The 144,179-nt window shown below is 39.8% G+C and overlaps 2 protein-coding genes and 1 long non-coding RNA gene across 8 annotated transcripts; 2 read left to right on the top strand and 1 right to left on the bottom strand.

Moving 5' to 3' along the window:
- Positions 1-3,470: 3,470 nt before the first annotated feature.
- LOC134531077 (uncharacterized) lies at positions 3,471-10,107 on the top strand. 2 transcript variants are annotated; one of them, XM_063366612.1, is made up of 5 exons: positions 3,471-4,323; positions 4,447-4,572; positions 5,992-6,433; positions 6,810-6,983; positions 8,293-10,107. In XM_063366612.1, exons 1-5 carry the CDS (start codon positions 4,205-4,207, stop codon positions 10,105-10,107), a joined length of 2,676 nt encoding a protein of 891 aa, XP_063222682.1. In that variant the 5' UTR covers positions 3,471-4,204. The 2 variants fall into 2 exon arrangements, with proteins under 2 accessions (XP_063222682.1, XP_063222684.1); XM_063366614.1 differs by lacking the exon at positions 3,471-4,323 and having other exon boundaries at positions 4,485-4,572; positions 5,992-6,983.
- Positions 10,108-39,488: 29,381 nt separating this feature from the next.
- On the top strand, positions 39,489-115,697 carry LOC134531074 (TAR DNA-binding protein 43-like). 5 transcript variants are annotated; one of them, XM_063366605.1, is made up of 6 exons: positions 39,489-39,698; positions 51,902-52,057; positions 63,218-63,437; positions 64,012-64,181; positions 96,974-97,114; positions 113,926-115,697. In XM_063366605.1, the coding sequence occupies exons 2-6, from the start codon at positions 51,953-51,955 to the stop codon at positions 114,616-114,618; spliced, it is 1,329 nt and encodes a 442-aa protein (XP_063222675.1). In that variant the 5' UTR covers positions 39,489-39,698; positions 51,902-51,952; the 3' UTR covers positions 114,619-115,697. The 5 variants fall into 5 exon arrangements, with proteins under 5 accessions (XP_063222675.1, XP_063222676.1, XP_063222677.1 ...); XM_063366606.1 differs by having other exon boundaries at positions 39,490-39,600; XM_063366607.1 differs by having other exon boundaries at positions 39,512-39,600; positions 51,897-52,057.
- On the bottom strand, positions 75,752-127,360 carry LOC134531075 (uncharacterized). The gene is made up of 3 exons (XR_010074925.1): positions 127,112-127,360; positions 78,333-78,414; positions 75,752-76,610 (listed from the first exon to the last, which is right to left on the bottom strand). It is a non-coding gene; the product is annotated as an uncharacterized LOC134531075 (long non-coding RNA).
- Between the last annotated feature and the right edge of the window lie 16,819 nt (positions 127,361-144,179).

Here is a 144,179-nt window from a genome sequence, read left to right as displayed (position 1 = left end):
GTAGCGGGTTGAAACCATGTTTACTGTAGGATCCCAATAACATACAATAATGTCCATCTGACCTTTCTGGGCAATGCGGTTAAGGCTCTCATCTAATGAAACAGCAAAAAATGGACACTTCTTCAAATTCTCTGACAGTTTCTCTTGAAAAAATGGTCCCAGGCCAAATGTATCCAAGTACCCCAGTTTGTCCTTTTGCATTTTAAATTTTTTAACATCTACACTGTCTGGAAACATTGCTGGAAAAAGATCACTGGCAACACAAGCACCTCTATCTGATCCATGAGTCATCACCTTATTTAACGCCCATAATATTTCATCTTTCCAAACATTACCATCAAAAAATTTATTCAAGTTGCCTGATGTTTGTGGTATCTCACTTTCACTAGAAGAAGAGAAAGTAAGAGGAGGCTTATCTTCAGAAGTAGTTGAAGTTGATGGCAGAGAAACACTGTCCACCCTCAATGTTGAGCACTGTGCTGCTTCATTGGAACACTTCATAAAATTGAATGTACATTGCTTTCCATGTAGAATGGCACTAGAAAGTTCAACATGCTTTTTACCACTCTCATGAACCCATACAGACCCTAATCCACTGTGTCCTACATCAAATTTTGACTTGCAGAAAGTACAATACCTATGCTTTATATTTATCACCTTCAACTTGACGCAGCCACTTGGAAATCTGTTTCCATCATCCGTAATCCAGAACTCTTTAAAAGTAAATTTTCCAGCCATCTTTCCTTTTAACCACAGAAAGCTACAAAACAAACATCTAAAGTGAATTGAGTGTTGACGCCTTCTGCCGAGGTGATATTAAGGGCGTGGTATTGCTTTTGGGCACCAACTAGCAATATTAACTACGTGCTAGTGCGTAGCCGAGACTCTTGGCTCAGGGCGTGACATCGCCACGTGTCCGGCAGGCAGTAGGGGTCGTTCCGTCAGAGTTACCCCCGGCTGTTTTAGCCACCAGGGACACTATACTACGGGCGTTGTAACAGATACGCGGAGGCTCAATTTAGAGTGTTTTATTACAAGGCATGCTATACATGCGCTGCGTCGTGCATGGCCCGCTTATTGGGAGCGGGGCTCTACAGGCCACGTTTCTGATGGACTTGTGCCGCGCTACCCTAATGTTCCGTGCACACTTCACACTACACTAATCTTAAACAGCTCCGGAATTTAAGTAACACTACATTGAAGTTATAAACAGTTCAAGGATTCACGTAACACTGGGAGTTCCGGTGATGAGCACAAATTAAGTACGGCTATCGTTGAACTCAGGTCGACTAGCCAGGCTGTCTGTGAGGCTCGGAGCTGACGGGTTTAAAAACTTACGCAATTCCGGTAGGGACGGCAAAGGCGGAGGTCGAGAGGCTCCGCAGGCGACCCGCGACTAGTCTCCTTGGAGGGCGGTGATCAACTGGCGATGGCTGTGGCGTCCCCACGACTCCCCAGCCTCACTCCCGCGAAAACGTGTCGTGTGCGAAAGTAATCCCGGACCATGCATGCCACCTGATCGCGCTAAAGTCCAGAATTACATTTAATCATAGGCGTTACTCAATTAAGATCGTTTTCAAGAGCACTGAAAGTTAATTACACTGTCCAGACAATGAGGTCACCTCACGGTACCCCCGTGGTCGACTATATCGCGGGCGACAGTCGATTAGGCGGGGCAGCTTATGTTCGAGGCGTTGCACCACCCTGCACCAAGGTGCGTTCACGTCGCACACGCTCGGGGCGAGGCGGCGATGTGCCATAGCGGTCTGTGCGGATTCGAGGAGCACTAATGGTTGGCGTCAAATGCTCCCTTTTTCCTGAGGCTGCTATGGTCATCGACGTTGGGAAATTATATAAAAATCACTGGTTAGTGGCATCTAATAATTAGGTGTGGGGGTTAAGCGGTATGGTGGTTAAGTGCCGTGGCAACAGTTTTACCTTAGAGTTGGAAGGCTTGCCTGACTCGGGTTGGTTTGGCTAGGGGTGCGTTTCGTCAGCGGGGTCAGATGCTGGCAGTTACAGATCGGGCTTAAGCCGGCCTTCGGCCGGACGACGTCAACGTTTATACACTGACATCGTACGGCCGAAGGCCACCCCAAAGCCCGAACTGCACCCGCCAGTACTCGGCTCCGCTAATGGAAAGCACCCCTAGCCATGGCCCACCTGAGTCAAGTGAGAGGACCGCATCCCTAGGTTGAGAATAGCGAACCATTTTAATTACGCATGCAACGCACTCCCCGTGCCTACAAAATTCCCCACACAATTATAAAGTAATCAAAAACAAACAAAAGCCCCTAATTAATAGAGTGCGACGTAGGAGTGCCCGGGTCACTCACGTGTAGCTTTCTACTAAAACAGCTGTGAGTGCAACCCTTGCGGCCTTCAGCCTAAATTCAGTAGTGAAACGTGTGACGTAACGCAAACTGCCCCAAATTAGCATTATCATTCACCACTGGAGTAGTTACTAAGAAACAGACAGTCTCCAGCTTGACTCTAATATTCAAACTTATTTTAGACAAACTTATTAAATGTCAATTCTAAAACATATATAGATATTAAGTTAATCATTAAGTTTTATTGTATGAATTTAGAGCCACTTGCTTTTTATTATTAACGTAATTTTTTACGAATAACAAAACTTTACAAACTCTGGCGCGACAGGAAGCTCACCCCTCCCCTCGTGCCAGGGCCAAACGCCAGTACAGCGTGACTCGCGGACCGGGACGGACGCACATCCCACGGGGAGCCAGCATCTCTTTGTTTCACCGAACGTCCATCTGGTAATCATAGTCACAACCAAAACCTTTTTTTAAATACTCCCCGTGTGCGCCCGGTACTTTTCTGGTGTAGGGCCTAACCCAGCCGTGTCAATTTAACACGCCCCACACAAAGCATTACGTGGGGCCGTGCAGTATACGGTACGGGCCGTCTCCCGCCACCCCAGAACTTTAGTTAATCGCCCAGTGCACAGGCACAGGCGACATCTAAGCTTAAGGCGATTGGTGCATGGAAAATATTACGACAAAACATACTGAACAGTACATATTTACTTTTTAGTCTTCTTTTTAAGTTAAAATGAAAATTACCTATTTTTTTAATAATTTTTTTTACTAAGTTATGTTCTTGTAAACATATTTTTTTTTCTTGCCGAACCACCAAAAAAAAGAGAAAACTTAAAGAATGATTATCTTAAGTATAGTTTAAGTAATGATTGTACAAATAATTTGTCGGACCAAGAAATACAGAATATTCTTTTTTTAATAGTTAAATTTGCATTTGAGTTTTGAAAATTTCCATGGCTCTTTGCCGGTCTATTTTAAAATATATTTTACGAAAGAATTGCAATGAAGTTTAAAATATACTATCTGACACACCATTGAGTCACGCATGTATTCTCGTATCATTTTGGTTTTGAGATGACCTGACTCAAAACACATACGCTGGAGTGATATTCCTAGCACTGCGCGTGAAAACTTCATTTGCCGGGAAGAATGTCCCTGCGGCGTGGCGCAAACTGGTGGCGCTCCTTGGAACCACGTAGGCGGAGATCCGGCCGGCAGCCGCTGTAATGAGGGAGGGGGGAGGGAGAAGAATGGAGTGTAAAAGGGACAGAATAACGGGGGTAGAGGGAGGCAGGCTGAGGCGGGCGATGACACCGCGTCTCACCTTTGAATATATATACTGTATAGAAGTCGCCAGCCCAGGTTAAAATTTCTAATACGGTTTTGAGGTAGTTGGTTAATTCACCGCCGCAATCGCCACCATCTCTAGGGCATCGACTTGTGGTGGTCCCTAGCGGACAAGTCTCGAACTCTTCAAACACCCCTTCCCCCTCCTGTTGAACGACGTTGAGCTGCAGTGAATGATGGATGAGGGGAGCGGGGAATGACAGCGGGCGACAGCACTGCGCTCTAACGTGTAAATAACAACTAAGACGATACAGGGCGTTACGGCAGCGCACTGCAGCGGTGAAGTTCCCAAGCTGCTCATCATAAGCTTCTGAAAAACGTAGAGTAAATCCTATCCACTCGCGACTTCTATACAGTATATATATTCAAAGGTCTCACTGTCAGACAAGGCTACGCTCTGTAGTGGATGGAGGCTATCGTCGCTCAAGCAAGGAATAGGTTTTCGTGGAGAAAAATTCGTGTAGCGAAATTATTTTTAATTGTTACATTTTTGATAGAAGTTAAATACCAACACGATGCCGAAAAATACACCATTCAGCAAGATCCGTAAAAGAACTAAACGGTCGAAGTGCATAAGAAGACTGAAGGAAAAATACAAAGAATTTGTTAATGCTGGTTTCAACTCTGTGGAAAGGTAAGATTGCAAACTTTTGAGTGTGTTCATCTTCACTAAAATTCTGCCAGCACAACATGTATGTATTATAAAATCACATTTTTAGCTGTGCAAAAGTGCTAATATTATTAATTAATTCCACAGGACATCTTCCAGTTTAACAGATTATGCTCCTGCTGCTGCTACACAGATGGAAACGTCTGCCTACGTACCACCTGTATGCCAGGGCGATCACGACACCACCAGCGGTAACGTCCAAAATATAACCGAGTAAGTAATTTAATTACATAATTTCGTATAGTGCTTGTTACCTAAGCATGATGCGAGGATCGTGCTGTTAGTGTTATGTAAGGCACAGATGATGGGTTCGAGTACCACTCTGACTGAGGATTTTGAGGCTCCCTCAGATAAAGTCAGTGTGTAGTGTGTAAGTCATCTTACAATTAGTTTATCAGCATTATAAATTAGAAGTTAACAAGCAAAAAAAATATTTGAAGCGGATGCAAAAAAAAATGCTGCAGGTTGTGTAATTTTACTCAAAAATTCCTTGTGTATCAAGAAAATCTAAATGTCTTTCGTTCAAACTTGTTCATGCATAGACTTATTTATAAAGAAAAAAGTGTTTTGTTGTACATGTTTTAATTCCCTATTTTGCAATTCAATTTATATGTAAATAGATTGGTCGATTTGTCAGAATGCTTCTTAGGTAACTTATTGAGTGGTTGTGGGTTCCAAACCTCCTATCGCGTTATATAACTATGAAATAATCCGGTGACAAAATGTTAGAGAACCTCATAATCATGGTTGACTGTCATACATTGACAGTGATTTATTCTCGGTTTAAAAAAATAGCATACACTGTCTGTATAAATGCACTTCATGTAAGTTAACTACTAGCCGAAAATGAAATTCACCCCTGCATTAAATATGTATCAACATATACTCGTTAATATAAAAATAGTCTGGTAAAATTACCCATTCATAGAAATTTAACACCTTTGATGGAACTTTTACTTCTGCGTAGAGTGAAAGAATTCACGAACTTTGTAGGTGCAAAAGGACACTAACATCGGTGGAATCTCTGCTGCCGCAGACTATTGTGTAAATTTACACAACTTTTTCACAGTTTATCGTGTTCCTAGTGATCACATACAGTAGCATTATAAAATTCATTATCAGTATTCTAAAGCACCAACTCTCTAAATCACCTGGTATTCCACTACACTTAAAATATTCAAAGTAACCATCTGAAATCATGCAAAGCTTTGGTGGGAAGCTGGGTAAGAATGTAATAACAACAGCCGTTCACTCATTGATGACACCAAGCTAGCACAGTCGTCCGCCACCCTCGCCAACACAATAAAACCAATTTTTAGACAGCAATGAATTGCGAGTCGGTTACGCATAAGAAGAGTTGTTTTTTGGTTATTAGCATTTTTTTTTCAACGAATAAATAAGTAATTAAGCTGCAGCAAAAAAGTTCACTGTACTTAGAGAAGCAGGCACATGGAAATCGGATGTTGTGACAACTGTATCTCGCAAGGCGTATTAAAATAAACATAGTGTTAAAATGTGGAGTGACACAGACTAAGTAAAATTCGTTTTAAATTGTATGTTGTCATAACAGTTCACTGTGATAAATAAAAGTTTCAAATGACAGACGTGTGATTAAACTGATTTTTTTTTCAGCGAGGATATTTCTGGATTGGATTGCTCATTCTTGCCAAGTGAAGAAGTATCGAATGTTGAAATTCTTCCAAATGAAACTGCTGAAACTGTGACAATGAAAGAAAAAATCGTTCAAGGACGTCGTTTTGTAAATATGAGTCACATGTTAAACCAACTCACATCTTTAGCTACTCATGTGCTACAGTGCACAACAGGTCGCTTTGAACTTCAGTCCGAAAAAAGAATTGGCATTGTCAGCTACTTCACTTATAAATGCATGATGTGTGAAAAAACAAGGATAATTTCAACGGAAAAAGAAGAAGAGGAATTAAATGATTTATTTGTGTGGGGATCATTATCAGTTGGGATTGGACACCAACAAGTAGAAGAAATGATGGCAGTAATGGAAGTCCCTGTAATGAGTAAACGGAAATGGACGAGACATGAACAGCGAGTTGAAAAGGTAGGAAAAAGCACTATGGTTTGTTTTTTATTTTGCATAATACAAATATTGGTACCTGGGCGACCGAGCATCGTTCGCGTCTTATATTTTTTGCTTTAAAATCGCTTTTATTCAGGGAAGATACCTATTAAGATAAACTTTAAAGGCAACACGTTTACTAAATATAAATTTTCATCAAATAGTTAGAGCCGATTCGGAGTTGCCCATATGTGTGTCTATATATAGGGCCTACATATACACATACACACACAATAATTGCTCATTTAATAGTACATATTAGATGATTTTTCTGCAGAAATAAATATTTTTTGTCATTGGCTGTAATGAATCAAAATAAAGGTAACAGCAACAACTAACCTGTTGTTTATATTTTTAGGCATGGGAAGACAAACTGGAAAAATACATGCTTGCTAATGGAGTCCAAGAACGTGAAATCGCTCTAAAGAAGGGCAACATAGATGAAGATGGAATCCCTTACATTACAGTCTATCAAGATGGCGGTTGGTGTACAAGATCATACGGCCATGGTTTTACTGCAAAATCAGGAGTTGTAAGTATTTGTTAGAATTTTTATATATATTGTTAGTGTTTATTTGTAATGGCTTATAATGTTTCTGCCAAAATTATGCAAGTAAAGTTTCGTAGGAAATAAATCTAACTAATTTCAATGTGTTTACTACCCAGAACTCGAATCCACATACTTTAAAACAATAAAACAATTTCAAATACCCATTTATACGCCTGTTTTGTACAGATTTTTTTGTAATGTAATAAATACATTTTTTTTTTTGCAAATGCAATAAGCTAAAAAAAATTCTGTACACAATTAAAATTTGTTGCTATCCTGTGAATTTTCCTGCTGTTACTGTCAAGAATCAGGTCAGCTCAAAATAATACTAGCATTATTATTTCTGGTTTTAATCGTATATGTTATTTTAAAACAAGGTAAACTATATTTTTTACATACGGAGTAAGGAAGGGTCACTGAGTGTTAAATGTAGGCGTGTCTGATAGCTAAACATATGCGGCGTGAAGACCAATGGTGGTAGTAGCCGTGTTTAAACTCGTGAAAACTCTTTCCCTCCATCTCAAACTCCACACTAGAAGACACTTTACAGTACACTCATTGCACGACTATAGCCTATTATGTGATAAAGGTTTCCTATTAATTTTTTTTCAAACCAAATATTTAATTTAATAAATACGTTTAATGTTAAGGGAAATTCGTGTCATATGAAAGCTCTATGCTAGACATTCCGTAGATTTATAACTTTTACATCGTTATAATTTATCATTATATCACTTCTTAATAATTAAATCAAATTGCGACTTGGATATATATATAACTATATTCCTGCATTCTAACAATAAAATTACGCACATAAGGTACACAAAAACTGTTTTCAACCTTTTTTTTCCATTTTCCCAAAATAATGCGTTTCCATTGAGTGTGTCACAGGTAGAGAGCTGTCGGCGGGCGTCGCAAATCATTCGCAAGTGGGCCAGAGCGACGGCTCCAGAGCTTCACACAAATATGAATAGAGTCACGGCCTCAATGTTAGAGCCATGACTCAAAAAGTTACTGAGGACGGAGTCGGTAACCACTTAATCTTACATTAATTGTATAACACCAATAAATACACTTAATCTTAAGAACTGCATTGTTATTTAATTGAACTATGCAATTGAAACTTTATCACATGTACATACAGAAACATCTGTTTTTCTTAGTACCACAAGCCGCAATAATGAATTTTTTTACGCAACTTTCGCCTCTGTTTGTTTATTCCAAACAAAGAGCTTAATGACAATGTTTGTATTTTTTATATATTTCCTATTTATATTTAATTTTTTTGCAGGCTTGCATAATTGGAGCCGAAACTAATGGTTTGCTGTACGTTGGAATACGCAACAAGTATTGTTATATATGTAACAACCAAGAAAAACCAGGCAGCAAATCCAGGCCACATAAATGCTACAAAAATTATAAAGGAACTTCAACAGGAATGGAACAAGAAATTATTGTACAAGGTTTTAAAGAAAGAGAATCGATGCATGGGGTACGTTATTTGTACATTATCAGTGACGGTGATTCAAGTTCGTATCTGAAGATTCAGCGAGGTGTTTCATATGGTAGACATGTAGTGAAATTGGAATGTGCCAACCATATGATAAGAAACTACACTAGCAAACTACATGCCATTACCAAGGATACCACTCACGTCATCACTGCAAGGCGTCAATTGTCCCAGTTAATTCCTCGATTGACGAGAGGGGCACGAGCAGCTATTGCTTCTGCAAATAAAGAGTGCAATAGTACTATGCTGCAAAAAGATTTGAAGAATGGTACTTACCACGTATTTGGCGATCACGAGAATTGTCGAGACACATTTTGTGTCAGGAAAGGTACGGGCGAGCTAAACAATGTTCCAATTATGTCTGCAACAACTATATGGCCAGCTATAATGAAAGCACTAGACCCACTCATTACCAAGGCTGACAAGTTGTTAGGTAATAAAACAACTAACCAAGCAGAACGCTTCATGAGTTTGATTTCAAAATTTTCCGGTGGCAAACGGACAGATGTCTCAAAAAGTGGTCGGTACAAAAGGTGCTGCTTGGGTGCTAGTCTGTCACACATCAAAGGTCCGAACTGGCACCTTTCACCAGTAAAAACTCTATTAGGTCGTAGCCCAGGTTCAGTGACAAAGCGAGTTTTAAATGCACGCGCGACAGCTGTTGAAAGGAATCGCAAAAGAAGGTTATCTGACAGTCGTAGATCTGCCAAAAGAAAATGTGTATTTTCTCAGCCAGATTGTGACTATGGACCCGAAGCTGCCCAACCCGATATTTCTACAGAGGAAATGGAGAGAAAGAAAACGAAGGTCTTGAAGCGGCTCGAAAGTTCAGTTTCTTCCGAACATCTGTGTCATGAACTGGAGAGAAATACGGTCGGCCAACATTGTAATGTTGTTTGGAGGGAAGCAAGACTAAACAGACTGACTGCATCGTCATTCTCTAAAGTTTGCAAAATGAGATGTGACACATCTTGCCACAATATGGTGGTTTCAATAGTGAACCCCAAGGATATCAACACAGGCGCAATACGGCACGGACGTATGCATGAAAGTACCGCAATTAAAGCTTACGAAAATAAGTTCCAAAAAAAAGTGTCCCCTTGTGGACTTTTTGTTCACCCATCGTACCCTTATCTTGGAGCAAGTCCGGATGGAACAGTTGAGAACGACACTATCATTGAAGTTAAATGTTTCCCTTCCATCAACAACCTTAAAGTTAACAATTCTCCTGTAAAATCTATACGAGAGGCTTCCAAAGTAAAAAACATAGGTGTTCACACTAACAGTGAAGACATGTTGGAACTGAAAAGAACACATCCTTTTTTATACCAAATTCAAGGACAATTGAATATTTCGAAAAGGAAGCAGTGTGTGCTGATTTTATTTTGTGACTTTGATACCGAATTCGTCCACGTTCAGTGCGACGAGACCTTTTGGAAAAAAGACATGCTTCCGAAGTTAGAACGGTTTTACTTTAACTGTGTTCTTCCTGAGATTGTTGACCCGAGGAATGTTCGTGGACTGAAATGCAGAGATCCTGAATACATAGAAGAAGCAAAGTCAAAGAAACTTAACAAAGAAGTGAAGACATTTTAAAATTTATTAGTTATGTGACACTTTTTGTTCTTGAATCTAATTAGTTTTATTATTGTTAGTATATAATTTGTTGTATTTGAAAATTTAATCAGTAATTTAGAGAAAGCAATCCAGACTAATAATACATATTTCTCTTTTAAATACGTTATGTTTTCCATGGACTTGTGGTGTAATCTCCAGACTACAGTTAAAAATAACAGTCTGAAAGTAAGTTCATTCTATGTAAAATTTCTAGAAGGTGGAGAAACAGAAACAAACATTTGGAAGTGGTGTGTTATCAATCTTGGGATGTACATGTAGTGCTGCACACTATATTAAAATGCTTTAACAAAATTAGAAATAAAACTGTTCTTAATTTAAGTACACATGAGTCTTTATTTTACTGTTTATTGTAATGTCATTATGTAACCACTGCACTGTATTTTTTGGAAGGCTTGATAAATTAATAGAGGTTCACACTTTTTTCTCTGCGGTATGCTGCGAATGACATTTTCGACTTTTTGTGGTAAGCTAAGATTCCTATACATGTCAAAGTACGTGTGTGCCTTTAAATACAATAATTAATATCTATTTTACTATGCAAATTGTGCATACCTTCAATATTAATTAATAAATCTAACTTTCAACAATGTCAAATAAGTACTTCATAAATTACAAATCGATCATGGAAAATATATTTCTATGGGCTAAAGAAAATGAGTGCTTGCATATATTCAATTTATGTTCATGTTCATATAATGTATGTCCTTTAATTTTTAATTGTTAGTAATGCGTGGCAGTGTATGGCATATATACCTATGTACAAGTTTTGTACCTGTCGTGCAATATTAATTATTTATTGTAACCTGTGAATGCCAATGTTGTTAGCAATAAAAGAAAATAGTAAATTAAAAAGCTTTACGCTAACAACCTTCCAACCCAACATAGTGATTGTGTATCCTCCGCAGTTTGGTAATTTAATGATGGATCAATAACAGAAACAATTTTTTAGGTTAAGAGTGTAGTTATGAATTTTTATTATGAGTAAATCAAATTCTAGTGAAATATGTACTTATTTTACACTTGCCGACGCTCAGCGAGTTAGGTGCAAGTGAATATTCACGCAAAGGATTAACTTTAACCACTATGACTAATCATTTTATGTCTATGCATAAAAAGAGTTAAGTGAATAGAAAAATAGTGAGAAAGAAAAAACATCCTTTATTTTCGATATTTAGTCTTCAAGTGTTATATATTATATAAATATAAAGTCTTTAAAGAGGAATTGGTAACAATATTTGAGCTCATTTACGATATCGAATTTCTTAGCTCTCACCCATATTTCTTGAATTCGATACTAATAGCTTTATAACAATAGTTGCATACAGTTTTTATATTTCTAAATTAATTTCATTTAATTGTAGACTTTTGCAATTGGTGTCAAATATTGTAAACTGGCTATTATTATGAAAAAAATTGGTCTGAAACAATTATTAAACGAACAACAATAACAGCGGGAAGACAAAAAAATATGGACGAAAGGAAAACGATAAAAAATATTATTACCGTAGTAGCCACAGTAACAGTTGCTTTGAAAATTCATGCAGACCTTTTAAATATTATCCACATATGTCTTCCAAAAAATGTTTGTGTACGACTAACTATTACTGTACGGATAGAAAACAGAGAGGGTGGAGGAAAAAACGTAACTCCACTATTAGACACAGTATCAAATCAATTAAAATTTTTAATCATTTAAAATATTAAAACGAAAAATTTTCTAAACCAATTTTCGATACGCGCATTTTAGCTGTACATAATGAAAAAATAAGTTTTGAGGGATTGATAAATTCTAACCCTCTTAGCAGGTATAGTTCAGCAAATCCATCCAAAGTTTTTAAACGTTCTAAATATTATACAAAAATATTGTCTGAAACAATTATTGAACCCTTACTGCTATGGGTGACCATAATACGCACGCGAAACAACACCTTTACGCCCTTAGTACATACAGTTAGAGCCATTTAAATGTTTGTTTTGATATTCTAAATATAATCAAAACATACGAACAACGATGGAAAAAAAAGGTAATATGGACAACATAACGACAACACCGACTAACACGGTAGGATTCCAATGACAAAACTGTTGCGACGTTTCGGGAACTGGCCTATGTTCCAGAGGCGTAGCACAGGTCACTAGCACCCGGCGCGGATCCCAGATTTGCCGTCCTCTTATTTTTCTAATTGATTATAAAAAATTGGGGCATGGTAATTATTGAATAACAGTAACCTTAAATTTGAAAATGACATTTTTTGACATATGAACAACATGTTTGTAAAAAAATTAATTTATAATATTGCATTTTATTCTACAGGTAAACAAACATGACAGAGATGGCAGAATACCTATTAAAAAAATTACAGAGAAAACGTAATGCAATAACGATAGGAGAAAGAGAAATCGCCTACATAAAACGAACAGCTCTGCAAACTAGATACGCAGAAATTCAATATGTACGCTACGTATAGTTTCATATGAAGGCCGCGAAATAGTTTGTGTTCGTTTTTCGCTTTTTTCTCAAAGTCATCAATACCTTGTAAGACGTATCAAATTGAAACACGATTGAATAAAATAAAGAGATACGCTCAGTCATTACGGCGAAGTACAAAGAATTGGCAAGGAGAGATGTTCGTTTAAATTAAAATTGAAACCAAATAAGTTTCCTAAGTATTAGTTATTGAGAAACCTTGCAATATCCATGCATTGAATATTGTACATGGATATATGGGAATAACAATAAAAAATTTACGGGGAAAAACCTTGAAAAACATTAACTTTATGTTACCGCCACCTGTGAAATGCCGCCCCGGCCAAAGTGCCGCCCTCTCCGCCCCCCCTCCCCCCCCCCCCCACACACACACAAATGCTACGCCACTGATCTATTCCCATTATCAGTCTGTTTGTGCCTGATGACTTTACTGCGCGTTTTTGGTGATACGCACAATGTCTATAGCAGTAAACATAGGCATATATTATAATATACTATATATACATTTTATATTAAAAATAGATAGGTATTTATATTATAACACAAGCATAGTCGACTCTAAATAAGTTAAAAATATCATATGTTCAGAATTTTACAATGGTTGTGTTTATGTCTTCGTTTGCCATTGAGGGTCGAACGAAAGTAAGGCTGGCTAAAACCGGTTATCGCATCACGGCTGTGCGCTGCGAGGATTCTGACAGGGGATGGGGGAGAAGGCCCTTCGTGGCTTGTTTCCCTCTGTCCGCTCCGCGGACAAATGTGGGGAGAGAGAGAGACTACGATAGTTTTGCAAGACGTTCCAGCGATGTCCGCTAGATCGCAGGCCGCGGAGCAACTTCGACACCCCTCACCCACGAGAGCTGTCTCGCCACTAAATTGTGATATCTCACCCGCTAGCTTATATACGATCCGGCTGACTATATAGTATTGATAAGCAAGCGTTTATGAAGCAAATAAGCCAATTTTCAGCTTATTCTGACGCATGACTGTTTTTCACCCTGCACCAATCGCCTTAAACGTGTTTTTAATTTAGTAGCGAGCCACGCTCCACACAGGTGGGCCCGCGCGTTGCAAGTTACCGATTACGAGATTAGCCGATGCTAATCGAACGCTCTCCCTTGACTGCGACTGGCGTGAGGACTTAATAAGTAAACACACGTAGAGGCACGCAGGTGTCCCTCTCAGATAACGTGTGCAGTGTAATTGTGTACGTAAAAGCACCACAGAGTGCCGTTTTATCAAGTGTAATTGTAATAATAGTGTAATCAAAACTTCTACGTGTTCCGACGCCTCATTGGCAGTCATGTACCGCCGAGTAAACCTCGCGCCCAATGTAATGAACCAGTGTCAATCGTGAACAATAAAACGTCCACCCCGCACTCCCGTGCGCGACGTGCGACCCGTAGAACAACCAGAACAGTGTATGTAAATTAACCTAAACAACCCAACCTAATCAGGAAACAAATTCCATCACCGCCGACGTTTCTAGCGGACCACGCTGGGGCAACGAACCCACGACCATCACACGGTTAGACACCGAGCTAGCCTGGCACCCTCCCGGAACAGAAATCTCTAAGAAAGCCAGCCACCCCGCTAGGACCTGCGCCCGACCTCGAACACGAGACTGCGGCGGACGGCAACACCTAAAATCCCCCTAGTACATAATAAGTTAGCGACAAGCGAGGGGTGTCGTAGACTCTTATCAGATAGCAAGAGAGAGAATTATAATCTTATCTAATGTTTTAAAGTATTTAAAATGTAGCTAATCTATCGTAATCGACCATTAGTTGTCCATAACAAGCCACACACATACGGCAAAGGAAAAAATTGTGACGGCCGCAGCAATGTACAGGTATTGCACATAATTTATTAACGGTGATTTCTCCTAAACGTTTTGGAATTTAATATATCAGCAAGTTGAGTTAAATAGAGGGAATTTTGTTGCACAAAATAAAAGTAGTGCCGATTTTTTAATATTTTTTTCAAGGAAGAGGGACTAGTCGAGATAATTACTGAACTGAACCTTAAACTTAGCTGAAGTACTTACAGAAACAGTGACAAAATCATTTGCTATGCAAATAAGTTACAGGCTAGCGAGTCAAGAAGACAACTGTTTATTTAATTCTTCTTATTCATTTACAGCAAATTAGCCTTAACATATATCACGTATTTTCTAGTGCAAATTATAAATCTGTTATGAACAGTGAATAAAATATTGATTCTTGTAAAAAAAATAGGCAACTTTACTTATCTTAACCTCTAAATTATTGATTACAAATAAAAATTACTGCAAATATGCTTTAAAAATACTTATGTACATTCTAGTTCTACACAACCATCACACAAGAGTTCAGACACACTTTATTCGATAATACCGGTGCCAAAACACATTTAATTTAAATGTGCTTAATTTTCTCAAGCATAAAATATTTCATTCACAAGCTCATTTACATAGTTAAAACGTAAAGAAACGAATCAACACCAATCTCGTGAAGGAATTTAAATAACAAACGCTTATTGAAATAACAAAGAGCACTTTTAAAAAGCCTAGTTAACATTTCAAACAATATTGAGAAAATGAGAAGTGCCTATTATCAGCATGAAGTGTTTAAATTGCCACTTTGAAGTGGTCTCAGAGCTACGTCACTCTCAACGGACCAATGATCGCACAACGGCGATATGAAATGACCTCCCTCCACAGATCTTGAGTTTGTAGGATAAAAATCTTTACATGCAAACCAATGTTTAAAAAAAATTCCAGTGTTCCCAATAACAAAAAAATTAAATTTACTCCAAACTACTGAATTAGGTACCCTCAAACAGAGTAACAACTATTTTCAAGCCTAAACCTATTATTTATCTTGTATTGTTTGTTTTGTACAAAAAATAATAAGTTATTTTACGTTTTGGACCAAAGTAAACCCCACAAGGACCAAAGTTTGACGTGTGACCGTGTGTGGTCACGAGACGTTTATTTACAATCTACCACAAAACATTTAAGGACATGAAGAAGCTTACCTTTCATGTTGACGTGTAGGAATAAACTGACATCTTGTGACGTCACGACTCATAGATAGGCTACGGCTGTGTGCGCCAAAAGACAGTGCACTTTCAAACAAAATACCATAGACAAAGTGGAGACTTCTTTCCTACACAACATCGAATTCAGTGTAACCAACTCCGGATTTAGCAAGAAGAAGAATAAATCCCGGAAATTGGTTGTTTATCGATTATGTGAACTGGTATGAAGATCCTTCTAGAACATTCTAAAATCATCTCTATTAACCCCGAGATTGGAGTGGTAATAGGTGGGAAGGGGGGTGAGAAATGGGTATATAAGCCCAGGATTTTGATCAGTTAGGCATGGAGCAGCAAGACCATCACCAACATCATCATGAGGCATTAGAGAGAGAGAGAGAGAGAGAGAGAGAGAGAGAGATTGACAGCAGGCAAGGTGTTTTGGAGAGCTAAGTTGAGTGTTGTAATTATTTGTTATGAATTGGCCAGTAGAGTTTAAAGTTTTGATAATGATTAAAATAACTTTGAGTAGTATCTGTTGGACTTGTGTTTTGTGCGAATATGATGCACCTGTTTAAATTTAGTGTTGGTTAGGTGCTTACAATGTTTTTTTGGCACTTGGTCAAATTTGCTGCACCTTCTGTGCATTTTCTTGTTGTGGCGGCCATATTGCTTTCAATAATTTATTTTAGCTCTCAAAATACCTTTTCCTTATGAGTTGTAATTGTTTGTTTATGTTTGGTTTAGACATGAAGCATTTAAATGTACCTTATAATAAATGTTGGCTCTTCTAGCCTAGAATTTGAAAACCAAAGAAAGCATTAAAGTCAGATATATTTTTGTGTGTAACTTATAAAATATTTTGTTATTTATGAGATATATCTAGTCATAACAGATCTAACTATTTTTGTACTATTTATGAGATGTTAAAGATTAACAATAAACTTTGGAAAATAATTTGATGTGTTCGGTCAATGTTCTGCCACCTTACATTTTTCAGCATAGGTTTGATTTCACTTTGATTTTGTTTGATTTTGAATTTAATATGCAGGTTAGGCCCCATCTGGGCAAGTATTTACCTTGTGGGAAGTAACATGAGTTTGTGCTTGCAGTGGGAGTTGAGGCTCTGATGGGGCCCGGCCTCATTTCCTGTGCAACTCTGCTTACCTTTGCTCTTTCTCTTTTGTAAGTGTGGCATAACATTGGGGAAGTGGTGATAATTGTTTACTTGTGTGTGGAAAAGTTGCTGGGTGTTTGCCACAATGTCTACAGGACCTCGTACGGCATGGATCCAGTCCCTTGGCAAGGCTTCCCTGATTGCGTTACTCACAGATGCCGGGATAACCTGCCAAGAGAGCGACTCCGTAGACAGTCTACGAAGCGCGGCCCGCTCGTTAGTCAGAAAGGACGATGAGGCAGTTAGTGAACCGGGTAAGTATATTCTGAAAAAAGTTAAAGTCTCTCCCTAGTAGTGTGGTAGAAAGGGTTCCTCTGCTTAAAAGTCTTGGGTTGTCTTTGGTTCTAACATTTCTGGTAGAGATTCTGAAAGTAAGCAAACTTGGAATATGTAGTGATAAAGTAGTGTTTGCTGCGGCATTGTTAAAAGTTCCCGAGTTACTTCAGCCCATTTTCAGTGAAGCTATTCACAAGAACTGGAATTTTGCAAAATTAAGTCAGGAAGTTTTGAGGAATGTGGGATCTAGTGTGGCGATTCAGAAAATCCGAATGCAGATTCTGGATAGGAGTCAAAGTCCCCATGAATCCATGCGTTCATTTGTTTATGAAACAATGTGTCTGGTGGAAGTGTTAGGTTTTCCCTGTGAAGAAAGTTATTTAGTTGAATTGGTATTTCATAATCTGGCCCCAGCTTACAGTCGTTTCTTCGTTTTCTCTAAGAAACCAGCCACATTGTCTGAGTTGCTTATATTGGTCACCCAAGTAGAATTAACTGTTGCTGACAGTAGTTTAAGTATTGCTCCTAAGGTCTCAACTCTTCAGAAGTGTGAATTTTGCCATAGAACCAATCATACCACAGATAACTGTTTTCGGCTTCAAAATTCTAAGCAGGTTAAAACCGAGAAAGGGAAAGTTTTTAATGTTAAGCAAACTAACATTTCTAAAGAGTCGAGCTCCCAGGCAGAGGTTCACGCAGTGTATAATGTGATACCAGAAAATGGGAATTGTTCGAATAGGATTGAGGAAAAGAAGCTACTAAATGTTTTGTGTGTGGTAAAGAAGGGCACGTTCAGTATTATTGTCCGATTAAGAAAAAGCCGTAAGGTTTGAATTATGTTAACCAATATAATGAATCGATTAAATATGGTTTACTATATGTAACCATTGATATTTTTGGTAATGAGGTTCTTGGATTAATTGATTCAGGGGCATCTAATTCATTGATGAGTGTCTCTTGTTGTAACCATTTGCTACGTAATTCCCCAACTGGGTCAGTTAGGGTATTTAAAAATGAGGTAATGTCGTTCTCCCTTGCCGATGGAGGGCTAGTAAAATCTGGTGCCACAGTTAAAGTTAAAATTAAAATTGCAGGGTTCTCGTGGATCGTTTGTTTTCGACTCTTGGAAGCTTTATCCCAAGATATAATATTAGGAATTGATTTTTTGGCTAAGACTCAAGCGAGGGTTGATGTTCACAACACCAGTCTAGAATTTGGTTTTTGCCCCGGGATGCCGGTATCATTAGTGACAAAATCTTTTCATAATAGAAATGTTCAAATTTCTAGTTTAGATGAGTTTCAGGACCAGGAGATTGAAAATCTCAAAAAAGAATTTTCAGATGTACTTACTTCAAGTTTGGGGTACTGTAAAAAGTATCTGATAGTTTTGAAATTGAAGGATGATAATCCAGTAGCGTCAGTCCCCTACAGGGTAACTCCCCCTAAGGTAAAAATATTTAAGAAAATAATTTCTGATTTCAAAACCGAGGGTGTCATAGAGGATTCAAACAGTGTTTATGCTAGTCCTGCATTCTTAGTACCTAAAAAGTCTCCAGGAAAATACCGTTTAGTTTGCAATTTCCGGAAAATTAACGAGAAGATTGTTTTGGACCCATATCCCATTCCATTGATAGATTCAGTGTTTCAGTATGTTGGTCAGGCTAAGTACTTTACTATATTTGATTTAAATTCTGCTTTTCATCAGTGTGAACTTCATCCAGATTCTCGTGAACCTTTAGCTTTTTGTACTCCATGGGGTCTGTATCAGTGGACTAGGCTGCTTATGGGAGTGAATTGTGGGCCTCAAGCTATGTCTAGAATCTTGTATAAAGTGTTAGGAAAGTATGTGCATGATTTTGTTTTCACTTATATTGATGATGTATGCATCTATAGTTTAACTTTAGAAGATCATATGAATCATATTCGTCTAGTACTAGAACCATTATGGGAAGCAGGACTGACTGTAAATCCCAATAAGGTTGCTTGGGCAGTGAACCATGTGCGCTATTTGGGATTTATTATTTCCAACGGAGAATTGAGGACTGATCCTGACAAGGTGAAGTCAGTTTTAGCTTTCCCTCCTCCTAAAAATTTTAAAGGAGTTAGGCATTTCCTAGGGATGGCTGCTTTTTATGCCAAATTTATTTCTAATTTCGCTCAGCTAGCAGAACCCCTGAAGTATTTGAAGAGGAAAAACATAGATTTCATTTGGGGAGCCCCACAACAACAGGATTTGTTAAATTAAGGGAAACTCTTAGTCAACCTCCTGTATTACAACTTCCTGATTTTGAAAAGAGTTTCGAATTGCATGTAGATGCTAGCTCCATTGCTTTAGGTGCCGTGTTAAGTCAGAGAATAAAAGGTCATCTTGCACCAGTTGCTTTTGCGAGTCGTCTTTTGACTCAGGCTGAAAGGAAGTACACCGCCTATGAGAAGGAGGGTTTGGCTTGCCTGTGCGGATTGGAGAATTTTTCAGACTACCTGGAATTTGGCACCTTTAAATTGTACACCGACAATCAAGCTTTGAGTTGGCTTCTTGCATCAAAGAAACCTGTAGGTAGGCTAGCTCGGTGGTTAGTTAGGTTTTCCGCATTTAGTTACGAAGTTCATCATGTGCGTGGGACTGAGAATGCTGTCGCTGATGCACTTTCAAGGATGTATTGTGAGGACGAATTTATACAGTCCACTGTCCCTGTAAACATTCAACCTGGATCGGCTGTTAATACTGTTGAAGAAAATTCTGTCTCTGTAATACAGCAATTTCCAAGATTGTTTGTCAATATTAAGGACTATCAGGAGAAGGATAACGAATGTCAGGAGATACTGGATAGTATTGCTAAAGGAACATCAGATTATTGTTTAAATAAATGACTAGTAGGTTTAACTACCAAAAAAGGAAAATTTCGCATTTTTGCACCAGAGGAGGTTCGTAGTATGATATACGACTATTATCATAATTCATTTTTTGGTGGCCATTAAGGGCGCGATAAAACAATAGCTTGGATCACTGAGTTGTTTATTTGGCCGGGTTTGCGTAGGGAGATAGAACAGAAAGTTAAGGCTTGTGTAAGCTGCCAAAAGGCAAAATCGCGTAATAAAAAAGGTGAGGGTAAATATGCCGCTTATGTAGCCAGTTATCCTTGGGAGCGTTTGTATCTAGATGTAGTAGGTCCTTTGCCACGAACCACGTCAGGTTATACAGCTATCTTGGTAGGTGTTGATAGTTTTACCAAGTATTGTTTCTTTTTCCCTCTGAGAAATATTAAAGCAAGTGAGATATGTCGACATCTGGAACAATATCTTTTCCCTAATTTTGGATCCCCAGTTTCCATAGTTTGTGATAATGCCACCTATTTCTCATCAGTAGAAATGAAAAATTTGTTGTTCGATTGGGGAACTAAGTTGGTGCACACTTCACCCTATCATCCCCAAGGGAATATTGTATAAAGGTACAACAGGGCCTTAAAAGTAGCTCTTCAAGCTCTTACAGATGATTCACAGCGCAAGTGGGATGCATCCATGTACTACCTGGCCTTGTGCTTCAATAATGTAATTAATGATGCTACTACGCATACCCCCTCATAACTTTTCTTAGGAAGAGCATTGTTTCATCCTCTAATTAATATGTGGTCATTGAATCCCTTTGTTTGGGAATCAGAAAATAAAAAGATGGATGATGTTTGGGCTGATGTGGTTAAAAATTTAACTCACTAACACAAAAGTTGGCAGAGAAATATGATAAGACTAAATCAGATTGTGACGCCTGTGACGGCGTCACGAATTTATTTTTGTTCATGTCCGCTCGTTGTCGGAAGGTGTGGCTTATCGCGCCACCTAGTTGTGGTTGCTCAAGAGTTGTACGCTAGCAGACGGGTGAGCGCTGCGGGCGGTTGACTGTTGGAATTAGCTACCGCGCATGCGCGGTAAGCGACGAGTCAAGCACAGCGCTGGTCAGAGAGAAAAAGGGAGGGACTCGTGAGTTAGCAGTGGAGCCAGACAGTCAGTGTGGGTCTATGATAGGTACCTCCGGTGAATAATGCACATCACGACTTCAAGAAATGATTTCCACTTTACTTGATTTACGTGTAATTCGTGGACGAGAGGAGAAGAGAGAGTTCGGCGCGTTTATGTTGGACAACGCAACGCGAGGCTCGTGCGGGGAAACGTAGCGCAGTTAACCCCCAGTCGAGGCCTCGATCGCTGATGAAAAATATCAGCATAGACCCGGGCTAGTTAGGAGGAGAAGAAAAGAAGCTACGATTGAGCAGTGGCTAAAAAAATTTTTGTGACAAGATAATTGTGATATTTTCTTTTCTAAATACGAGTAAACATCGGCGCGTGTGAGAAAATTATTTTAAGAAGTTATGAAATTTTTTATGTAATTTTTTTTTTTTGGAGTTCGACACGACACGGCGGGTTGTGGAATGAGCGAGAAGGTGAGAGACTAGTCTACCGAGTCAACTTGAGCAGCTGGCACAGGAGGAGGACAACATTTTATAAACTTAAATTTGGTCTACGATTTGATTTTTCCTGTTTATTGCGGAGGAAGGGAAAAGATCGTCTCGACGGATTTTTTTTTTAAATGAAATTTGGGAAGAAATGAAGTTTCGTCAGTAGCTGAGCGACCGAAATTTCCACGAAGTTTAAATGGTTCGTCGTATGGAATGCAGCTGGTTCGTGAGTCGGTGGTTGCAGTCGACGTCCCAGCTGTGCAGATGTCCTTAAATCGTATAATGGTGGTGTAGTAATCTTTTCTTTTTAAATGGCCTTTTTAAATTATTTATATTGTGCGTCGTCCTGTTCCCGATGGCAACTGAAGGGGTGAGTCTTGAAATGAATATTTCCTTGGGTCCCTGTGGATGGTGAAGAGCTAGTAAGAAGTTATGAGATAATGAATATATAATATGCCTAAGGGTTGTGTGAGAGAGGAAACCGCGTGACTTTTTGAATTAAATCGTACGAGATTCCTTTAATAAGTTCTAGAATTTTTTGGGCGATTTAATTTTTGCCGGAAATATTTTAGGCATTTTATTGTTTGCATGCTGCCCGCCACCGTAGGTTGGAGAAAAACCTGCCATGCATGATTAGTGAGATTATTATATATAAATTTTCATAGAACTATATATTTATATTGTTGATACTTTGAGTGGTATGAAGCTTTATGAGCTGTAAGAGATTAAAATTATTGAGAACTGATAAATTATCGTCAGATATAAATTATTACTATAGATGTTTTAGTGAATGTTAAATGTATTATATAAATTTTTTATAATTTTTTTTATATAACTATATATATTTAATGTTAAATGTACGATAGCTAAAATATTTTATTCATACTCATCTGAAGCTGTATTGTGTGATCGACGAAATTATGAAAATTTTGTCACACTAATTGTCTCTTTTATATTAAATTTTATAGAACTATATAGGCATACTGTGGGTACATTACTATATTTAAATTATTTTTTTTTTGAATGTCGGGACTTGCTATAGGAGAGCTCTCGGGGTGGGATAAATGAAATATAATAGTATTTTAAAATAAATTGTTATTGTATATTGCGATTGAAAATGGAGTAAGAGTTCACGCACTTGTGGTGAACTTGTGGTGAAGCCTGTGAACCCACGCAACAAAAAATAAAACTCTACCCACCTCTATTAAAGTTTTTGTCTTGTGCCTGAATTTTGAGTTTTTAAGGTTACTCTGATTGTTGTAGTAAAGCCATTTTTGCTTTTGAGCGCTGTTGAGATGCGCATATGAGTAGTTGTTTGCAAAATAATCAAAATATATTTATACCACTGAGCTCTGCTCTTTGTTTTGTTTAACGTAACCTTTTCTTTCCCTTTGATTTAGTACCCTTGGGCCAATTCTGAGGCCAGGTTCTCCCTGCTGTATGGGTAATAAGTAGAGAAGGGTTACAAGATGTTTCATTTAAAGTGGGAGATTTGGTGTTGTTAGAATCTCATTTTCTTAGTTCTAAGATTGACTATTTTTTCAGCTAAGCTGGCCCCTCTGTGGTTGGGTCCATATAAGATCATTAAATTCGCAACAGATGTGTCAGTTGTATTGGAGGAACTAGATCAGCCAATGATAAGGTTCAAAGCCCATGTGGGGCAATTGAAACACTTTAATTCTTAGAAATGTAATGTGATCTCTCTCTCTCGATTAAATCTTTTTATCTAAGAGTATCATGTTGTTATATGTGAGAATGTAACCCATTTAAGCTAAATAATTTTTGTTGATCTTTGTTGATATTATGATTGTTAAATATGATGTGTTCAAAATCACCATGCTCCTTTTGAGAATTTATACGCTTATTAATGATGTGTTTTTGTATGAAAATATTTAATATATTTAAAATATGTTGTCTAGTCAAGCTTTGATCTGTGATATAGTTTGTAGGTTGTAAGATGAGTTTGTTTTTAACAAGAGAATTAGTGTCTCTGGAGGTTTCTCTCTCTATCTGTTTCTTTTTTTTTTTTTTGGAAGGGGTTGAATTACGTAGGTCTCTCCTTTTACTCCTCTTGCTCCCTCTTTTTCTGGGATTACCACGACACCGAATACATCGACTGCTGCGTGAGAACTTCGAGAACTTCATTCTTCAAGAACATTCTTCAGTTCAGCATCCAACAGCAGAAGCATGCCGGCCCCCCGCTACAACATCACCCACCAGTTCTAGTATCAGTTACAACATCAGCTCTGATGGCAGCTCGCCCACCAGCAGGTACTTCGTCCGCTTCCTTGCTTACTTTCGCTTCTAGACCTGTGGAAACTGACAGGTGAAGATCTAACTTGTGACTGGCAATCCCAAGACTTTTCATCACCTGGAAGAAGATGCCCTCCTGCAGTGAAGTTTCAGGGGAGGAGGATGTGACCGTGTGTGGTCACGAGACGTTAATTTACATCTACCACAAAACATTTAAGGACATGAAGAAGCTTACCTTTCATGTTGACGTGTAGGAATAAACTGACATCTTGTTACGTCACGACTCATAGATAGGCTACGGCCGTGTGCGCCAAAAGACAGTGCACTTTCAAACAAAATACCATAGACAAAGTGGAGACTTCATTCCAACACAATATCGAATTCAATGTTACCAACTCCGGATTTAGCAAGAAGAAGAATAAATCCCGGAAATTGGTTGTTTATTATTTATGTGAACTGGTATGAAGATCCTTCTAGAACATTCGAAAATCATCTCTATTAATCCCGATATTGGTGTGAAAATAGGTGGGAAAGGAGGGGGGGTGAGAAATGGGTATATAAGCCCAGGATTTTGATCAGTTAGGCATGGAGCAGCAAGACCATCACCAACATCATCATGAGGCATTAGAGAGAGAGAGAGAGAGAGAGATAGAGAGAGAGAGATTGACAGCAGGCAAGGTGTTTTGGAGAGCTAAGTATGAGTGTTGTAATTATTTGTTATGAAATGGCCAGTAGAGTTTAAAGTTTTGATAATGATTAAAATAACTTTGAGTAGTATCTGTTGGACTTGTGTTTTGTGCGAATATGATGCACCTGTTTAAATTTAGTGTTGGTTAGGTGCTTACAATGTTTTTTTGGCACTTGGTCAAATTTGCTGCACCTTCTGTGCATTTTCTTGTTGTGGCGGCCATATTGCTTTCAATAATTTATTTTAGCTGTCCAAAGACTTTTTCCTTATGAGTTGTAATAGTTTGTTTATGTTTGGTTTAAAGACATGAAGCATTTAAATGTACCTTATAATAAATGTTGGTTCTTCTAGCCTAGAATTTGAAAACCAAAGAAAGCATTAAAGTCAGATGTATTTTTGTGTGTAACTTATAAAATATTTTGTTATTATCTAGTCATAACAGATCTAACTATTTTTGTACTATTTATGAGATGTTAAAGATTAACAATAAACTTTGGAAAATAATTTGATGTGTTCGGTCAATGTTCTGCCACCTTACATTTTTTTGCATAGGTTTTTATTTCACTTTGATTTTGTTTGATTTTGAATTTAATATGCAGGTTAGGCCCCATCTGGGCAAGTATTTACCTTGTGGGAAGTAACATGAGTTTGTGCTTGCAGTGGGAGTTGGGACTCTAATGGGGCCCGGCCTCAGACGGTACATACCTATCATTTCAATTGTATTGTATCAATTCATTTTGTTTGATGAATAAGTTTTCGAATCATTTAGGTTTATGTGGTTGTATTTTATTTTCATTTGATTCGTTTCAGAATATTTCGTTAGTTTCGCATTGATATGTAGGTGTAACATTTCACTACATTTCAATTCTTCAGAGATTGATCAGCATTCATCATACTGTAGAAACACGATAAATTGTAAGCTTACATATATTCATCAGCACGAAAAATAAAAGAATTTAGTGATTAAATGGTAACTGTTGACTCTTGAATTTTGATTTGAATCAGCTGCCGTCACCCGGCCTCTGTAGAAGGCCCGGGAAGTACCTGACGGGCGCTAGGGTCGTCGCGGTGCTGCAGTTGTCCCGGGCGGGGGAAGGGGAGGCAAGCAAGTGGGACACTAGACCATTGGTGATGGGTCGTGGGTACTCTGCCCCCGCGTGCCTCATCAGGTACGCGGCTGGAAATCTACCCTCAAACTCTCCCTACTTGGCTGTGAGGCCGCTCGGCTGTGTGGAGGACAGAATGGTGCGGAATAATCGTAGACGACACAGTTTATATTAAATTGGTTTTTAATCCACCGACTTCTCCGGTGGTACGCATAGGTATGTTGTACTCCCTACACATACACTACGTGGTGAAAGAACCGCTACAAAAGCTAGGATAATGCACTATGCGGTGTCTGAGTTGATGTACTATTACACTAACACACGCTGATTACAAAACAAAACAAAACACGACATTAACATAACACTGTGAATTTGCTGCGGCAGTCTCGCGGGGATGTGATTACTAGTTCGCTGGAGGCGGCCAACGCCGAAAGTTAATTGTCTTAGGAGGGCTCAATGAGCGTGGTCCTAAATGCGATTCTACACTTAGGTGAGGTTGTAGCCGGCAGGCGTATGCGCGGCGATCTTAACGAAAACGAGTTGGCTGGAGTCGGCCAGTGCCATAAATTGCGTGGTCCGCGACGCAGTGCGGAATCACCAAGGAAACGGTCAAGATAAGCCCGGGTCCACGAAATACACGCCGAGTCTATGTGAGCAGCAATGAATTAAAAAGGTTTGGTAATTAATCAAGTACAGAGTGAACGATCGGTAGAACAAAATTGAAGGCTGCTCACAGACACACATCTTGACCTGGCGCGGAGTGGTTGGAGACTGCTGTACATGGCCGCATCGCAAGGGAGGGAATCTTTCACCTCCTTTGCGAGTCGGCGCCAAAAACTTATATCAACTTAATTTGCTCTATTATAAGTTAAAAACATGTTCCAGGTACTCAATTAAAAGGTAGCACCTGGTAATTGGGTGCTTAAGTCTTAACAACTGTTTTATAGTATTTAATTATTTGAATTGTGGCATTAAGTTGGCGACTGTAAATTTATTAACATATTATCTCACTGTGATCTGTTTTAGTGTGACGTCGTACCGACCATGGCAGTTAAGCCCGTGCTCCACACCCCCAGTACCGTATCCCGTTTTCGGAGCGCGCCCCTTTACCCAGTCGGAATGAGTCAGGCGAGCTCCTCGGGCGTGACCCCAATAGACATAATGAAATTTAAAGGTACGGAACCCCGGAGGCTCGAACCCATAATTCAATTAAGGGAAAAGCCATTAGTACGAAATTACTAATTACCCGACATGTAATAAGTGCGTCGTAGCCACTCCGGGCGAGTACACCACGCACGGAGCAGACAACAAACCTCATTAACAGTCACCGCGGCCACTGGCCTTAATTAAAATGCCCGTGACTATGATCAAGTCAGAATAGGAGTAATTCCCTCTAAAACAATTCACAGTGGGACAATATGTTAGTAAATTTACAGTCGCCAACTTGATGTCACAATTAAAATAATTAAATACATTAAAACCATTGTTAAGCCTTAAGCACCCAATTACCAGGTGCTACATTTTAATTGGGCACCTGGAACATGTTTTAACTGGTAATAGAGTAAATTCAATTAATATAAGTTTTTTGACGCCGACTCACAAAGGAAAAAAATTTTTTCTTCCTTGCGAGGCGGCCATGTTCGGCAGTCTCCAAACACTCCGCGCCGGGAACAGACGTGTGTCCGTGGGCAGCATCCAAGTTTTCTTTCTTTGATTATTTTATTCTGTACCAAATCCATAAATTTAAAGCCTTTTATTAATTCACCGCTGCCCACGTCGACTCGGCGCGTATTTTACGGAACTGGGCCTATCCCGACCGTCTTCATCGTGATACCGCGCTGCGGATCGTATCACTCACGTAAGTGTTTCGCCGAACTTAGGAGCCCGCTCATCGACCCCCCCCCCCCCCCTGCACTCGTTAACTTTCGGCGCTGGCCGTCTCCAGCGAGCATCGACCCACGTCCCGCGAGACTGCCGCGGTAACCATTGTCACACAGTGTTGTGTTTAGTGTTGGTGAGAATTTTTGTAGCGGGACTGAACCGCGGAGCGGACTTGTAGAGTGTACCGTGTACCCACATGGACCCCCGGTGAAACTCCCAAATTAAATGTATTCTCGCCAACTCGTATATCATTTTCTGTAATTCCCCGTCCTCCACACGGCCGAGCGGCCTTTACAGTCAAGGTAGAACCATTCAGGTTACATTCAAGCCGTGTACCTGGTGGGGCACGCGGGGGCAGAGTACCCACGACCCCACACCAACGGCCTAGCAGCCCGCTAGCCTGGCGCCCCTCCGGACAACAAGAGCATCGCGACGCCCGTAGCGCCCGTCAGGTACCCCCCGGACCTTTCACAGAGGTCGGGTGATGGCAAGTGTTATTTCTCCTAATCTGACTCCATCATTGTCACGGGCACTTTATTAAGGCCAGTAGCCGCGGTGACTGGTAATGATGTTCGTTGTCTACACCGTGCGTGCGGTGCTTGCACAGAGTAGCTACGACGCACTTGTTTAATGCCTGTGAATTAATAATTGTGGCCTAATGTCTTGTTCCTTAATTGTTTTATGGGTTCGAGCCCCCAGGGTTTCGTGCCCTGGAGTTTATTTGAGTCTAGTGGGTTCACGCCCAAGGCGCTCACCTGACTCATTCCTGCCGGGCTAAAGGTGCGCTCCGAAAACGGGATCTGGTACTAGTGGTGCGGAGCACGGGCTTAGAGTCCATGGTCGGGACGACGTCACAGCTCACTGAGGTTTGGATTTGTTTGAAGGAAGTATTTACAGACTGATATTTATGTTTTGAGCAAAAACATATATACATTAATGCAGTGTTAAAATGTGTTTTTTAAAAAAATATTTCTGTTCAACATCTAAGGTCCGGTTTTATGACCCCCGGCTTAATCTTCAGGTTAGCTAGCCCTCAGGTTAGGCTAGCCTCAAGTTAACGAACGAGGGGTGTATAATGACCCATACTTAGCCTGCGGTTGGCTAACCGGAACCTGACGAAGCGTGTGGTGTAATAATGGGTGTGTTGGTAATTAAATAAAGCAGAATTTGGTAACTTTTGTTTCGAGACGGTTTTTTGACGTGACGTCTGTAACCAGTCCAACTGTTTACAGTTATATTATTATTTTTATTATTATTTTAACATTAATTGTATATTTCATGAGCCAATATTATGTATTTAATTATTTTATTGTAAAGAGGACAACCAAAGTATAACAGATATTACACATCTGATTGCCAGAGACAACACACTTTTAACTTCAGGATCTTCTAAGCATTATTCTTTGGAAACTTTATTCATTTGGTCATAGTTCAGCACTCTTACACGCTAACATCCAAGTTTTATTTCACTATGCAGTTATTTTGGTTTGCTGATAGCTATAGCTCCTTGGTTGCTAGGGACTGAAAGTAAATAGTTATAAGGAGGAAGGAAAGAGACGCCATCGCCATCTTGCAGCGGGAAGATGTTTCTCAGGCTGGGGCGAACCAAAGCCTTGGTTGCCGCCCGAGGAATTGAAGATTCGCGTCATCCGCGATCGTGTACCATCTAAAATTCTCTATTCTACGAGTTGGGAGAATAGTATCTAGACTGAATAAGTCTTAGATAGGGAGTATCGGCGACATCGAGTGCCAACTTCCGCGTCGGTCCCGTTCGTCCCGTAGTGGTTCCGGACGACTGATGTCAGCGCCAGCTACGATCGGCCACGACGATTGGTGAGACCGATCCAAATTAAATCAGACTTTTTAGGACGAGAGGGAAGTAGATTCTTCAGCCCGACGCCCGGCTACCTCAGATCTTCTGTAGTTCGCCAATTACAGCTTCCAGCGTCCAGTGTTCCAGCGTAGCAGCAGACCACCTGGAGGTCCTGGGAAGAGAGCCTCAAGCCTCCGACAGCGTATAGCTAGACCCGGCATGGTATTCAATGTGTTCCAGTGACATCATTTGCATATAATTACCGACACCTAGGTCTGAACAGAAGTTAACATACAAAATACATTAGTTTGGTTGTCCTCGCTTAATTACATGTTAACAGTAACTTCACGCCCATATTCAAGAACTCATTAAAATCATATGTTTTCCGGCTATTACTATTTCATTTATAACAAACATCAGTTAATTATAAAAATGACCTGGACATAAGTAATGCAAATTTCCACTAGTCACACAACGATACCAAATTTCCTTTTAATAATTACTCTCTGGACAGTAACACAGTGCAGTGACGTGCTAGCTGGATTATCAGTCTGTGTAGTCAATCCCGTAGTAGTGTTCCTGACATCTACTGCGGAGAGAATAGGCGCCAAAACCCCGCAAGAACACACCAAATAAGTTAGAGTGGCTACCACAACTTGGAGCCAACGTATACTACAGAAGCAGCATATTAGTCAGACGTCTAATAAATCGATGAATGCTGGCTGCACGCACGAAAAATTGTCCCACTACGGATGTCCCTCTACGAATATCCCACTATGGATGTGCCCTGTTTATGCATGCGTGGCATCTCTCTGGTATGTTGCGGACAGTACAGAGAACTCAGCCAGCACGTGGCGGCGTACTGCTCAGGTTTCACCCACATAGCGGAATCGATGTTATTGTTGTGCACCGTGCCACGGGAGTATATTCGCAAGGAAATGGCGTTCTTACAAGTACGTATTATTTTAATTACTATTGTAAATCAGTATATTTAAACAGTGTTGTATGAGTATTGTTTTAGCTGTGTAACTGAATATTTATTGCTGGTATGATACTTTTCACGTTTTAGTTTGACATTGGTAATTATTTGTCATGAGTTATTATTTGATCCACTAAATCACACACTGTATTATAGTTATGAGCCCTAGAGCGAGTAAATATTTCGAGTCCAAGAGAGAATATGCTAGTTAAAAGAAATTCAAACAAATATTGTGCTTGGGATACTATAAATTTATAACATCTGAAACAATTGTTTCCAATATGGCCTCGTGCGGTTAGCATCTCTGACTACCAATCGATAGGTTAATAGATCAAATCCTGGCAGCTGAAAATTTTTTTTGTACTTGTAAAAATAAATACGGCGCGCACAACACTTCAAAATTAATAAATATATTTGAATTAAGGAATGCAAATAAAAGTAAATTTATTAATTATATTGCAGATTTCATGTCACTCCTTCTTTGTATCTATACAAAATAGTGATAATTCAATAAAAATGATTCAATTTTATTCATGAAAGTATGCAGAGGTGGATTTTTTATACAAAAGATAGCAAAAATTTAAAAAAAAATTACTTCCTCAAAGAATAGCATGTTTTTAATGCCTACAGCTGGGTTTACGATTGATTTCCTTAAGAATTATAACTTAACATCGAGCACACGATTAAGTCAAAATTACATTTTCCAGTTTAAAATTGACATAGAAGTCGTTAATTCTAACCAATCACAGCACAAAACACATGGTCGGCCATTGTTCGAAACAGAGTAGCAGGTTTTAAATAGGTTATTGACAAATGGGATATCTACTTTTCGAAATGGATGATGATTATAAATGACAAATATACGAATTCTAACCCAAAATACTGCCTCGCTCGGTTCAATAATAAGACATAAACTTCCGGTTGAAAGGTTCCGGTTTGTTGTGATTGGTCGCTTCCCTTAAGTCTTAACGAAAAATATAAAATATAACCATTTCTGTTAAGTCTTAAAGTCATCATATGGTTCGCACACGACCCGTCAAAATTCAGACACGACAATCATAAACCATTCCACTAGTTTGCCGTCGTCCGGGGTCTCGGGCTCGAGTCCCGGTGCGGTTCCTAGCGGGAGTGGCTGTTGCGAATGTAATGAGTCCGGGTGGGCGCCAGACTAGTTCTGGTGCTAGTCGGTAGTTGGGTCGTGGGGTCGATTGCCCTGCGTGGCCCACTAGGACCGTCGGCGGTGTTGCGTGGGTTTGAGAGATTCCCTACTTGGCGGTGGTTGGGAATAGCAGGTTTAAAGAAGCGTACACTGGAGTGAGTTAATAAATGACGTGCATCATTTATTCAGTCGACAGTGGCTCTGGTGTAACGTTGTCGGTTACACGCCACGTCGTACAATAGGTGACGTTACAAGATACCAATTACACAATTACACTCAACTGAGTCTGAGAGTTACTGAATTACCGTAGCACAAGTTTACAAAAGGAATGTTACACGAGGTTGCGCTATATAAGCTCACGAATGTTACGTGGAGAGGTGCGTCGCACAAGTTTACAAAAGAAATGTTACACGAGGTGCGTTGCACAAGTTTACAAAAGAATGTTACACGAGGTTGCGTTGCACGAGTTTACAAAAGAATGTTACACGAGGTTGCGTTGCACAAGTTTACGAAAGAATGTTACAGCGTCAGTAGTTATTCCGTATTATCGTGTCCCTAGGCGTTTCTGAGCCTGGCTGCTCAACGAGGGATGAGGGTGATTGGAGGCGGCCAATCCCTTAAATCTGCGTATTGAGGCGGTGTTCGCGTCCACGGCAGTGGAGCGCGGACCGCAGCTAAATTCGCTCAAGAGTTCCCTTACGGGGAGTGTCAGCGCCGGAGCGACTGAGACTAACAAAAGTTCTGTCCTCTGAAGTCGGCCCGTACCGGATAATGCACCTACCCCGCGGACCAAGTGTGGTGCAGGGGGGGGTGTGATATTTATGCGGCCGGATTAGGTCCTAGACCGAAAAGCTGGACCGGGTACACACGGAGAGATTATTAAAAAGGTTTTGAAGAATGACTATAGTTACCAGAAGTGAACTCGGTGTGGACAAAGGATGATGTCTCTCCGTGGGACGTGCGTCCGCCCCGGTCCACGAGTCGCGCTGTACTGGCGTCATGTCATGGCGTCCGGCCGAGGCTCGGTGGCCCTCGCGCCAGGGTTGACCTCATTACGTTAATTTCTGATCTGATAAGTTAATAAGAGAATTTAATGATGTTAAATTCTTATATAAATTATAAAGGCTGAATTAAGGTCATTTGTCCCTTCTATGAATTGAAAGTTATTATATTTAAGAATTATTGTGTTTGAATTTTTTACGTCACACCAGCGACTGTTCGTTTCTTGTCAGATTGTTCTGGTGTGGTTAATGACGCAACACAAGGTTTGAATAATTATGTCATAAGGTTTGATTGATTGATTCAGGCAGAAGGCCACCAGGGGAACACTCACACACGTATTTATGTAGTTGCACACGTGAGTGCCCGGGCACTCCTACGTCGCACTTCTGTCAATCGACTTTAAATTACTACGTAATATAGTTTAATAATTAGTGTTTGTTTTTATACGTGGTTGATTGAAGTGACGGTCTGTTTATTTGAGGGAGGCCGGGTTCTACCTTAGTTGTTGGTGGCTCGTCTGACTCGGGTGGGCCATGGCTAGGGGCGCGTTCCGTTAGCGGGGTGATTACTGGCGGTTGCAGGTCGGGCTTTAGGGTGGCCTTCGGTCGGACGACGTCAAGTTTACATAGAGTCATATGGTAAGTACACGACTAAGTATTGAGTCTTAATTCTTAATTTTCAATCGTAAACCCACTTTTAATGGTTTGGTTGCAAAAACCTATTACGGCTCAGTCTCAGGCCGAATTGGATATTTCATTTTCTTCTGGATAAATCATTTCATCAATGTTTTGTTATGACACTGTCACGTTAAACTATCGTCCGTAAACCTACTTTACAGACAACCAATTTTTTTTCTGGTAGAATGTTAGTTTGCTGTTTGTTTGTGAATAGTAATGTTTACAGCTGCAGTAAAGAAATATGCCGCGAAGTTTATCTTGCAACAGATATAATTAAATTAACCAAAAACTACTTCGACATCAAACCTGCTTTGTATTAAACCATAAAATTACAATTTAAGATTCAAAACCGTGTGTTTTTAACTTTACTCTTGTATTTAAACTCATAATTTTGTTACTAACGAAGTAATTCTATACAAACAAATAAATAGGGATAAGACATTTTTGCTAGAGAACACTTATTTCTTTCATAAATTTATTTCATTATCAAATAACATAGACCCTGTTTCGGAAAAATACTTGTCGATTTTCATTTCACTGGAGTAGGTTTCATTTTTGTACTAATAGTTTCGTATCACGTATCCAAATTAATCCGATCCTGATGGAATTAGTTTGTAGTATAGGATGCTTACTGTTTTAATTTAGTAGGTCGAGAGATCCTAGACATATTCACTGGTGAAATAATTATGATTGTAAAATGTATACGAAAGAAATACATTTTTACAAGACCTGACATAATTTGTTTGTATCGTGATATGTTAGGTATTTAGTGTTGACGTCGTCTGGCCGACGACCACCCCAGAGCCCGACCTGCACCCGCCAGTATACGCTCCTGCTAACGGAACACACCCCTGGCCATGGCCCACCCGAGTCAGGCGAGCCGAACAGCAATTAAAGGCAAAACCGCGGAAACCTGAGTAGACAAGAGAAGAATTGTACCCATTCCTCCTGAAACATTAAATTAGGATTTTAGCGACAATAAAATCTCTTCCAGACACACCCGTTTGGAGTCTAGCGTAATGAGGTCACGCCTGGCGCGAGAGAGGCCGAGCCTCCCTCGGACGCCATGCCAGTTCGGCAGTTCAGCGCAGCTCACGGACCGGGGCGGACCTACGTCCCACGGAGAGGCAACATCCTTTGTCTACATCGAAAGTAACGTCCGGTAAATATAGTCACTAATTAACAGAACCCCTTTTATTACTTAACCTCTCCGTGAGTACCCGGTCCCTTTTTCGGTCCAGGACCTAATCCGGCCGCATCAACTTAAAGACACTCCGCACCACACTTGGTCAGCGGGGTTGCTCTTCAGTATACGGCACGGGCCGCCTCCCGCAACTTACAGAACTTTATTTAAGGTCACGCGCACGGCGCTGACCACAAACCCGCAAGGGAACTTGGACAAACTTAATTGCGGTGCGTGTTTCACCACAGTGGGCACAACACCCGCGCCGAGACATTTGCATACGGGATTGGCCGTCTCCAATCGTCCGCCCCCTTAATTCAGTGTATTTTTGTGTCCCGTATTTTGTATTGCTAACTTATGTTACCCGAGTAACGAGTGCCACGTAACTTGTGCGCGCCCCCTTAATTCAGTGTATTTTTGTATCCCGTATTTTGTATTGCTAACTTAAGTTACCCGAGTAACGAGTGCCACGTAACTTGTGCGCACCCCCTTAATTCAGTGCATTTTTGTATCCCGTATTTTGTATTGCTAACTTACGTTACCCGAGTAACGAGTGCCACGTAACCTGTGCGCGCCCCCTTAATTCAGTGTATTTTGTGTCCCGCCTTTGTGTTACGAAATTACGTTACCTGCTTACCCAGTGAGACGTCTGAGACGTAACAGCGTCCGAGGCCACGTAACGCGGAACACAAACAATACGGCGCCACGGAATAACGAGTAAACACCCCCCCTCCCCCCGGGGACCTCTGTAGAGTGTTGTATTGTGTACGACTCGTTCCCATGAATAAAAGGTACGACACCACCACCTCAACTCCACGTCTCTTATTTAAAATCATCTCACGCAACACCGCCGCCGGCCCTAGTGGGCCACGCAGGGGCACATACATCCACGACCCCAAACTCACGACTAGAGCCGAGCTAGTCTGGCGCCCACCCGGACAATACGTAGCAAGAACCGCCTTTTCCCACTAGGAGCCACACCGGGACTCGAGCCCGAGACCCCGGACGACGGCAGTGTTATGTAAGGATTTTTCAACATTCTAAATTAAAACAGCAAGTATAATGTAAAACAAGACCAACATATAAAGGGTCATGCCGATGGGATCAAGGGATAAACTTGGATACGGGAAACAGAATAATTCCAGTGCTGTTTTCGTTTTGCACTTGCGTGGCAGGTAGATAATAAGTAGGTAGGTACCTAAAGGTTTGTTAGATAGGGAAGGGATAATTGGGTAACATTTATTTTCACATTCAATTGTATTCATTGAATTATAACCACATCTGAAGTCGTATGAAGTGTATTTCATTCCCGGCATATAACCACTGTATTAGGAATAAAAATTCACAGATACAACTTCCACGAAAACACACATTTTATAGGCAATAATAACCCTCGTTGTGCAATTTTAAAATTCACTAATTTACACATATTCTAAAGCAGGAACATTTAAGTTTATATACTGACTTTGTCCGACCGAAGGCCACCCTAAAGCCCGACCTGCAACCGCCAGTATCGGACCCCGCTAACGGAACGCACCCCTAGCCATGGCCCACCCGAGTCAGGCGAGCACCGCGGAGCAAAGGTAGAATCAAAGCCCATGCCTTAATCGACCAGACAACACGATCCCAGTACATTGTAAATTCAACATACATTAATGATCAATTCACTTTTAATTAACAACCCCGTACAAAGGAAGTGCGACGTAGTAGTGCCTGGGTCACTCACGTGTGGTTTTTTATTAATACATTTGTAAGTGCTCCCCTTGCGGCCTTCAGCCTAATTTAAATAAAGTAGTGTGTGACTTAATTTAAACCGCCCCAAATTTTCATGTATCATTCGCCACTGGAGCAGTCATCAAGCGACGAACAGTCTCCAGTGTGACTCAGATTATTCAAACTGAATTAATGTAAACATGTTAAATCCAATTTCCAAAACATATATATGTATTAGGTTAATTGTTAATTTTTAATGTGTGAATTTAGAGCCACTTACAATCTTTTTTTAATATAATATTTTACTAATAACGGAACTTTAGAAACCTTGGCGCGAGCTGATGCTAACCCATCCCCTCACGCCAGGGCCAGACGCCAGTACAGAGCGACTCCCGGACCGGGACGGACGTGCGTCCTACGGGGAGCCTTCAACCATTGTCTACACTGATTTAATTCTGGTAATTATAGTCACGCTTCGGAACCTTTTTTTAATTAACTCCCCGTGTGCGCCCGGTCCTTTTACGGTGTAGGGCCTATCCCAGCCGCTTAAACGTAAAACTCCCCGCACAACGCATTACACGGGGCAGTGCAGCATACGGCGCGGGCCGACCCCCACCATAAAAGACATTTGGTTAATAGCCGTGGTGCACAGGCACCGGCCACATCTAGTTAAGGACTTTTAACTAATTTTATAGCTAGCTGCAGTCCACACAGGTGGGCCCGAGCATCGCCGTTTGCAATTTACGGGATTGGCCGACTCCAATCGAACTCTCCCCCTCGACCTCGACTGGCGTGAGGGCTTAATCTTAGTGACGACACGTCAGAGTGCCCAGTATAAACATAGTGTAATTTGTGTAGGGAAGATAGTGTAATTGAAACTGCAAGTGTAATTGCCAACGTTAATTAAACATCCACTCCGCATACTCCATGCACGATGTGTATATGACAATGCAAACCAGACTCGTGTATGTTATTTGTGAACCTCCCCAATCCAGTTAGGGATCAGTGTGCTATGCAGGGCTGGCACGTCCATATAGGCGAACTAGGCAACCGCCTAGGGCACCAAGTAGTTGGGGGCGGCGCAGCACGACACACAACAGCTGATATAATATGTTTAACGATTATTGAAACTAGATGAAAATGGATTTTTGTAACAGTTTGGAATGTTTATATTGATATAAGTAATTATTTAAAGTCCACGGTGACCTGTATATGATTTGTAATAAGTAAGAAAGTAAAGTTGAGATTGATTTGGGTGGCTATGAATAGCAATATGCTTGAAAGACGATGAGGGTATTAATTCGAGCAGGAAGCGGTGCCGGAAAGCAAGGACGGGGGAAACTATGAACTCTTGTTGCTTATTTTACTCATTTATCGAGGTAGATATCAACTTACTGGGGCATGGTGTAACTTAGAGGATGGGCGCCAAGGATGGCAATACCTCCAGCCTCCACCCTCTAACCCATCATCGGTTGTGACTTTAAATGTGCTGTCCTTTGTCGCAGCAGCAGGTGTACCGGCGAGGCACCCACTACCTTTCTTTTTCTCGTGTTTCTCGTGATAGAGTATCACACATTTTTTATCAGAATCTTGAATAACACCCTTCAAACAGTAACTGTATACATGTTATCATACCTGCCAGGCTGCCAGCTGTGGCTCCTACACAAGACTCGGTCTGTATTTTGAAATGAATGCGTATCCAGTTTTCTCAGTTGTCGATGACCTTTATTCTTCCTAAAAGGTACATTTAGGTGCCACTGGTTGACCTAAGGCAATTTTGACATCTACAATGTTTTTGTTTAGGCTGTTTTCGTATTTTATTGTGTATTAAGCCAAGATGGAAGTAGTTTTGAAGACGTGACATTTTCGTACAGTGGAACAGGTATGGTTGGTTTAAATTTTACTCATTATGCATGGTTGGTTAAAACATTGTTAATTTATTGTTGCACTTGAATTTATTAAATTATAACATAAATGTGTGCCGTTGGTCGTGCTGGTTTTCTCGGGGATCTCCCCATTTCCCCCAACCCTTTAATTCCAGAGCTGCTTCATACTTAATCTAATGTCACATCACACCAACGCTACAGGCCTAAGGCCTGCCTCCCTCGTGCTGTTTTACACGTTGGAGGCTCAGATGCGAGGCAGCAATAAGAACCACCAGACACGCGCGCCTGCTTTCATTTCGCCCCTATGCGCAAGGTGCTAAACTGGCACACAGTGTTGCCATTGTATCGCTGGAAAAGCAGTCATACTATAATTTTATTGCTGGAAAAAACGTATGTATCATCGATGTACTGCCACTACCTTTACTGTGATTCTCTGGCAGTTAATATGTTATAATTTTTTTTTTAAATTATGAAGTTGTAAAAAAAATTACTATTTTCCATTGAAGTGTGTAAAAAGTATAAAGCTAAATAATAAAAAAACACAAGCATGCTAATTCATGACAAATTCTTAGGCTTCCGTGATGTATTTTGAGGCAAAGAAAATTTTTTTTGTGGTGTTCGTAGGGGTCCTTGAGGGGGGGGGGGGGCATTAAGGTTTTTCGCCTAGGGCGCCAGTTTACCTTGCACCGGCCCTGTTGCTATGCTGTGTAGGGCCAGTAGTGCATCAGTAATCAGGGACCCCTAACTCCACGACCACTGCCACCGTTCCTAGTGGGCCACGCAGGGGCATTCGTAACCAACGACCCACCTCGTGGTTAACCACCGAGTTAGCCTGGTGCCCTCCCGGACACGTTTCACATAAAAAAACCAGCCTTCCTGCTAGGAACTACGCCGGATCTCGAAAACGAGAACTCGGGCGACGGCAATACATTGCATACGTTTATGTACTTCGTGATCAATTAAAGTCAAATAATAATATACGACTTGACGAGAATCGAAAAGCCTGACTACACTTTCATGTAATTTTTAATAAAACTTCGACGAATATGTCGAAGCATTTTATATTTAGTAATAAATTATTCCATCGCATCCTGCAAATATTCAATAGAATTCCTCAAATAGTCATCATCACTATCAACAAATAACCTCGCCTGATACATCGCCATTTTATTTTCTGTCGCTTAGCCTCCGGTTAAGCAGCTAGCTGCCGGTTCATCCACTCGCGTAGTTTAGCCGGGACTTTAACTGGAAGGTAGACATTAACAGGGAGTCATAAAACCAAAATAAGAGCTAGCTTGCTGTTAAATTTTAGCCGTAGGTTTAGCCGGGGGTCATAAAACCGGTCCTAAGTAAAATAATTGAAGTATAATTTTAATGTGTTTAGTTTATTACACATTTACTTTTTTTTAAAATATATGCCTTAGACACCCGATTATCCGGTTACCCAGTATGCTGATTATCCATGCCATATTTTACTTTTATAAACCATAAAAATAAGAATAATTTTTGACTTTTTATTTCCGTGCGTGCACAATTGCAACAATGGAGTAAATGAGGAACATCTAGGGCAACTGCCAAACCGTTTCCGGCACATAAAACGCGTAAAGTCACCCCGAGAGTTTAAACGTTTAAAGGTCAAAAAGAGACTTCGACTAAAACAAATAATTTGTTTATTTTTGTACCTTCGAAATTGTATGATTTGTAAGTAGGCTAATTTTTTAATACATGTCAAAAGGCAGAGTGTTTAGTACTTAAAGTCGTTGTTTTTGAGATATATTAGTAACTCTACCCTTTCTAAGGTAATACTAATTTTCTCTGCTACAGCTTTGAAATGCTCGTGTTTTTTATTAGGTTAGCGCTATTCCCGAATATCTTTTTAAATTAAAGGACCCTTAAAGTTTGAAAAGTGCAATTTAATGCCCGTTCTACAATGAAACAGAAACGGAGACGGATATCATGAAACAGAGTTTTACAATAACACGGACACGGATTAGCTGGGTAATGCTGATCTCTTCCGTGTAAGTTGCTCTGTTCGACTAAGTATTAGGCCATGTTTGTTTATAATCTAAATACGTTAAAAATTGTAAAAGAATACCTTGTGTTTTATTATAACTTTGTCTTGTTATTATATAGGTTACCCAATTCTACCCGTGCTATGATCTCGAAGCGTAATATTATAATTAAATTTATATTTCTTAACTTTGAAATGTAATCTCATTGGTTGCCATTTGTTACGTTTCCTTGCATTGTGGAAAGAGCGGATGCAATAGTGAAGTGTTCCGGGAGATTCGTCTCCGTTTGCGTGATCTGTTTCCATGCCATTGTAGAACGAGCCTAAAGGATACTGCCTGGTAAATTTCTAAGTCGTGGATTTTTCGTACAAATAATAATAAAATCTCAAATTTTTTTGCTAACACTACAAATGTTCCTCTATTTACCCTGAAAAGAGTAATTTAAAATTCGTAACTACTGGTTTCTGAGAAATTACTGTTAATAGATTACATTAGGTGTATTCTGTGTAATGATGCGACTGTTACCATGATGTGCTTATTTTTTGTTAGCGTAGCCTTGACTTTTTCGAGTTATCGGCCTGATAACCTTTTTGTTCTATGGTGACATCAATTTATTTTGTGCTATTTTAGCATAGCTGATACAGTTTTCGGTAAATATGTATTGTACGGATTAGCGCCAAAAAAAATCGTACAAATATGAAATAACTTTCATTATATGCTATCTTACGTCCTCTTTTCAGAACCGCCTGCGGAGATAAAAAATTCCAATTACTTTTGGAGATATCAAATTTTTTAATATTCATTTTTTGGCGATTTTTTTAAAAAAAAAATTAAAAATCCGAAAATACCTTTATTCTGTGCTCTTTAACTTCCTCTTTTCATTAAACCCGGCGGAGATCAGAAATTCCAAATACTTTAGGAGATATGGAATTTTTTAATTTTCATGCTGTGCACTGATGCGGAGTTAAGCGGGAAGCCTACGATTCACACATCCTTCTGGACATACCCGAATACTCACGTTGGCAAGCCTTCTTTTCTTAAAATTAGCAAGAAGTAATTAAAAATACTTTAAAACATTGTGGATGGTTGGTTATATTAGGTAAGTATAGCTACATTAAAAAAACTGTAAAATCATTTTATGGTTGCTTAGCAAATAACTTTTTAATATGTAGCTATCCAGCGCTAGGATACCGTTTTCATAATTTCACAGTATTTTTAATGTAGCTATCCTAACCAAATCAACCATCTACAATGTTTTGAAGTATTTTAATGTAGCTAACATAACCTAATTGACCATTAGTTTTCATTAGTTGCATATTTATTTACAATAAACAAAAAAAAAACCGAAGATGCATGATCGGGCGTTTGCGTCTCGTCTGTTGAAAGAAGGCTTGCCAACGTGAGTATTCGGGTATGTCCAGAAGGATGAGTGAATCGTAGGCTTCCCGCGTTCACCATTGTTGCTTGTTTACAAGTATGATTTTTTTTTTTTCGCGACGTAGTTGAACGACTACATCACGTAAAAAGAAAATTACGTGAGTTCCTACTGTTCATCCTTTTTCCCTGTTTGTTAGGTCAGGTCAGCTACATTATAAATACTTTAAAACTAAACAACCATTAAAATTAATTTTTATTATTTTTAATGTCCGTTCAGTTTCAAAGTATTTATACTGTAGCTGACCTGACCTAATCTACCTTTGTCCCGTTTTGTTAGGTTAGGTCAGTTACATTATAAATACTTAAAACTATACAAGTAAAATTAATTGATATTATTTTTAATTTCCGTTTATTTTGAAGTATTTATCATGTAACTAACCTTACCTAATGGAAAATTTCTGTTATTTAGGCATTCACGCACACACGGCAAAATATAAAATGGCGTCTGTTGAATGATTACATAGGGCTTGTATTGCAAAATAAGAACAGCGATATCTCCAAAAGTAATTGGAATTTTTAATCTCCGCAGGCGGTTTTGAAAAGAGGACGTAAAAGAGCATATAATGAAAGTTATTTCATATTTGTACGATTTTTTTTGGCGCTAATCCGTACAATATATATTTACCCAGTTTTCCACCAGAGATTAGCCTGATTGTGGTCACCGCTCTACTGTTTACTTGATACTAGCTGCAACGTGATCTTCTGGTTCTCCAGAGATCCTTTGGAATACAGCATAGTAAAGGCAAGGCTGTCATTTTAAAAGACAGGAATAATTAATGTCATGTTATGGCCAAGGTCAAGATTGTTTTCCACCCTTATTGTGCCCAATTAGGATGGAAAATGGTAATGTGCTCACATTAAACATCCCTGTCCATCGCTAATGTATTCCTAACGATCTCTGGAGAACCACAGGATTATGTATTATCAAGTAATCAGTAGGGTGGCAACAACAGGATCAGGTACATAATTATCTTGGCTATGCTATTAAAGCACAATATAAATTTACATCACTATAGAAAGCACAAGTGATCAGGCTAATCTCTTATATAAAACAGTATACAAATTTACTGTTTTCGCTATGTGTTTTGGATATTAAAAACTTAACGAATTTTCTTTTGGTATATTTTTATTTAGGTATATGTTTGACTTCTTGGCTAGGAAAAATTAATTTATGAATTTCAGCCTTCTCCAAATATTCATGCATTTAAATACGTTCTTTGTCAAATTACCATTTTATATATTATTGATCTGAACAAAAATGAGCATTTTATGAGTACCTATTGTTTGTAAATAAATGTACATTTCATTGTTTGCATCATCTAAATTTAAAATTCATAGGCTATTTGCATAGGTGTGCCCAGACATTTCCATTAGGGGGGGCCCTGCTAAATTTTTAAATCAGAAGCTGAATTTAGAATGTTAAATAGCCTAAATACATTCACTCATTGACTTGATATTTTTGTGCAGTATCAACGAGATATGTTTACTAGTTAATATTTATATCCGTATAATTTTAACAATCCTGAAATTTTTTTTTTTTTTCCATAGACAATGTTTAAAGTGTACTTACACATTTTTTCCCCTCGAATTTCCAATAGCTTGGTCCAGATCTACCTTGAAATGAACTTCTTTTTAGTGAATACAAACACAGCAATTCAGACAACAGAACTTTAACAAACCTCTTAAAATATTTTTTTTTGCTTGGCCATTTTAAGGGACCTCGTGTTTTAAATAAACTAAGGCGGCTGTATTTCCAAATGTTTAAAAATATTGTTAATTAGCACGCTGCAACACTGAAAAACAGTTTGAGTGTCACAGTGCCAGGAATATACGATTATTAACGAACGCATTAGAGAAAATGCCGATCTGAGTGATTACATTAGGGGGGGGCCATGGCCCACCTGGCCCCCCCTGTAGGCACGCCTATGGCTATTTGCAAATCGTAAACCAATGCTGAACTGTGCGAGGATGACAAGAAAAAAATTATCTCTCTCATATAAATAAATAAATAAATAAATAAATAAATAAATATATATATATATATCGATGGTTGAAAGCCAGATTGTTGTAAGCGCCACTTTGAGCTATTTTGTGTTTTTGTGCTTGTTCGATGACACACACTTGAATGCACATCCCAGCAGAATGTTGTATGTTTTCTATGGAAAATTCTTTTTCTATTCCAAAAAAAAGATTGTTGTATTCACCAACAGTTGTATAGGTATCTTGTAAGGCAGAATGTTGTATGTTTTTAGAAGTGTATGGCAAATTGTTGTAAGTGCCTATTGGCGGAAAAAAACATGAAATACAGATTGTTGTAAGTAACAAGGTGAGCTAAATATTCGTTTAGGATTTCTGTTTTTTTGACTGGGTTTGAGGCTTGTTAACAATTAATCGGCTATATTCAGCGTTTATAATGCATACGTAAATTGGAAAATATATTTCAGCAATTAGTTAAATTTTTTCATGTACCATTCCGGGACTGCCAAAAGTTGTGTAATGGTAGCTTCATTGTGCAGTTAGGTTGTTTACGTAAGTAAATAATGTCTGAGCGGGCTAGGAGAATATTGGAGTTAGCCCTGACTAATAATACAGCACTAGATGAAGGAAGAAATGTTAACTGTGCACTGCTGAGGGATCAAAATAGGATTCCTAATGATTACAAAGAATCCTCGCTAGTGGATAGTACCATTTGTGCTACATTTCATCTTTCGAAAGATAGGGTTATTAGTGAAACAACAGGGCATATCTATGAAAATAATGTTCACATGATCACAGAGTGTTTGCACCAAGATATTGAAAATTGTTGTCAGTCTTTATCTACAGATACATTAACTACAGTGGAACTACAAAGTGATCTTCATTCCTGTAGTTCTCGAACCAACCCTGAAGTGTTGACATCATATTTCGATGAAACTACAAATAATACTACAGAAGTTATACAAATAGCAGCAGAGAATGCCATCCCAAACATTGATTCTGAAATTGTGATTGTGAACACCAGTAATGAAATATTTTCTTGGGAAGACATATTCAGGGTGAATTGTAGTTCTGAGCAACCCAAACTACAACATGAACATAGTTTGATTGACACACCTATAGAATCTAGTGAAGCAGCAGTTGCATCATGTTTCACAGAATTGCAACAACCTTGTGGTGCACATCGGAAAGATTGTGTTAGAATCACCAATCATTGTGAGTGTGAATGTGACAGTGACAAACAAGCAAAAATGTTACCAAGTACTGATGTTGTTTATGAAACAGGCTAACATACCAAGTATGGACTTGACTGTGATGTACAAACAGAAATTTTATTAGATACTGATGTTATTGGTGAAACAGACAAACATTCTAAGTGTGGACATAACAGTGATGTACAAACAGAAGTTTTCGCAAGTACCAATGGTTTTGGTGAAAGCCATCAACCTTTCGAGTGTGGAAGAGACAATGATACACAAGCAGGCACAAATGAATTTGCCGAAAGCAGTGTCGGAGATGGTGGATTAAGAAAGAAACGAGGAAGATCAAAAAAAGAAAATAGGAAGCTGGAGGTCAGGAAAGGGAAGAAAAAGAAGTTGAAGCCTAATCCATGTGTAGAAGGAAAATGCAAGAACAAATACTTTTGTATCTCGGAAGCTGAACGTCTTGAACTATTTCAAAGTTATTGGGAAATTAAAACTTACGAAGAAAGAAATAACTGGTTACTGTCATGTGTAGAAGATGGCATTGTGAAAAGGAAGAGAGTACCAGGAGACAGTAAATGGACAAAGACATGTATGTATTTCATAACAATGAACGAAGTAAAAAAAAAGGTATGTCTACAATTCCTTCTGAAAACTTTAGACATTTCTCACCGCATGTTATCTTACACAAAGCAAAACTGCACAAACATTAATACAGCAAAGAGAGATAACCGTGGGAGACATGCTCCTGCCAACAAGTCATCTCATGAAAAAAGAACAGCTGCCATAATGTTTATAAAAAAATTACCTGCAGTGCAGTCGCATTACTGTCGTCGTGACTCATCAAGACGATATCTTCCATCAGAATTAAGAAACCTCTCTAATTTGTACAGAGTGTACAAATCTGAAGTTGGCAAGGAACTCTGTGTAAAAGAGCGGGTTTTTCGTAACATCTTAAACAAAGAGTTTAATATTGGATTTCATGTGCCCAAAAAAGACAAGTGCATGTTATGTGAAAAGAATAAACTCAAAGGTATGAATAATCTGTCTCAAGAAGAAAGTATTCAATTTTCTGAACACTTGCAGTTGAAGGAGTCTGCGAAAACCACTTTTGACTCTGCTCAAAAGAGAGCAGCGATAGAGCCCACATACTTGTGCACGTCGTTTGATTTACAAAAGGTACTGAACACACCTAAAGGAGAGAGTATGTTGCTGTATTATTCACGGAAATATTCAGTATATAACCTGACACTCTATGAAAGCCACACCATAGAAGGATTTTGTTATGTATGGGGTGAAACGGATGGGCAGAGAGGAGCGAATGAAATATGTACCATCGTGCATAGATAGATATCTGTCTATGGTTGACAGCAAGGGTCATATCAAAGAAATTGATTTGTTTTGCGACAGCTGCTCAGGGCAGAATAAGAATAAGCACATGTTATCTATGCTTTATGTTTTCTTGCAAACATCACAAAATATAGAATCCATTAGAATAACATACCTACTTCCTGGGCATACATACATGCCAGTGGATTCTATGCATGCCACAATCGAGAACTTCACGAAGAAGAGACACATTTGGGCTCCATCTGAGTGGCCAACAATGATTGCCAACTCTCGTGTGAATCCAAAACCATACAACACCGAAGTAATGAAGCACCATGATTTTGTTGATTGGAAAGTGGTAACAAGTAAGGTTTTCCCACATAACTTAACATGTTCTAGTGATGGTTCGAAAGTACACTTCAGTGCCATGAAAAGTTGCATGTTTCAAAAAGGGGAACGTGAAGTAATGCTCAGGTATACCTATAACAGTGATAATGAAGAACCAACTGCATTAGCGTTTGTTAGAAGACCCTCAAACCGAAATGTGCACTTGTCAGAAGAGGCACTGTACCAAATACGACTACCAGTGACGCAAACAAAACATAGGGACCTGTGTAATCTTTGTACAAAAGGAGTAATACCTGCAAGGTTTCATCATGAGTATCAGCAATTACCTCAAGGGAAATGGAGTGGAAAGATTGCCAGAAACTGATGACGAAGATAAATACGACTTGTGAACCACATGACATGATACCAGAAACCTTCTACTGTGACTTTTATTTGCTTCAGTGTAATTTTTTAAAATACATTTTTACCTACAGTGTTAAAAACTTTACCTAGACATGAAGTAAAAGTAGGGAATATCAAAACCTAAACTTTAACTACACAAGTGGTGATGTCAAGAAAGACAGTGTTGTTTATACTTTCTTGCCCTAGTGCTGGTCCTAAATGCACTCATTTTCACCAGCAGTTTTGCAATATCACTTTAAAACATTTTAAAATAATGATACAATTAAAGTGAAAAATTAATTGTTTTTTTCTTATATTTATGAAACAAAATGTGACATCAGCCACAATTTTGAAAATGTGACTTGGTAAAATGTTGCAAGTGCCTTACCTATAATGAATGGGTAAGAATTATTAGTGCGTGTTGTAAGAGACATTCTCATGTCTTAAGTGACCACCAAAATGTTGTAAGAGCCAAATAAATATGATTAACACATTTTTTTACTCTTTTAAACATATGGCAGTGTTGTATGATGAAATTAATGATTAAGGAATAAACTTCATCGCTGTGGCTTCCTAAATATACAAAATATAGGTTTTTTGTCGCTCCTGAAAAATTTGGTTTGTGGCGCTTACAACAATCTGGCTTTCATATATATATATATATATATATATATATATATATATATATATATATATATATATATATATATATATATATATATATATATATATATATAATGATAATAAAAAAGCGAAATACGTCTTACTTACTGACACACTCGTAATTAATTCTCTGGAACTGTAAGACCGACATAGACTAAGAACGGATTTTATGAAAATCAGCTCCTAAGGGGAATGGTAGGGGATTAAAAATTAAAATTTTGTGTTTTTCAACAATAAGTTCTACAATATTTAACTATGATGCTTTCTTTGTCTACATGGCAATGGCTGTTGCATTGTTATATTTGTAAATCTTTATTTGACTAAGAGAAGTTTCTTCACAATGTAGTAAGCCTGGGAAACACCGGGTTCTTCATCTAGTTTCACATAATAAAACATATTAGAATAAAGTTAAACTGCTTCTTAATAAACTTTTTATTTTAACAGAGCAATAGGTATTGAGATATTACGGAAAACAAAAACTTTTACGTCATTTTCAGACACCTCCTGCAGGTAAAATGTTTCTAAAAATTGTATAAATAAGTTTTATTATATACTCTTAAAAGTAAACACCACATATTTAAATGTATATTTTAATTGTTAAAAAATCAAGCAGCGACCAAATGTTTCATATCCAGTTGATTTATTACAGAATGACTCTATTATAGCCATTTTCCCATCAACAATTACTTAACATTTTTTATCGTGGCAGACTAGACCCTGCCTGTCTTTTAACTTCATTAAAATGAGGACCTAGTTCTGCAAAAACTTTGTATTGTTGGAATAATCACGAAAAACTACAATAATGTGCATTAAAGGAATAGAGAATTGAAGGGGAAAAAATTAAAAGAAACACCAAACACTTGCATTCTTCACAATTAGTAGATCCTTATGGCATGTGCACATGTTAATTTGTTGGAAAAAATAAAGCCCTTCCATGAATCTAATGAAATATATAAATAATTGTGCAATATTTGGCACAAATTAACAATGTTACGTTGATGGGAATTCAGTATAAGATGCACCATTATAACTTCTGTATTCAAAAACAAAAGCAAGACCACTTAACAGCTCCTACATTATCTGAAAGACTCGTGTGATTATAGATTAAAAAAACACTGAAGTTTATATTTGAATCACATTTTATCATGTCAAACATTCCCAAATGACCTTGAATTATGTAACAGAGGATTTAAATTAAAACCAATAAATAAAGAAATTATAAATAAGTTCTTACAATGTTTGCATTAAACAAGTCAGTATGAAATAGTAGAATTGAAATGAAAATGAAGTGAAAGGCAATCTGCACTTATTTGTTTACCACAGGGTATACCTATAATTGCTGACTTCCTACAATATGTAGGGGAGAGTGGGGCTAGTGTGGACACTTTTCTTTTATTTAATATGGATCAGGTGACATATTTGATAGTAAATTCTGAAAATATTCCTGTGTGATCTGTAACCTGTCTACTTTAATATAAAATTAATGCAAAACACCTATCCCTATATTAAAAAAATACATACCAACTAAAATATTAAGAGAAATTTTGTCCACTTTAACCCCTGGTTGGGGTTAGTGTGGACACTCTTAGGGGTCAGTGTGGACACAGCATAAATTTTATTTAAAATTATAAATTGCAGTAGCTACTTAAATGTTTTAAGTAATTTTGACATTTATAATAGTAATACTGATCAAAATCGTAAAAAGAAATCAGCATTTCATAGCACATTATAGGTAGATAGATCAACCTCAAACCACATATATCCAGCTGTACGTTTTGTTCCCGCTGTAACCTTTGGAGTCGGCAATTTACAAACTATATCTTTTCTTTCTATGGCAGCAATATCCTCAACTGCAGGAAATGTAAATCTTTCTCGTTTCATTCTTAAATACTTTACACAATACTCATTAGTATCAAACATTTCAGTCACTAGAGCTGCATAACAAAGTATCTTGTTTTTTGCTTCAAACTGGACCAAAACAAAATCATTAACAGTAATAATATCACTATCACACAATTTTGCTGGTTGAGGGAGTTCTGACGATTCGCTGAATTCATCACCTGAAGAAAGTTCAAAAGCTTCGTCGGTCTCATAGCTCGAAGAATCTTCACGTACAACTTTCTTAAACAGCTGTCGTTTTAAATGTTTTGAACTTTGGTTCCCCATATCCTCAACTGTTTTGGTTTTCCTTGTTGCCTTCTTGAACACAGCTTTTTCTTCTAGCTTCCTCTTTTCTGGAGTGTCCGTGTAGATGCAGGATTTCATTTGTTCTCGTTTCCTTTTTGTACCATTTCCTGATGTGGTGACTTTAGGCAATGGTCTAACATCCTCAGGAGTTACTGGTTCTTCCATTGTTCTCACAGTGTCATGAAGTGTGGAAGAAGCTGGAGTACTCTGATTTATTTGTTGGCTAGTGGATGGTGTTGGAGACTCTGGATTTTTAAGTGGTCCACTAGGTTTTGTTGTTGGATTAGACCTGTCGCAAACATAATTACAAAGAAAATCATCATCCGTAAAAACTAACCTGTTAAACGGATAAATACCTGGTTTTGCAAAACCAGAAATTATGTTCTTTGGTATGAAGGAGTTAACAAATGCGGAAGCAGCCAGTGTAGGAATATTGTAAATCAATATCTGTTTTCCAGGGTTTGTTCTCAACCAGTCACTGAAAGCAACTTTAAGTGCAGCCTTGAATGGACCAAATACAGAGACATCCAACGGTTGTAGGCGGTGAGAACAATGTGGTGGAAAAGAAAGTATAACAATGCCATTGTCTCTTGCATAGTCCACAGCTTCTATTGTAATGTGACTTGAATGGTTGTCAAGAAGTATGAGAACTGGATTCTCCTTTGAACACTGTGTGTGCTTTTGGATGTGCTGTAAAACAGAAGGAAATAATTCAGCCGTCATCCATCCAGATTTTGTAGCTAAACCTAAGCTGCCTGCTGGAGCACCAATCAAAAAGTTTTCTTGATATTTCACACGAGGAAATACGAACACTGGAGGGATGGTATTACCAGTTGCTTTGATAATGCCACACATTGTTACTAATTCTCCTCTCTCTCTTGACACTATTTGACCAACTTGTTTCTTGCCTGTTGGTGCGATTACTTTGGGAGAAGGCAATACAGTTGTAACTCCAGTCTCATACAAATTTAAAATTCGGTCAGGATCAAAGTTGTAACGCTCCAAAACATTACCATAGTTATCATAAAAAGTTTTCACATTTGTCATATTGATTGACAAAGCCCTAGCTAAACTAGTATTTTCTGGTCTGCGCAAACTTACATTGGGATTTCTTTTCATGAAACTTAGCATCCAATCTGTTCCAGCAGTTCCATTTGTTACCCAGCTTTCTGGCATGGGTTTTCCAAGTTTTACACAGTATTCAAATGCTAACTTTCTTGCTTGCATGTATGTCAGTCCGTAATGAATTTCTGAAGCTTTGATAAAATATTCACACAACATTCTTTCCTCTTCATCTGTAAATATTTGCTGTCCCTTAAATTTATTTCTTCCTGAAACTTTTAGACTTAGTTTGATGATATCCTCTTCACTGGAATTTCCCGAATCACTAGCACATGCATTATCTGTCTTTTTTTTCTTGAACTGTTGAATACGTTTGTGCAGCATAGATTTAGAGAGACCATGATTTGTAGCTGCTTCTCTGACACTTTTGTTATACTTTATAACATCAATTATTGCTATTTTCACAGCTTCCTCCGAGATGTTACATCTTTCACTCTTTCTTTTATATGTTTGAACCATCCTGAAATGAAAATAATTGGGATCTGTAGTAAAAGTACAATCTGGGGTTAGAGTGGACATGTCCACTGTGGCCCCATGAAGTCTGTCCACTTTAGCCCCGCATGCTCACTTTAGACACTTGCAAGGTTAAGTGAAAAAAAAAATAAAACAAACAAATATGGCAGTACGAAAAAATAAATGTTAATAAACATACCTTATTTTAATATTTCAATCACATAAACATTGCTTAAAGTTGATACTGAAAACAGAGGTAACTTTAGTTATCCAGATTTTACTTTTTAAGCCTCAAAACACAAACTGAAAACACATTTGGAACCAAACAAACTTTCTCCATAGATTTACAACAACAATATGGTTAGCAACTATATAAAAATTTCCCTTCCAATTATCCAAAGAGAAAGTAGAGAAATATCCACTGTCCACAATAGCCCCATTTCCACACTAGCCCCACTCTCCCCTACAAATAAAAATTAAAAATATACAGGTAAAAATATACATTTTATATGATAGTGCACGATAGCAAATTAATAACCTATTCATTGTAGAGTCAGGAAACAAAATTATTTTGTTTGTTAATGAATTTTTTTTTTCAATGGAGCAGCTAAACCATGCTATTAGGCTACTGATGGAATTTTTTTTTACTAAGTTATGTCTTGCTAGCCAGTGTTTGCATTACTAAGTTTTGTTTTAAGTCATTGTAATATATTTTTTGTTGGCTTTTGTTTTCAAAGCTGTGTAATCAATTTCTGCAGTAATTGCATCCATACCACCCCTGGAAATGTGGTTGTGCAATACCTGAAAATGTTCAGATTGTAAAGACATAGTTGGCATTGAAGATGATCAAAGGTAGTTCATGCTAAACTGCTCTTTCCTCCTCGAGTTTAGAGAGAAGAAAATTGTGATTGCTAGCCACTAGCTGAAACAGAGAACTTCAGAATGAAGGAGAGTGGAAACACTAGCTTGGAGGCAGATGCCTCTGCCTACAGCTGCAGTGATTCATTAAGTGAGGTGAAGTCCCATTCCTCACAGGAACAAGTTTTGGTAAGATACTAAATTTCTTTGTTTGATATTGGCACAACTCAAATTCATGGCAACCATATCTGTACAGTTTGATTTGGTTGTTTAAGCCTCTGTGCATGGGTGTGCGACTCAGGGCCGTTTTATCTTTCAACTTCTCTACAGTAGGTGAGATAATCAACATTTGAACTAGATGTTCCATTTTTTTTTTGCATTGTGTTTCACCTGAATTGCTGTTTCATTACATATAGAGTATAATGTTTTATTTATGTGCGCACACTCTTCAGTTTTGCTGTAGGCCTACGTATACTAAGTTGTAACAACCCAGATTACAGCCTTCCCCATGACAGTCAAGTAATAATTATTTGCTATAGATTGTTGTCATACTTCAGGTTAGGTTATCAAGTGAGGTAAAGTTTTTCCTTATAGAAGTAATTTTGAACTGACCATGTCATATATTGTAAATGTAATTCACCTGGTTTAATGCTTTTGTTTCTCTAGTTCATAAGTTTATTTTTCAAGTTTTTTTTTTTTTTTTTTTTTTTTTTTGCTGGCTTCTTTGTGTGGGAAGGCGTGCTGATGTAATTCTCCTTCGTTATTTCCACGACCGAAGCTTTGTTTCATACGCTGGGCGTTTGAGTCACGGTCACAGGAATATGAGAGAGAGACAAAATTGCTGGGTCGTGGGAACAGATTTCAGAATTTTGTGGACGTTTCTGTTGCCATGCGCTGTGATTGGCTGAGAATTACGTCAGCGAGCTCAGGATACTGCCTGCACAAAGGGAAGGAAGGTTTTATAGTTAGTCATTGTTCGAACACCGGGCCGAGCAGGCCGTGGTCAGGCGATGGCTCCGTGTTTTCGCTTTTCTATATGTACATTTACATTTTTTTTTGTTTGTTCGGTTGACTGTGATATTTTGATTTTAAGTGAATAAAAAACAACAAGCAATCTATCAAACATTGCATATGAATTACTTTGTGACCTGCTACCAACCTGTATGTTCACTCATCACCTAATTTTGAGCTAGCCGGAGGTGGTGAGTGGTAACAAAGTATGAAATTTTTTGTTAGCTTTGTCTTGTAGTACTAAATAGACATCATTATCTTGTTATCCTTTGTGGGATAAGTAACTTATTAAGACAATGCTGGCATTTATTTGCGCCAACTGTTACACACCCATCAAAAACGTTTTAAATTAATGAATATTTGGTAATTACAATCTACTTACCTAAATCAAGAAACTAGTTGATAATTTATTAATGTCTCAAAAAAATTCACAAAACTACCCCAAGAACTTTTACCTGATAACAAGGACTGATGTGTGGTCCAGTATAGCCTCTCTCAGATGTTTCAGTATAGTATGTGGTGCTCACAGAACTTCTGCAGAGATTATTCTCAGTTGGCAGGTCCAGAATCAGATTGTCAACTGCATTTTTAGGAAGGAAACCCCGTTATATTTTTGTATAAAATTAATATAGTTATCTATAGTTAATCTGTTAACACTTAGGTTAAGAAATTCATTAAGCAATGTGTGTGTAATAATTTATGTATTCCAATTATGGGTGTTTTATTTACCTTGCGTGAGTACTTTATTGAAAACTTTTTTATATTGAAAATAGAAATGTATTCACTCAATGAATTATAGTTTTGCATGTTGGAAATGTGGCAAAACTCCATGGTTGGCAGTTGGATTTTTTTTGTTTTGTTTTAACCACGTAATAATTTTGTCACTGCTTCAGTGTAGGACTAGCAGTGTAGGACTTAACCACCCTTCAGAAGAACTACAGGTTTCTGTGGGCTGTGGATCAGAAAGTCTGTCTGTTGCCAAGTAATGACCTGTAGTCAGTTATACTCAATAATGGAATTTTGATTTGAAAATATTGTAAATTTCATGCAAATTTCCCAAAATCAACCTTTTTTGAACATGAATTGGCTTATTTTCAGTGTCCTTACCTATGGAGACATAATCTTTTTTTTCCGGGCATTTGCCTACTCATGGGTCATTCCATATCAAATCAACACATGGTATAAACCTGACCACCTCAGAATTTGATGAAATTTGGTATGAAGGTTTTCCTCGTAGGGATTAAGATAAATGCCATTTCTTTTTTTCAAATATGTCAAACGGTTTCAAAATTACGGCTATGTAAAGTTTCCCTCAAGCCGCCAAAAAAAGTAACCGACATATTTTGAGATCACCATAGCTTTTCTCCTAATTGAGCTAGAGAGATGGGAGTGGTGTCATTTTACTTAGTTTTAAATGCTCTTTCGTTCGATGTACAACACAACATACTTGTTATAAAAAGTGTTTTTGAGAAATCAAATTAAAAATTTTGAACAATTTTTAAAAAATTCCTATAAATAGTTTATACTTTTGTTAAATGATTCTCAAAATTTCAACGGGGGAAGCTATATTAGGTTCATAGTTAAATAATAAATTATAAAAAGGGTGTTTTTTAAGGTTTTTGTTTTATTTTAATACTATGTACCCTAACTTTACTAAATTTATTTACGATGGTGATTTTTACCATTATTAATTGTGTACTTAGGAGGGTTGCCTCTAAGACGACAATTTAATTATTAAAAAATATTTTTTTTTAGTTAAGTTCGAAATATTTTTTATAACTTACTTTGTAATGCATTTTATTTGATATTGTAAGGAGACACTCATAAATAACAATCTGCAGAGTCTGTTCTAGATGATTCTTCAAGTTGTGACATGAAAGGTGACTAATAGTGGGTAGGTCTGTTGATGGTTTCATGAGCTGACAAGAGCCTCACAGTCAAGTTGAGACAGACTCACTCTCAGTTATCTCCTGTGTCTGTGTTATATTGTTTAGTCTGCATCTGCAGTTGGTATGAGTAGGATGTCAGTACCTAATGTAGGTGTTTAAAAGTTAATAATCTTTTGTGCTCAAATAAGTTAAAATATAAGTTCTATTAATTCCTTAAAAGTATTTTTATATTGAGTGAGTGTTTACAAGAATATTTTTGTAAGTACTACATGATAAACATTTATTGAAGCTCTTTGATAAAAACAATGAAAATACAATAATCTAGACTTATATAATGGTAGTGAAATGGTATTTTTCTAAAGTTAAAAAAATTGTTAAAAACAGACAACAGAAAGCAAAAACATATTCATTACATTACATTGTTTTAACCTGCTAAAAAAACTAATCACACAATTAGGGATAAAAAGAGACTGAGAAATGTAACATCTTGGATGTTAAGTTTATATCCTGAAATACCTAAAGAAAAAATTTGTGATTTTTGCAGGAAAGAAATTGGAAATTTCGAAACTAGTGAGGAATACACTTCTCAGCCACATGACCCATTACAATACAGTTCTCACCCACATTTAGATACAATAATTGTAATTAAACTACTGAATACTTATATAGTTGAACTAGAAGAGTCTCCTATTAATGGCAAGAAAATTCACTCTAAGCATTATTCTACAGAGAAAGTAAAAAAGATAAACTCTGCATTGAAGCGTAAACTCTTTTCAGCAGCTGATGATGAGAATCCAGATGAGTCAGTTTTACAAAACCACAAAGAAAAGTTTTTTACATCAACAAATAGAGTTAAGAAGTTAATGATACTTATGTATCTCCCAAAGAAATGGGGCATTAGAAAAATAATGCGGGAATTTAATGCACCAAATTAAATGGTGAGATAGGCAAAAAAAAAAAAAAGTATTTTAGAAAGCCCTAACCCAAACCCTGGAAAGGCTCTTTAAAAAGCTATTGTCGATACAGTTAAGTCATTTTATGAAAGTGATGATATAAGCAGAATAATGCCCGGTATTAAGGACTTTTTGACTGTAGTCAATTTGAATGGAATTAAAACAAAAATGTCAAAATGACTAATATTGTGTAATCTGAAGGACGCTTACTTATTGTTTAAGGAAAGATTCTCAGATATAATAGGTATTTCAAAATTTGCCGAGCTGAGACTAAAACATTGCATACTGGCAGGCCAAAGTGGTACACATTCAGTCTGTGTATGCACAATCCACCAGAACTAGAAGTTAATGATAGAAAATACAAAATTAGGAGCTTTGACAAATGGACAACTAAATACTTATAAACACTGTTTAACAAAAATTCTCTGTAATCCACCAAACATTAATTGTTATACAAGGGAATGTACAGAATGCCCAGGTGTTGCCCCAATTCGCAAAATCATTGAAGAGGCTTGTAAAGAAAATTCTTATAGAAAATGTCACTTATCATCAGTGGGTGTCTGCTGATCATTGCAGTCTCAAAACTTTACAGAAATCTAATAAGGATTTTATAAATATTTTCTGTGACAAACTGACCATTTTAAAAAAAGCATGATTTTATTTGAAAGCAGCAGTCATCATTCATTAATGACAAAAAAGAAAATATTAAAGAGTCAAGTTTTTAGTAAACCTAGATTTCTCTGAAAACTATAATATTGTCATTCAGGACAAAGCTCAAAGTTTCCACTGGGCAAGTGATCATGTGACAATACACCCATTTGTGATTTATTACAGAGAGAATAATAAACTTAAGCATTTAAGTTTTGCTGTAATTTCACCATGTTTGGAGCATAACACTGTTTCTGTGTATACATTCCAGAAAAACACTTGTCGAATTCATGATGACAAAGTTTCAATCAGTGATAAAAAAAATATTAGGTTAACTTAATACTCGGCATGGCTCTGACCACCAACGTTAAATTATCTGTCCCGCAATTTACTTCATTTTTGACGAGAAGCCACCGAACGCGACCTACTGGTGCAGCGGTCGACGCACGACTGGTGAACTCATGACACCGTCTCCTCCACGCAGGGAGGAGAAGTCACATGACCTCACCGACCAATCACACGCACGCTTCATTCAAACTATACATCACAAGCCAATAGGAACACAGCAAAGATACAATGAAAACGATTTTCGTACATAGAAACATGGACTTCCCATTCTCGTTCTCTCTCCCACACCGTGAGACAGCAGTTATCACTCAGTTCCCACGCAGTGAGGGAATTCCCGTCTTTATCTATCTCTGAGGGGAATCACTGTTTCGTTCTCCCTCGCACTTACAGGCCTCTTATGCCTCTCTCTAATACATTCCACACCAAATCCATTGTTCTAGAACCTTATGTACCAGCAATCACAATATAAATTACTTTACAAAATTAAACTTATTTAGAAAAACCTGAAAAAGTAGGCCAAAACAGACAAAAATCTAGTACAGCGACTTATTTGTGAATAATTACATTAAAAATAGTAATGATTGAAAATGTTTGTTAAAATACAAGGTACATTCTTAAAACACATAGCAAGTGCAAATAACATATATTAATGTCCATAACGTCTGATTATACTGTTTCATAACATATACACCACTCAAAAAACATTGACTTATTAATACTTACATATACAAAAAAGAAGTTTAAAAGAAAAATATTTAGCTAGGAGGGCAAGGGTCTTGCAACGTTACAAATTAATTTCACCTTCTTCACACAAGAGGAGTATGTTGTGTCTGAGAAATTTCCGAATAACAGTTTCAGCCAAGCAGTAACTATTAAGGGAACACAGCAATATCATGCTTATATGCCTGTAAATTCAAGTGTATCAAAATTATGTGTAAAAATATTCTCAGAAGATACAACAGAGGAAACAGTGACCATCCAAAAATGCCCTGAAAAACTGTAAATGTCAGAAGTTAGTGGATATAACCGCTGTATATGATCAAAAGTGGTGTCTGGCATGTGTGTTGGATAAGAATGAAGAAGAAGAAGAACCAAAAGTGACATTTCTGCATCCTGCTGGTCCATAATCATTTTCATATCCAAGAAAACAGGACATATTGTGGATACCACTGACAGATGTACTTTGTAAAGTTGTACCCACCACTCCTACAGGAAGGATTTATGTAATAACATCTGAAGAAGCCATAAAAACTTCATAAATCATGAAGTTATGAATAAATTTTGCCTAAGATGTGTTAAAAATTTAATTTTAATTTCATGATTAATGTAATATAGTAAGTATATCTGTAGAAGATAGGCCAACAGTTTCATAAAACACTGTTTTTTAAAATTATTATTTAACTATGAACGCATTAGCCTCCCACTTTGAAATTTTGAGAATCACTCATTAAAAATATAAACTAATTATAGAATTTTTTAAAAAAATTTCAAAAATGACTTTTTGAGAAAATCAAAATTTTGAATTTGATTTCTCAAAAACACTTTTTATAACAAAGTATGTTGTATTGTACATTGAGATAAAGAGCATTTAAAACTGAGTAAAATGACACTACTCCCATCTCTCTAGCTCAATTAGGAGAAAAGCTATGGTGAAATCAAAATATGTTGGTTACTTTTTTTGGCAGATTTTGGGGAACTTAACATAGTCATAGTTTTGAAACGGTTTAAGATATTTGAAGAAGAAAAAATGGCATGTTTCTTAATATCTATGAGGACTCTAATGTGAATGGGAAGCCAACGGGCATAATTTATGTGATCTAAAATGAAAAACCAAGGGACTAATTGTTCCATAACTTCAACATAAATAGGGAAGTTTCTCTGTGGGTGTGAACGTACAAACATCAAAACTTTGAGTTCTAGTTCCAAAATCAGATTCCAGAACTCAAATGTAGGGTTTCTTCCAATCATGTATTTCTTCCACTGTACAAAAGCCTCATCATGTGGTCCAGGTAAAGATTTGAATGCTTTGTCCTGAAGCACTGCCAAGGAAAGAGCTGTTACTTGATGTGCGTGTCTTGTTCTTGTAAGATGCGATGTCGTTGAGAAAGAATTGGCCATTCCGGATAATGCAAATTTGGCTTCAGTAAGAAATTCTATCCATCCAGAATCCTGCAGCAGATCACCAACCATACTCCACATAGCCATCTCAATATGAAGCCCACCCATCATTACAACATACTTATCTTCTCCATACATTTCTGGCCAACGCCATTGAACGTACTTAGCTAAGGCGAATAGTGGTTGATTGACTGCAATGACTGGAACCTGGCTCGGATTGCAGCTTTCGGTAATAGCTCTTACAATATCCATGCCGTGTTTTACCATGGGTATGCTTGCAGCTTTTTCTTCGAATAAAGTTAAAAGGGATGTTATACCAGGTATAACATTAGCCTCAGTTTGACGAGATGCATGATAAGCACCCCAGGCCACTACATCATTAGTTTCTATCTTTACTTTCTGGAGGATGGGAATACTATTTTTGATCCACTGTAGTTCCTTTTTCATAGCCTTTCCACACTGGCCTTCCATATTCTGCATGGGCATGTCTGGTACTTTTAGGCTTCCTGTATGGCAAACCACAGCTGGAACAATACGGTAGCTATCGGGTAGTGTTGACTTTGTGTGGCATTCAGCAACTGGAACAATAATCTTAGGTCTTGGTATGCCAGGGTTCATAACACTTGGAAACTGAAACATACTTATGCTGGTTCCATGAAAAGACCCTATAGAAGTTGTTGAAGAAGGGTTATGGTTAATATTGTCCAGAGCACCTACTGTAAATAGTTCCTTACGGAGTTGAGTGGGACACACTAAGTCATCATCCTTGTAACGTTGGCAGGCAGCTGTTGTGAGCAAGTCCTGAATTTCTAACACCCGGTCGTAGCTGACACTAATCCCACATTCATAAAGTTGTGTTACCAGTGCCTTGCTTCTTGTGTGAGCATGGACATAAAGGCCTAAATATAATGGCAGAGGATGTTCTTTAGACTTTGTATGTCGCATATGTTATGTAGATGCTGGTGTCCTAACCTTGCTATTGAACACTATCAACTGACATATGTTAAGACATGTTTTGCTAACTTTAATACTCTCTTCTTTTATATTTGGCTCATATAGAAGCATCGATACAAAATTTTTTAAGTTTGCTGGTATTGAGTGCTCTTGACAGTTTGGCACAAAAGAACCTGCAAATATAGGAATGACTGCATTAGAAATTTCTGTTCGCAGTAATTTGGAAACCCGAGCCATTGATGGGGCTTCTTGGTCAAAATCGTGTGAAAGCTTAGCATCTTTCAGTAGTTTTTGGAGACCTTCATAGAAAACCAGAAGTACGTTTTTACCATCAGATTGCTCTTGACAGTCACCAAGAAAGTGTTCAAGTAGCTTTTTCTTGAGTCTTGATTTGTTGACTTTCTTCGGAAAGCCCATAAGCCTTAGTCGATTTTCATATAAAATATGTAAATCAGAGAGTTTGAAAATATAATTGCCTTCTTCCACAGATGATTCTAAATGAAGGACAAGCTCCACAAACACCCGGGATTCTGCCATTGTGTCAATATAACTGTTATCAGACGACACAGAGTTTCTTTTTCTCTCCATATTTCTGTGGCGATTTTTGAAAGATGTTAAACATTTACCGTATTTACTCGTGTATAGCGCACCCTCGTGTATAGTGCGCACCACGATTTTTGCAACAAATTCCAAAGGAAAAAAAAATTGAAATTTTTTTTCCCATAAATAAATTTTACTAACATTTTGTGGTACCTGATTATTTAAATTGATGTGTGGTGATGCGTCAGGAAAATACTTAAACTCTGCTGTGTAGACAGAAGATAATGAAGCGCTGTATCGTCACAACTGGTACGTGGGAGGGAGGGAGGCGTGCCGCGTTAAGTTGCTAAGCTGGCGCGGAGAACTAGATGACTCACCGGTCGCTGCTGGGACGAGGAATGGAGGAAGCGAAGAAAGTGGGCGGGGGGGGGGGGGGAACTGGCGACAACATTCTCTCTCTCTTTTTTTTTACTAGCTTCTGAGCTGGCTATCAGAAAAGGGGGGAGGTCTAAAAATAAACAAGAGACCATGATGTGCGAGCTTGCGTGCGCACGCGCGTGTGTGTGTGAAAGAGAGGCCTTGTTGCTTGTGCGTATGTGTGGGGGCTGGCCAGAAACGTCACCCGGCAGTTAACGACTTCCACTCCTCCCGCCTCCCACCTTCACACTTTTTTTTTTTCCGTGTATAGCGGCATCCTTATTTTTTTCCTTTACTTGAGGGGAAAAAAGGGTGCGCTATACACGAGTATATACGGTATTGTGATACTTTGCTTCTATGGCTATCAAATCTCCACCAGTGATTCGTGATAATAGTTAGCAAGCCATGTTTCTCACACTCCTGTCAAGAGTTAACATTGAACAATTATGAAGAACACCTTTTTTCATACAGAATATGCACATTTCGTTATTTTTTCTTTGTGACGATGGCAGCATCGTTGACTGACGTGTGAATTTCGGCCATGATCATTCGACTCATGTTTACTTTTTTTTTTCAGTCGCTCTTTTGTTCGGTTGAGTTTTGACTGAGAAAACATTAGTCTGCACTGTTTGTGCCACTTGGCACTGTTTTCCAATAAAGTATTGGTATTACCACATTCTATAAACTCATCTGGCGAACACTCGAGTTCTTCAAAATCCGCTACAAGTTGTAAAAAGTCGTCATACCTTTTCCTTGCTTCTTCGGGCGATATATGACATGGAGACCACAAGTCTTCACCTTCATTATGGCAAATAATACACTTGTTCAAATCCATTATGTTTCTCATTTTCTCCTATCATCAGAAATCTGAAACAAGCAAATAAAGTTTCTTAAAAGACCATTCCAAAAAGATTAAATATTAGACATTTTTATTAGAAACTTGTATCTTACATAATGTTTAGCGCAAAATTTTAAGAAAGGATTGAAAATTTTAAATATTATTAGCAATTAAACACATCAATTTTGAATATTTAATCAAAATTAATAAGTTGTTAGTACCATGAACTGTTGGTGTTATTTTTCGGTGCAAGTAAAAAAATTGACAATAATATAAAAGTTTGAAAATTTGTTTCTCACAAACTATTCAACCTACAAAGATGGTAGTGGGCTCATATTGCAGCAAATATAATTGTTAATAAAACACATGTTTACACGTTTTGCCATAAACCCAACAGTTTGGGTGCTATACAGCTATTTTTGGATGAATGACAAAAATTTTAAAACTAAATTAAAGTTAAAAAATTTATTTGTCGCCAAATATTCAACCTACAAAGATGTTCTTGGGCTCAAATTGTAGCAAATTGAATTGTTAATAAAACATATGCCTACATGGTTTGCCAAAAATCTGACAGGGCGATATTCAGCAGTTTTTTAACGAATGATGAAAAATTTGGGAGAAAACCAAAATGGCGTCGTATTTCAAGATGGCGGACCCAAAAATCGGGCACCACCCCATAGTTTGGTAGTACCAAGTGTATATATGAGCTGTACAAATTCTGACGCTTTAATCCAGCAGGTCACGATTCTGCCAAATATTGGCTCTAAGCCACCACACTAAGAAACATGCCGCTGCTTGAGTAACTCCTGTTAGGTCCAGTTATATTTACCGTAGAAACTATTATCACCCTATTTAGAAGTATATTTTCTTACTTAAATTTTTATGGTATAATGGAGAATCAATTATTAAAACATGTTTAAATAAAAAGGTTAGATAAGTTTTTTATGATGTAACAAGTTATGAATTAGCAGAATTTCCACATACATCAATTTTCATAAAAAAATCATTTCAATATGATACCATTGGAATACCATCAAGAAACTTTGTACACACTTATTAAAGAAGTTTGGTATAAATTATATATTTTTTCATCAAAATTAAAACTTCCAATTGTTTGTTTTATAAAAAAAAAATTTTTTTAGTTGTTTTGTAAAAATATAAAGTGATTTGGTACACTCAATTTATATGTCAAATTAAATCCCTTGTAATTCTGAAGAGAATGGTAGAAATTTGAGCTTTCTAGGACAAACGGTTTTAAAGTTACATGCTTTTAAATATATCAAAATGTATTTAAAACTGGAGGTTTTTTAATTTTTCAAAAATTTATATATCAAAAATGAAAATCCAACAAAATTTCACCTTTGTAATTTTGGTCATACAGATGAGTAGAACATAATCACCAAATATGATACATATTGAAAACCTCAAGGTTTAAAATAATTATTTTATTGGTTAATTTGATATACAATGCCCCAGCTTATAATATTTAGACCACTGGAATTGTCTCATCAGCTTGAGAGTTAAAGGTTTCGGATACTGGTTAAAATACTTGATTCATGAGACTGTAAAATAGTGTGTTTAAAAAATAAATTATTGCAGTTCAGGGCGTAACTGTGCTTCTGTGTGTGTTCAGGTAGCCGAAGATGAAGGTGACGAGCCAATGGAGTTGCCAACAGAAAATGACAACACGCTGCTTTTGTCTACGCTGGCAGCACAGTATCCTGGAACAAGTGGCTTACGATATCGTAACCCACAAACAAATGCAATGAGGGGTATTCGTTTAACCAATGGAAAACTTTATCCTCCAGAAAACGGATGGGGAGATTCAGTTTTTTACTGTGTTTTTCCTAAAGGTATGCAATGAGTTTTCCCTATAATATTGCTACTGTGTACTGAAAATGTCTTTGGTTCGTTTTTAAAATATATAGGGTACAGTATATATTTATTATAAACTTTCCTTTTTTAAATCATACATTTCAAATGGGTTGTTTAATTTGGCTGTTGAATCTGTTGATGCAACACAGTTGCAGTATATATTTGTTCACTGATTATCACCATTTGGTGAGTTTATAATTACTCTTGTCCTCTTGATGTTTAATATATAATTAGGTTTTTATTTTTCTGTACGGTATTACATACATAACTTATTTTCCATCTGTTTGCTTTAATATTCTTGTAATTTTAAAAAATTCATTCTCTGTAATGAAATCTTAAAACCATGCCTTAAATATTAGTTGTTTTTCTACTTTGAAATGAAATATTTGGCTTAAATCTTGAACATAAAAAGTTCAAATATTTAACTTTTAATTTTGACTCAAGGAAAGGGAACTTGTTTGTCTTTTTTGTTTGCCTTTTGTGTATTGACTTTCAGTGAAAGTGGTCTGGAATAGACATTTTCATTTCTGATTTGTGTGGGAACTTTATCAGAAAACAAGCGCAAGTCCAGTGATGACATGGATAACTCATCAGCGAAAACAAAGCGCATAGAGATCCACCTGGCATGTTCGGACTTGATAGTTCTTGGGCTGCCGTACAAGATATCTGAGAAGCAGCTGAGAGAATATTTTGAGACTTTTGGAGAAGTTGTGAGGGCAAAGGTAATCAATTTGGCACTCAAAATAATAATTTAAATGTAGTATTTATCAGTTTGTCATTGGCATACTCATAATTTGTGTTATTTTTCGTAAGTTCAGCTTTGTCTTTTACCAAATTATAAAAATTTATAAGCATTCTCTCCCATTATTTTTTTTATTACTTTTAATTATAATTTGGCCATCATATGGTACCTTTTTTTGTCAAAGAGCTGCTTTCCATTGGCGGTGCCATAGTTTTCATCACACTGCCATCCGGCTGCACTCGACTTGTGGTGTGATGTTTAAGCTGCATCTTCAATTCATATCACAACTGCCATTCTTCTAGCCACAAGAGCTTATTTTTAAAAAATTTCCGAAGTCTGTAATGCAGTCAATCAGTGTTCAAAAATGCCAGTTTTATAAAAAAAAATAGCGGGAGTTTTTTTCTCAATATTGTGCTGAATCCGAATTTCCAATTTACTGTCTTGTAAGAGGTTGGCTTCGTAATGAAAAATGCAAAAAAACCTCAAAATGTTTGCAAATTTTTCAGTTTTTTGCTTATATCTCAAAAACTATATTTTTTACAAAGATGACCTCTCAATACAAAATTAAAGTAGACAACAATTCCTACTAAATTCTCTAGTTGACTTTGATTTTATGATGAGTGGTTTTGGTGCTTTAGCCCACTGAAAGCAGTGATTTTTTTGGTCCTACTGCGAAAACATGAAAAACGCCCACTGCTACTCCCTAACAACTTAAAAATTTACATGTTATAAACAAAAACCTTTTTTACCATGTGAAAGTACATTAAATTCACCCTCCTAAAAATGACAGTGCATTATTCCCGAATGTCCGTGAGCCGAGTCAAAGTGCATTTGCCTGTCATCTCTCTCTACGCGTTAACCCAGTCCCTTCCCCCTAATGGTGCTGTCCTTTCATTCCTTTGTTGCTCACATTACTCCAAGGTTCTCACCTCCAGGCCCTTTAGAGCATCTTGCAACCCATCTGCTTTTGTAGTGGGTTAGTCAGCTCTGAATAACCAATGTGTCGTGGTTGAATCGTTATAGCTACAATATTTTCTCAACTTTCAGTGGCGTTGTTATGTGTGTGCATAATATCTCGTTCGGAATATGTAATTTGTGACAAACTGTTAGACAGACAAGTGTTGAGAGAGAAAAGGGATTGAAATCTTTCATTCAAGCTAGTAAAATAAGACAGGATGATAAGGTTGTAATCTTTAAGAGGAACACTGAAATTGAAGTTCATGATAATTGCAGGGAGAATTACATGACATTAATTTTATTATTATATTATATATTATTAGGTTATGTTTTACTATATTATGTATATATACACTCTATTATATTTTGACGTCAGCCGGGGCTACGCCCCATGAGCCTAGTCAGTCTCCGTTTCCTCAACATTCCTCTCCCCTTCCCCGGCATTTGTACCGCCATGTACGTAGTCGTGTGTTTGAATTGCGCGCCACGAACTACCACAAGAGGGCGCTTAGAAGCAGTGCGGCGATCCCTAAAATTGCTATGTTAATATTAATTGTAAGCCTTTTTGTTGTTTTCATCCATCTTCGCCCCAGTGCTGTGTAGTTTACTTGTGTTTCTTTAATTTAAATAAGTTACCTTAAATAACTATAGACGTTGCCCGGGCGGACCCGAACAGGCACGGACTTGGACGAGGATAGGAATGCTTTTATATGAATTATCATTAAATAAGTAAATAGTAACAAACTTTCCATTGTCAGTAATTTTTATATATTTTTAATGTTTATCTGTAATTTACTCAACTTTCGCCGGGGCACGGAGTCGTAGAATACAGTAACGGTAATTGTGTTGGCGCGAAGGGCGCCATGTTGCCACCTGCGAGCGATGAGCTCAGCCCAGTCCATCTTCATCACTGACCGAGAGCAGACGCGCCAGCACCCCGGGGACCTCAACCTTTGTTCTGCACTGACCAAGTAATTCTGTCTCGTTAAGTATTTCTGAATCTCTTTCGCTCGTCATCCTCGGGGCAGCTCTCGGCCAGCGGGCTGTTTAATTAATTAATTGTCTCAGTCGGGTTTTTTCATCACCGTGTAATAAGTATACTTTGCAGCATGGCCACGTGTGTGGACCATGCCCTCACCTAAACCGATTCGTGCCTCAGGCTTTTTAACCGTGTAATGTGTAACGTGTAACGGGCGTGTAGAGAGACGTGTTAGTGAAATTAAATCTGGAGAATAAATATAAAGTGAGTACTTATTTAATCACGTGGTGAGTGAGTCTAGGAGTGTGGCGTGCCCGACGCCTAGAGCGGGCCAGGTCTGGGTAGCTAGGATAGAAAGGGCTGGTAACTCGTCCCCACTTGGGCTACGTCACGCCCTGAGTGAGAGACTCCGCCGGGTCCACGTGCCCTTCCACGTGGTGGCGCCCATAGTTAACATCTCGAAATCACCGGCAATGCGCGATCAGCCCTCAAATGGCGCCCAAGAGCGTGGGGCGAGTTACATCTTCCGCGAAAACCAGACCTGTACGAGCGTGTGAGATAGGCGGTTGTTACGCGGAGCGCGCGGAACTAAAGTTCGCGCTGGAACTATTGTTCGCGCGGAGCGCATAGCGGGACTCTGGCGCGCCGGCCACGTGACCAGCCGGGCGCGCGCTTCCAGGAATTCGCTGCGAGCAGCCAGGTGGCCGCATTCCTCGCGACAACAGCAGCCGGGCCAGGTCAGTGTGTGTGTGTACCGCCATCCGCGTCGCGTCGCGTAGCGAAGGGAAGAGGGGCAATCGACCGGCCTCACCACCACACGACCATGTCGGACAACCACGGACTTGACAAAAATCCGGGCGCGATTAAGGCAAGTGAGTTGTTTCAAAAGAATAGCTTATATTGTGTTATGTGCGCGCGACCGCGCCAGGTGAGCGGGACGGCGATTTCTTCGTGGACGGACACGTGCGTGTGCGTAGGACAGTATGAAGCGCAGCCGAACCACGAGCAGGCAGAACGGGCGGATCAGTTTGAGGCGGGACACGGGAAGTGCACGGATGCGGAGTGTGAGGGCAAGACGCGGGAGGGAGGCTGGTGCCGGAACTGTCGCGCGTTCAAGCACACGGCGTGTCTCGCGAAGTCCGAAATAATCTCCTTTCAAGACGGGTGGTACACGTGCCAGTGGTGCCACCACGTGAGAATAGCGGGCCCGTCAGGCCGCAGCCCGGTGAGAGACGCCGCCGACACACCACGGAGCAGGGTACCTCTCATAGGACACGTGGAGCTACCGGAATTTGCGGGCAGAACCAGCGACGATCCGCGGAGATTTGTACACGCGTGTCGGGAACGCCTGAATCGCTACGGAGTGCCGGAGTGTGAGTGGGCGAACAGGGTGAGCACCGCGCTCAAAGGCGACGCCAAGACGTGGTGGCAGATCGTCCAGGAGTATGACATGCCGTGGACCGAGTTCGCGAGATTGTTCGAGGCCAGATTCGCGGACGTGAAGACAGAGATGAGAGTGCGGACGGAGCTGTATTGTCTCGAGCAAGGCGCGACGGAGGCGGCGGAGGCGTTTATCATGAAAAAAATACGTCTGTACAAGCGGCTGTTTCCCGGAGAAGAACCTACCGGAGTGCTGGAGCGGGTAGTTGAGCTGATGCGCCCGGAATTTCGCCCGTATTTACGCCCGATGACGCGGCGTCCGGCAGAGGAGTTCGTCCAACAGGCGCGCGTCTTAGAGCAGGACCTACGAGCTGTCAGACCGACCAGGATCCACGCCACCCTGAGCACCAAGCAGGAAGACACGACGCCCGCCGACACCAAGGCGCTGGTGCCCTACACGGCGCCCACCCGAGACCAAGCTAGGCGCGACGAACCCGGACCGAGCGGCCACGCGCAGCTGACATGGCGGAGACGGACTACCGGCGGCAGCCCACCACCTCAGTGCCACACGTGTCCACCAGGCACGTTCCATTGGCACGAGAACTGCCCGGTGAGGAACAAGTTCCGGCCTGACTTCGCGGCGCAGCAGCCGTCGGGAAACGGACGGCAGGGGGCGGCGCGCTAAGACAGCCCACCTCCCCCGCCTCACCTAACAACAACAGACCTACGGCGGCGGGGCCTCTCCTGGGTCACGTGGGAGCGGCGGAGGCCGACCTGTTGCGCATTCCGGTGGTTGTCAACGGGCGCGCAGTCCACGCGCTTGTTGACACCGCCGCCAGCCACAACTGTGTGGCGGCACGCGTGATTGGCCGTGACAACTTCGAGTACCACCCGGGCCAACTCCAGCTGGCTACCACGGGGGACGCCTGCTACACCCAGGGCGTCGCGACGCTGGAGGTGGACGTGCGGGACCAACGGTCCGTCACGACGGCGCTGGTGGTGGAGCAGTTACGTGATGACGTCATTCTGGGGCTACCCTGGCTCTACGAGCAGCACGCAGCCATCGACATCCGGGCCGGCTGCGTCCACGTCGGCACCCAGGGGCGGCGGACCATCCACGGGCTGGGTAAGCCTACTCCACCAGCAGTAAACCAGGTCAGTCTCGACGAGTTCCAGCACGGAGTTCCCCCCGAGTTTCGTGCTACCATCCAGCAGGTCCTCGATCATCAGTGTAATGTGTTTGCGTCCGCGGACCCGCTGAAACGTACCACCATAGCTGAGCATGCCATCCCGACCCATCCTCACGAGCCAATGTTTATCCCACCCGGTAGCTACGGCCACGTTGGTAAACAGACCATCCTAGACCAGGTTCAGGACATGTTGCATGACGGGATAATTGAGCCTAGCGAAAGTCCGTATAATTTCCAGGTCGTGTTGGCAGAAAAAAAAGACGGGAAACTACGCTTCTGTGTCAATTTCAAACCTATCAATAGAGTGACAATTAATGCCCCACCCCCCCTGCTGAACATGGCCGACACACTTTCAGGCCTGGGTAACGCCAAGATATTTTCTTCCCTCGACCTAAAATCTGGGTATTGGCAGGTGCCGATACGTCCGGCGGACCGACCCAAGACGGCGTTCACAGCCCCAGACGGGCGGAGATTTCAGTTTTGCGCGATGCCATTCGGCCTACAGGACGCCCCCGCTACCTTCCAAGGGATGATGACACGGGTCTTAGACAACTACTCGGGCAAGTTTGCGGCCGCGTATCTGGACGACATAATTGTTTGGTCTCAGACGTGGGAAGAACATGCGCATCATTTAGCATTAGTCTTGGAACGCCTGGCGAGCCATGGTCTGACATGCAATCGCGAAAAATGCCACCTGGGGACCACAGAACTAGATTTCCTGGGCTTAGTGGTTAACGCGGACGGAAACCGACCCACGGAAAAACAGCTGAGTGTAATTATCAACAAGGAGCCCCCACGCACGCGCAAGCAACTGCAAAAGTTCTTGGGGCTAGCTAACTGGCTGCGAGCCTTCGTCCCAGAGTTCTCGGTAGTAGCGGCGCCGATGACAGAACAGCTGTCACCCAAACGTCCGTTCAGGTGGACCGTGGAAGCCCAGAACGCTTTTGACGAGCTAAAACGCAGATTTCAACAGTGCCACTTACTCGCGCGGCTGGACCCAGGCAGACCCCTGATCGTACAAACAGACGCGAGCGAGAAGGGCATCGGGGCCATCCTGTTACAACTCGGCGACGACGGCGAACCTCGGGTGATTGAATATGCAAGCGCCAAGTTCGGCGACGTCGAGCAGCGGTATAGCGTGAACGAGCGTGAGTGTCTAGGCGTAGTTTGGGCCCTCAGACGCTACCGCCCACACCTGGAGGGGCAGAAATTCGTACTGAGAACTGACAGCCAATGTCTCAAATGGCTGGCCACGATGCAGGGGCGACGTTCGAAGCTGACGCGTTGGGCCATGCTTCTACAGGCCTTAGATTTCGAAGTCGAGCATGTACCGGGAAAACAGAACGAACTAGCGGACGAGCTGTCGCGAGATCCGGACGTCACCGTCACAGCCTGTGACGATGCGGAGTGGGAGGAGCTTTTGCCACCACCCAGCGGGCGCATACCCAGGACCCCGCGCACCCCGACAACCCAAGCCGCATTGTGTGCCCTAAACCTTAACGTCACACCGACATTACCGCCAGGCGCGGAGCTTGATGACTTAGACGCCTACGTGCGAGCGGCCCAACTCACGGACACAGACACACAGGAGATCGTGCGCCGTTGCGGGAGCGGAGAATGTGAAGGCTACCGTGTATTGGACGGGACACTGCAGGCGCGACCTAAGGGGACAGCTGGCCAATGGCGGACGTTCGCGCCAGCCGCCACCCGCCGGGAGGTGTTTGACATGTATCACGTGAACAGGCTAGCCGGACACCCCGGCGCAGACCAGACGCGACGCGATCTGCGGGAACAGTTCTACTGGCCAGGGGTAAACAAGTTTGTACGGGACTGCGTGAGGAGATGTAAACATTGCCAGAGGCACAAGGCGCGCCGCACCGACGGGACAGCCCAGCAGGTACCCAGGCAGCCCACCGAGCCATTCCATACAGTCGCCATAGACCTAATGGGACCATATCCCCGCACGCCCCGAGGGAAAAGATTTTTGTTGGTGGTGACAGACTGCTACACGCGTTGGGTGGAGGCCTACCCCCTGGCGAACATCCGCGCCGGCACCATTGCACGCAGCCTGGAAACGGAGTTTTTTCCTAGGTGGGGGTACCCCCGGGTCCTGTTGTCGGACAATGCCACCCAATTTGTCGGGCGCCGGTGGGCGCAGCTGGGGAGAAAATGGCGGGTAATCCTACACACCACCCCCGTGTACCACCCCCGCGCGAACCCCACGGAACGACGCAACCAAGAGGTGAAGGTTCAACTGCGGTTGAGGCTCGCGGATGACCACGCCCAATGGGACACGCACATCCCGGACGTTCTGTACTGCATCCGGCGACGGGTGAACGCGGCAACCGGCGAAACACCAGCCACCATGGTCCAGGGGCGGAACCTCACCCTCCCCGGGGAATATCACGTGCGGCAACAACAAACGGACCCGGACGTAGAGAGCCCCGAAGGACGCCTGAGGCGATTGGCCGAGACGCACGATAGGGCGCGACGTAACCAGGCAGCTTACCAAGCACAACGCACACCCGAGACGACCCGCCCGCCCCCTGAACTGAAACCAGGCCAGCTGGTTTACGCGAGGCTCCACCCCCTCTCCTCCGGCCGACGCAACTTCTGCGCCGGCCTGGCGCCAAAGTGGTTTGGCCCGGTGGCGGTGGTCAAGGCGGGGCCCACGGCGGTCGTGATAAAGTTACCCTCAGGCCGGGCCGCGAAATATCACCGGGACGATGTGCGCTTGGCACAGGAAGAGACGGAGGCGGCGGACGAGGCGGAGACGGGGCAGGAAGAGACGGAGGCGGCGGACGAGGCGGAGACGGGGCAGGAAGAGACGGAGGCGGCGGACGGGGCGGAAGAGACGGAAACGAGACGTGACGGAGCAGGGACGCGGCAGGAAGAGACGGAGGCGGCGGACGAGGCGGAGGCGGGGCGGAAGAGACGGGAACGAGACGTGACGGAGCAGGGACGCGGCAGAGAGAGACGGAGGCGGCGGACGAGACAGACGGGAGGGCGGCCGCACAGCTGGTCACGTCCACCCCAACAGACGGGGGCGGGTTCAGAGGCTTCCCGGACCTGGGGGCGGGACAGGCGACGCCCCTCGCAGTCACAGATGTCCGGCCGAGGCGGCTGTTCGAAGACTCGGGGAGTGACGTCTCGCCTTTCAGGGGATTTCTCAGGGACACGCCCGGAGTGACGGAGGGCCAGTCGACATCCCAACCACTGATAAGGTGGCCGGAGGAAGTAGAGAGTAGGCCGGGTTCGCCGGACGAGCCATTATGGCCGCTGCATTACTCGTTGGCAGACTCCACGTTCAGGGTGACAGTAACCGAACCGCAGGAAGACGAAACACCGCGGGAAGAGAGGGGAGACCGGGCGTCACAAGACCCAGTTCCGGCTCCGCGATACACGCTACGACCCCGAGGGATCGCGAGGAAGCACAGCTGTTGTTGATAAGGGGGCGACCACGCCCACAGGCGACCCAGCGGAAACGTCGACATGACCGGCTATTCGAGGGGGGGGCAATTGACGTCAGCCGGGGCTACGCCCCATGAGCCTAGTCAGTCTCCGTTTCCTCAACATTCCTCTCCCCTTCCCCGGCATTTGTACCGCCATGTACGTAGTCGTGTGTTTGAATTGCGCGCCACGAACTACCACAAGAGGGCGCTTAGAAGCAGTGCGGCGATCCCTAAAATTGCTATGTTAATATTAATTGTAAGCCTTTTTGTTGTTTTCATCCATCTTCGCCCCAGTGCTGTGTAGTTTACTTGTGTTTCTTTAATTTAAATAAGTTACCTTAAATAACTATAGACGTTGCCCGGGCGGACCCGAACAGGCACGGACTTGGACGAGGATAGGAATGCTTTTATATGAATTATCATTAAATAAGTAAATAGTAACAAACTTTCCATTGTCAGTAATTTTTATATATTTTTAATGTTTATCTGTAATTTACTCAACTTTCGCCGGGGCACGGAGTCGTAGAATACAGTAACGGTAATTGTGTTGGCGCGAAGGGCGCCATGTTGCCACCTGCGAGCGATGAGCTCAGCCCAGTCCATCTTCATCACTGACCGAGAGCAGACGCGCCAGCACCCCGGGGACCTCAACCTTTGTTCTGCACTGACCAAGTAATTCTGTCTCGTTAAGTATTTCTGAATCTCTTTCGCTCGTCATCCTCGGGGCAGCTCTCGGCCAGCGGGCTGTTTAATTAATTAATTGTCTCAGTCGGGTTTTTTCATCACCGTGTAATAAGTATACTTTGCAGCATGGCCACGTGTGTGGACCATGCCCTCACCTAAACCGATTCGTGCCTCAGGCTTTTTAACCGTGTAATGTGTAACGTGTAACGGGCGTGTAGAGAGACGTGTTAGTGAAATTAAATCTGGAGAATAAATATAAAGTGAGTACTTATTTAATCACGTGGTGAGTGAGTCTAGGAGTGTGGCGTGCCCGACGCCTAGAGCGGGCCAGGTCTGGGTAGCTAGGATAGAAAGGGCTGGTAACTCGTCCCCACTTGGGCTACGTCACGCCCTGAGTGAGAGACTCCGCCGGGTCCACGTGCCCTTCCACGTGGTGGCGCCCATAGTTAACATCTCGAAATCACCGGCAATGCGCGATCAGCCCTCAATTTATTAATTATATGATGCTTGTTTCGAGAGTGCTCAAGAAAATCCTGTATCAAAACCGCTGCGTTCATGTATCTCCGACTTCCTTTAAAACTCACTGTTCTTAGTGTGGAGAGGACGTGCCTCTGGACTATGTCAAGAAACAAATCAAAAAACCTTCCTCAAAATTAAATTTGGTATAACCCGTGAACAAATAGCCATTAGAGAAAATGTGCTCACACTCGCGAGAAATCAAAATGTGGAATTTGGGCAAAATATAGTACGATGTGTAGAGCCTGTTACTGACTTAGTAGCAGCTGATGCGCAGTACCATTTTCTGTGCATGAAAACTCTGCACCAGCCCCCACGGACTCTCCATGAAGTTGGTAGACCCCCTGGAGGTGAGGTGAAAGATGCTTGGCAAGCAGTTTACTGTTTTATAGAAAACTGTGATGAATGTCAATTTACCATAGAAAAATTGATGGAGCAGATTGAAGGTGATTTCCATCCGCATCCAAGCACTATCATAAGACACCTCCTTCAGAAGTACGGTGACAATATTTTGGTTACAACAAGCATACCTTTTATTGTATGTTTCAAAGCCACTGGACACAAAATCATTAAATGAATCAAGATTTTCAGAGGCTGCCAGAGAAAAAGAAAAGCATGCTATAGTTGAAGTAGCTGTTGCCATAATTGTGGATGATGTAGGATCACAAGTACTGTAAATCCCTGATAAGACGTTTTTCAAGGGACTGGATGATAAAAACTTATTAACAGGGAAAACTTCTTAAAGGGGAAATAGTACAGATCAGTTGCTACATAAAAAAATCATTAAAATGACTTACTTAGGTTATGCGCTGTTTGTTAAGCTTTTTTTTTTTTTTAATAGACCATTTGTGGGGGATTCCATTACCACAAATATTTGTAGTTGGTTAAAATCCTCGCATTACTTTTAAATGTTTATTATTGAATTAAGTAATTATTTAAAATATTGAATTACCTTTTAAGTTACCATGAAAACCACACATTGGAGACCCTCAAAGGTCCTGGTGCAACCTGTACCGTGTTTGCCTATTTAATTATATTTTTTATCGGTAGCAGACACCTGTAGGAAGGCCCTTATGTATTAGCTCTACAAGTTTCTGAGAAAGTTGAGGATGCCTACTTGGATTGTCTGCGTGAAACGACTGTATACAGTAGTTTCAAATTTCTGGGACAAAGTTCCATTACAATTAATAGAAATTTAAAACTCTCAGTGTGAGTCCTGAAACTAGCCTGTATTAAAAAAGTGCTTAATATACTCAAGAAGAAAGTTGATGATAATCTGTATTTTGTACTTGATGTACCTAATGACAAGACATATGTATCTTAATGCCAGTGAATCCTGCTATAGTACAAAATTTGTATTGTAATAACATCTAGACTGATATACTGTGGCAACAAACAAGTATTACAAATGTGCATACAATTTGTGCAAATTTATGAAGTTACACATTTACAGAGAATTGCTCAAAATTAAAATAGATAAAACAGCTTCATATTCAGTAAAAAATACAGTACAAATTCTTCTACAAACAGTATTAAAATTACACAGAATTTTCTCTCTCTAAAATTGTCACATACCGCTCACACCATAAACCATATCTAATGACAGACAGTACATTGACAACTTTCCACATAAATTTAATTTATAATTTTTGAACGACCAGACATACAAATCAGCTATGATATTATAGCACACAAATGTACACACTTTTTTTTTCTTTTTTTTTTTCCCAGTAAATACAAGAACTCGTACAATTACAGATGTTACAAAATTTACAATAGTACTCATTTAATTACATAAGTTACACAATCTACAATATTACTTGCAGTCATTGAACTGGAAGAAAACATGTAGTAGGCCTAAGCCAACTTTTACTCACTACTATAACATAGATAAACATATTAACAGATACTTTACAAATATAGCATTATTTCTGATTGTTAACTATACATGTTCTCTTAAAAGTAATTATTTGCATATACATACACTCATTTACTTATTAAAAATTCTGATGTTGCAGAGAATTAAAAACTACAGAAGGCTACTATACTAAATACTGTTCTAGATACCTTTAAAATAGGTCACAATTATTTGATACTAGCTGTGGCCTAAAGCTGAAGTGGAATTTCAACATTATATCTGGATCTCTTTCATACCTGTCAGTCTCTATGCACATTTCTTACTTTAATTTTCTTGGTTGATTAGTGAAATTTCCCTTTCAATAAATTATACCTCAAGTCATAAAAAAATTTTTCATTCGACATTGACTTTCAAACTTTAATATTTAATTCCTTGTTTCCAACTTTAAACATTACGTTCTTCACTTGAAAACTTTCGTACAACCCCCCCTCCCCCCCCCCCCCCCAAAACTTAAACTTAAAACATCCTAAATTTTGAAAGAAACTCCTGTGCAATTACTCATCAGAAATAGCTCTTTATGGCCAAGAGACAGTAACTAAATACACAAAAAACTTAATAACATCAGGTAGAGAGCTATAATATGCCACATCTAAACAATAATCTCTTGGAAGGTTTTAGTCAGTATCTTTAGTTCATCTGTAACCAAAAGGTATTCACAAAATTAAATTAACTGAAAACCCTTTGACACTTCATGGCACCTAAAACAAAATGTGTCTTGCATATTTGAATTCCTTTTTATATTTTGGCACTTATACAAAAACCTGAGCCAAAACTTATATTTATGCTGCGATATATTTCCTTCACTTTAAAGCCCAAAAACAAAAGACAGAAACAAAACAAATCATCAGTAGCTTGCCACATTATATACTCTCTGTTTGAAACAATGCAATTAGTAGTCAAAACTGTGGCACATTCGATACCATTTTAACAAAACATACACATAACACTGACCACAAGAGAGATATTTTAAGTGAATTACATAGTTATAAATTTATTTATTTATTTTGTGGTGTTATTAATTTAATGTTATATCACATACATGAACATATATAATCGACAAAAACAAAAAAAAATTGATCACAAAACTTGATGTGGTTAGCCCTGGGTGGAGTAATATTTCAACTACTATTACTGCTTATAAAGTGATACAAGTAAAGTTGTATATATATTTGGAAGAGCATTCTCCCATAGTCTCACATAGCACAGAGATGTCCTGTCGAAACACTCGTCAGCAAAGTGAGAAGAGCATAAAACACTCCTAGCTGACGGTTCCCAGTTTTCCCTTTGCACAGCTTTTATCCACTGCTGTCGCTTCTCAAAGTCTTTCGGAAACCTGAAAAGATACCATTGCACTTGTTAGCAACAGTAAGTAAGGGCCACCAACCAGCTTTACACAAAGAATATTGACATTTCAAGATAAAATGTGCATTTAAAAATTAAAGGAAGGAAATTAGTTTTCTTGAAAAAAAAAATTATAATGGTCATACTGGTAGTTTCAACTCTGTGTAATGCTAGCTTTCAAAACATGCTAGCAGACCTACCAAAGTTATCTATTTCCTATTTTCTCTAAAACTGTTGAAAACTATCATCGACAAAGGGGTAAGCCTATACAATTATTTTCAAACCAAAAATAATATCTTTGCTGTACTGTTTTGGCATTACAAAGGGTGCAAGTACAATTGATGCACTGATTAAGAGTATGCTGGAAGACTATGAAAGCAATTATGTATAGGAAATGTAGAAAAAAGCATGCAAAGTGGAAAAGTAGTGGTAGGACAACAGCCAGGGAATGTATGAAGCAGATGGGAAGGGAGCTAGAAAGTTAAATAAAGCAGGCAAAAAATGATTATTTAGGGAACATAATGGAATGAGGATAAAGGAAGGCCTGGAAGTTACAGACCTGAGAGTCTCATATTATGTACGGGTAAGGTCACGGAGAGATTAGTGGTGCAGTATGTGGTTAACATTATGAATATGAGTAATTGGCTTCAGGAGTACCAACATAGTTTCAGAAAGGGTTATTCATGTGTGACTCAGTTGGCAGGTTTTTTAGAGGATATTGTGCAGGAAGTTGATGAGGGGAAGCAGGTACCGGTAGATGCGTGCTTCATAGACTTTGAAAAGGTGTTTGACAAGGTGTCTCATGTGATGTTGATGAGGAAGGTAGACGATCTGCTAGAGAACAAGTCGTTGGTGAGATGAATTGGGGACTTTCTCAGGGGACGAAGTCTCAAAGTGTGAGAGTGGGGAAGGCTACATCAGGAGTACCGCAGGGAAGTGTGTTGGGACCTTTGTTAGTCACCATAATGATAAATGACATGGTATTCAATATAACATGCTTGTATATAATATGCTTGTGAGAACTGTAAGGGAGTGGTATGTTCTGCGGGAGAAGCTCTATCAATGATAAAAGGCCTGAGACAGAACATTTAACGTATGGTAAACTACAAGGATGTTTAGCATCCTTGCTGTTAAACAACACAATTAATGATCTTCAAAAGAATGTGATATCAAGTCATATTATTTATTGTATTACCAATCTTATAAATGTTCATATTACTCGATCTTGATAGGTTAAATGACATTGTTAATACTTCTTTGCATGAAGATCAAGAATAGTTTGTTGCAAATGGTTTTATGTTAGATATGAGTAAAACCCAAACTGTAGCCTTTTTTTTTTAAAAAATGTTACAACTGAAATCAGAATTTAAAAAAAAAAATGCTGGTTAGGTCTGTAAAAGATGTTAAATTATCTTGGTTGGCTCATATAAATGTAATGACAATAAGACTGTCATCTATAGTACACTTCTAATGAAACATAAACTAGGCCTACATATCTCGTTTAATATAAAAATTTTGTTGCAAACAAGAAAAATAGAAATGTAAAACTACATGACCATGATTTTATAAGTAGGTAGGCCTACTTATACTATGCCAAAAATGTGTATGTATATATTCTGTATCCAGTATTAAAATATATTTATACTCTACTAGGCCCAAACAAGAGGCATGTTTTAACCTAACATGAACACTTGAGGACAATGATTAAACTTACTTGTGAAAAGTTATTTTCTTCTGTTTTTCCTCTTCCAGCTGTTCGGCCTCCTTCCTTGCACTCCTGTTCGTGCACCCATATGCTGAACAAGACGACATTTCACATAAATACACACTCCAAGAGCTCGAATTCCCATCCAACACGATTCAACGTTAACACAACTGTCCTAATTTAAGTAAAACACTTCCAATTTGGTGCTAAAAGTTTTCACTTGTGTGCTGAAACATGACTGTCCTACGCACAGAAAGTGTTTTGTTTTATTTAAATAACATTTTTAATTATTATTATTATTTATTGACATTTTATGTTTTGTTCTATGATTATGTATTTGGACGTATCTGCAACTACCATTCTCTATGGTGTAATCTGAGTGATGCCGAAGCTCAATTAACAAGACCCCTCTAGGGAACAATGGACTTAAAACGGCAAATTGAACTTTTTATTTATTATTTGCAAAACAGAATTTTCATTGTTGGAAAATCCTATTTTAAATTTAAGGCATTTTGATGTATTAATTTGTTTTGTTAATTGTCTGTGAGTGATTTTGAACGTGTAATTAAGTCAACAATCTTAGTGTTTCAGCCAATCAGCGGCGGTGTTGCTTAGGATAAGCGTCACTACAGAATTAACGGAAAAGAGTCTTGAATTAACGGCGATGATGGCTGCATAGCCCGGGTTTAAATCCCTTCAAAAATCAACGAAGATAAATAGCTGGGTAGATCATCCTACAACCAGGATGTTTAATACGTCGTATAAACCTAAAGTATATGTTATTTAATTAGGGCACGTCATAACTGACGTGTATTTAAGAGTGATTTACCGTGAGTAAACAGCCGACTCATGATGCTATACTAATTTAACTGTTTTCTACCTACATACATCGTAATATTGCCGACGGACTTTTAAATATTACATTTCTTTGTTGAGCACGTTAAGGGACCTATTGAGATAAACATTTTATAAAAAATGATCACGCATCCTGTTTCTACACTTGACTTTGTTCAAACACCCAGAGGTGAACTGAGACAGATGTCTCAAGATGCTTTACCGCAATTATTTATTGAGTTCAGCCGCGGAATATAAAAATCAACTTTAATAAAGAACACTACAAATAAATATTATCTTCTCACGTAAAATTTTCGATTATAAATTGAGATTTCAACAGACATTATTATTTTGAAACTATATGAACTCTTGTTTTTATGCTATCATGTGTGCAACCTAGATCCAGCAATTTTAGCAAATATGAATAGCATACCACTGGACCAACTAGAAACTAAAATATATTTTTATTTGATTAAAGAATATTGGTGTTAATCATGTTTCCATGTTGTCATTTTACAGTGTATGTGTATGTGTCCTTTATGTTTTCAAGTTGTCTGTTGTCTATTCTCATGCCTTGTGAGGATTTTAAAGTATGAGAAAATTTCATCTTTCCCTTATGTACCACACTACATTAACCTTGACCTATTAAGGAATTTAAGTTGTGCATAAGGGTGGCGCCCATATATGAATTTTGAAACTTATTTTTACAGAGCCATAAATATCCACAGAGAATTATTTATTATTTAAACTCTAATAACTAAATAACACCATTCCTACATCTATAGACCATATTCAGGAAGTGACAATTATATTTTGTTTCTACCTAACAACACCACACATTATCTGTGTGCCCATATATGAATTTTGAAACTTATTTTTACAGAGCCATAAATATCCACAGAGAATTATTTATTATTTAAACTCTAATAACTAAATAACACCATTCCTACATCTATAGACCATATTCAGGAAGTGACAATTATATTTTGTTTCTACCTAACAACACCACACATTATCTGTGTATATGTGTAGATAGAGCATAGCACAGAAAGTGGCAACCCAACTAGTGGGGCCCGATTTGTTTGTATCAAATATATTAGGTTTGTTTACATACAAGTATTTTATTGAATTGTCAAGTGCGCAGGATATTTGTTGTGATTGTTAATCGTAGTTTGTTAGAGGTCTGACACAATGGCTCAGCAGACATATAATTTAAGAAGTAGGGCCAACAGTATGTGTGAGGAGTGTCCCACGACTCACAGCTCTGACAGTGACACATCGTCGGCCATGGAGGACTGTAATTCGCCAGATAAGAGAGTAATGGATGTACCTACACACTCACACATGCAGCATAGTGAGAGGTTAGGGCGGCCAGTGTCACCTCTTCCCACAGGAGAGGTAACACAAAAACATGACATGACAACCACTACACCAGGCATGTCCACATCAAGCCCTGACATGACACAGATGCTACAGCAGCTGTTCCAACAACTGTCCAGGCAGGCAGAACACACTGCACAGCTCACAAAACAAACAGAGCAGTCTGAAAACAGGATTATGTCTCGACTGGCTAGTCAGGCAGAACACACTGCCGAACTCACAACACAAACCGAACAATCTGAGAATAGAATCATGTCTCAACTAGCAATACACACCAAGCAGGCAGAGCAGATGGAGACAAAATTAGACCTCACTTGTTCCAGTGTACAAAGTCTAGAACATAGCATAGAGGAGAAGCTAGCGCAACAACAGAGTGAAATTAATCAAGTAGTGGAGAAGGTGACTCAGACAGTTGAGCGGGTAGGTGAGTTGGAAACACAACTACTAGCCATTCGCGAGAATGTGACCCTAGAACAACATGGTCTGAGGGAGTTTTGTCAGCGCAGTCAGGTCAGCATGAGGGACGAGCTGCATGGGCAGACTCGACGACTTGAGGTCAGGCTGGAGGACATAGAGGTGGCGACCTCTAGCCTACGAGATTGTCTGCAGAATCTGACTGTAAGTCAGAGTCGTACACCCGACACAACTGGTAGTACACAGCGAGAGGCAACTGAAGTGCCACCTACAGGTACAGATAGACAGCTGTACACCATGCCAGGGTGCAGTTATGACGTCCACCCTGCTGAATCACTACCCAGACAGACTGTAGAGACTAGGGCAACAGTTGAGCCTAGAGCAACTACAACAACAGAGCGCCATCTGGACCCGGTAGCTCTGATGCACCATCCAGCAAAGCTGTGGGCAGAGGCCATGCCTACATTCGCAGGCAGAGCAAATGAAAGTCCTATGAGGTTCCTCAGAAAATTCGAGGAATATGTGACCATGTTTAACCTCACCGACGTAGAGGTTCTGAAATGTTTGAACGCGTTAAAGGGTCAGGCATTCTATTGGTGGGAGCTGACCAGCACCAACACCCACAGTTTCGCCCAATTCAGGGAGTTGTTCAGACTGCAATTCTGGAACATCAGAATCCAGAGTAATCTGAGGGCACAACTCCACACAGAGAAATACGACCCAAGGAAGGGCACATCTCTGGAGGCACATTTGTCTAACATGTATGACAAGACAAGGTATTTAGACCTCCCTATGACCGATGAGGAGTTTGTGGCTGCCATGTTAACACAGCTGCCGCTGAAATACCAGAAGCAGTTGTCTGGCCTACACTATCGTGATGTCACTGAGTTCCGTGACCGGCTGCTCAACTACGATAAGCTCGAGAAATTGGATCGAGTGGCACCCAGGACAGAGGAGGCAGACCGAGCACCACCTCACCAGAAGCAGCACCAGGTCAACCCTTACTGGCAAGGACGTGAGGGGAAACAGAAACCAGAGCGTCAGGCCGCAGTAAACTACATGAGCTGGCAAGCAAGGGGGGAAGCACCTCGTGGTAACGGTGGGCCCTACCACAACAGATACAAAGGGGCACACTACAACAGGAAGCGTACCTGGTGGCCCAGCAACAAGGGATACCACAGTGGGGAAGAAGGGGCAGAACGAGCCAGGAAGAGTGCCCGGTATGAAGAGAGAAGGCGGTCCTACTCGCCGGACCAACGGCCACCCAGGGAGTCCCGCAACTACGGTCGTCGTGCCTCATCCGATGACGAAAGAGAATATCACTACAACCAGCACCGTAGGATGAAGGAGAGACAATACCACGACCAGCGTGAAGATTCCCGCCTGCCATATTACCGAAGCCCCAAGACGACAGACAGCGGTGGAGGCAAGCCCCACTACAGCCACCCGTCTGAGCAACCGGCGTCGCCCAACAGGACGTTTCGCCAGAGCCAACAACCTGGAATGACCAATCAGCATGGAGCACGTCCACGCTATCTACTGGAAAATCCTGTTGCGGCAGAGTTTAAGTCCGCAGTACAGGAAGCTGCAGGTACCAGTACATGGTACAACAACAGAAATGTGCCAGACTCGCAGGATGCGCGAGTATCAAAGGGCACATTAAACTAGAAAGGGTTTCTGTAGGATCGCCCCGCACCGAAACCCGACCTCCAGACTCAGGGGTGAATAATGTGACATGTATTTATAGTTGTATAAGCTACCACAAATTTATGTGTACCATAATGATGAGAGATAATGAAAGGGAATTTTTGTACAAAGAGACCGACGAGGGCGTAGTACCACAATTTCACACGGTCTGCCCACAAATTAACCTAAACATATATGGGCAAGAAGTGGCTGCACTTATTGACAGTGGAGCAGAGGTGACCTGTATCAGTGAGGAGCTGGTATGTTTCCTAGAACGCATTGGCATGAAGGTACCAAAAATTCCAGTACCCGCCATCAAAATTATTGGTGTTACTTCAAGAGTCAGTCCTATTGTGAACAGGCAAGTGCTCATAACAGTCTATGGACTTGGAAAACCCAAGGAGTTGACAGCACAAGTGGTAAAGGGATTAGCAAAACCACTAATCATTGGAACTGATTTTCTGTCACAGTTCGGCATAGTAATAGATTTCAGGAAAAGCACTATACAACCTAGTGACAGTCCTACACCGGTGTCATTAACAGACAAATGGCATGTCCGAAACAACTTCATAGGCATTTTGATTAACACACCTATGTGCAAGCGAGTGTGTAACAACCAAGCCAACGAACATCTGCAAGCTACCATTGAGGACATCAGACAGTCAGTTCAAGATTCCAGAACTGTCACACACATTCAGCTGCAACAGCTATTCAATGTGTTGAGAAATTTCCAGCATGTATTTTCGGATAAACCAGGGAGAAATAAATTTTATCAGGCACAAATCAAGACACAGGAGAATGCACCTTTTCATAGGAAGTCTTACCCTGTTCCAGCTAAGTACGTACAAGAGGCTACTGCATATTTGCAGCTCATGATAGACTGGAATGTTGTGAGAAGGGAGGCTAGCCCTTATGCCAACCCTATTGTCTGCGTTGGAAAGAAAGATGGGACTGTGAGACTCTGTCTTGACGCAAGAGAGTTAAACAAAATAACCATCAAGGACAGGGAGAGCCCGGTACAGACAGCTGAAATTCTGAGGCTGTACCAAGGTGTCAAATATTTAACCACCATGGATCTGTCATCTGGTTACTGGCAGATTCCACTTGAGCCTGAGTCATGTAAATACACAGCTTTCCTATTCCACAATCAACAGTACGTTTTTACTGTGATGCCGTTTGGACTCTGCAACGCTGTAGCAGATTTCACCAGGTGCCTTGACACTACTCTAGGGCCTGAGTGCAAAGGATTTGCCAGAGCATATGTGGATGATATTTTGATAACATCTGTCACTTTTGAGGAACACCTGCAACACATTGCTACTGTGTTACATAAATTACAAGATGCAGGTATGACAGTAAAAATACGCAAGTCCAAATTTTGTAGAGAAGAACTGCCATTCTTAGGGCATATCCTTACACCAGAAGGAATTAAAACAGCTCCAGAGAAACTCCAGATTATTCAAGATTTCCCCACACCCAGGAATGTGAGACAACTAAGAGTCTTCTTAGGCATAGTTGGTTTCTACCGAAATTATTCTAATAAGGTAGCCCAGTGTGCAGTACCTTTGTTCCAGCTCCTTAAGAAGGATCATGTATGGAAGTGGACTGAAGAGCATGACCAAGCCTTCAGAAGTTTGAAAAACCTATTCCTGGAAGAGCACGTGATATACCATCCTGTTCAAGGAAAGGAATTTCTGCTGTACACAGATGCATCTAATACTGCACTAGGATGCAAACTTGCACAGGAACACCAAGGAGTGGAAAAAACAGTGGCAATGGCCAGCAGAACATTAAGTCCAGCTGAAAGGAATTACACTGTGACTGAACGTGAAGCGTTAGCTATAGTGTGGGCCCTACAGAAGTACCGTGACATACTACTAGGTGAAACCATTAAGCTGCTAACTGATCACCAGGCCTTAACTTGTCTGAAGGCTGGGAAGTTGTTTGGGAGCAGACTTACAAGATGGTTTTTATTGCTGCAAGAGTATGATGTACAGATTCAGCACATCAAGGGGTCATCTAACACAACAGCTGATTATCTGAGCCGCCTTGAACAAATTCAAGACAACACCAGCCCAGCCCACCAGAAGGAATTCCTAGTAGCATTAACAGCAGCAAATGTTTTGAAATCCAACCCAAAGCTCCAAGAACTACTAAAGGACCTGCAAGCCAAGCAGCAGGAGGACAAATTCTGCCAAGACACTGTTAAACAGCTGACCAGTCACCCAGCGGAACACAAGATCCACCAATATTTTTGCAAATCCCCTGAAGGAATATTATTTGCACACTCAAGAAAGAAATATCTATATGAAGATGCATGGAAGCCGGTAATTCCAATCAGCATGAGACAGCCAGTCACATGGGAAGTGCATGTTGCACTTGGGCATGCTGGAAGCAAGAAGCTAACGGAAGCTTTAAGGAGGCAAGTATATTGGCCCAATATGCCTCAATTTATCACACAGGTCACTAGAGCATGTGATCTTTGTCAAAAGTCAAAATCACCTAAAGAACACCTGCATGGAGAGATACAGCCTATTCTCCCCAAGGCACCACTAGAGTTATTGTCAGTGGATTTATTTGGACCATTACCCCAGTCCAAAGGAGGGGCAAAATATATATTTGTGATTCAAGACATATTCACAAAATTCACAAGGCTGTACGCTATTGTAAATCCCACTGCAAAAGCAGTTATGGGTAAATTAAAATTATTTACTGAGGAAATTGGGATGCCAAAGATGGTACTCTCAGATAAGGGTACACAGTTTACTAGTGAAGTGTGGCAGCAGGGCGTACGCAAGTTAGGCGTTATCCCCACTACCATTTCTGTACGCCACCCTCAAAGCAATCCCGTCGAGAGATTGATGAAAACTATTGGAGGCCTATTACGTATATTATGTCACAAGTCACAGCAATCCTGGAGGGATAAACTACCATATGTAGAATGTGTAATAAATCATACAGTACACAGTTCGATAGGAGTCACCCCACACGAAGCCATGAGTCTGGATAGGTCCGAGGCGATCAACCCTATCTACCTGCCCCGACTGAGTCAAGAGCAAGAGGAGGAAGATTTACCCACTGGTGAAGAGGTGGAGGAATTTATAAGCAAGAATCTTACAGCAGAAGCTGCAGTCCGCAAGAGGAGGCACCCCGCTTCAAAATTAGCAACCTTCAAAATTGGTGACCTGGTGCTCAAGAAAACTAATCCAGTGAGCAGAGCTTGGGAAAATGTTACCAAGAAATTGTTTTTATTATTTGATGGTCCATATGTTATAACTGGATCCACTCATGAGAATTGCTATGCTTTAGCCGAGCCATCAACAGGCCAGTCAATAGGCCGTTACAACATTGCACAGCTGAGGGAATATAAGAACCCTACAACTGCAAATTAAATATTGGTCGGTGCACTAGTTAATGTTTACCTCATTGTCATGTGAGCGAGTAAGCTGGAGTAACAGCTGAGAGCAGTCTGTATGTGATGGCTAACACAAGAGCCATATAATCCCCGTGTTTATAGTGTGTTAGGTTGTTATGTATATGGTACGCCAGGAGAGGCGTAATATAGCCGTTGAGTATACCCTTGCGTAAGAGCGGAAGTGTAATTCCCGCCAGTGTCCTGTGACGAGGTGAAGTGACATGCCACCAGCACTGGGATTTTGAGTAGCCAGTGTAGCTATTATGGGTATAAATTATTTATGAGGTATTTGAGTATTTTACGGCTAACGTATTCTTCAATTTGGGTACTGACCCACTAACACTAACACATATTGGGAAGCACTAGACTCGCCCTATTTACTGTGAAGAGCTATGTAATTATCTAGCAAGAAGACATGAGTGTAACTGTGTTCGACAAAATACAAGTGTGAGATGTTATTTCACCTAGCTGTGTACACATGTGTAAACACTGGCATGCAAAGCAATTCTACAAGCACAAAACACTTTGCAACTACAAGCAAAATTATTCTAGGTTACCTTGTTATAGGTTATTCCAGTTGATATTTCGTTGCACTGTAACACTTTTTCTTGCAGAGATCACCACAATTTAAGATGAAATAGATATATTATTTTTGGTTTGATATGAGAAAACTAATGAGATTTGAAGGAGTAATCCTTTTTCTGATGTTTTAGGTTGGTATCACTTGGGGATACTGATTAGAAAAGTATGCATCCATTTCGCATACAAATCCAATCTGTTAGTAGTGTTGAATTTAATTAGGTTTTATTCCTATATTTGTTGTTAAAGAAAAAAAGAAAGGGGTATGCTGATCTGCTATGAAATGGTAACAAGAAATTTGCAGAAAACATCTATATGAAGTTTTATTTTGAAAAGGACCCTATACAGAAAATTTATAAATTTTCATTATATGAATCACTCGATTTTTCGAAGTTTGTTTATGTATTTTATTTCTTTGAAGAAAAATCTTGGTATAGGCTGACCTGAAAAACACTGTGTAGAATCCTATGTCGCGAGATGACACGCTCTTGCAGTGAGTGTCCACAGGCCTCAATATAAACCAACTTCAATCTAATACAATCCTCCAAGCAAAAGAAAAAAAAATTTTCAAGAAAATATAAATTATTTTCAAAATACTAATTCAGCTCTGAGAAGAGAGAAAATGGAAAATGTACTACTCAGCAGGAGCTGCTGCAAGCTATCCTGAAGAACACATGTTTTGTTTACAGTTGATAATATAGCATGTTGCTATCTACACCGAGGCTAGGAGCCTCAGACACATTACAAGGCTAAATTCCTGTAAGGAATTTATTTGTGAAAAATAAACGTGAATTTCCGACCCAGCGAAGCCCGCTGCGGGTCGATAAAACACGATGAAAATGAGAGTGAAATGAAAGAGCATCGAACAGCTGTACTGCTCCGATAGTCGCCAGAGTGAAATCGGAGGCCACCAGTCAGATAACAGAGTTCAAGTTACTCACTCGCCGAGACGACTGAGATAAGAAAAGAAATAAAAAGAGACAAGAGAATTCGCCTGCTGCTGTGAGAAAAGAGGCGGATGAAAAGTAAACAAAAAAAGGAACATATGGTGTGATTTCTTTCACACAGCCTTGTTACCTAGCTAAAAACACTTTGTTTAGCTAAAAACAATTTTTGTTTAAAGAATTTAAAGAACGCATTTAAAATGTTATTAAAATCAGGCTATTATAATAACAGCCTATAACACTGTATATAAATGTAATGTAAATGTTATGATATGAAATTGTGAATTGTAAATTTTTATGAATTGTTGATGAGATGTAGATGTAAGATATACATGAAGTTGATATGTGAAATGATATTGTGAAGTATACAGACAGCACTAGGCTTAGGCTGCATGCAAATGAACATTGTAAAAATCACATCCTAACAATATGAGAAATGTATTAATGTTCCAATTAATTTATGCAAAGTTGTGATAACTTGAATTAAAAACTTTCAAGAAATAACTTATTGTTAATTAAGCTAATATATTATTCTTGTTAATAGATTACGAACCGAGAGCTATCTAAATGATTTTATTTATTATTATTACATATAAGCATTAATATTTTAAGTATATTTGGTGGTCCAATGGTATGTCTGCATCAAGTAAAGAAGTTGATAGGCCTGCAGACACTCGTGCTTGCAAGTGCACGATCACACATGTTATATTGATAAACTTTGATTTACAGACGAGAGTTTTAAGTTAAGTGAGTGCAGTGATTACACTCAACAATAGGAGCGAACAGAGACGCGAATTCCTTCGGAAGTGTACCTAACAATGACGTGTGCTGCAAACGATGTGCTGGCGCCGCGGTGTTCCGCCGCGTCACGCACTGGGCCAGGACCAGGGCGGCAGGTGTCGTCGCTCCGAGACGACTGTCCCAGCAGGAGCAGGTGGCGGTGACACCGTCTGCTGCTCCGTCGCCGCCGCGCGCCTGTGACGTCAGCCGACGTCCCGCGCTGATTTGGTCGGCAGGGCTGTCCGAGGGCAGCTGAATCACCACCCGGTGATGTATGGTCCCAGGTTCGCCTTCCACAGGATGCTGCCAGCACCACGGATGGAGGCCGATCCACTGCTAAGGTGATGACCTGGATAAAGTCCCATTGTTATGCAACATGTACATTTTCCTCACATATTTCCCTTGTGATTGCGAAGAATACTTACTGTAAGTATTATCCTCCGAGTGCCACTGCATCCAACTTAGTTCCAGGACTGACGATGCCGAGAACTTCAACAAGATTGCAAGTTTTCCCGCGAAAAATGCACCGACGACCAGCGCAGGTCTGAACTCTGTGACGGAGTGCCGCGTACTGAGGGAACAGTCCACGAATCAGGAGGAGGGGTGCGGGACAGGTGTCCTCTCTCGCGCCAAAGTTTTTTTATTCTCCCTCTTTCTTTCGTCGTTTTGTGGTGTCGCGCGAGTCGTTGCCTGGCAACTAACTTTTTTATTTAACTCGAGCAGCGAGTTTTCAACTGAAAAGCACACCGTGTCTTGTTTGAAAATTTGAAAACTGCAACACACTATGCTTATCAAGGGCGGCAATTCTGTGCTGAAACATGACTGTCCTACGCACAGAAAGTGTTTTGTTTTATTTAAATAACATTTTTAATTATTATTTTTATTATTTATTGACATTTTATGTTTTGTTCTATGATTATGTACTTGGACGTATCTGCAACTACCATTCTCTATGGTGTAATCTGAGTGATGCCGAAGCTCAATTAACAAGACCCCTCTAGGGAACAATGGACTTAAAACGGCAAATTGAACTTTTTATTTATTATTTGCAAAACAGAATTTTCATTGTTGGAAAATCCTATTTTAAATTTAAGGCATTTTGATGTATTAATTTGTTTTGTTAATTGTCTGTGAGTGATTTTGAACGTGTAATTAAGTCAACAATCTTAGTGTTTCAGCCAATCAGCGGCGGTGTTGCTTAGGATAAGCGTCACTACAGAATTAACGGAAAAGAGTCTTGAATTAACGGCGATGATGGCTGCATAGCCCGGGTTTAAATCCCTTCAAAAATCAACGAAGATAAATAGCTGGGTAGATCATCCTACAACCAGGATGTTTAATACGTCGTATAAACCTAAAGTATATGTTATTTAATTAGGGCACGTCATAACTGACGTGTATTTAAGAGTGATTTACCGTGAGTAAACAGCCGACTCATGATGCTATACTAATTTAACTGTTTTCTACCTACATACATCGTAATATTGCCGACGGACTTTTAAATATTACATTTCTTTGTTGAGCACGTTAAGGGACCTATTGAGATAAACATTTTATAAAAAATGATCACGCATCCTGTTTCTACACTTGACTTTGTTCAAACACCCAGAGGTGAACTGAGACAGATGTCTCAAGATGCTTTACCGCAATTATTTATTGAGTTCAGCCGCGGAATATAAAAATCAACTTTAATAAAGAACACTACAAATAAATATTATCTTCTCACGTAAAATTTTCGATTATAAATTGAGATTTCAACAGACATTATTATTTTGAAACTATATGAACTCTTGTTTTTATGCTATCATGTGTGCAACCTAGATCCAGCAATTTTAGCAAATATGAATAGCATACCACTGGACCAACTAGAAACTAAAATATATTTTTATTTGATTAAAGAATATTGGTGTTAATCATGTTTCCATGTTGTCATTTTACAGTGTATGTGTATGTGTCCTTTATGTTTTCAAGTTGTCTGTTGTCTATTCTCATGCCTTGTGAGGATTTTAAAGTATGAGAAAATTTCATCTTTCCCTTATGTACCACACTACATTAACCTTGACCTATTAAGGAATTTAAGTTGTGCATAAGGGTGGCGCCCATATATGAATTTTGAAACTTATTTTTACAGAGCCATAAATATCCACAGAGAATTATTTATTATTTAAACTCTAATAACTAAATAACACCATTCCTACATCTATAGACCATATTCAGGAAGTGACAATTATATTTTGTTTCTACCTAACAACACCACACATTATCTGTGTATATGTGTAGATAGAGCATAGCACACTTGGTATATAGAAATTTAGTTCACTACATACTCTTGTACACAATCATTTTTCTCGAGTCAACAGTCTTTATTTGTTTAATATTCATGCACCATACATACATCACTTATGAGAAAATGTGAATTTCTTCACGGAACAATAAGGCGGCGACCTGCTTCCCCCTTACGTCCCCTGGCTTCAGCAGAGATATCTACAAACTGGGTTTATGCTCCATCTGTAACTTTCTCTAATCTCTGGTCAACGAAGGCTAGTGGTTTGTTTTTGTTATGTATTCGTCGACGTTATGCCTTGAATGAGGGAAATGGTGTACAGATGGAACAGCCTCGCAAAGAATACGAATGCAAGCAGATGATTAGACGAAAAATATATCGTAACAGCGTGCTGCATGCGGCAAAGGTTTTGGTATTTATGTTTGTTATTGTTTATAAACTGTCTAAAGGTTTAATTATAAATAAAGTTTATCTTGTAAAGATAAACTTTATTAGTATTTATAATGGCAAATGTTTTGAATGGAAAAAATTAACATAGAGATATATGGAAGTGATTAAGGGAATAATTATGTAAATGTTATAAACGGGAAAATGTATTATACGGGAACGTCTTAAGCGAGTTTTACTGTATATAATTTGACTGAATACCCCCCTTCAGAAAGGTTTCTAGATGAAACTGAGGATCTCATTTCTGAGACTATAGTTTTTATGGATGCTGTGGTGCTCAGCAAAAAGCAAGGGGATCTGGAGAAATAGAAGAAAATTCTGCAGCCATTGCACGTAGCGTGATTAGTGTTGTGCAGCCTGCTTCATTCCTCTCACCTCTTCAAATCGGCTTAGCAGCATTTCTTTACAAAAAATGTGGTTCTCACAAATTGATACATGTCCTATTTTCCATGGGGTTTTGTTCCTCGTACAATGAAGCAACTTGATTTGAAGTGTTGTCAATTATGTGTCATCCAGTTACTGTTAACCTACAAGATGGTCTATGACATGCCAATATCAACATTCAAACTCTGGATGGACAAAACAAATTCCACACAATGAGAGGCATCTGGTGTGTCACCCCAAAATAATGTGGAAGTTCTGGGTAAAAATGTTGCATGACTGAAGGATATATCATCAGCACAAATTGTTGGAAGCTTACCACTAAAACATTTTGAAAAGAACGATGATGTTGGCTTAATTGCTAGTCACAATTACCTAAGTACAATACCCTCATTCTGAGACCATCGCTGAATCAGTACCACTCCTGCTGTAGCTGTACAGCAAATATAAAAATTGTGCAGGAATTTCTGGATATAATGGTTTTATGGATGAGTTAACCAAACAACATTCATAGACTGCCAACCCTTTATAAATGTGCCTCCTGGGGAATAAAATACTATATACACATCATTTTTGTCTGCTGTTGAAAAGACACATTCACTGGGGCAGCAAACAACTTTCATCATGTTCGATCAACCTCTCTACCTTAAGGCGTGAGATGTGATAGCAAGTCGTGTGGTGTACAGTGGTGATCAAAGTGAGCTACTGGATGCACATGAAAAAAATTGTGGAAAGGAAATTTCACAAAAATTTGAAACCCACCTTCAACATCTTGCGAATCTAGGCCTCACTTCAGAGTTGTGGATTGAATATTTCCAAATGATAACTTTGGTGTTGAAATTTATTGAATCTGAGTGGATGGGCAATTGGAAACTACATCTTCAAATCATACGAAATGCTACCATATTTTCACGTCAGTGGGCACTATCTATATGCCAAGTGCGCACACTTGTACTTGCAAGATATGCTCACACTAGAGCATTCCAAGCCCACCTGATGAATTTCAAGCATTCACTTCGAAAGGTGGTTTCACAAATCGATTTAGAGACAAATGCTGGTGCGGAACATGGAACAGCATGTGTATTGAACAGCAGCTCAAGAAGCACATGAAAGTTAAAGGAGGGCTAAGTAGAGCACGTGGATTAAGGAAGGCATCTTGGCAAGATGGATGCTGGGTATGAGTTTGCTCCAGCATGTCACAAACGCGATCAGGATTTCTGTGGTGTAAGCTTTGGAACGACTGACCAGTATGCGGACAGTTGTGATGCAAAAGTGAATCTTGACAAAAATTGTATGTAAAATATTTTGAAATGGTTTCATTAACACCCACCTATAACCGACACCTCAGAACTAATATCAATCAGCAATGAGGTTGTGGGAGAACATTAATACTTTTGTTACTTGTCCAGGGAGGTGGGGACCAAAGGTATCAAAGGAATTGTTGGCAATGACTTCAGAGCTGTCAAGTTTAAATGGACGGACTGACTCGCAACCATCAGCTCATCCATCCTCATTAGTGATCAACCTGTGGTCATTAAACCAATCACTTTTTCAAAGGATGGTTGTCGCCAAACAATCAGAAGAAGAAACTGAGGATTTCTTAACATATGAATCGGCTCCATCGTCCCTAGCTTTGATAGATGAGAGTGTAATCCGAAATGACAAAATCTGTTTAGTACAAAGCTTTTAATCCTCTTCCCGACACCACAGTGTTGGATAGCAAAACAGTATATGTGATTTATGGGGCCTTATGTTGTACAGAGTCGTATGGTCGAGTGAATTTGCGACTCATATATCCATTATGTATGAAGTAAGTACAATCAAAGTGTGACAGTTGTGTTAGATAGGTACTCGGACGGACAGAAGATTACCAAATTTATGGAGCGCTTGAGGCGACGACCAATAAGCAGTCCGTGGAGATGCAATTTAGCAGGATCATGACACCAACAGTTTCAAAGTAAATTTTCCATTAAATGTGAAAAACAAGGATATATATATCGCCATGCAAATAACAAATGAAATGAAAGTAGAATCGCCTCCAAGCAGTCAGCTGATGGCAGAATCCCTGGCTTTGGCTCACAAGTGTGTTGAAATTGTGGGGGAAGACGTTGACTTTTTGGTCCAGTATATATTTCCAGGTCAGGGAGAGGTAAAGCTCCTCAGCTTTTCTACCATCTGGAAAGTGAAGTGAAGAAGAGTGTTGCCAACCACATGCTTTTCCTCCATGCAGTGAGTAGTTGCGACTCTATGTCCATGTTATCCAACTAATATAATATAATATAAGGGAAGGTTAAATTTCTCGACCCTCTTTGAAAATTCGTATCTCGACTCACATATTACAAAATTCAATGATTCTTCAACCCATCCAAAGGAAATAACAGTTGCTGGTGCACTTTATGGTGGTAACCACCCAACTATAACACTCAACGAGCTTAGGTATTAGCAGTATGTTACATCAGCCTACACGACATCAGCATACATGGCTTCCATACCTTCCATTGAAGCTGCAGCTCAACAACACACCTTCAGAGTTTTCCATCAGGTGCTGCAGTGGATCCAGAGCAGTGGGGGTGGAAGTTAACAAAAATGGGTTGGTTATCATAACTGCTCATTTGACATTGTGTATTTCTTCATACATCAATACCTCACTATACAACTTATCTGTCTTTTGTAAACATGTTCTAACACTAAATGCTATCTTTCTTTTCCAGATGAACCTACTCAAAGTGATGACAGTCCTGGGCTCGACTTAACACTCATCATGTACATTACTACATACAGATTTCATATTCAGCTTATATTCATTGTCTTATACCTAATATGTTGAAAATTTCACGTACTTTCACATGGTGTAAGGATTTTGGTTGATAACATGTATATTATTTGAGTGGTAGAGGGTAGGGGTGGGCATTTTTTGATGTTTTCGTAGAAGGGCCAAATAATTGCTATTTTCAGCATGCTCTAGTACCATAACAGCTCGTCATAAAATTAAAGTTGACTAGTTCATTTTGTAGGAACTTTTGTCTATTTAATTTTTTTTAGAGTAGTCACATTTAAAAACAGGTATTCAAGATAATAAGGAAAAAATTAAAAAAAAAGTGCAAAAATTTGTTTTTTTTTGCATTTTACATTGAGAAGCCAACCTCTACAAGACAGCATCTTGAAATTCAGATTCAGTAGCCCAAACACCATAATTGAAAACCTAATAAATAATATAATAAACAAAAAAGAAAGAAATAAAAATAAGGGGAAAACTTCTGTAATTTTGCTATGGGAAAACCACCATTTCACTGGATTACTTCCTGTACTGGATTGTTGGGGCCACAGAGGCAGATTTGCCAGATCAGCCTCCATCCACTGTGACAAACTGGGTTTGATTCTCAGTGGGGTCTAACCCAGAACTTTTTGCAAGTGAGAACCATAGAAGACATTATAAGCTGGTGGGTTTTCCGGGGGTACTTCTTTTTCCCCCATCAATACATTCCATTGCTGCTTCATCTCATTTCATCACCCCAACATTAATGAGGTGCTCGAATGCATTCATCCCTTGCATCTATCAGGCTTGTTTTCAAGTGCATGTTTCTGGTGAAAATATGTTAGCAAATGTGTGTTAAGTTGTACATTGATATTATATGTAGTGGAAATTTTTGACCATTATTGAAATATGTTTTTTTGCATTTTTTCTTTTGTAAATGGTCATACAGTTCATTTGAATAAATATTGTCATCTATTTTTTCATCACTCAATGCTTCTTTCCCGTATGTAATGAAGATTACATAGGAATCCAACAATAATTAGTTAACATAACTTTTCTTTGTTGCAATGGTTTTTATTGACTGCATAGAGCAATAGTAGATAATTCATACAACTATGAATAATTATCTTTGAAATATTTGTGCGATGGGAGTGCATGAGTTGATGTAAGCTTTTGGACACACGCCATTGCTAAGCACATGTATGTCTGTAGAAGAAAACTACAAAAAACACAAAAGACAAAAACACAAATTAAGCAAAAAAATTGCTGTAGTCAACAGGATATAAATACCACATAATATTCTATAACAGGAATATGGTCAGCAAACAAAGAAAAACAAAGAAAAATGGACTAACAGAACGAAAAAAAAACCACAAATGATGACAGCACAAGAAAATATTGAACCCAAAAAAAATTCAGCACAACAGTTGAAATGAGACAAAAACACAGCAAAACAAAAAGATGAAACAAACACAACAGTTTTCCAAAAAACAGAAGAGAATGAAAAAACCCCCACAAATGATGACAGCACAAAAATATTGAACCAAAAAAACATTCAGCACAACAGTTGAAACGAGACAAAAACACGACAAAACGAAAAGACGAAACAAACACAATAGTTTTCTAAAACAGAAGCAAGCGACGTTTCGGGAACTGCTATCTGCTCCCATCCTTAGGCAGAGATGCACATGGTACGAAAACACAGGTGTCTTTTGTGTTTTTTGTAGTTTTCTTCTACAGACATATATGTGCTTAGCAATGGCGTATGTCCTAAAGCTTACATCAAAACTATGAATAAATTCCTAAAAATTATGGCCATAGATTATCTTTTTTATATAGTGTACCGTATTTACCAGCAGAACAGTCACCCCTGCGTATGGGTCGCAGCTATAATTTGGGGCATAAAAATACAATTTTTTTGCCATAACAGTTGCCCTCAAGTAAGAGTCGCACTATATCTGTCTACAGTAGAGTACAATTGAAGTCTTTGTTCTGTGTCTCAGCTTATTGGTGCGTCTCTCCTCTTGATTTATGACCCCCTCCTTTGGGACTATTGTATTTTTTTATACCAGCAAGCTACCCTTTCTTGTCATTTTCTTTTATTAAAACTAGCAGGCACCACCAACGATGGATGTAGTTTCATCTTGGAATGTGGAATTTGAAAGCTGAGAAATCTCATGCAAAAAACAATTATGTTGGGTCACAATTGCATCTTAAAAACCTGTCAAAATAGACACGTGTAGAATTTGCCAGTACATTGACATTTACAAGCGTAGGGTATACAAACTTGCTGGTTTATTTTTGTATTTCCCCTCCTCCTGCCGAATGTCAGCCCAGCAAGTCACGTCACTCGCCGGCGCCATCTGGGCGACTGGGGCGACAGCCGGCCAGACGTAGCACAATGGTGCCATTCATAGTGCTTTTGACGCACTGCTCAGATATTTTAACTAAACAATTTATACATACTCTTAAATTACTTATTAAAAACCCAACACAGTAGAGTTATTTACATACATACTCAAAACACACCACAATTATAAAAATTTTTTTACCCAAAGTTATAAATTCACACAAGTGTCACACTACACTTTTTTAAACTAAAAATCTGCATAAAATATGCTACACATACGCAGGTAAATACGGTATCTTATTCCATTTTATAGTTCAAAAATCATTGAAACTAATGTTTGATATCTTTTTCTTTTAGGTTTGAACTGGTTTAGCTACTAAATTCTACTTTTTTTTTTCCAGATAAAAAGACATTCCCCTTCAGGGCAGTCCAGAGGTTTTGGAATTATTCGATTTAGAAATTATGAGTCCCAGGATAAAGTGGTGTCCCAGATCCACACATTTGATGGCTGCTCCTGTTACGTCAAAGTGTATAATGTCAAGGTATGAAAGCTGACTTGATTCACAATTGTATTGATTAGGAATAGAGATTATTTTTTTCTGCATACAGTTAAAATGTCTAATAATTTATAAGACTCAGGGTGCAGTCCTTATGTATACATGCAAATACAATGTGGTAAAAACACATCAAAACAGAGAATCCGCACTATTTTGTTTGGGAATACATATACCCACATGATTTGTAGCTGTGATTTCAGAGAACATGTTTTTATTACACTCTTTATATTAGCTTCACCTGTATGTTTGTTTGTTTGTTTGTATGTTTGTAACCGACTCCTTTGGGTGCGATTTTGACCCACTTTAAACGGTCAGATTTCATTCAAACTTTGTAGATTTATCGAGGACCAATGACAATACACTAATTTGATAAGATTATTCCATTATTCAATTTGCAAAATAAGATTTTTGTCTATTTATATAATTTCACAATATTTAGTAGGCTTTGTTTATATCGCGTCAAAGACAAACTGAAAGAAAAGAGTTCGCACATTGTAAAGAAAACCATTTCGCTCATGTGCGAACTCTTTTCTTTCAGTTTGTCTTTGGCGTGATATAAACAAAGCCTACTAAATATTGTGACATTTAATTAAATGAAAAGTGAGAGTGGGTTATGATTATTTTAACTAAGCTTGTGAATCTATCAGAATTGCACAACACACTTTTAAACGAGGACCGGTGACAATACACTAATTTAATAAGTTTATCTCATTATCCTGATTAGGATCGACAGGATTAAATAATTTCCTCACCCAGCCTCTGTGTGAGAGCAAGTGAGACAACCGTGCAGTCGGCGCATGCATACCGTCTACCTACTTTCCAGCTCGAGCACTCGGGGTATTAGTATTATTACAATATATCCTTGACAGTTGGTTTGTTGGCCGAGCGGATTAAGGCACGGGTCTTCGATGACATCAACCTACGGTTTCACCGGTCGTGGGTTCTAATCCTGTCCACAGCTTAAAAAAAAAATATTTTTTGTTTTCTTTTCAACAAATTTTGGGATTGGTGCCGTAAATCCAACTGTAATTCGTCTGGGACTTCGCCAATCCTTCTATTCAAACTAAAAAGTGAAAAATAAATATAGTTTAAAAAAACTAATAAACGCGCTTTTAAAGCATATCGAACTAAAAAGTGAAAAATAATTTTTAAAATAAGCTTATAACAATAATGAATGAAAAATACTAGTATTATTGTGACAAAAGCGTGGGGCTCTTTGTTTCATATTTATCGTACATTGAGCGCCCGATGGTAGAGCAGCCGACATGTCATCGGAAGGCTCTGGGTTCGAATCCCAGTCCGGGCTATCCGAATTTTTCTCACATATTCTATACACTCTCATTGAGAAGGTCTTTTCCTCACCCTTTCTCAATCTTTATCCTTCCCAAAATTTCTGTTACGTAAATGTGGAACGCTTCACTGACTATCAATACAGATGTACACATTAATAATTTGGAAAATAATTACAGTTACTTATAGTTATCACGGAATTAATAATAGATTAGAACAAATAACAGTTTAAAAAAAATTAAAAAAACACACTTTTATAAATAAACCAAACTAAAAAGTAGAAAATAGATAATAGTTTTAAAATAACTAAAAAACACGCTTTTATAGAAAATCTAACTAAAAAATAGAAAATAAATTTTAATAAATTTGAATTAAAAATAGTGTAAAATAAAAAAAATGTATGTTATTTAAAAAAAAGCGTGGGGTGCTTTTTAAGATATTATAAAAATTACAATCCTTCTACTCATATCTGTCAATAAAATAATTATAACTATTGACACCATGGACCCCACACTTTTTTTTAAATAAAATAAATTTTTTTTATTTTACACTATTTTTAATTCAAATCTATTAAAATTTATTTTCTATTTTTTAGTTGAATTTTCTATAAAAAGCATGTTTTTTTTAGTTTTTTTTAACTATTATTTATTTAGTTCTAACTCAAGTAGCTATTTGTTTGCCCTGTAAGGTAGTTCAGTTCTCTAATTTGTAGGTGTACTGACTTAGATGTTGTATATGCATAAAATGGTATGAGTTTTTTACTAATGTAAAGTTTTTTTAAAACAATACGTCCTTTAACAAGCTATGAAAAGTGATTAAATGTGGCATTCTCTGAGGATAAAAAAAATGCTAGATGATGGCTTACAACACACTGTAAATATGATACCGAAAATGATCAGTGTACTATGTTTCTACACTCTTCTGTAATCATGTAGGTGTTTTATATGCACAAGTTCGGTAGAACATGTTCATTTTGATAACTAATATGCACAGGCTCACCTGTCATGAAAAAAAGAGCCTAAATTATCATTCAAAAATGCAATATATATATATATATATATATATATATATATATATATATATATATATATATATATATATATATATATATAATAATTGCACGAAAAAAGAGCTTTATAAATTGAGCTTTTGTAGTTCGTTCCTTGGTAGCATCACTTTCATGGCTAAGTTTCTATATATCATGCACCTATACTGTTTTTAAAATAATAAATAACTGGGGACCTGAAAAAGTACATGTTTATTTTATCAAAAATAGGTGCTATTTTCCTCATAAACTGTTATTGGCTTTCAGTGCTGCTACTGAAAACTGAAGATGCTCAGTCCCAATAACCACTATCATTTTCTAGATGTAATATTCACATCCACTCTTAGCTGCTTCCTGTAGTCTCCCTCAGTGATTTGTATTCTTTAAAAATTACATTGTTATCCAGTTACAATCCATGGAATGATTTTTTCTGTTGCCAGAATACTTTTGTTATCATTAAGCAAGATGTGTTTGGGGCACAACACCTTGTTCAAAGACCTAAAAAACTTCATACTTGGATCTGAATTGATGAAGCTTTGAAGTTTTTTCCCCACATAAAGCTGATGCTTTTTGGCATTTCTGCTTCACAAAACCTTTGTCACAAGTTATCAAAAGAGACATTTTATCTGAAGAAAATATTCCCTGAAAAGTACACTTAAACCCTTTCTTCAGATCTCCTAAATATTAACTTAACAAATGGGTTTGTAGATATTTTGAAACCCTGCAGCATCGTCAAAATTTCTACAAAGTCTAAAGCATGATTTTTTACAAAACCACCTTTTTGCCATGACATCATTTCTTAAAGACAAAAATGTCTGATACTGAACACCACTAAGCAAACCGGCAAATTTGTTCCCAATTACAATTTTTTTTTTCACGTGATACTGTCTTATAAATCGATGAACACCGGCTGCATGCACGAAAAATTGTCATGTTCCGCCTGAGCAGAGCGTGCAAGAACCGGCCAACCACCGTGCGAGAAAATCTTCTATAATATCAAACAGGTTAAGGCGGGCTTTTTAACTAATTGTTCTTGATTATATTTAATTAAATTATTTAAATTAAATTTGCAAAAACTGTAAATAATATTTGAAAATTAAAAAGTATGCAATTTTTAATCAATGTTTTCTTATGACGTCACGTAAAATTATCGTCCGTAAACCGACTTTACAGACAACCCACACCTTTTTTTTAACGGTCTGGTCTTTGCTATTCCATTATGTTCTTTTGTGCTGTTAATTTTTTATGACTAAATTCCTTCCACAGAATTGTCTTATGCTGTCTGATATTTAAAGTTTGAGTGTGTTTGTCTGTGCTTTCGTTATTGTGTTGTCATGATACCTGTTTTATTTCATCATTGGGTCAATCTGTTCGACACCAACTGATTTAGGATTGTTCTCTGTGGGTTAATTTTTTTATTTTTATTTATTTTTCTATTTTGCATTCTTGAGTTTTTTCCATGACAGTGCAAAACAGCAATGGTGTTTGTCAGAACAATTAATTGTACTGTATTAGATTAAGAAACTAGCCACAACCCTTAAAAAATTATGACCTTTAAATTAAAAAAAAAAGTACATGATAGCAAGGCCCGTTAGAAGTGAAACATCACAAATAAGAGGAATAGGAAATTGCTACAGTACTTTGATATTTTCAACATGCGTAATCATGCGTTGAAGATAGACCTTTATTTACTAGTGCCAGGCCATGTCTTCAGTGGAATCTAAGAATGAATTAGCTAATGGGTTTATGATAGCTAAAATATGATACATTACCCTATTGTAAATGTCTTTACAAATTGTCACAATTCTAATACCAATAGCGGATCCAACATTAGAGGAGGGTTTAGAGTTGCAAATTACGAGTTACGAAATTGAGCAAAAGTATGCTAAAGTATGGAAAAATATGCATTATATGCTAACAGTATGCAAAAATGTTTGCAAACATATGCAAAAATATGTAAATGTTTAAGTATTGTAAAGTATACAAAATCATGTGCTGTAGATATTTTTTCAATTCAAAACTTTTTTTTTAAACTCTGTGTTATCATGTAATATTTGTTACATACGTTACACACATTATACACACTAACGTCGTTACCTACCCTCTTTTGTTAATGATATTTCTGATAATACTCTACTGGCTGTAAAATTTTTCATTGCAATAAATTTAGTATTTCTAGGTACTTGAAAGTTAAATCAAAACAAATTTTCATCTTCAGATGGTGACAATTTTTGTAAATTTGTTTGGTGTAAGAAATATGTTGAAAACGAATATTTATTTACTCTGAACCAAAGAAATACAATAATTTGATTTGGAAATAAATTTGGCCTAACTGCGTAGCCTTAAATTATACTTACTCGAAAAAATTTCCAAATCTGATTGATTAACCAGTTTTCTGTTTTAAATTGTCTGATTTAGTAAGAAAGCATTAATTTATTGTAAGATCCTTAATAAAATTACCACATTCTAGAAGATTACATAGCAGAAGGAGGCCAACTTCGGTAGCGTAGTTGGCAGGGCACAGGCTAACAATGCAAGAGGTTCTTGCTTTGAGTCCCAGGTAAAGCATGGATCTAATTTAGTTTTGTCTCAATGGTCACATAACCAAGTAAGTTCCTTAAATAAACAAAATAAAACACCAGCTTTGACAGGGGTTGAGATAAAACATATATTGTTTTCTACGATTCTAACTTTTACGAACCTTATATGTAATTGAGTGTTTTTCGGTATATTTACATCTAATAAAGGTAAAAAAAATCATAATGTGAGTAATTAGGCGAGTAGTATGTGTAACTTATGTACCTATTGTTTCATTATTAATTACATGGGGTACTTGCTAGTTTTTATCTCCTGCATTAAATATTAATATTTATAAGTTAATGTTGCTTACAAAACAAATAATATTACATTGGTGGCAATAAATACTACCTGTATTTAAACTCTATGTAGAGAAATATATTCAATTGGTTATATTGCATAACTTAGGAAAATAGCATTGGAAAAATATTCCAGCGAGTGAAGCCATGGGTAAAAATTAGTCTGTTATATTATTTCATGCTGTGTCACAGATGAGGCAGACACAGACAGAATAAGATTGGGTATCAGATAATGGAAGTTGCAGAGCGTCACATAACAATTCAAACATGGCACACATTGTGAGCGTCCTTTTATTGCTCATCTACAACTTGCATTTGTTTCATTCGGTAGCAAAAGCGTTAGCGACTATCATATGAGAAAAATACGATGCATGATGATTGATATAAAAAACTTTATATCACATACTGACACTTGAATCCCGATAAGACTGCATAGGCCCTTATAATATAGTAGTTTTACTTTTAAAATAAAGTGAAATAAAACTTCAATTTTTAAATTAAGCTGTGCTAACCATAGCCTGCAACATCAAAGAGACAATGCTACTTATTACACCTGGTAAATATTTAAGTCTGTAAATAATTTCTAAAACAAATAAAACACTTGATCATAATTATAGTCATAAATTAGTGGGTTTAAAGTTTTTATATTATAAATGTAAGGGAGTTACGCTCTCTGTACAACCCTCTAAATTTTTGATTACATGATACTTATGAAATTTGTACATAATTACTTAATGAAAATTTGTTTTGGCATTAGTGTAGCTATAAACTAGATGTTTTATTTATCATTATATCAAATGGATGTTGCAAGAAAACTCTTGTTTATTGTCCGAACGTACTGCAGTAGTGTTTTACCATTTGTAATATATGAATGAACATTGAAAGTAACACTGAAATAAGAAAATAATGAAAAATAATCAGTCATTACCTTTAATGCATAGAAGCAGTCAGGAATTATTTACATAATTAAAAGAGAAGCAGGAAGGTACATGAAAAGTAACTGAACCAGCATTTATTCCGATGTGGGTTGATTAACTATTCAGATAAACTCAAACCCAGAGCAGAATTTTTATTACAGGAACAAGATCTATATTGGAGCTACCACCACTTTGGCCCATTTTTTTGTCGTTGCACATACTATGTCAATACCTTAAATTAATAAAAGAGAACGTTAATTTTTATAGTCATTTAAACAATCAACAGATTGACTTATTCTTTAGGTTATATTTTCACATATGTAATTGCCTTAGATATGTGAATGTACCTCGGATTGTATCCCTGCAGCAATGTGTGTCGTGTGTAACAATACTATTCGCTCGGACCTCGTAATGAATGTGTAGATGTAGAAAAAGTGTGTGAATGGACCTTGGATCGTATCCCTGAAGCATGTAATGTGTAACAATACTACTCGATTGGACCTCGTAACGAATGTGTAGATGCGGGAAAAAAGTGGGTTATCCTGCATCTATGCCTGTCATGTGTAACAATGCTACTCACTCGGACCTTGTACTATTTACACATTAGCAGTTTGTAGGTGATTTTTCTTAACCCCTTAACATATTAACCCGATTATATTCGTTTTTTTACATTTGGCACGTAATTATTAACCCGAGTTTACTCGTTCGACTAACAGAAACGTGCGTCTTATGTTACCCACTAGATGTCAGGGCAGATTCGATCCATCACGGTAGCCTACTTACACGCGTTCGCCGTTTGTGTTTGAAAAATTGTACATTAGATGTCTCTAATAGTACTATTATGAATTTATGATGTTCCCGCCAATGTTTATACATTTTAGCTGAGGTGTCAACATTACTGTAATGTGAATAATAGAAATTGTTCAAAATGAGTGATTCCGACAGTGAAGGAAGCGACGTGAGTGATCTTGATAAATTGGGATCTGATAGTAGCGACAATTATAATGACATTTCAAGCTCAGAAGAATCAGGTAGTGAAGAGATATCTGGCAGAATGTGGTGTGAGATAAACTGTAGTGTGGCAACTATCTCTCCTCCAAGATACCCATTTACAGGTAAACCAGGCGTCAATGTAAATGTAAATGTTGACGATAATTTTCTTCGTTATTTTCTCTTATTTTTTGATAATGATTTGGCTGAACTCATAGCTACAGAAACGAACCGTTTTGCATCACAGTACATTCAAACACATCCTCAAACAAAATGGAAACCAACAAACAAAGAGGAAATCTATGTTTTTCTTGCACTAGTTGTGGCACAAAGCATAGTCAAAAAACCTACATATCAAATGTACTGGGCTAAGAACCCAATATTTGACACACCATTTTTTAGGAAAACCATGCCATTTTGCAGATTTGTTCAGCTGAAACAGTTTCTTCATTTTGTGGATAATGAGTCATATGATGCAGCCACCCATCCAAACCCTAAACTGAACAAAATATGGCCTATATATATTCATTTGCAAAATAAATTTTCTGAACTTTACACTCCAGAAAAAGATGTCACAGTAGATGAAAGCCTTATGTTATATAAAGGGCGTCTAGGTTGGAAACAGTACTTACCTCTCAAAAGGGCGCGGTTCGGAATAAAGTCATTCATGTTATGTGAATCGTCAAGTGGATATGTATATTCGTTCGTAATTTACACCGGACGAGGAACCAATTTTGATGATGAATACAAAGGCTTGCCAATGTCGTCACAAGTAGTTATGTCATTAGTGAAACCTCTTCTTGGGAAAGGTTATTGTGTCATTACTGACAATTTTTATACCTCACCACAGCTATCAGATATGTTGCTATCACATCGAACCGATTCTTATGGGACTGTGAAAACGACAAGAAAAGAAATGCCACCAGAATTGCGGAAACAAAAATTGCCGAAAGGCAGTGTCATGGCTTTCCAAAGAGGGAAACTATTGGCATTGAAGTGGATGGACAAAAAACCAGTCACAATGTTGTCTACAATCCACAATTCTGAAATGAAAAGTGTTACAATCTATGGACAACAGCACATAAAACCACAAGTTGTGTTAGATTACAACAGTACAATGGGAGGTGTGGACATTGTTGACCAGCGCACAACAGACTATGCAGTACCCAGGAAGAGGGGGAAAAAATACTATAAGAAGATTTTTTTCCATTTAGTGGACCTAGCAATATGGAATTCATTTTTGTTATATTCAAAGTTGGAAGGGAAGCAGTCACATTTGGAGTACAGAGAGGCTGTTGTCAAAAATTTGATTGAACAGTTTCACAAGCCAACAATGTCGCCAGGACGAGGTAGGCCTGGAAAATCAACGAATCCACTGAGAATGACTGAACGTCACTTTCCAGCTACGATCCCGCCAACTGACAAAAAAAGCAATCCTACACGCCAGTGTGCAATGTGCAGCAGGGTGACAGATGCACGGGGGAAAAAAATACGGCGTGAAACACGGTACATGTGTGAAGAATGTGGTGTGCCACTGTGTGTAGTGCCGTGCTTCAGAGTTTATCATACAACAGCAGACATTTAGGCAGAAATTAGTTAGGCTTACAGTCAGAGTGAAATGCATTCAAGAATAACTTCACAAATGTCAATACAGACTCGTGACATTATTCAGCTACTGTATTCAAATAAACATTCTTTTATTTATTGTGCTGTGAAAAAAACTGAATGTCTCACATAAAAACTTTGTTTTTTGTAAAGAATGACATCCTTGACATTACAATGATTTTTTTTTGTATTTGTGAATGTTCAGCTATTGCAATTAGTGTATACTGTACAAACCTTGTGAGGTAAATTTTTATACGAAGATCTATTCGGACTGACAACATTTACATATCATATGTACATATTTTGTTTTTCATGTTATTCAGGCAATTTTATATAAGTAGATGTAATTTTGTAAAAGAAATATGGTATGTTGCAAAATTTATTTCATTGGTTTCTATGTAAGCTTATACTATATCTGGCTAATGTTATAAATATTTTTAGTAATCTTAGTGAATATTAGCACTGACGAGTATACACGGGTTAGTAAACCAGTGTCCATTCAAAATGACATGATGGTGTGATAAATGTGAAATTTTAATGTATTTTGTGTGGTATGTCCATTTGCATATTGAATAGGTAAAATATATTGCTGCACAAATGTGATTTTCAGATAACTACTTTTGAGAAATAATTCTAACCATGCTGAACATTACTAATGTTGTTATAATAACTTCCAATTTGTGTTAAATGTTTTTATCTAAATATTTATCTATTTAATTGTATTCCATAAATATATTTCAGCAATGACGAGTATACTCGGGTTAGTAAAACAGTGTGCATTAAAAATTACATAATTTTGTAAAAAATGTAAAAACGTATGTTTTACATGTGGTACGTTTATTTGCATATTAAAAACAATAGATTACTGCAAAAAAACCAATTTTAAAAAATGGTTTTTTTAGACACATATATCTAGCCATAATATATATGTTAAGGGGTTAATACACAACTACATTTTTTCTACTGTACAAGTCTTCATAATAATAACAACTTTGTGCACAATTTTTATTTCTTTTCAATGCTTTGTGTTTTTATTAAATTCCTTCGGGGGTATCTTTGGAACCTTTATTACAGTCTTTCACAGTCCTAAATATAAATTGCAACAATTAATTTTCTTCTATTAGAATGTGTTTGGGTCTCGGTTAACTCTTCTGACTTGCAATCGAGAGATCGTGGGTTCTGTTCTGGCCGTCCGCAACGCGGTTGAATTTCCTCAAGCGGTTTTCCAGCCTGGTTCGTGCAAATACAGTAGCAGTTTCTTGTTACATACCTTTCCTTTTCTCACTAGGTAGCCATTTAAAGTGTATGCATTAAGTTAAATAGGATAGATAGCAAATAATTTAATTCACATTACTCATGATGGGGCTAATATTTAAAGTTACATATTTGAAGCACTACATTTTTGTAAGCCTTTGTAATCTAATAGATAAACATGCTTGCCAATTGATCTTTAAAATATTTTACCATTTATTACAAGATTTTTGAGATTTATAAAATATGTTTTTTCATTAACATGAAACTGTATATTTTCAAATAATAGTTCAGATTGGTTTTGGGTTTTTTGTTGGACGTTGCAAAGTTCACGTAGTATTCCTATGAATTTAATTATATCATAAATGTCCGGAACTTGAAAGCTTAGTTAACTTATGCCATATGTTTTTTTTTTTAAAAAGGTCCTTGAGATATAATTATTGATGTTACAATCATATAACACTGATGGAGGTTCTCGGATGCAGAGCTAGTATTTAAATGCTGGTTTTTATTTCCGTGTGAAGTGCTCCTCACAGTAAGCCTATGGATATTATAATCGCATTAAATGGTCAGTCCTCGTTGGCAGCTCAAAGACACGGCGTGTGTTAACTTCCGTGGGAAATGGACCTCAGTACGAGTCCATGGCTTCAACATTTGTGTAAACATAAATCAACATGCGCACTGCCTAGTGACTTCGCTGAACTTTCAGCCTGAATTCATACATTTGGTCCGAGGACCAGGCGGAAAATAAAAAGTAAAACTATTTTCGTTATCAGACGTGTAAGTACAAGCATCGCTTTCAGAGGTCCGTTCACTGCGAGGACCAGGGTCACAAGCCCGCTCTGAGACCACGCGATGGTCCTCGGATCGTATGAAAAGCCCGCGCGCCTACACACACACGCGCACACGCACACACACATATCTCGTGATGTTGTGACTTCTGTAGTAACCCCACCAAAAGGGTGAGTGAGACAATATCTTTATTATTTCCTTCCCCTTTGCAACACTTTGTTATTGTCAGTTTTTCCATTTATTTTTTGACTTGCCATTTCTGGCCACTGTTGATAGTTTGTTTACAGTGGGGTTCTTGAAATCACCTTTCCAAGTTTTTCTTTAAGTTCCTCCAAAATTCTGCTCAATGAGATTACTGGTTATTACTGAAACCTTTGGCCCACTCCCAGAAGAACCATCCTCGCGGCGGAGGACTGGTTTATTCTGCGACAAATTAATGAAGAGAAAATGTACTTTATGTAATTTATATATGTACTTTAATTAATCCTTTGATTTTTGACTTTAACTTGTTAATTTTGAAAATGATTCTGTCAGCACAGCTAATGTACCATTTCCTAAAGATGTATGGTTAATCTTTGTCATTACTGTTGCATATTTATTGTATAAAATTTGCATCGTGTTATCTTAATCCTACTCCGGCCGTGAAGCTTCGTTGTAACTACTGGTTGAAGTGATTATTTTAAGTCAAACTAAAACAAAACCAATAATAATGCCCTACGATACACTAATTCTGTGATATAAAAGCTATTTGGGTACAATAAGAAAATTACAAAAATCAATAATTTTTTTATAATAAATCCCTATTTAAGTAGCCCAAAAATCTGGAGTTGTTATTTATTTGTTACTTTCCGATCCGTAGATTTCTCTCCCCCTTAGGAGAGAGTGTTATACTAAAGTTGTTTGTTTTTAGCCATTCCTTAGCCCACAAAGGGAACAATTTTTATGTCTTACAGAGCATGAGCATTGTAGTAGTAATTTATAAAGAAAATTACATCTAAGTTATAACCAACAAACAACCAAGGAGACATACCATAATTCTGAATGAATATGTACTTTCTAAGAGGTTTTCCCCATCATACACTGACCAAAACTCATATAATTTATTTTCATCATTCATACCAGTCATTCTTTAAAGCATCGAATTGTTTCCATTGGGTTAAAACCAATTTTTATTATATAATTATATTTTTTGTACTAAACAAATTCCTTAGCATTGAAACTCATATGTATTTTATTACTATGAAATCACTTAGTATTAACAGGGTTTTAATAAACGAGGTTCCACTGTATATGATTTATATTTCTTTAAAAACTATTGAGACTAAAGCCTACCCAACACTATGCCCATTTTCTGCTATAATATATGTTATACGCATGGGTCTAAAAATATGCATAAAAGTTTGTATAGCAGAAGAGAAGAAAGAATTCTTAACTCCATACTGTAGAGTGATAAATATTAGTTTAGTATATTTTGTGTGTATATTTATAGATAAATAGTATGATCAAATTGTCGTAAACGAATTATATAGTGATAAGATGTGATGTGTGTATGGTAAGACTGCAAAGACACCACTTACAACTTTTACTGTGTTACTTGTAAGCATACATAAACAATTATTAAAATTAGTGTTATGCAAGTTGTAAAGCAAGTTTATTCAATTATAGGAAATAACAAAATAATGAATAGTAGCTGCTGCTGTTTGTGAATCTATAATATAGGTACTGTATGTTTAGTAAATTGTAATTGATGTAGTGTAAATTTATAATATAACTTAATTTATTTATATCACTAACACATTGGCACTTTTGTCATAGGACATGTACACTAAACAAACATAACCCTTATATATCATAAGAAGCAAAACAGAAAAACATCACATAACAATCAGTACATACACCAATCCCTAGCACCCCTTCAGATTGCGCGAATTAATTTAGAGCGATGTTAATTTTACTGCCCCAGTCTTGAATAGCACGTCTGTAAATTTCAGTTTGCGCAAAATTTCTGCAGGCAAAAAAAAAATGTTGGGTATGACACCACAAAGTCTGTTTCAACTTCTGTAAACAACAGATGTGCCGTGGGATACATTTAGCCAAACAAGGGGGGAAGAGATGCGCGCACTGGTCTGACTACACTATCGGCTGTTGTACAACCATCAGCTATGGCAAGTAAGTTGCGGCTATGGAGTGTAAAGGACCAAATGTTTTTACCTCCGCGCGTATGCCGCCATACCGTTTACTCCCAGCCTCAGCCTGGGCCGTGATGAACTCAGTCTAGCCAGTGGCAGCAAAAATTAAATGTACAAAATAAGGACTCTGTCAAACGTTTATATAAGTCTGATGCTGTTGGTTGTACTAGTGGGAATATGTTTGACATTAGATAACGGAACAGAAATGAGCAGATGATTCACATGGAAAAGGTTGTTAAATGAATGGTGCAATGAAAAGAAAAACACGCGCCTGACAGGATTGATGTGAACCGAGCGGTGATACACGAATAAGCACTTTACTTTTTGAAAAATGAAAATATCCTGACAGTAATATATCATTTTCATTGCCAGTAAAGGATGGTTTGGAAAGTTCGTGGAAAGTTTTGCGACGTGAGTTGAAGGTCACACCCGGGCGGGCAAGTCTACCAGCCAATTGATGATAACTATCTCCTTTTACACTGTGTCGAATTTGTCATACAAAGTATTCAATGGTAGGCTTATAAAGATAATGATGTGACACATTTATGATTGAGATTTATTCTATGCATTTATATTACGTGAAGAATATTTCCCTACACATTTTGGACCACATTAAGTAAATTAGCCTTACTATTTATGTAAACCAATGCTTCAGAAAATGCTATTTCAGATAACATGAACATTTTTAGGGCATATTAGTCGTGTTAAGAGAGGTATTGGTGTACGTGCAAAAACAGAATGGTGTTAATATTAAAATCTTATTTTACAATTGTTTTATTTATACTACATATCAATTTATCATCAACACCTTCTACAAGTCTCTTGTAATAGAAAAAACATATATGTTTATTTTAACTATCTAATTGGTGAGTAGGTGGTCACTACATTTAAAAAATCAGTCTATATTTTATATTAAATTTTAGGGTATATTTAAAAAAAAATATATTTGTGTCCACAAATAGTTAGAGGTTTACATGACAAACTAATCTCTAGGTCCTCTAGACCTAAACTCAGAAATCTGCAAATTATTATAGTTCAATACTAATGTCTGTGGTGCAAGTATAGTGAAAAATATTGGAACAGATCAAGTTCATTGAAATATTTTAATAGTTGATTAGCAATACGTCAGCCATTCTAAAATGCCTGTTTGATTAATTTCCAAAATCGCTAATAAATAAAATAGAAAGGCTCATCAATCTCTTCTAGTAATGTTTATAACATATAGAACCATTAACATAGCAACATACATATGTATGTCTGAAAAATAATTTTTTTTTTTAATTTTACCGCAGAAATTACACACCAATATTACTTTAGCTTGATGCACTTCAATATTCTATGTTGGTGTTCTAATTAGACCAGGAATTGGCCTAAAACCCAAATAATTCCTTCAAAAACTGAAACCAGGCCTGAAAACTAAGGTCTGCTAACATGGCTTACAATACCTTCAATTTCTCTACTAAACAGAATCCTCTCATACCTCAAAATTTCAAATCTGCAATTCAAACATTAAAACAATACTCATAATTAACATCCATCTCTCTACAGCATGTAGTAGCATATAAGAGAGATATTATGCAGTAGCATATAAATACACATAAATTAAATAAAATTTAATACAAAATACTTAATGTTCAAAACAATACCTGAAAATAATATATCACTGAATGTAATGAATAAATTTGCCAAGGAGTACATTTTTAATTCAACATACTACCAACTACAAATATAGCTTTGGACTAGTCCAATGAGAAACTAGCTGGAATTACTGATAAAATAAAATGATTCCTAACTGGATTGACTGATAAATTAACAATATAAAACTTTATAGGCAAGCTCTGGATGTGCAATACATACAATACCTAAAATGTTAACAAAAAACCAGCAAGCGCAGTTGCCGACCAAAGCAAGCATAATGGGGAAGGATAAACATTTTGTCAATTTAACAAAACACTGAAAAAAAATAAAAAATTGCAGCTATTTATGTTAAAATTTATATAACCTGGTGAAAGATTATTTGATGATTTTTCTTCTATATTTCATTTGTAAAAACTATAACAAAGTTAGTTCAGTATTTAAAAAACAAATACAGAGCAAATTTTAAATTAATGAGATTGTATTTTTTATTGAATGGTTTGTTTCAAAAATCTAGTAATGTAAAATTTAAAGGATACAATGGAAATTAGGTTTGCTTTAATGTAGTTTATTTATAATTTACTCATAATATTACATTAATAAGGCAGTTCATCTAGCTAATTCACGTTTTTTATATATGTTACTTGATTACCAAATTATTTTACTATTTACTTTGAGAAATTGTAACTAACAATTTTTGTAACCCAGTGAGACAAAGAAATCCTCATAGTTTGCCGAATAAACTTAATTCTAAAGTAAAGGAAAACCATCTCGCATTTTCATTTAAGCTAACAGCTATGAATTTTTAGTTTATTTATTAATAATTTATGGACAGTCATTTCCTAATAAATGTAGGAGTTTTAATTAGAGAATTCAATTTTTTAAAATTACTTGTTAACATATAATTTAATTTTACTGTATTAAAAATATCTACCTAGTATGAAAAAAAAAAGGTCCTGAGTTATGTATTTAATATTATTATAACAATAAGAGAAAAAATGTACAACTACATATAAAAAAATAGTATAAATATATATTATATTTTTTTAAAGCACAATATGTTTGATTTAATAATCTGTTATTTAAAAAAAGTAAAAAATGTTTTTGCATTTACGTGGTTTTGAACCACATCAAAAAGTTATCCCTCGTACACCACAACTGCGCACTATCCCACTACACTACTGAGACATACTTTGTAGTGGCGACTACTGTTATTAATACTGTAATGTATTTTTATTACATATTTTAAAACTTGTGATTACTTCTTTCCATGTTTAATTTAGTTTATCAAATATATTCCAGGGTAGTTTTACTGTCATAAAGTGTCATTTAACACACCAAAGTGTTTGGTGTATCCCCTAATGTTTACAAAAGGGGCTATATACGGTTTATATTGCTACACGTGGGTCTGCCATCTTGAGGACTTCCACTCATGGGCATAGCAGAAAAATAGAACACATTCTATTACGGTTTTGGCTAAGACTTCGGGTATGAAAACTTTTATACCCAGAGCCAGACTCCTTGGAAGGGTGCTGAAATGTTACCTACATGAGAGCAGGCACGCTAACAGAATATAGGTATGAAAACTGCTAAGGAAATGGGTGTCGTGTGGGGTTGGCTTAACCAATAATTTTTTGAAAAACATTAAAAAAGTTTTTTAATTTGTCCGATTTAGTATCCACATTACACTTCTTTAGTGGGGATGAAACCCTTTTTTCGCCTGTTATATATATTTTTTTTCCAGATCTATGTTGTAATACTTTTCACTGGGAAATATTACCCTACGTGTGAAAAATAACATTAATTGCTTAGGTGAACATGGAAGAAAGCACCTCAACTTAAAACACTGACTCTTGAACAAGTTGTGACACAGCAGCTTATGCAGAATGGTATTTTATATTGGAAAACACAAATTTATTAAATTGAATGCCATGTTAATTATCCCTCTGCATGAAGTGACAGAGACTTAAGAATCTTAATCTTTAAAATTTTTTATGTGAGATTAATAAATGTGTTTCATAATCTCAGTTTTTAATGTAATTTTTAATTAAATTTCTAGGTAATTGTAACTTCTTTAGTTTTCATTTTAAAAAAATTATAAAAATATTTTTGACTGAATTTATAATTAACTTATTGTGTCCTTACTAAGCCTGTTAGTTTTATTCTGTTGATACAGTAAGACTTTTATTTCTTTTTATCCTGTCAGGAAGGAGATCTTTTGCACAAGGAATCTCGCAAGGTGTTTGTTGGTGGCATCACAGAAAACCTTGAAGGAGATGACTTGCGAGACTACTTTTCAGCATTTGGACCAGTGACCAATGTCTTCATCCCAAAGACATTCCGAGGATTTGCCTTTGTGACGTTCTTGGACCCTGAGGTGGCACAAAGCCTCTTAGGGGAGACCCACGTCATCAAAGGCGTAACTGTACAAGTGAGTAGTGTGGCGCGCAAGTTTGATGGGAACAGGCGACAGGGAAAGGGAGAGGTGGGGGGTAGGCAGGGCTCAATGCAGGGCTCAGCGATGCGGAACATGCTAAATGCCGGACCGGCAACCCAGATGATGGGAGGTAACATGCCTTTTGGCATGGGCACAGTCCCCTTGAACGCGGCACTGATTGCAGCAGCGCTCAGCCAGGTCGGCTGGAATCTCGCCAGTGGCCTGCAGGGAAACCTTGGTTTCACTGTTGGTAGTGGCGGTGGTGGTGGTGGTAGTAGTAGTAGTGGTGGGAGTGGTATTGCCAGTCAGAGCACTGCCCCAAGTCAGGGAGGTCCACAGAGAGAAGATAGTGGTCATAGTAACGAGGTACAGAAGTCGGAAACGGGAGAAATACAGACACTCGGCTGGAGTGCGAATCATACTAGTGGTTCTGAATGTGAAAATGTTGAATCCCAGCAATAAGAGAACAGTTTTCACACGTGGATTGATATTATTGAAATTGTTTGAGCATGACAATATTTGCAAGAAAGCTCTTGTGTTTTTAGCACCTGTTTTGGGGGGGTGTCAGCAATGAACCTCTCATGTGAAAATGATACAGCTTAATATGAATGCATGTTTACTTCCGTATAGTTTGTTTGTATTGCCTGTATGTGTGAAGTTTTTGTAATGTATGGTCCTTAATGAAGTGGGTGAGAATTAGTGAATGCAATTTTCTGAATGTGTTAGTTTGACAAGTGTATGTGGTTTATTTATTTCTAATAAAAGTAAAATAAGTTTTCAAGTAGTACATTTTTCAGTGTGAAATGTTTTTGTCTTGTTTTTCAATAAATCTTTTATCCGATCCATTTTTTTTTACAGTGGATTGATAGTGAATGTTCTGCATAAATGACAGTCTGTGCATGTTCATTGGAAGTTTGTTTAACTTTTTTTTTTTTTAAATTAAGAAATTATTTTAGACTGTAACATGTGCACAATCTCATTACTTCTTGGGTAACTCTCGTTTAAGTTTCACACCAATCTGCTTGCGGTACCAATGGAGGTTGAGACTCACCCTTCTTATATGAAAATAATTGTGGTATTGTTTGTGTGTTGATGTAAAAAAATAGAATGAAAATTTCTGGCATTCTGTAAATTATAGTAATGCTAAAGAGCAGATGGTGGCAATTCTGGTTTTTTTGAAACGGAAAGTAGGTATAACCAAGCTACTGTTCTTTGTTAAAACGAAATAGATAACTGAACCATACTGCTTCACTATTCACGCATCGGCTGTTATTGTTTATGAATAGTTGTACTTTTCTTTAAATGTTGAATGTGTATTGTGTATTATGTGAATACGTTAGTGTATGAAACTCAGCATTAGTTGCTGACATGTATATTTATTGATGTGACTTTTCAAACTAGTCACTCATGAATCTTAAGTTTGACAAAACTGCAGATGCCAAACTACTTTGCTGGAATGTGTAAATATGATGTGTACAGATTGAATAGTAATGTAATGTGTGCTCTGAATTTGGTGGTACAATAAAATTTGCATAAATGAATGCTTTGATTTATCTTACTTGGATAGTGAAGAGTGTGATTTTTGTGTATGAATCGTGCACAATGCATTTGATGTAGGCTATATTGTTTTGTGTCTGAGTGAGTGGATATATTTTTGAAACCTTTTTTAGGTGAATGCTGTTTATTATAAGAGTATAGTGCTTGAAATATGAAGTGTTGTGTTTGGTAAATGAAATGTTTGCCATTATGTTGACTAACAAATTAATTTTGTTTTGGGGTGGTATTTGTTGGTTTTTTGTTTTTGACGTGACGTCTAATAAATCTATGAACGCCGGCCGCACGCACGAAAAAGTGTCCCGTAATGCACATTGTCCAACTACGATGTGTCCTGTTACGCTCATTGTACGCTTGCGCCACATGTATCTCTCTTCCACTCGATTGGAACAACCATCGATTTGACTTTTCAATAATGTTTTTGTCGTTTGAATTATTGATATTATGTAATTTAACGATCGTCCACCGATTTTCAGCACAATCGGTACGGTTATTTAAAAGTAATGTTGAATTTTCAAATACGTTTTTGTAAGAACAATGGTGTTTTACAGTTACACATAATAATTCAAATTACACCCGGGATCTATTGCACAATGTTTTAAAAAATATTGTAACACATTATAAATAAGTTTGGTGTATTTGGGACGCGTATTTTTTATAAAATCGTATTATAAAAACGAAATAATATTATTCCCCTATGGTGCTGTTATCTACGGTGACGGACGCGGACCGAACGAATTGCGCTATCTATCCGCGACACGTGAACTGTTTCGTCGACTGTTTATAAAGTGAAGTGAAAAGTTAATGTGGTTTTCATTGCTCATTACAACAACAATTTCGGCAATACATGTTAATTATTCTTGCATTTTAAAAATCTGATTACTAGTATAATTTCAAGTATTTGTTCTTTTATTATTAAAATTAAAATGATTCAATTTTATTCATAAAAGTATGCAATCATTTCATCAATCTTTTGTTATGACGTCAAGTTAAACTATCGTCCGTAAACTGACTTTACAGACAACCAATTCTTTTTCCTTTGCTATTTACATAGGTGTAGCATTGTAGAATTCTTTATAAAATAGCTGTGTGGTTTTGATAGTATGGTGTTTGGGTAAACTACTTCTGAAATCTAGTACCTAAACAATGCAAACAAAGGAAAATTATTTGTGAGAAAGGCAGGTCAAGGAAGTTGTGATTTTAGGCAAAGAGAGTTTATTTTTCCATTTTATTGTGTGTTGCTCTTCAAAAAGAATGAGTGTTTTACTGGCAAGTTTAAAAACATCACAATGTTGAAATAATTTTGGAAACCTCAGTGATTATGGAGTTATTTTCGGTGTATAGCTTTTCTCTCCATCTCGCATTACTACTGTTAACAGATAAGTAGATATTGGGAAACACTTGTTGCTAACATTAAAACCCAGTGATACCCATGGATTACCATGAATTACAGCCACAGTTAATACTAAATTGTATTACTATTATTTCACAGAAATGTCATTAGTCAGCAGAGTAAATGTAGAGTGAAAGTAAATTTGGCTGTTAATAATTCAAAATGAAGCAATCTTGTTGAAAACAGACTATGTCATTACAAATTAGACATGGATTACCATCTTAAGGTTGCGGGCACTCTTCTCATCTCTCCAGTTGGTTTTGGTGCACTGGCAAGTGTGCCAAAATCGTATATAAACTCTTGTTTTTGGCCTTGATGTCAGTCTACTGCAGTAGTCTTGCTTAAGAAAAGGGAGAGATTACAGGCCCAGAAACATTTTCAAGTCTTGTGTTGTCACCTGTATGTTTATTTTTGTTGTTTTTTTATTTGGATTTATGTTTTTACGTGAGCAGAGTTTTTTTATTAGCTTGTCTTAAGTTTTTTTTACCGTTATCTTTATTGCTTATGTTGAATTTTTTGACACTGATTTATTTGTCATATGTATTTTTATTGTAAATTTTCCTATTTTGTGTTTGTTTCTGCCACTTCAATGCTATTTAGGATCTCTTTTAATTTTTAGAATAGTTAGGTGGAGTCCAGAATTTTCACAGGGAAAACGAGAATGTGTGTATCTTTATAGAAAAGTAGGGTGCTAATTATTTTTTTCATATCCTATTCTTATTGCAGAAACATACATGTCCATGTGCCAATATTGTTGTTAAAGCTTTTAAAAAAAAAATACTTTACCCTAAATCAATTTTTGCTCACAATTGGAAATCACCATTTTCAGTAGTTAAAATTCAAAACTGTAAAATTGTCATGAAAACATTAACAAGCATGATCAAAAACAAGCACATCATAAACAAGCTCTTCTTTCAGCATTTTAAACATAAAACAAATAATCAAAGTTATTTCACTATTGCCATGCAAATGTAGCATAACAAATCAGGCCCATGATTGAAAAAGGGCATTTTGAAAAATAAAACCATTATAAACACTTTTATAAATAAATGTTTATTTGTTTAGTTTCATGTACAATATAAAAAAAAAGAATGGTCCACAACCAAGGACTTCATTAACAATAAACATGGGATCTGTTATGCTGTGGATAAAATTTGAACACTGTAGTTGAAACTGTAAATAATGGTCCTCACCAATCTTCCACCATGTTCACACAGTAGTAGTTTGCTTGCTCCAATTATCTATGAAACTACATATATAGGTATTGTGACAAAATAATCAAACGTAGATAAACGTGTTAATTTCAATTGGTTATTTGCTGTAAATTTGTTTTCAATTAGTGATAGCCGGCTACAAATAAAACCTGATTCTGATACAGGTTCTGATAATTCATATTTTGCTGATCTGATACCCAATAATAAATATTTATGGTTTTTAAAAAATATTTTGTCAGTAATTGCACTGAACAAACTAGAGTCGGCATATTTTTGTAACTAATGTGTTAAGCTAAAGACCTTTTGATAATTCTATTTTTAACATTATAATTTTTTTCCCATAAAAGCTCTCTAACTGAAAATTTTATGGGACCTCATATATGTTTGGCAAATAGCAATTATTGTGGACATGAGTTTACCAGTAGTATCTGTAATGATTACTCATCATATACTGTTTACAGAAAAACTGGACATGAATGGTACAGATAAAGCTAGGTAACAATTCTCAGAACACTATGATTTGTATTATATGATCACTATAATGCTCAGTACTTATTACTGCGAATAAAATTCATAAGCACAATACAAGAAACAAAACCTACATCTGCCACTGGTAACTATAATAACAAAAAATGCCTTTTTACTCAGAAAACAAGCTTTCTCAACATTTACAAGTAAGTACATGTGCGTCTCAAACAAACAACTTTTTAAGAAAAAGTAAATTTTTTTTTTTTTAATTGATCGTTCTTTTTATGCTGTCACAGAATTTTTAAGTTAAAATCATTCAAAATACTTGCATACATGTAAATAACCCATCTAGTGCATCTTTGCACCCTATTTTCCTTGTTTGGTTTTCTTAATGAGTATGTACACATATTTTTTGGAAATAACTTTTGCAAACTCTTGATTGTTGCAGCCCAACTGCATAAAAATTTTTATTCCAGAACTATAAATAAATTTAAAAAAAATAAATATTTTTGACGTGTGCTTAAGAGCACACACAGTCTTTGATCAAAAGTTAAAACTTGTGGTAAGTATCACTGCATTTAGTTTATTGCATTAATTAGATCATTTTTGTGTATACATGGATACAATTTTTAACAAATTGTTTTATGTACTTTACTATGATAGTAATGAAAAAAGTTGTATGCAAAGACCATTTTTTTCATTAAATCAAAGTCAAATATGAAATTGAAGATACAGTGTTTATCGCATAATCGTCACACATTTTATACTAAAATCAAGTTTGAAAAGTAGGGGTGCGACGTTTATGCGAGAAAAATTTTTTTTTGTTAAGTAAAATTATTTATATAAACAAAACCCATTCATGGAAAGTATATTTATTTAAAAAGTAGAGTATACGCCAAACAATTTAAATTAATAAGTCATGCAACAAAATCCTTCAACTTTAAATATAAAAACAAAATCTGTGACCCGAATGCGAGCCTGAACTAACGTATAACTATCGTCGTAGTAGACACGTACAGTAAGTCCTCTATTTACGTCGTACCGATTTACGTCGTTTCGGATTAACGTCGCTAATGTTTGAGTACTCATGTTTCAATTTAAGTTTTCGCCGATTCACAATAACGTCGTTTACAATGACCGTAAATCTTTATTTTAACCAAAACACCGTATATAATTCGTTTATAATTCTTTGTTTCCTTCGGTAGTTAATTTATGCTATGTAGCGTAAGCTACACGTTCACCGCCTTATCTTATCATACATCATGAGGGACGCTTCCTGCTCTTACGTACAGTATGTACTATATATCTGTTTTTATATTTCAATCAATAAAGGTAATAAAGCAGCTGGTTAAATAACCATTCTATAAAGCTGAGAAGTACTAGTTGGACTTGTTTCCCACGCTGTCGGTTGTCATTTGCTGATAAAATTGCCCGTTGTCACGTCTGTATGCCAGCGCTTCCGGCCGACCTTGGGCCGTGGCCGGCCGGTGGCATGAAACATGGCTCATTTTGCTTCGTTTCTATTTACGTCGTGGTTTTCAGGAACGTAACCCCGACGTAAATCGAGGACTTACTGTACCACAAAACAGTGCGGGCCATCAAATGTAGTTAACTCGGCACTCGACAGAGTGCGCTTTGCATGCAATTTGTGATATATCAGTATCGATATTCGACTATGTGCGCGCGCTCTATACGGGAAGCACATAACAAAACATGAATCATGCCAACTAGTGCTGACTACATTTTTATAAGTAGTACACCACGGCAACGCAGACGAACAGATAAAGTTTATAACGTTTAAAAAGTCTTTAAAATAAAATTTACACATCAGACAACTTTGTTTTACATTAATTAAATAAGTAAATGGTAATGTCCAAATAAATATTAGATTTCTACTTAAAAATACATAATACCCACACAAAGCGCTTGGAATCTAATAGCGGGATCAAAAATACCATGCGACGTTTACGCGAGAGGTTTTTACATCCTAATTTTGACGCCCTAAAATACAGGTGCAATGATTATGTGCGTGCAACGATTGTGTGATAAAAGAAGGTATCTTAAATATTATTCTACATTAAATGATCTAATGATACAACTTGAGTGCTTGTGTAGGTCATTATCAGCATGTCCTGCATATCACACACTGAGTGAGAACAATGTTGGAAACATTAGCAAGTTCAACAACTGCAAATGTTTGTAAATAAATAGCTAAAATTATAAAACAAAAATTACTTTTACAATAACAAGATTAACTTAAGTATGAAGCTACATTTGAAAGGTGAACACATTACTATTATTGCCTATTACTAAGCACATTTTTTAAAAGACTTCCAAACAGCAACAAGTAAATACATTCTTAAAATTTGGTGCACAATAGCTTGATGTACTTAAGAAATTTAACAAACCTAAGAAGTATTACTAAACTATTTGCAGTGAAAGTATTTTCAAGAATGCATTTGAGAGAGAGAGAGAGAGAGAGAGAGAGAGAGAGAGAGAGAGAGAGAGAGAGAGAGAGAGATAGAGTTAGAGTTAGAGTTAGAGTTAGAGTTAGAGTTAGAGTTAGAGTTAGAGTTAGAGTTAGAGTTAGAGTTAGAGTTAGAGTTAGAGTTAGAGTTAGAGTTAGAGTTAGAGTTAGAGTTAGAGTTAGAGTTAGAGTTAGAGTTAGAGTTAGAGTTAGAGTTAGAGTTAGAGAGAGAGTTAGAGAGAGAGAGAAAATCACGTCTCTGGTTGGAAGGAATAGCTGTTTACAGATTAAGCAGCTGCTAGCAATTCATTTCTATCTCTTCCAATTGCAGGGCTGAAAAAAACGTACATCTTATTCTGTTAAGTGAAGGAAAAAATAATAAATATTAAACACAATTGTATCATGCAACTGTAGAATGAATCATTCATGTATTTTATTTTATTCAAGAGTAGAAAAAAAGCTGAAGGAAAAGCTCAGCATGGTCTTTTATATTTCTCTTCAAAGGGTGCGTGCTTATGTAAAAGGTGTTTGCTTATGTAAAGCGTGCCAAGGTTTTTTTTTGCACACTTGTGACATCAGACTACCCCCCTTCTTTTTGTTGGTCAGGTGGAAAAAGATAATTGCCTGAGCAGTCACATAAGCATCACTGGCACAGCTACTACCCAAGTGGGGAAGGAAGGAGGGAGGGCTGGCCAGCCACTGTGTATTATCTAGCCTAAAAATGTCAGAGTAAGTCAGGATATTGGAATTTTATTTCCCTGTATCAGTGTGCTGGCAGTTATAGTATACATGTATTTGATTATCTTCCTGTAAAACGCTAACAGGTTTGCCGATAGTGCTGGTATTAGCTATGTGCCCTGGACAATGTTCTTGTTCGTAGTATGGGAATAGGGAGGGTCTTAATAACAAGAAGCAGACAGAAGTATGGTCCAGCGTAGCTACTTAGCTAGTTGAAAATCAGCTTCATAGCTGAGAGAGGAGGGAACTTTAATTGTTGACCTGCAAGGTCATAAACACAAAGGGGGAAAGATAAAATGCATCATTGGGGGAGGGGGGGGGGGGGGGTTTCCAGTTTCCTTTTAAGCACACTAAACCATTCCTTGCTCTATTTCTTCACTTGCCCCTGCAGCCAGTGAAAACACTGCCTAGGCCAAGGGAACATAAGAAGCATTCATTGTCAGGTAAGTAAACTTGAAGCAAAAATTTTTATTTTCAAGCTAAGATTAAAATGTTACCAGAATTTGTGAGCATGTAGAATGTCTTATTTATAATTACTTATTATTGATTTACTTATATTGGAACTAAGTGTATTTTACAAAGATTGAATAAATTTTGAAAAATGAATATGTACATTGTTTTTATTGCACTAACTTAATCATAAGTTGTTAAAAATTTAAATCATAACTTGTAGTATAAACGTAGTAATATCTGTTACCAAGCATTGTTTTATTATTCATATTTCCATGAATGCTTCCTTCATGTGCAAAGTGTTTGCAAATTGTGGGTCATAAATTTAATGGGTGGCAGGGAATTCCAGAAGAAACTATTTTTATTAAGGAGCATATGAGTCGTCTAGAATCAAAACTGGCTAAGTCAAATTTTGGTCAAAAATGGAGTTGACACCTGACTCATATACTATCAGTAGAAATATACACAATAACGAAGTGTTTAAAGTGACACGGAAAAAATGACCTTAGGAACAAAACTTGCATTGTTCATAGTGCAGTTGGAATTGGAATCATAACCGGCTTTGGCCATGTAGTAACCAAACCTGCCATGTCCACTACATAATAATGGCGAATACATGAAAGAGAGAATCAAAACAGGCCATGTCCGTGGTTTTGTTTTTTTGGCATAATGTTCTGCAGTATTAAGTGTACAATATTACTGGCCCTTATACGTTTTTACCAGAGGCTATATAGGTAACAAAACAGCAGCGTTTTATTGTATACTAGTTGCAATTTTGGAGGGAAAACAGTAAAAAAGTGAGGTTACATAAATTTAACATTGTCTCGTGCTGAACTGTTTTTGGATGTGATTAATTTCAAAGTAATAATTACGTAAAATGGATGCTGTTAAAGTGAAAGTGACACCAGGAAGAGGACGTAAAAGAAGTAGAAACTAAGAAAATTGGAAGGCAAATATAAATAAACGACAAAGACAAGGAAAATATTACAACACCCTCTCGAAAGATTTTATTGCAACTGAATTATGATTTTGGTAGAGTATAATGCTTTTGCAAGACTGACTATGTCTGTACCTTTGGGTTTTACAACAAAAATAATTTGTTTTTATAATGTTTTCATTTTGCTTATTGTTGTAAACCAGTTATGTTTTGAGTACACAGTTGCATTCCTGATGATTATTACCTATTGTTTATGTTACTGAACGTTTATTAAATGGTATAGTAATAACACTTTTATTGCCATAATATGACATCTCAAAACAAAGCTAAACGCAGTAGGTTTGTGTTTGTTAAAGGAATACAAGCATAGTCCAGCCAAGGCTGATAGTGTGTGGACATAATACCAAGGCATTTAAGTGCAGTACCTTAATCAATCGTGATATCAAACACTTTCATGCAACATTCTATTTTGTGCCCAAAAAGACAGTGCAAGACAGTTGAAGTACACAAATGCGACGATTTCTTGAAGTCCAAGATCAAGAAAAGATAAAAACAATCAACTGACAAGAGGTTGTTCTATCAAATATTTTGTTAAAAGAGGTGAGAGTGCCCCAGGTACAAACGTGAAGGCTCTTATTCCTATTTGTAGGATGACATTTTTCGGTATATTGAACTTGTCCAAAGATTGAGTGTACTATGTTTGCAAAAGACACTTAATAACTGGCTGTGCCCCGAAAGAAAACAGAGGAGATCATCAAGCAAAAATGTTTGAAGCCAAAAAGCTTTCAATGAAACATTTTATGGAAAATTGGAAGGCCACTGAAACACACTATTGCCGAGGTAAAGTTGCATCTTGAGTTTATTTATCATCTGATCTAAACGTTTCTAAATTATGGAGAATGTATAACAGTTCAGTTCTCGTGAATCTAAGAGTGAAACAGTCATATTTCAGAGATTTTTGAATAAAAATTTCTATATTGGGTTTGGTTCTCCGGTAACCGATGCTTGTTCAACGTGTATTCAGCTTCGCGAACAATTGAATAGAGTGACAGTTTCCACCAAGAAAACAAACATCATGACAGAATTGAGAATACGTAAACTTAAGGCCAAAGCATTTAATGACATGGTAAAGAAGCCAGATGTTAAAGTTTTAATGTACTCATATGACTGCCAAAAAAATTTGGTTTTACCAAAAGTTCCAGCATATTATTCACGCCAGTTGTACTACTACAACTTTACAATGTGTAAGGGTTTTTAAAAAAAATAGCCAACCAAAGGAAAATGTTTTCCTTTACGTTTGGAAAGAAAATGAAGCAGCTAAAGGTTCGAATGAAATTGCCTCCGCAATTTATGATCGCCTTTGTCATACAGTGTACAGCCAGGAACAGGAAGAGCTAAGACTGGTTTCAGATGGCTGTGGAGGCCAGAATAAGAATATGTCAGTTGTTGCAATGTTATCATACTGGCTGATATGACGCTCCAAAACACATTAAAAGGATTCAAATGATATTTCCGATAGTCGACCATTCGTATATCCCTCCAGATCGCATGTTTGGACATATGGAGAAAGTTTTGAGGAAAAAAGACACCATCATACGCCCGGAAGACTACGTGATATATTTAAAGAATTTGGTACCGTTATTGAACATGGGAAAGACACTACTCTATTTGACTGGAAATAAAGAAAGAATGAAATGTTTCGAACTTACGACGTATTGGCATTTTCAATTCAACCAAACCAAAAGGATGTTCATTATGAGATCTAAAACTGGGAGAGCTTTTGTCCGAGGCAAGGAGCATTACCGAACCGATTTTGGTGTGTATAAATGCGTATGCAAGAAGGGTAAAAAAACATGCAAAGGAATGACTAAAGTTCCTTTACGGTTTCCAAACGCAAGAGTAAGAAAAGCTAATCTTACTGATGTGGATAATTTTCTCAAGAATCATTTTGGTGGAGACTGGCAGGACAATGATATGTTAGTGTATTACAAAGAGGTATTGAACACTCCTATTGAAATTAGTGTTGAGGAAAGTTTGGCAGAATGGTGTGACCCTAATGTATTTATTACACAAGGCAGTGCTTAAGACATATTGCAGTTATTACTTATGTGAATCAGTGCAATCAGACACCCATTAAATTAGTAAATTAATTTTGCTATCAAGTTGCCAATTTTTGTTTTGTTTATTATGTGGTTTATTTTAACAATACTCATTAAGAAGTACCATTGTTCATTATGACTCATAGAAAAGTGGTTTGTTTAATTTAATGTTTTTTTTTTACTTCTTCAGTAAATAGTGATTAAACTACTTCTCTGTCATAATGTTATAATCAAAACTTGCTATGTCCATTTATTTTAGAAACATAACCAGCCATATCCAATGTTCAATATCAAAACTATCTATGTCCAAACAGTTTTGTTTTATAATTGACAAATGATCGCTAATTTATGTATAAAATGGGTGTCTTTGTCATTTTTATTTATGCTTGAATCAATTTAATACCATTCCGTACTTTATAACTATGTGATAATGTTCACAAAAATTTTTGTGCGATTACTCACAATCACTTAGAGTGGACATAGCCAGTTTTGATTCTAGGCGACTCATATGTCCTGAAATGAAACTGCGAAGTTACAGACGCAACAGTAGTGCACAAATTTGAATTTAGCAAGCTTCAGCAGACTATTCCACTGGCTGAGCAGACGAACTATTGCAGCTATCGATATAGATACAATGCAGATATAGCAACATTCAAGTGCTCTGCCGGAAGAAGGCGACGAACCAGGCTCAGACATTTATAGAGTTAGCTATATGCAGTTTGTTGTACATCACCCTTTGTGGTATGAAACTCCCAGTTTTAAGTAGTCGCTGGTTAAACAGTGTGATGGTATAACTATTTGGTACACATCTGTTTGTAAAGCACCTTTTGTAAATGCCCACTGCTCTTGCTGCAATTTTTTCCGCTGTTTGTATACCATTACCATAACGACCATCACTGTGAATAAGTCTGCCATGCTTTTGCTGATTGTCAAATTTGTAATCACAGCATCATACTCACAGTCAACTCTGTGCCGATTGCCCAAAGCCAAATGTGTAGACGCACCACAACCAACCTTCACTGTGCTGGTTGTTAGTGCATTTGAGTCTGGCTCATTGCCTGCATCCACATACTTCACAAAATTATGTTTCAAACTTGTCACAGTTGCTGTAGTAAGCAAAAAATCATTTCTCACTTAAGAAGCAACGATGCTTCTGCCTACATAACTCTCAAAACATACCGTGCTTCCATTCACCAGACGTTTGAGCACTGGAATCAAGATCCAGCATTTATAATTCTTTTGGATGTGACACATTTTCACTGACACAAGTTAAATGCAGGTATGTTTACAAAATTTGGTATAATGACTAATAAAAATAGCATATGATAAATGAAATGTACTTTAAAAAGGCTAATTTTTTTAAACACTGTGTGTACTTTTTACAAGAATAAGTTTTAAAGACATTCAAGATTAGGCTGTTAACAAGCCAGTCTAGCTCTCTTGCACAACAGTGGCAAGTAATATTTCTTTGCAAAGAGCTCAAATGGCCAATAATAGTACAACAAAGTAGACACTTGAAAATATTACTTATGCTTATAAAATACTGTATAAGTGATAACTAGAGGTACTCGAATTTCGTTAATGACGAAATCTCAATTTTACAAACAATTTTGGAACTACATTCTAAGCACTTACAAATGTGTTTCCAAACACCTATTTTGAATTTACAGCATTTTATTTTCACGAAATAACTGGTGATGTCGCGAAGTTCATTACTATTCGCGATATTCTTGTTGTTTCACAATAATACTTTTGCCGCAAAACGTATTTGTTTAGTAAACTAAGGGCGCGGTTACACGGGACCCTGAACTACTTCAGGTGAACATGTTTAAGTAAACACGTTTACAAACGCGAAAGTGTGCGGTTACACGGTAGTTGCTGAAAAGTGTGTTTAGCTCTAAAACCGATTGTCTACTGTCAACGAATGACTGTGTTGTTGATCTCTATTTTTTAATTGCATCCAGAAAACGCGGGATTTTCTCACTTGTTTATACAGCATTATCAGCAGAAATGAAATGTGTTTACATATTGCTCAATATTTTTTTACAAATCGGGAATTCAAACATGCACAGTAAAATTTTTAAACTTATTTTTTATTATTTTTTGAGCGAGAGTACCTATCTCAGTTTTAAGAAAATTAAGGTCAGGATAAATTAAAAAATATGTATAATTATCTGTTGGTTTTTTTGTTGCATTCGGTAAAATATTACTCGAACTTGTGCCAGAAACACTTTCCATCTAGAATTTCTGCAAAAGACTGTTTATATTCTAACCAGCCAATCAGAGGCTAATGTAGAAGATATGTCGATCTGAACTACTTTGCCAACCTGTTTAAGTTAAATGAGAAATGGCCTCGAACGAAACATGTTCAGACTGTGTGTAACCGCACTCAACAGCTGAACATGTTCACCTGAAGTAGTTCAGACTCCCGTGTAACCGCGCCCTAAAACATCATAAGCCATCTTTATTATGAGTTGCGCCATAGATAAGTTGAAGCAAAATGAATACCAAACACGCGGCCTGAAAGCGGCAACCATTTATTTATCAGCGTTCCTAGCGGGATGTGGATGAAGTTAGCCGTTTGGCCATATTCGTTTCCGTTGTATTGCTTGTAAATAATAACAGAGAGGTTATGGGATTTTAACATCGCAATACGCCGGTCATGTGAAATGACCAAATGAGGTTGAAAAGATCCTATGTTCCATGTAAATAGTTAAATGTGAACGAAAATAAGTAGTTGCGGTTTGTTTTGTTTGAAGTTTACTTGATACCTCACAATGCCTAAGGTCGTATCAGTGTTTGAACGAGCTAAAGAATACGAGCATGAAGGATTCGTTGTTTTTAATAAAGAAAAGCGGATAATGATGTGTAAATTTTGCAATACGGTAGTGGATTGGAAAAGGAAAGATACTTGTGAAGCGAGCATTTCATTTAGAGAAGAAAAAGGCAAACATCAACATCAGGTTTGGGAGTCAAAAGGCAAGTGACACTCGAGGATAATATTGTTCTCCATAAACGAGCAAAGGAAATTAAAGTCAAATTTGCAAGCGATACAGTGCGTGCATTTGTTTCTGCAAATATTCCCCTAGAGAAGCTAGATCACCCAGCTATGAGGGAATGGTTAAATGAATACATGAAAGGTAAGTCAAAGAAATGTGTTATATTTCTAATGTCCTAATAAACACAATTTGATGGGGAAAAGGCCGGAAAATGTGTAGTAAAACAAAATTATAGTAAATTAAAAAAAAAACTTTTCAGCCTGAAATTTTACAGGTACCCTACCATACTCATTGTAATTAACTAATTTTTTAGGGAACCCTTCCTTACAATGTTTACCAAACTATTTGGCCAAGGTGGCCAATTCTCATGACAGGAAAAAATTAATTCTATATAGTCCAATCAATTTAGGCAAAAATGAAGGCAAACTCGGACATTAAAAATAACAAACCGGGACTGCTGGGAAAATGTCGAGGACACTTTCTGCTGCGTCCATACAAAAATCCCAAAAAAATCTGTTTGCGGGTTTTCCAACATTTTGAAAAATACTGTCGCCATTTTGAATTTTCACATATATTTACTAAAAAAATCGTAGCAACTAAACGGTTTCACTGTGCGGGATTTTTTTTCCCTACATACTTCCTATAAATTTATCTTTCCATAAATGTTACTATACACATAATTTCTTTACCTGATGTTTGCGTTTCGTTGTTTAAAGTATTGCCGTTAATCATTGTTTTTACTTTAAGCTGAAAAACTTAAGAATTTACATCAAAACAGTAGATCGCATTCAAAAACGTTTCAAACAAAAGTTGTAGAACATAGAAAAACCTATCGAAAACAATTTTAATATATAACTTACGCAAATAATTAGCCTTTTAGAAAGTGTTTCTCTACGCGGTGGCGTTAGCTTACAAGGGAATTAAATACACAACATATTGCATCAGAATTTTTACCCTAAATTTGAAACATCTGACGCCGTCCCCGCTACCTCTGATTATTTAGACGTGATTTTGTTAGGTTCGTGTTCTCAGGGAAGGTTCGGCCTTGTGGCTAGAGGTAGGGGTCAACGCAGTAGGGCCCCCCGAGCTGTTGAGGCCACTCGGGACGCCTGAATAATAACACAAAACCTCTTCAGATAGTTGGTGAATTTAATACAGCACAGCCCAATACATGGTGCTGCCCGTTCTGGCCGTAACGGTTTGCCCGACGCGACTAGTCACACGCGCAGCTCACTTCCTCAGTGGCGGCTCACGATTCTTATGCGCGTGAGGGGCAGACTCGTATACGTGACGCGAAAGTTACAAAAGACACTGACATGGCACACGATATTTTGAAGCACAATACACTACACTAATACCTAGCTCTGGATAAACTGGGCTAGCAACACGTAGGCCCGTGTCTCCGGCGACTCTACGTGGTGACTAGGTGTGTCCCAGGGACTGAATCGTTATTAAGTTTGGTGGCGCACTGCCGTACGACAGTGATACATAAGCCCTGACACGACGAATTACACTTAGGCGAACAACTATTCCACTAACACATTACACTTGATAAACTGGGCTAGCAACACGTAGGCCCGTGTCTCCGGCGACTCTACGTGGTGACTAGGTGTGTCCCAGGGACTGAATCGTTATTAAGTTGGATGGCACGTGTCGCCTGCTGGCTGCCCCGTGCGGGCCAAAACTAAGTAGCCTGTAGGCTAGGTTGGGCGTGAAGCGCCGACGTAAAAACACATACTCTCCCCACAGTACTTACGTATGACGTAAAACACTCATCTCGGAGCACTGATTGAATTAAGTTAAGTACCTCATGGTAAATTTAGGCCGACCGCGGAACTGTACAAAAGGTTGAAAAGAAATTACACTATGGAAAACTACATGTCGGTGAATGCAAAGGTTGAAGGTTCCGCGTTGCGCGCAGGCTGCCGGCCTAGTTGAGCTCTCGAAGGACACTGCAGGTGTCGCCGCGCACGACCCCCCTCCCCCGCCATTCCCTCCCGCGGAAACGTGTGAATTTCGCGGGAAACTGAACCGGCCAGGTTCGGGACAAATCGCACATTGAAACATGATTTTGCAGAGACTTAATTATTAATTAATAAAAAATAATGTTTAATAAAATCCTGTGGAAAAACATAATTATAACAATTTGATGTAGTGCGGCGGAAGGATATGCCACACCCGGCCGGATCCTTGCGCCGGTGTAGCACTCGTTGTATGGCGTTCGCCTCGTCGCACGAACTGCACTTTGCTGCGCGCACGGGCGCGTTCGGTGCACACGCTTTTGCGAGACGTTGATGAGGCATAGCGGTCTATGCGACAGAGGAGCATTGGCGGTCGGCATCAAATGCCACCCCTTCTCTGAGACCGCTATGTGCATCAACGCCTCGCTTCACACGCTGAGCACTTCACTGACGTTCGCCGCACTGCGAGCCCTACACTACGCGGCGGAGTGGTGGTGTGTTGTGATGTTAACATTCTGCCCTGAATACCTCTCCCACTCAATGAATGATAAGGGGTTACGCCCTGACCCGTGTCCTTTCCCCCCCTGGGACTGGGCAGCGACGTGCGCCTCTTCTAGCTCAATATGGTGACAAGTGGGTGGGGGGGTCAGTGTGGTCGGGGTGTGGCAGGGTGGTGGAATGGATGACGTGGGCGGGGGGAATGATAGGGGTCCGGCCACGAGTGTTGGCACCCCTGGATCGCCCCTTACGGGCCGCGCCCGGGTGGAGTAGCTCGACGGGGACCTGGACCACTCGTAATCCGCCAGGTAGGCCGGGGGTCGGCGGGCCCTCTGTGGTCGTGTGGTGGGGACTGTGCTGGTAGGGGTCTCCACTGTGCAGAGTGTGGTAGGTCCCCTCGTGTCCGGTTGGGTGGTCGGGCAGCTCGCCTCCACGGCGGGGACAGGAGCGAACTCTACCGGCTCGCTGTCGTCCGCGCAGCACGTCCTGACCGGGGCCCGATGTCTGCGGGTGGGGCGTCTATCCCTACTGTCCGGCTCCTCCTCCCCCTCCTCGGGCTCGTCCACGGATACCCGGAACGTGGCGTCCGCCAGGCTGAGGTCCAGCGGCCACAGTGGCTCGTCGTCCTCCTCCTCACAGACCTCCTCCCCCTCCTCGTCAGGAAACCAGACCAACGGATTCCCCACCTCCTCGGGGACGTGCGGAACTGTGGCCAGCGGCACCGGGGACCTGCTCGGGGTGTCCCGGAGGTCGGGTTGGTTGCACTCATGTGCCTGATCAGGGCTACCCACGTCTGTGTCGCCCGTGTGCATGTCCTCCCGGGTGGTGGGTTCAGGTGCTGCTCCTTCCCGCGGCGTATCTGTGGCTTCCTGGAGTGTGGGGGATGGTGAAGAGGGGGTCGTTGGGCCAACTCTGACCCCGTGCGCGACTACGCGCAGGTCGTCCCGGTGCACTTTAGCGGGCCGCCCCCTTGGCGTCCGGACCGCATAGGATGAGGGGCCCGTCCTCCACAGGACCTCCCGCGGCTCCGACCATCGGGGCGCCAACCCCGCACAAAAGTTACGCGCCCCGGACGACAAGTGGTGCTGCCTGACATATACCAACTGACCTGGCTGGATGGGGGGTGGGGGGTGACTAGTCATGGGCGTGTAGGCCGCCAGGAATTGGGCCTGCCGTTGTCTGGTGTGCTCCCTCCCCTCCTCATGATTGGGGCGCGCCACCGTGCCCATGGCAACATCGGCCACCCTGCTTTCCCCGGGCAAAGCCAAGTTCTTCCCGTACAGAAGCTCGGCAGGGGAATGACCGGTGACAGCGTTGGTGCGGCGCCGGAGGCAATACAACAGCTTCGGCAGGTGGACGTCCCATTTGGAGTGGTCGTCCCCCAACCTCAGCCACAGCTGCGCCTTGACCTCCTGGTTCCACCTCTCAGTGGGGTTGGCCTTGGGATGGTAAATGGGGGTGGTGTGGTGGTCGAGACCCCAACGGCGACAGTCAGCTCTCCAGCGCCTCCCGCTGAACTGACAGCCGTTGTCCGTCAACAGCATGCGCGCGAAACCATACCGCGGGAATATCTCGTGGTCCAGCAGGGCGGCTATGGTTCCGGCGCGCACGTTGGACACCGGGAAGGCCTCGACCCACCGGGTGAAAATGTCTGTGATGAGGACCAAGAACCTCCTTCCTCGGGTGGTCCGCGGGTAGGGCCCCATTATGTCCAGGGCCAGGGTGTGAAACGGGTCGCGGGGCCGTCGGGGGCGCTGCTGCTCCACCCCGTCAGACCGCCTCGTCTTCCTCTGCTAGCACTGCTGGCAGCGCCGCACCAGGTCCCGTACGTCCCGCGTCACCCCCGGCCAATGGAAGGTCTTACGGATGTCTAACTGGGTTTGGTGCGCACCTGGGTGTCCCGCCAGCTCGTGCGTGTGGTGTAAGCCCATGACCTGCTCGCGGGCACCGAGCGGCACATGAAGGCGCCAGGCGTCCATGTCCCCTGGTACCCGGGTCTCCAACACCCCGTCCACGCACCTGTGGTAGGGGTGAACCTGCTCCCCACATGACCGCACCTCGGCCTGTGTGGGGTCGTCTGTCCGCTGGGCCTGTTTCACGAATTCCACTAATCCGCTCAGGGTCTCCACAGGCAAGACGGCGGGATGATCGGGGGCCCTTGGGATGTGGAATAAAGTTGCGGGCGCCTCCCCTGGAGTGACCGGCGGCGCGACTCCCCCTGGCGGCAACAGCCCCTCCCAGTCCTGGTCATCCTGAAACGTGTTGTGTGGGTCGGGATGGCGCGACAACTCGTCGGCGAACTGGTTGTCCCGTCCAGGGACGTGCTCGACCGCGAAGTCGAAGTTCTGGAACATCAACGCCCACCTCGTGAACTTCGACTTGCGGCCCTGGGCGGAGTCCAGCCAGCGGAGACACTGGCTGTCCGTCCGCAGCGTGAACCGGCGGCCCTCCAGGTGGTGGCGGGTAGCGGCGCATAGCCCAAACGACGGCCATGCACTCCTGCTCGTTCAAATGGTACCGCCGTTCGGGCTGGCCGAACTTGGCGCTGGCGTACTCCACCACCCGGCGCACGCCTTTGTCCCCCACCTGGTATAGGACGGCCCCCATCCCCTCCTGACTGGCGTCTGTCTAAAGGAACAGGGGAAGGTCAGGCTGCAGACGGGCGAGCTGGTGGCACTCGCGGAACTGCCGTTTCACCGCATCCAGGGCGGCGTCCGCTTCGCTGGTCCACTGAAACCGGAGCTTGGGTGACAGCAAGTCCGTCATCGGGGCGGTGACGCTAGCAAAATGCGGAATGAACGAGCGCAGCCAGTTGAGAAGGCCCATCAACTTCTGCAGCTGCTTGCGGGTTCGAGGGGCGGGTTTGGACTCAATAAGGTTCAGGTGCTTTGGCAGAGGGCGGCAACCCTCCGCATCCACCATGTGCCCTAGGTACTCCAGTTCAGCCGCGCCCACGTGGCATTTCTGGGGGGCACACGTGAGGCCGTGTCTGGCCAGCCGCTCAAGGACCAGGCCGAGGTGCCGGGCGTGGTCCTCCCACGACCGTGACCAGATGATGACGTCATCCAGGTACGCGGCGGCGAACTCGCCCGCGTACCCGTCTAACACACGCACCATCATGGCCTGGAAGGTCGCGGGGGCGTCCATCAGCCCGAACGGCATGGCACAGAACTGGAAACGCCGGCCGTCAGGGGCAGTGAATGCGGTCTTCGGGCGGTCCTCTGGACGTACCGGCACCTGCCAGTACCCGGACTTGAGGTCCAGGGACGTGAAGATGCGGGCGTCGCCCAGCCCCGCCAAAGCGTCTGTTATGTTGATGAGCGGTGGTGGGGCGGGTATGGTTACTGAATTGACTGGTTTGAAATTCACACAAAAACGCATGGAGCCATCTTTCTTGTTCGCCATGACAATCTGGCAGTTGTATGGCGACTCACTGGGTTCGATGACTCCATCGCGTAACATTTCCGTGATCTGGGTCTGGGAGACGTGCCTTTCAGTGGGTCCGAACCCGTATGGTTTTACGAACTGGGGTTGGTGAGGTCGGGTGGGGATGGTGTGTTCCGTGGTTGTGGTACGGCGGAGCATATCTGTGGCCGCAAACACCTGTGGCTGTTGAGACAAGACATTGTTTATGAGCTCTACATGGGCAGCGGGCACACCGTTCCTCAAGTCCGCGAGCGTGATGGGTGTCCCCTGCTCGGCGGGTGGCCGATAGCCCAGGCTGTAAACTGTGCGCCGCTCGTGGTGGCCAACGTGCAACCTCCCCTCCCTGACTTCCACAGTGGCGTCCTCCTGCGCCAGCCAAAGCAGACCTAGGATCAGCGTCTCCCGTAGTCCCTCTACTACTAGTGCTGTTGTGTGACTAACATGGTCCCTGATGGAGAGGGTGATGTTCGAGCGGCCGACAATACGCGCTGTCGCCCCCTGCGTCGCTAACTGTACCTCCTCCGCCCCTGAGTCAATGTCCCGTACGCTCGAGCATTGAGCCGACACACACGTGTGGCTGGCGGCCGTGTCGACAAGAGCATGCACCGGCTGTCCATCCATCCTGACGGGAATCCGGAGTAAATGCCCCGCCCCAGGTCCCAACTGCCCTAATTGGAACGACTCACCACACTGCTCCCGGGGCGCTGCCGCTGCCGTCAGGCGGTCCGCAGGTGCTGCCGGTGTCGCCGGGGCCACCTGGTGTCCGGTACTGCTCGCCGACGACCCGGTGCAGGCCGCTGACGAGTCGGGTGCGCCGCGCCCGTCCGTCCTGACGGGGCGTGCCGGTGTGTCAGCGGACACCGCAGGTGCTGCCGGTGTCGCCGGGGCCACCTGGTGTCCGGTGCGGCTCGCCGACGACCCGGTGCAGGCCGCTGACGAGTCGGGTGCGCCGCGCCCGTCTGTCCTGACGGGGCGTGCCGGTGTGTCAGCGGACACCGCAGGTGCTGCCGGTGTCGCCGGGGCCACCTGGTGTCCGGTGCGGCTCGCCGACGACCCGGTGCAGGCCGCTGACGAGTCGGGTGCGCCGCGCCCGTCCGTCCTGACGGGGCGTGCCGGTGTGTCAGCGGACACCGCAGGTGCTGCCGGTGTCGCCGGGGCCACGTGGTGTCCGGTGCGGCTCGCCGACGACCCGGTGCAGGCCGCTGACGAGTCGGGTGCGCCGCGCCCGTCCGTCCTGACGGGGCGTGCCGGTGTGTCAGCGGACACCGCAGGTGCTGCCGGTGTCGCCGGGGCCACCTGGTGTCCGGTGCGGCTCGCCGACGACCCGGTGCAGGCCGCTGACGAGTCGGGTGCGCCGCGCCCGTCCGTCCTGACGGGGCGTGCCGGTGTGTCAGCGGACACCGCAGGTGCTGCCGGTGTCGCCGGGGCCACCTGGTGTCCGGTGCGGCTCGCCGACGACCCGGTGCAGGCCGCTGACGAGTCGGGTGCGCCGCGCCCGTCCGTCCTGACGGGGCGTGCCGGTGTGTCAGCGGACACCGCAGGTGCTGCCGGTGTCGCCGGGGCCACCTGGTGTCCGGTGCGGCTCGCCGACGACCCGGTGCAGGCCGCTGACGAGTCGGGTGCACCGCGCCCGTCCGTCCTGACGGGGCGTGCCGGTGTGTCAGCGGACACCGCAGGTGCTGCCGGTGTCGCCGGGGCCACCTGGTGTCCGGTGCGGCTCGCCGACGACCCGGTGCAGGCCGCTGACGAGTCGGGTGCACCGCGCCCGTCCGTCCTGACAGGGCGTGCCGGTGTGTCAGCGGACACCGCAGGTGCTGCCGGTGTCGCCGGGGCCACCTGGTGTCCGGTGCGGATCGCCGACGACCCGGTGCAGGCCGCTGACGAGTCGGGTGCGCCACGCCCGTCCGTCCTGACGGGGCGTGCCGGTGTGTCAGCGGACACCGCAGGTGCTGCCGGTGTCGCCGGGGCCACCTGGTGTCCGGTGCGGCTCGCCGACGACCCGGTGCAGGCCGCTGACGAGTCGGGTGCGCCGCGCCCGTCCGTCCTGACGGGGCGCGCCGGGGTGACAGTGGAGGCCGGGCTAGGGTTCCAGGGACAGTGGCCAGCCATGGCACTACCCCCTAGCGGGCGTTTCCCGACGTGGGGCCGCCCGCCCCACGGGCTTGCCAGACAGCTGCCCGCGTGGGACAGACGTCGTGCCAGTGGTACCGCTCCTCACGGCAGTACTTGCAGCGCGGAGCCCCCTGGATTGGTGTCCCGGTGTTCTCCCTGGGTGCGGCACGTCGGGACGGCTGCTCCCCCTGTTGCCTCGGCACTGGCTCCACGTACGGTACCAGAGCCCTGGAGACCTCGGGGGCCGCCAACATCGGTGGCGACGCTCCTGGCCATCGGGTGGGCGGCTCGCGGCTGCGACGGACAACTTGCACGTCGCGCTCCACCTCGTTCGCCAACCGCACGAACGTCTCCAGTCCCTTGTCGGTGGCGGCCCTAAGGAATGGCCGCAGTTCGGGCAGCATCAGCTGGACGACTACCCCTAGCATGCTGCTGTCGTCCTCCCCTTCCGCCAGCCGTCGGTGGAGCCGCGCCTTAGACCTGATGAAGGCCTCCGCGCTCTCCCCCGCCTCCTGAGGCCGGCAGAACAGTGACTGTTGACACCGGGCCCGGGCACGGGCGTCGTTGAAACGCTCCTCCAGTCCGTTGGCGAAGTCACCCCACTCCATGCCGTATTCTCCGGCTGTGGTCCACCAGTCAAGGGCACACCCCCTCAGCTGATCGCACGCCTTCTCCGTCCACTCATCTGTAGGCACCGCGTATCGTGCCAGCCTGTCTCGGCATGTCCGCAGGAACTTTGCGGGGTCCTCGTGCTCCTGCCCTCCGAACTCCGGCAGCTTGAGGGTGCCGCCGGGGCGCGGTGCGACAGGGGCCGCCGGCGTCGCTGACGGTCTGTCCAGCGCGAGCTCGCACGCGCGGCACATGAATAGCCCATTCCGGAAGTTAAGGAACTCCCGGGCCTCGGTGCACGAGCGGTGCCTCACGGTGCCGCACTGGTGGCAGAACGCCACCTCATCGGGCCGCCGATGACATCCCTTCGCGCCGCACTGAATTGTAGACGTCGGCCCTGATTTTCTGTCGTCAAAGTCTGTTTTGTGCTTCCTATCTGCGTCGCAGGTACAGGTGGCGAAAACCCCTGCCGCGGCATGATTTATTGGCAACCCTGGCAGAAGGCATGCGTGGCATACCCCTTCCATGTCTATCTTTACCGCTCCGTCACGGCTCATGTTCGTGCTCCTGTTCGGCGTGTAGCAGCTGCGCAGCTGCGCCACCTGATCCGTGTGCGAGGCGCGCGGACTTCCGCTCCCACAGCCGTTATCTCGCCTGGCGCGTAACTTGATGCGCGTCTGGCGTGTAACTTGACGCGCGCCTATTGCCAGGTGCCCGCTCCTTTGGCTGTCTGCACGTCGCGTCCGTTTCCGCGCGATTCCCGACTTCCTACGCGAGCCCTTACTGGTACACTAATTTTAAGTATAAAATTTGAAAAATTTGAGAAAAAATTTGAAACAAAATTTGGAAATTAATTTTTAGAAAATGAAAGCCACACTAGTCGGGCGCCAATTTGACGCCGTCCCCGCTACCTCTGATTATTTAGACGTGATTTTGTTAGGTTCGTGTTCTCAGGGAAGGTTCGGCCTTGTGGCTAGAGTTAGGGGTCAACGCAGTAGGGCCCCCCGAGCTGTTGAGGCCACTCGGGACGCCTGAATAATAACACAAAACCTCTTCAGATAGTTGGTGAATTTAATACAGCACAGCCCAATACATGGTGCTGCCCGTTCTGGCCGTAACGGTTTGCCCGACGCGACTAGTCACACGCGCAGCTCACTTCCTCAGTGGCGGCTCACGATTCTTATGCGCGTGAGGGGCAGACTCGTATACGTGACGCGAAAGTTACAAAAGACACTGACATGGCACACGATATTTTGAAGCACAATACACTACACTAATACCTAGCTCTGGATAAACTGGGCTAGCAACACGTAGGCCCGTGTCTCCGGCGACTCTACGTGGTGACTAGGTGTGTCCCAGGGACTGAATCGTTATTAAGTTTGGTGGCGCACTGCCGTACGACAGTGATACATAAGCCCTGACACGACGAATTACACTTAGGCGAACAACTATTCCACTAACACATTACACTTGATAAACTGGGCTAGCAACACGTAGGCCCGTGTCTCCGGCGACTCTACGTGGTGACTAGGTGTGTCCCAGGGACTGAATCGTTATTAAGTTGGATGGCACGTGTCGCCTGCTGGCTGCCCCGTGCGGGCCAAAACTAAGTAGCCTGTAGGCTAGGTTGGGCGTGAAGCGCCGACGTAAAAACACATACTCTCCCCACAGTACTTACGTATGACGTAAAACACTCATCTCGGAGCACTGATTGAATTAAGTTAAGTACCTCATGGTAAATTTAGGCCGACCGCGGAACTGTACAAAAGGTTGAAAAGAAATTACACTATGGAAAACTACATGTCGGTGAATGCAAAGGTTGAAGGTTCCGCGTTGCGCGCAGGCTGCCGGCCTGGTTGAGCTCTCGAAGGACACTGCAGGTGTCGCCGCGCACGACCCCCCTCCCCCGCCAGCCCTCCCGCGGAAACGTGTGAATTTCGCGGGAAACTGAACCGGCCAGGTTCGGGACAAATCGCACATTGAAACATGATTTTGCAAAGACTTAATTATTAATTAATAAAAAATAATGTTTAATAAAATCCTGTGGAAAAACATAATTATAACAATTTGATGTAGTGCGGCGGAAGGATATGCCACACCCGGCCGGATCCTTGCGCCGGTGTAGCACTCGTTGTATGGCGTTCGCCTCGTCGCACGAACTGCACTTTGCTGCGCGCACGGGCGCGTTCGGTGCACACGCTTTTGCGAGACGTTGATGATGCATAGCGGTCTATGCGACAGAGGAGCATTGGCGGTCGGCGTCACATCAAAGTGTATTTCTTCATGTAATGTTATCCTTAGTCTCGTCAATAAAGTAGTATAAAATTATTATTGTCGAACTCTGTCCTCTCTTTTTTTAATAACCAATAATATTCTCTGAAATACATTTTTATGTTATGAGATATAAAACCCATGAACTGATTTTTTTTTTAAATTTATTTCAAAATCTATAATTTTTATTTATTTACACTGTACCACAGAAAGTACAGTTTTAATGTCAATATAATTTGTCCAGTTCCATCTGTAAAACATATATTTTACTGGTCAGCATGTTTTGTTATGTACATAAATACACTGCAAGTCTTATTAACAAATAGTAAATACTATTAAGCATTAAAACAAAATGATAATGAATGCCGTTTGCCATCACCCGACCTATGTGAAAGGCCCGGGGGGTACCTGACGGGCGCTACGGGTGTCGCGGTGCTCTTGTTGTCCGGAGGGGCGCCAGGCTAGCGGGCTGCTAGGCCGTTGGTGTTGGGTCGTGGGTACTCTGCCCCCGCGTGCCCCGCCAGGTACACGGCTTGAATCTACCCTGAATGGCTCTCCCTTGATTGTGAAGGCCGCTCGGCCGTGTGGAGGACGGGAGAGTCCGGAAAATTAGTATACACGAGTCTGTGAAAATTACCTTTAATCTAGTCCCGCTACAAAACACTCTCACCAACACTTGGCGACGTCTAGCCGTTACACAATTAACACAGAAAAAACATAACACTACGCGACACTAATGGTTACCGCGGCAGTCTCGCGGGACGCGGGTCGATGCTCGCTGGAGACGGCCAGCGCCGAACATTAACGGGTGCAGGGGGGCTCTATGAGCGGGCTCCTAAATTAGGCGAGACACTTACGTGAGTGATACGATCTGCAGCACGGTATCACGGTGAAGACGGTCGGGATAGGCCCGGTTCCGTAAAATACGCGCCGAGTCGACGTGGGCAGCTATGAATTAATGAGGATTAAATTTAAAGATTTAGTATAGAATAAAAATTAATCAATGAAAGAAACTTGGATGCTGCCCACGGACACACGTCTGTTCCCGGCGCGGAGTGGTTCGAGACTGCCGGACATGGCCGCCTCGCAAGGAAGTGAAACTTTCTCTTCTTTGTGAGTCGGCGTCAAAAAACTTATATTAACTTAATTTGCTCTATTATAAGCTAAAAACACGTTCCAGGTGCTCAATTAAAAGGTAGCACCTGGTAATTGTGTGCTTAAGGCTTAACAACTGTTTTATAGTAGTATTTAATTATTTGAATTGTGGCATCAAGTTGGCGACTGTAAATTTATCAAAATATTGTCTCACTGTGAGCCGTTTTAGTTGGATTTCTTCTAATCTGACACGATCATAGTCACGGGCATTTTAATTAAGGCCAGTGGCCGCGGTGACTTTTAATGAGGTTTGTTGTCTATTGGGGTCACGCCCGGGACGCTCGCCTGACTCAATCCCGCTGGGCAAGGGGCGCGCTCCGAAAACGGGATACGGGACTGGCGGTGCGGAGCACGGGCTTAAAGGCCATGGTCGGTACGACGTCACGTTGACATGTTAATTATGTGTAAATGCAAATGGTCACCAAACAATTTTATGATAGTCAATTTGTACAACATATTGAAATTGTCACAATTGTTTAAAAGTCATTGCATCCTTCAAGACTGACAAATTTTTGTGGTTTATATAAATGTTTTTTGCGGGTGTTTCCTCAGAATTAAATTTCATATAAATATTAAGGAATTAACAAAAAATTATATACTGAATGGTCAACATGATACCTTATTATCAGAATCAAAAAACTTGAAATTAATAAACATATGAAAACAAAGAAAATTCGGACACTCAATTTTGTCCTATCAAATTTGAATCAACAGAAAGGAAATTATTAATTTAATGCACTTTGCACATCAATGTCAGCAACTTCTTCACCAAATTCACAGTTGTTGCTTATAAAAGGACTATTGCTACAGCCATATCCAGAACATTGACCACACATACCAGAACATTTAAGTCCACTTCGTTTGCACTCACATTTTTTTTCCACATGAAATTTTGCAGTTGCACATTACAAGTTTCATGAGGTTGTCTGGAGCAGGTTTTTGTAGTGTTGGAACTGGAAGGAGCTTATTGTTGTTAAGCATCCAGCCCCATTCTGTGGGCGACAGATCCACATGTTCCCACTGCTGCACTTGTAAGTAAACACGTAGGGAATGCTGGTGTGCTGCTGCCGTTGTGGGCGGGAGTTTTGCTAAGTTAAAGCTACCACTGACTTGCTGCTTGCCCACAGTCTTAAGGTAAAGGTGATGTCTTGCTGTGTCAAGATCAGATTGTCCCTTAGCACCATACATTGCTAGAAAAAATTTCTCTCCGGCATCTGCAACTGAATCTTTGGATGATGATGAACAATTAAAGACTTCAATTTGACTTTGAAGCAAATCATTATCAAAAAGCAGTTTGTATGCATTCTTTTTCCCTTTGTTGAAAGGAGCAGAAGTGGTATCGCACCCTGTAAATGCATGAAGGAACAACATGTATTTCTTCATGTTCCCTAAACTGGCTTGCAGCTTCTGACTGCTATATATGCGATCTGGTTTTGTTTTCGTACCAGGTATCAACATATGTGTGTCAGCTGTTGCATGCGTGATCAACAAGACTAGCAGATCAGTATCTTCTCCAACAAGCACAGATGGACCTGACAATGCTCTGTGGCTTTGGTAACAATAGCCGTATCTGCATCTCCATCTGCTTCATAAACATTACACCCAGCTTTTTGGAGATGGTTTTTCATAAGTTTAATGAATCCATCTTTGTTAGTCTTGTTTGACAGAAAGTCTTGTTGTGAACACTGCACATGAATATTGTCTTCGACACTTACTTTTACTGAATTTCTATTTTTTTGTCTGCATAGATGCTCAACATATTTTGTGCTGGGCCCTGCTTGATATCCGTCGAATACGATGTAACAGTGATACATAATGGTCCTCAACATATTTAACATACTGCTGACGTATCTGCTTGAATGTTGCTGGACGAAGCCAAACAACTGTGTGCAGTAAATGGCCACCATTATGTACTGCATTATCTGGAAGAGACAACTGATTTGACGACAATTCATCAAGGACATGTACAAGAGGCGACTTCGTGCCATTACGAATAGATACATCATCAAACAGCGATGGTGGATGAGCAGCCAGTTCGTATGCTAAGAAGGATGCCAGCTCTTCATCACTTCTTACAAGGCACAGCATTCTGTGGAAAAGTTAGTTTGGGTTGATCACAATTTATTCATTGTGTACTCTTACAGCTTTACTTGCATTGTCTAAAAACTTCACCTTGTCTGTGTGTCGGTAGTGAACTTCAGAAAAAACATTTGCCTACAGTGTTCTTAAGATTTGATTGGCCAACTTCCCAAGCTTTGTCACAGTTTAAAGATTTGTCTCCAATCACCCCACTGGAAAGAGAAGTTAGGTCATCTGAGAGTCTTTGAAAGGGATTGTGTTCATGAAGCCAATTTATGAATGACTGAATGTCAGATCTATCTCTATCTTTCCTTGATAACCTGAGCTAAGTGTGCTGTTCTGAAGATTCGATCCAAACTCCACCAATTTATTCTACAGCATCCACAACTCTCGATGTATTAGGTGCTGCATGGATCCATTTTGTAAGAGTGGATGATGAAATTCCGCGGCCATGCGTGAGACCTCCAGTACTCTTCATTGATCGCATTAGTACCTGTTCAATGGTCATATCAGACCATATACCCGACCAGAATTTGCTTGATCGGCGAATAGTGAAAAATCCTTGTTTGGTGAACTTCTGAAATTCGTCTGTATTCATTTTATCTTCAAGCTGAATCATTTCTTGAAGGTATTGACGTCCCTCGGCTTCAAGTCCCCGTTTTCCCGTTGAAGTAAATGTCCTGTTATGCCCGTACTGCTCTCGTCGGAGAGGTGTGGGTCCAGGCCAACGTGGCCGGGACCGGGGAATGCGGGACCTGGAGGGAGAGTGAGGTGGTGAGGAATGTTGGTAGGCTGTCGCAAGTATAACACGGCATTAACGAATTCACAAGCCTATTTTTATTAACGTATAAAGACCTGACGCAGCCTGGCGGAACCGTCGCGGAACAAGTGCCCTACCGCGGCGACCCGGACTCCCTGATGACCGTACTGTTCGCGAATACGTTTCAACACGAATCGTAAAGTTCTCAATGCTAAGCTGACCCCGTTAGAGAGGGCTCGGCGACGGAGCGCTGTGCGTACGCGGCCCGTTACGTAATGTCCCTTAAGGCGGCGAAAGTTCAGAAACCCGTAACAACACGTTCGCGTTGTAGAAACTCTCAGCTGGACACGTCTCCCGAAAACTCGTAAATTAAGCACGTTGCTGGTTCGCGGTGGCAGCTCAGCTGCCGCGACAATCTGTGAACTGAACGAACGACTAGCCACGAGCGCAAAGTACGCGGCTCGCGGAGCGACGAACGCGTCTGTCTCCGCTCGAGACCAGGACACGACTGACTCTCCCCGCTAGCCCGCGGGCCGGCGCCCGCGGGTTGCGGGGTGGGGAGGGGAAATCGGCCGGCGTGGGAGAGAGCTCCGTCCCGCGGCGCGCCAGGCTGCAATTACATACTACACGGTGAAACCCTTCAGAAAAGTTGCAGAATTATTTGTAAAGACTTAAACGAGACATTAATTAAACAGCGAATTTACACAAGAATTAATAAATAAAATAAGTTATTTACATACTTTTAAGACCCTTGATCGTTTACAAATATATACACACAGAGATAAAATGATAAAGTCACATAGAAGAAACCCTCACTGGCATGCTAGGGCGCA

This window comes from Bacillus rossius, chromosome 3 (genome assembly GCF_032445375.1).
Source record: "Bacillus rossius redtenbacheri isolate Brsri chromosome 3, Brsri_v3, whole genome shotgun sequence".
Taxonomy (NCBI): domain Eukaryota; kingdom Metazoa; phylum Arthropoda; class Insecta; order Phasmatodea; family Bacillidae; genus Bacillus; species Bacillus rossius.
This window is presented reverse-complemented; position numbering and strand designations above follow the sequence as displayed.

Bases quoted from the DNA above. Each gene is read 5' to 3' on its own strand.
- LOC134531077 (XM_063366612.1), top strand. From the start codon at position 4,205: ATGCCGAAAAATACACCATTCAGCAAGATCCGTAAAAGAACTAAACGG. The intron at 4,324-4,446 runs GTAAGATTGCAA...TTAATTCCACAG, and splicing joins GGTTTCAACTCTGTGGAAAG to GACATCTTCCAGTTTAACAG. The intron at 4,573-5,991 runs GTAAGTAATTTA...TTTTTTTTTCAG, and splicing joins AACGTCCAAAATATAACCGA to CGAGGATATTTCTGGATTGG.
- LOC134531074 (XM_063366605.1), top strand. From the start codon at position 51,953: ATGAAGGAGAGTGGAAACACTAGCTTGGAGGCAGATGCCTCTGCCTAC. The intron at 52,058-63,217 runs GTAAGATACTAA...GTGTGTGTTCAG, and splicing joins CCTCACAGGAACAAGTTTTG to GTAGCCGAAGATGAAGGTGA. The intron at 63,438-64,011 runs GTATGCAATGAG...GAACTTTATCAG, and splicing joins TTACTGTGTTTTTCCTAAAG to AAAACAAGCGCAAGTCCAGT.